Raw genomic sequence first — 144,179 nt, forward strand, 5'->3', positions numbered from 1 at the left:
GCAGTTTCAACTTTGCCCTCGCCCCAAGCCCTGCTTTCTTTGAAGCTGGCCTCCGGGAGGGAAACCATCCAACGCGTCATAAAACCTACAGTTTCCGACAGCTGGGCTCATCCTGGGACCCCCAGACTCAAATACTCTCTTCAGGGCGAGAGAAAGTGAAAGAGACAAATGAATGATGGAGGTTGCACATATCGCTGTAGAGGGGACGGCTGAATGTCTGTGTGGGAGACTTATCTACTGGGCGGATGGAAACAGGCGACACAAGAACATTATGGGGGCAGTAAGGTGGGGTGAGGACTGAGGAGGGTTGTTGCATCATCACGTTGTTATATACAGTAATCCTGACCCACGGTGATGTCACGCTCGACTATTAAAAAAAACCATCTCCGGCCCTGCACGCCGACTGACAAACACACGTGGACGTCTGTCACTCAGCACCTTCTTACTGTGGGATCTGCAGCAGCTTACAGCACAGCAGTTCCCATGTTGAGCTTTAAAACGAGAGCCCTCACTGACATATTAATAACAACACACAGCGACCACACCACGTGTACGCCTGGCAGAGTGAGCGGCAGGCGGAGCTGCACATTCGATACCCTCGTCTGTTTTAATTATCCCTAAAGCGGACATCGCTGCCAAGCCGTCCGTCTTCCTCCCTCCTGTATTTAGAAGCCCTGAGTCAAGACGTAAAGACAGGATTAGATGCAGCCCTGACCTCTGACCTTCCAGCTACCCAGGGAGCTGCCCATCACGGTCTAGTGACAGGCCTCTGGCCTTCGACAAAACAATCCTCTGAACCAGCAACACATATCACCTCGGCTTTCCCTTCAGGAATTGAGAATCTAGGAAAGATGCAGAGAAACAGAGGAAGAGGGGAAAGGGGGAGGGAGGGATGTTTGATTCCTCTAAAATACTAAAAGGAAAATTGGAATCGGTTGAAAAGACGAGAGATTGGGGAAGCGATGGCATTCTCTCTTGGTAAATGAGAAGAGTGGTATTAGAAACAGCAACAAAGAAAGCACAGAAAGGCTATATGATCTTCCAGTCTTGGCGTGTGCACTAAGAGCTCTGAACAGTATGTCTGGTCTGTTTTCGCTCTATGATAAAGCCAGCAGTGGCCATGCAGAGGCCACATGGCAATCCTCTGTGAGCCTGCGCTGCACCCTGCGACTCTGACAGACAAATCCAAAGGACGTAGCTGTTTGGGCGGTGCGGTCTATATTCTTTAAAAGGATACTTTGAAGTTAGGTTTGGAAAAAAGTAGCTTTTTCTCTGGGAACATTGTCATCCCTCAGGGAGGAGTTCCCTCAGAGAACCTCTTTTTTTACGCTTCAACCAAAATACTTTTACAAGGTTCTATACAACAACCCTCGAATGTAAAAAAAAAACAAAAAACAAAAAAACAATCTGAAGTTAAAAAAAGAACCTCACAATTAGTATTGCATGCCATTTATGTGCACAGCAAGTCTAAGAATATGGTGCCAGTCTGAATGTGTTGGGCCAATCTGCCTCTCTTACTGTATCTCAAGGCACAGATGAACGTACTGTACTTAATTCTAACAGAGGGTAAAGGTGATGGAACATGAGTGAAAATGTGCATTCTGACGGTAAACAAACATTTCAGCTTTTATCACTCCAGTCATCACCTCCGCTCTGCATGTGCGCACAGCGTGATGACTGACGGTTACAGACATTGCATGAAGGGGGCAGTTTATTGATTGCATATAATCTCCTGCTTGCATAAACAGTAAAGTGACAAAGCGGCGACAGACTGGGCTCCTGCACAATAAAAGAACCTGTACATACATGGAAACTAATAAATATTACAGCTAGAGGGCGGCTGGTAGGATACAGGAGAACTGAGACATGTACTGAAACAAGCCATCCCCAGCAGGGTCTGACTCAACGCAGCACTGAAATCCATTACAGCAGAGTCATGTTGGGTCGGTGCATCAAGCCATTCAAGGTCATTCTGGGCTGCATTCAATAGCAACATTCATAGATTCTGCTGTGGGATTAAACGTTACAGTGCACTGCCTGTCGAACTGCATTGGTTCTTGTGCGGCAGATCTTAAATCCAGCACAAGCCTGGTGAAACTCAAACATCACAGAAAAGTTTGACAATGTCAGTGAGGTTTCTGTCATAGATACGCACCGTTCACCTACATGAAAACCTTATTACTGGACAGTACTAAAATCAGTTTCTATGGCACCCCCATTGATGAAGTGGCCCCGGCCAATGAGGGATTGCTCCAACATACCAACCACAAGTTTATATCTTATGATGTAGCAAAATAATACACCTCTATAGAAATTAGATATGGAGATAAGCTGGGACGATTCGCACTGCGAACCCAGTCACACACACAAGCTGGACTGTCAGTTCCTTGTGGTTGGAAGTCTTCTGTCTTCCTTTGACTGGCTGGCATGTACACAGTATTTACAACAGCACTGAAAATATATCAACCTTGCCAGGCCAGGTCTGCTGGTAATCCAAAGTCCAATGTTCAGGTAAAACAGAAACTCCACGTTGCTATGGCTCTCTCAAAATACATGAATGAGGACAATTGCAACAGCTGTAAGACAAAGCACCATGGTAAATGTAGCATGGTTTGAGGTTATAAACAATGCCCCCTCCCCGTCTCCCCAATTACTCATTTTTTTTTTCTACATGTGTATTGCATTTAATTGCGTGCAAACTATGATTTTATTTGTCTTGATATGGCTGAGCAGAGAGGGAGAGGATAATGCAGAACAGGAAGCGAATTAACAAAGAATAAAAATAGGTGGTGAAAATGACAAAAAGCATAAATAAGGTCCCGGCCTGTTAGAAATAATGTGTGTGCGTGTGTGCTCCTGAAATGCAGCAAACCAGGAATCCTTTCAGCAGAGCGCATGCTGAGTCACAATCTTTCAAGTGCTCCTCGGTTATTACTTAGAAACATGCAAATGTTTGCTCAACATCTCCAAATTAAACCGAGTCAGAGGCTGCATGCCGGAGAGTGGAGACGCGAGTTGAAAATAAACCAAAGGTTTAACATGTGCATGTGTTTTCCTGCTGTTTGCTCATGTGTTTGTATGGTTTTACGTACATATGTGTGAGGAAACTAAGAAAAAAAGCACATACGGCCGTCAAAGCAAATGTGAGCTCGGTAAAAAGGAGTGAATATCATGGTACAAGTTGGTAATTCGCTTCCTGTTTTTGGTCACATTTAAGGTGAAGACCCTTTAGTTTGTGAAGAATTCTGCATGACGATCCAGCCCTGTGAGATGAAAAGGTGTCCTAACCATTGTACTGAAGATCGGGTTGTTTTTTCAGTGATGAAGAGCGGCTAAAAGTCTGTGCAGGGGACATATCTGGCTCCATTGAGGTCACTGTAATGGTCCTCTGAGAAAGGCATTCTCAACACTTGAGTCCTTCTTCCTCTAACTCTCTTTAAACCCTCTCTGGCACGCTGGAAAGTCTCCAGCCGTCTCCAGCATGCCGGCCTCTCCCTTGTCAAGTTTTGGGATTACACTATAATACATCCAACACAAGAAGCAGGAGAGGATACATGGGCTGGTGAGGCGACCTCCAAAACACCATGCAGGCACCGTCTTTCCATTTATTCCTCTTTTGGGACAGAGAAAGTTCCGGATAGGAAGAGCCGTTCACGTCTCGGCGCACACTCAGGGTCAGAGTAAGGATGTCTGTGGTTTGTTGTTCTATACGACTGCGACGGCTATTTTTCTTTTCTTTGCGTGTTATAAAAGCTGGAGATGTTGACTTTTGGAGATGGTGGTAATGCTGTAGCCACTAGTTGATGGGAGACTGATGTTTGGCCCTCCTCGTGTCACTGAGAGATTAATGGAGTGCTGTCAAGAAAAGAATGAAGAGAAAGGTCTCACTTAATCCGTCATATTTTAACACAATTATTCGTCTTCTTTAGAAACATGATTGCTCTGTAATTTCCAAATAACTTCCTCAAAATTTTGCCAGAAAGAACAAGGTAATTTGGCACTAATTATATGGAAAATAGATTTTGAATTGGTACATTGCCAATTAAAATTATCAATTAAATTCAATCAATTACCAGCAAAACTCTTTTGGTCTTTCAGTGTGAAATTTGTTGGTATACAAGTCAACATGTATGAAGAATAACCTTTTAGAGAATACATTTATATTTACTGAATGTTTACTCAGGTTTAAATAGAGCTTTCCTTTCAAGAAAATTCAAATTTTCACCTAATTAGTGCTACAATGCATGGTTCTTTCCAGGAAACCGCAGAGGAATCAGGAAAATATTTGGATATTACAGACAACAAAGGATTTCTTGAGCTACAGTACAGTTCAGCAGGGTGGATCCAAACTGCTACATGCAGTGAGCCTGGGGCCTCCCACTGGGGGTCACTCTATGTATTAAACCACTACACTGCTGCCACCATGATGGAAGTACTAAACCAAGAGCTGTTCAGTGTGTCAGTGTCAGGTCAGCTTAACACCTCAAGTTTGATTTGAAACTCCGTATGAGATGTGAAATCATTGCAGCAATCATTTTCTTTAATTAATGAGTTTGAGGAGTCAGACATAAAAAAAAGAAAGCATCCTGCCCTCTCCCACCTGTCCTTTTGCTGTCGAAATCCTGCTCAGACCCAGTGGGTTTAATGATGTTCAGCTTGACGATGGCTCCACAGTCTGCTCCCTGCTCCGGTCCTCCCCTCGGCTCTGGCCCCCGACCCTTGACCACGACTGGACCACAGGTCCCCTCTGGAGGAGGCCCCTGCTGTCTTGGACGCCCGGTCATAAGAGCTCCCCAGGTGGGGAGAGTCGCCGCTGGGTATCTGCCTCCTCCAGGAGGCTGGGCTGTGGCTCGGGTTTGGACTGGGTTCTGTGCTATCAGCAGCCTGGAGAAGTTAGAAGAAAATGATACAGAAAGAGCCTGAACTGGAGCTGCAGCTAGTCCTTGTTCAGTAAATGGACTGGTTTGGCATTGGCATGGTTAGAAACACAAACAGTACAATGGAGCTCAGTTCATTCATCCCATGTTCTGGAGTTGTATAGGAGCTCTGGGCATTTTGTTTGGACTTCAGTATTATGTGGGCATTAAATACATGCTGTTTATGTTAACTGGTGTGTGACAAGGAAAGTCTGCCATGTGGACTTCTGCCAGGGGAAAAATCCCCAACCAAAAACCCCAAACATACCCCAAGCTGAGAGATTTATAATTTGGTGGGCTGACTAGAAAACAAACCCCAAGTTACTAGTCTGTGGTGGCTACAGCGGCACGTCCCCTCTCATAACCTCAGTAACCCTGCTCTAAGAAGGCGAGAGTTAGATGACGATGCAGTTCCTAAAGCACACAGAAACAGCACCCCGCTCCTGTAATTTCGGCTTTAAAAAAGCACCATAATTAGTGACATTTGGTGGGTTGGAGTTGGCTTCTGATGCAGTTTTAGAATGCATTCTCGCTAATTGGCTTTAATGGAGCCCTGCTGGCCTGCCTGTCTTGGTCTCCAGGGGTAACAGACAGGAAATCAGTCACCAGCGAACCCTGCCAAGTAGGAGTGTTCAGTGTGGTCACTTCCTGCTCCAGTCACCGAGGAGAGGAAACGGCAGAGTGGCATATTCTCCTTCTATGGTAAGCCACTGCTGTAAGACCGGGGGCTTTCACAAGGCTGCCATGTAATGCACTTCCAGTGTTCCTCCTCCACTCAACAGGATACTACATTGTTCCACACTTTGTACAAACATTAATAAAATTACACAACATTAACCAATTGTTAAAAGAAAAAATGTGAAAGTGGCAATAAGTGTAACGTGCTACAGAACTGAACAGCTTTTAAAAGATGTATGGCTTCAGTCAAAGGAAAATTAGTAACTTCAGTGTGTGCCAATGGAGAGATTTTTTCCCCATGTGGCTGAAAGTTAATTTAAGAAAATATTTGGGCAAGAGGAACGTCAGCCTGTAATAAATGCTGTTAACTAAGTTGATGTGCCACAGCAGAGGAAATCTACTGGGAACAGCAAGTGCTGCTGCCATCAAAGACCTGCTCCTGCAGATCACATCAGAACGCCTTCAGCTTGGAAAACCCACATTCATAGGCTGTTATAATCAGAAACACTAAATCATGTCTGACAGCACAGCATGATGGTTTGACAAAATTAAAAAAGAAAAGAAAAGGTGCGACTAAGAAAAGCAGTGGTGTTAGGTTTATATCTCACACCAACTTTTATATGTCAAAAGAACAGGATAGTCATCCTCTGTGATATTTAAAGGAATAGTTTGGGCATTTGGGAAATACACTTATGTGCTTTCTCGCAGAGAATGAGACGAAAAGATCAACACCACTCATGCCTGTACAGTAACTATGGAGCTGAAGCCAGCAGCCAATTAGCTTAGCTTAGCATAGCATAAAGACTGGAAACTTTGGGGGAAAAGCTATCCAGGCTCCGTCCAAAGCTAACAAAATCTGTCTACGTCTAAAGCTCCCAAACTTAAGTGTAAAAACCACAAGTTGTGGGCTGGACTATTTCTTGGTCAGTCTTTATTCTAAGCTAAGCCAACCAGCTGCAGCTTCATATTTACCATACAGACACGAGAATGGTATCAATCTACTATACCTCTCGGCAGGAAAGAATAAGGTTGTTTTCCAAAATGTCAAACTATTCCTTACGGGTGTTTTAGGCTTTATGGGTTGACAATCTCTACAAATCCTTCATTCAGCTCATGAACTCTGGACTTTTATGAGAAAAAAAGTCTCTCTCCTTAAGAATTATCAATATAGTTTCCAAGGGCTCACTTTGAAAGCCAGACACCGTGAGAAGACGCAGCTCTCTAATGCAGAACGAAGGCCAGCAGATTTAAGAAATAACACAAGTAGCGTGTCAGAGCTTCTGCAGAACAAATTATACCCCTGCTTTAAATCTGTCTGCCCTTGGTCTCTCGCCCAATTTTAAGGAATGGCGTTGTCTTGCCAATCCAAGCTCTTAAATCACCTCTCAAGCAAGACAATACTCTTAACACTCAAGGTGAAATGTTTCGGAAAAGGTGAAATTTGTCTTTCATTTGCCAGGATGATGATCTGTTTATTGGTTCTGATTTATAAAAGTCATTCTTTCATTGCTTTTCACGGGTCACTCATATAGTCTGTTGTCTGATGCTCGATGACTAAAAACATGCCATAGTTCAACTTCAGCTGCTGCACAGACTGTTATTCTTCAGAGCTTTTTCTGTGCGGTCACATCAGGCGAACGGTGAATAGTAGAGCAGCTCTGATCCCACACTCTACCTTGCTGCCACTGGTTTTTGACTCAACAAAGGATGTTTTGGTATCTCGCTCATCAGCCATATCGGCCCCGCTGTCCTCAGCCAAACATAAGTTCACGGCTCATTCATGTACAGGCTGAGGTTTCCTACTGCTGCAGTGTGGAAGAATTACAACAATGCCGTTCTGTTCTGTACTATGAGGTGTGGAGTGACTGCTACAGAAAGCAAGCACTCCCCCTTTTCACACTGACCTGTTAGGCTCAGTTTTATCAGAAGTGACCTTCAAGTGTTTGGACCAAATCCTTTAGGATCTTTCTGTTCTGCTCAATATGCCCATAATCTGAGCCTTGACTGGAGTAAGTCAGCTATGAGTCTCTACTCTGACGCAGCTAAAGCTAAATCAGCCGAATGCTATTGTCAGCTAATGCTAACATGATCACAATGACAATGCTTACATGTGTTACAAGCATGTTAATGTTTGCTAATTAGCACAAAATCATCAATCATCAATAAACCATTAGTTTTTGCAGGTATTTGGTCATCGTATCAGACAAATTAAAATTTGACAAAATATTGATCCGCTAATGCAGCTAGACAAACCAGAAGCAACTGTCAAGGTTAAACAGCATTTATATTATGGATTGGGACCATGATGATATGACCATGACCTTCCATGATGAAAAGATGTCCTTCTCTGTCTCATAGAGGTTTGAATAAATGACATCCAAATAATTTATACATGAGGTTTAAAATGAAAGCTAATCAATAAGCTATCAGTTTGCCCATGTGACTCCAGGCTACTTTAAAGAATTGGGTTTGTTGTCTCCTCCTTAATGAATACTGATCGATAGCCCCTTACTGGTCTGGAAGCTGATTTTCAGTGTGCTCTCCTCTCATTACTGGGAAGCCTTTGATGTGAAGGGTCATGAAAAGAAATTAAAGTCAGTTAGACAGGAGATTTTAATCTCTAGCACAAATGCACATTTTTCAACCAATCTTATTATGTTCAAAGAGAATTTAGGAGGAGTTAATGTCTAAAACAATAACATCATATCATCACATACAAACAGCTGCTATTTATGTGCAGACTGCAAATTTAAGGGATCGAGCTTTAGCCAAAGATACAAGAAGTGAAAGTGAAAGAGAGATCAATGATTGTTAGCTACATTCCTCTTCCATCAACGCATGTGCCTCCATCTACAAACCTGTAATAATAGAAACCTCTTCTATCAACCTCTGACCGTGCAATCACAAGCTAAATCCCAACCTCCCACTGTCCTAACTGCAGCTGCCTGTATCCAAACCTCTTGGGAATGGACGCTGTTCAGACCACTGAAATGTTCTAAAAATCCAAACCAAAGATGATCGGCTTGGCTCCAAGGCATGCTTCAAAGCGCAATTATGAATTGAAGTATGTTTTTTTTGCACTGCAGCGATTTTTGTTCATAATTGCTATCCAAATGGAGCGACCAGTTCATGCATCAAAAATCAGGATGAACAAGGTTTTACTGTACCGCAGAGTCAACTGAGTGGGTTTGGGAAATTCCCATAGCAGAATGCAAAAAAAACTGAAGGAGTGACAACAAAAACGACAGCTCATCAGGTCACTGCTGATTTACCACATCACAGAATTGCTTATTTCCAGGGCTCTTTGGGAACCAGGACATAAAGATTGAGTGATGTGGGACGCGGTCAGAAAGAGGAGAGCAACAGAATTATGAACCGAATTGAGAATAAGTCATCCATCCTGAAAATGCAGAGTTGGGGTCAAGGCCCTGACGTGGGCACTGACCCTGACAGAGCTCCTCAAATACATGACTTGGAGCCACTTTGTTCATGTCAGGGCTTGGATGACAAATTAAATAGGGGGATGGAAGAGAGAGGAATGGAGGGGAGGATTTAGGGACAAAACAAAGGTGGCTGTCCTCTAATACTCTTTCTACCAATCTGTATCAGTGTGGAGGCTCAATGTCAGACAGATTCCATTAAGCCTATTGAGGCTAATGAGAAGGAGGGACCCTGGAGGCAATTACAGCTCCCCACTGAAGCTTTTGAGATATTTCCTTCATTGTCTTTGCTGTGACTGGAACATAATGGTGTTCACGTTATTGCCTATGTCAAACTACTGTCATACTACGCTCACACTGAACAACAGTTTTGAACATGTTAGGGAGAAGCAGTTTGAAAAGCAGCCAGCACAGACTTTGCAACTTAGTATAACAGTGTGAAAGGATATGACACCTGAGTTTTGGTATTGATACCAGTATGATACTTTTCTTAATACCTTATGTTGAGAAATATATGCAAAGCACATGTGCTTTGTTCATTTACCAAAAGCAACTGAAGTTATGAACAAGATTTTGTCCAAACATTAGTATAAACCTTCACACTCCAGTAGAGGTAGAAAGTTATTTTGATTCAAATTAAGAACTTACCAAAGAACAAGCAATTGTTGTAAAAAAAAATCTGAGCAGACATTCAATGTAAGCTTTTTCCCACTTGATAGTTTCCTGACACATTGGTCTGTACCCAAAAATGGTTGACGCCCAGTGACGCCTTAGTGAAAGTTCTCAGAGGAAGAGAAACCATGAGGCCGAGAACTGGTTACAGAGATAACAGCACTGTATAACTTCTTGGTCCTGGTCCTGACCCGAACAACAAACCTTGAATGTACTACTTCTAGAAGACGACACCTTAAATCTTGACTTGAACACAACAGCTACAAAAACAACACTGTGGTGGCGAGGTTCACCACTTTGTGAAACACATGATTGTATAAAGGATGTTACTACATGGGCTCAGGAACACTTCATAAAACTGTTGTCAGTAGACACAGTTTGTTTGCTAATGATTGCATTGTTTTTATTGCCATTTTCTACAGCGTCCCAACTTCTCTGGAATCAAGGTTGTACTACAGCATATTATACAAATAATGAAGAGATCAGTCTTGATTTATATTCTATGGTAGATCTCTTTGTGCTGTATAAATGCAAGATATAAACAATTAAACTCCAGTTAACTTTGAGTTTTTGCCCTAGATTGCAAATGTGGCCATGGATGATGGATGAGACAGCAGACGCTTTACATGTGTGTGTCTGTCTCCTTGGCAACATCCAGTGTATTTATGGGGGAAAACACGGATCTTACCCAAAAGGCCTCTAGTCTAACCTAGTTTGTCAAACTGACAGACTGATATGTTATTGTAGCCATGGAGCCCACTCTGTAAGCACTGCTACAGCCATTTTGACAATATATTATATACCAATAGACAAGAAATTAAATACTGTAGCCTAATAGAAGTTTTCACCTCATCTTCGTGAGGACTGTAAGCTGTAGATATGCACACAATCTTGAATAGAATCTTACATTAACTGCACAAGCACACATACATGCAATCAGAGAGCCCAATTCGGCTTTCTCTCATTTAAAACGTAGCTCCTGTTGGAGAGATTGTGTCAGGTTGTGCTTACACTGGTGAAAGCCATACTCGATGTGAAAAGAAAAGCAAAATATCTCAAGATCACTAAAAGCAGATAATAGCTTCAAATTAAAGCCACAAATACAAGCTCTTGTGACAGATACATGTACAGAATGTCTGAGGATCACAAAGAAATTATGTGGAGGTGAGTATTTATCATTTATCTACAGTGTTTGTGTAGAGCAGCAGTGCAGCTTGGCAGGGGCACAGACTGTAATGTGGTGGCACATTTAAATACAAGAAAGCTATTTTCTTCTCCTTGAGGTTTCCTAACCTTCTTTTCCCCCTGTTGAGGTCTTTTTCATTGCCATCCTCCCTCTTTTTTTGTCCCACCCTTTTCTCTTTGTGCTTACTGGGGAAGCAGGAGTGAGGCCTAGAGAACTGCTGTGCTAAGCTTGAAGTCGCAGAGCCTGGCGTCAGGGAAAAATACAAGCTGAGCTCTCATGCAAAGTGGACACACCAGGAGCTCAGCCCTGCGGTTGTACTTTCTGGACTTTCATCTTCAAGACAAAACTATTTGCAGAGTGCTGTGATAATACCTTCACCTGTATCGCAATGCAGAGTAATTTAGAAGCCACATTCTGCAGTAATAGCTCGGGCTCAGTTTTCTGCCAGAAGAGTTTGAGAAATTTACAGTAGAAGCAGCCATAAGGACCTCTTTTCCAAGAAGTTGTAAGTGATTTAGTTTGAAGCTGTCTCCCATGACCCAAAGGTAATACATTTGACATTCAACATAAACAAAATCTTATAAAAATATGCCTCAATGCAGCACTAGGAAACATTTGTCATATTAATGGACACAAAAAGACCATGTATAAGTGATATAAAGACATGGTTTAAGTAGACTATTGTAAGAAGACAAAACCTTTTTCTTTTAGCTTCTGTTGACACTTTCTTTAAGTTAGTAGCTGTCTTTCTACATTGCCAAAACACTAAAAATAGTCCAAGCATGTATAATCACCAGCCAGATTTTTATGTGAACACTTTCTACAGACCTGCATTATTTGAAAAGAACATCTTTTGTGAGAGCAGACAGTTGTTTGTCCTACCTGTGGTTGTTGTGTGTATGATCGGCCCCAGGATTGAGAGGTAACAGGTGCGTGGGGTATGATCCTTCCCACGCTTCCTGACTCCACGGTGGGAGACTGTGAGCATTTGCCTCGGCGAAGCCCTGGTTCTTCAACTTCTCTAGTGTTAGTAACCACACTGTTGATCCTACGCATGTACACCTGGGACAGGGAGTAACACAAAGGGTTGCATTATGCGGCTATAAACACGTTCATGCCGTCCCTACAATTTAGTACTCCTTTTGTGTCAGGAATGTACTCATTCTCAACTCAAGACTTTGTCTCATATTCATTATCTCACCTCTGCAGGGGACGGCTTGGCTCCCTTCTGGGCCTCAGCATTCCCGCCAGCTCCTGTTCCGCTGTTTATCATTTCTTCTGTATCGAAGGTGGTTGCCCGGTAAGCCCTCCATGTTGTCGCAGCTTCTGCTTCATCCTCTGACCCACCATCAGTCATCGTCCTTGCACTTCCTCGTCCCTGACCCGATTCATCCACAGCCGCAGTGCCCCGGTCCCTCCAGGTGCTTCTTACAGTCACATTCTTCATGTCTGGTAAACTGTCTTCTTGGGAGTGCTGGTTTTGTCTTTGGCGTCTCCAGCTGGTGACTGTGGTGGTGCTACTGCTGCTGCTGCTTTCAAAGCCTGACTCAGTGTCGTTAAAGTCTGCAGAGGTGGTGTCCGAGGACTGGAGGCTGAAGTTGCTGCGTTGGCAGCACATGTGGCTGGTGGTGGTCTCTACTCTGGAAGTTTTATGGAGTTTGGACCTTGATGAGGAATCATTGTGGTCGTCCACCCCATAGTCCTGGTCCTGGCATGACCGTAAGGTGATCTCACTCTTGGGAATGGAGATCTCATATGGGACGGAGATGCTGCCATGGTGCTCACTGCTGGGGCCTGCAAATAAGTAAAATTATATCAAATATTTTCTAAGCAAAACATTTCCTAGATAGACAAGACTGAAATGCAGTGTCCTAAACTAAGCTGGTGAACATGGTAAACATTATACCTGCTAAACATCAGTGTATTGTCATGACCATGCTACCATTAGCATTTAGCTCAAAGCACCTCTGTTGCCCAGTTCAGCCTTACATTGCAGCTAATATTGCTTGTCCAATTGAAATCAAATTTTATCATAGGACCAACTATCATAGCACGACTGCCACTCTTCACAACCCCATTTGCTAAAAAGCTGGGAGTGTGTAGAACATCAATAAAAACAGAATATAGTCATTTGCAAACAAACTGTGTTTACTGACAGCAGTTTTTCTGAGCCCATGTAGCAACATCCTTATACAATCATGTGTTCACAAAGTAGTGAACCTCACTCTATCCTTTCTTGTGAACAACTGAGCCTTTTGAGCATGCCCCAATCATGATACCATCACCTGTTACCAATGAATCTGTTTACCTGGGGAATGTTCCAGACAAGTGTTTTTGGAGCATTCCACAATGTTCCCAGTCTTTTACGGCCCATGTTCTAATTTGTTTGAAACATGTATAAAGCATTTTGTGGTATTCAGCTGGTCCATGAAAATGGCTTTGCAAACTGAATGCATTGCATTTTGAGTTTACATCTAATTACATTACAATGATGTTAAGCTCCTGATTGTGTGAAAAATTGAAGATCATGTTGTGTTTGCTAACTGAATAAAATGTGTAAAATGGCAGTATTCACTGAAATGAAACTGGTTTGTGAAAACTTACCTATGAGGATGTTACTGGTGGAGGTGTGGCGTTCCTTGATCGGTAAGGGTTCACTGGACACACTGCTGCTACGACTGCTAGTTCTGGAAGAGCTTGGGTCATTGGGGTAGATGGTTATACTACTGGTCATTTTACTAGTGGTGCTCACGATAGGTTTGGTAGAGATTTTGGGTTTGCCATTTGTAGACAAAGGTTCTGAAATCATCATTTCCTTCCGGTCAATCTCGACGATCGCTGGCTTGATGACAGCTTTGGACCTAAGTGCCTCACGTGGGCTGCACACTCGCTGGATCTCAATCCCAGATGCAGTATGTGTGGACCCCTGGTGACCTCCCTCAGCTAATGGTGTTCTGCTGTGGAGCTCCTCATCAAAAGAGCTCCTGGTAGAAGAACCCTCTGAATGCGAGTCATGGACATGGGAGTATCTAGGATATCTGGAGGCTGCAGTCCTACTGGTTACAGTTGTAGTTGTCTCAGTTACAGGCTCTGGTTCAGAGGGCCTTGAACCAGTAGACTCTGTTTCAGAGGCAGATGAATGACCCTCTGACCCCTGGTCGTTGGACAGCAGTGGAGTGACATGGGATCTGTAAGCTGTGTAGGATCCATTGGCTTTGGACAGGGTGGAGGTGACAGATACAGCAACGGATTCCTGAACCTGGTCTGTTGATTCCTGATCTGAAGCAGACGCTGTGTCCTTCTCTAAAGCAGATGTACTGTTGACGTTACTGGAACTCTCAGGCACTACATCAGAATTGTTTGATTCGCTATCACTACCAACATACAATTTAGAAATTTTTTCTACTCTGCTCTTTTTAGTCTCCCCATCAGTCTGTTTGTGGGCTGTCCTCAATGGCTTCTGGTCATTAGCTGCTGGAGGGTAGCGACTAAGAACAGATGCTTTTTTAGTATCACTCGAAGATGTGTTTACAGAGCAGACAGTGGCTCCTCTTGTTTTTTCCTCAGTTCCTCGTCCTACGTCTCTTAATCCGTTATCAGATGAAATTGCACCTGTTGGGGTTTTGGGTGTCCTTCTACTCTTGTGAGCAGGACTGAGCGCTCTCCTCACAGACTTAGGAGAGCTCTCTTCTGAGTGGCTCAGCTCTTTGCTCCTCAGCTTGGTCTCTCTCTTATGCTGAGGAGAGAGCTCCCTGTTCCTGTGTTTGGGGGAACTTGGTTCTGAGACAGTTGCAGCACTCCTATATTTGGGCTTCTCTTGTCTGAAACCTCCCTTCACAATAATCTCCTCATTCTCAGCTTTGCCGTTCTCCAGGACCTTAGTGGGGTTGTTGGAGCAAATGTTAGTGCTTCCATTGCCATGCTTATCCACACTACTGGTTCCATTTCTTCCAATTCCACCTCTTCCACACAGCTGTGTCCTGAGCTGTTCCACCTGCTCACTTAATTGGCGAGCCCGGTTTCGTTCCATTTGAAACTTCTCATGAAGTTCACCATTTTTGGACTCTGAGCTCTTTAGATCCTCTTCTACTATCTCCAGCTGTTTAAGACGGTTCTTCAGTCTCTCTACTTCCTGCGACAGCTCCTTCACTTTGTTGTCCTCCTCCTGCGAGCCCTCGAGACCACTGTTTTTCTCATTCTCAGATTTGTTCACAAGGCCGATGTTGTCATCAGCCATCTTCAAGTAGTCAATACTCTTCTTGCGTCCCGTCAGTTTACTCGTGAGGAGCCCTGTGGATGAAAGCTCATCCTCAATTCGTGACCTAATAAAATCTGCACGTCCAGGGTCTGCCGTCATGCCAAGGCGATTCTTCTGGTGCTCCAGTTTTTCTGTCAGCTTTAAAATTATCTTCTCGTCCTCTCTCTGCTTCTCTAGTAGCCTCTTACGCTCATTCATAAAAGTCTGGGTGAATCCTTTGAGTTTCTCCAGTTCCATAGCCAAAGCCTGCTCTGCCCTGTCCAGCTTTGTCTCAGACCCCTCCACCTCCTTCAAACGTGTTTTGAGTGCCTCTAACTCAGACGAGAGTTTCTTAGTCAAGTTCTTCTCCTCGTTGAGGCTTAGGCAGAGCTGGCTGCAGTCAGACTTGCTTTTCCCAAAAGCTTCTTCCAGTTTCTCTAGTTCTGCCATCCTCCGCTGCAGGCGTTCAATCTCGGCCCTTAGGTCCTTTGTGAGGCTTTCCTCCTCTTCCAGTTTCTCCCTGACTGTGCGGCAGAGATCTTCAGCTTTGCGTACCTCCTCATCCTTACCCTGGATCTTTAAGAGATGTTTCCTCAGGACTTCCACATCAGCAAGCAGGGATGAGTTGCTGCCTTCTGCCTGGATGATTTTGTCCTGCAGAGGAGAGGGAGATTTCAATCAGTCATTAATCTATTCATGCACTGGATTTCGGTTCCACCTCTTTCCACTCATTGCTTCTAAAATGCAAACACAAACATACTGTCAGAAGTCAACCAGTACTGACCTGCAGATCAAGTAGCTCATCCTCAGACTTCTGCAGCTTGTTTGTTGCTTCTTCCAGTTCATCCAGTCTTCGGCCAAGACTCTGTAGCTTGTGCCGCAGGTGGCGATGTGTCATGTCTTTATGGTCAGACATGACTACAGGTCTTTGTGTTGTATCTGTTATGTTGATTTTGTTGATTATTTGATGACAACGTTTTGGGAGGTCCACATTTGTGTGGTAGCAATATCAAGTCCCTTAGGTCCTAGGGGAATACTCTTTTCTCTCTGTGGTCTGTCTTGTTGTGTTTTTGTGACTGTCACTTTAAGACTTTGAAGATCCCTCAGAGTGGTGTTTAACAGACAAATCTGTCATCTGTAGGAGGGAGAGAGGAAATAACACTTAGTCATCCATAATTTCTCAATGACAGTCATTTGCATTCTCTAAGGGTAGTTCAGTAAGTGAGGAACAGCATTGCACATTGTGGCACACATAGCACTGTGGGCAAACTGTATGACTTTACACATCCATCAGACAGCTGTGGCACAAACCATGGGACAGGATGACATGAGGCCGAACACCAATGCATGTAGAATAAAAACAAACTAGCACATGATTTGGCAAAACAGAAACAAATCTTAGGTCCGGTTACATTTGAAAAGCAAATACAAATATGACCAGAAATTGGTTTCTAAGCCACCACATTACACTGTCTGTGGTTAAGGTACCATTCATCATCATGACAATCAAGTGTGCATTATGTGGACAATACAGAAAATACACCTCTCTCCCTTTTTGCCCTTGTACCAGCATGTATTTCACCTTGCCTGTCCTTTGAAGGAGATGGCACTGCTTCCATGTATCCAGGACTATGGGGGTTTCAACATGGCTGCACAGGCTTACACACACATACACACGCATGCACGCTTGCACACACATGCGCACACAGACACACATTTTGTCGTCTCCCTGCTGTTGTATTCAGCATCGATTTATGCTTGCCGGCCCGCTTCTGCTGACAACAGCATATCTAAAATAACACCGGCCTCCTTCAAATACCCCCATCTGCACACATACACAGCCATCACAGCCGACAACTACTACAGCACAGGCCCATCACAACATGACACCATTCATGGTCACGAGGGAGAAATATATTAGCTCTAATCAGACATTTAAGAAATCTCATAACCACAAAATAAGGATACTGAAGCTGTGTTGTCATTTGCCTTGTTATTTCAGTGCAATTATGTCAGAGGTTGGATCATACATATATTTCTGCAGCCAATACAATGTATTCATGCCCATCTGTGGACCCAAGCATGGCTATATGTGATGAGAAGAGATTATTAGCACACCACAGTATGCAGTCAACATGGCCTCCATAAATCGAACAGCTGAAGCTTCTGTCTCATGCATGATTCAGGTAGCGGGCTTTCCTTCTCTTTCCAAATCCAATAGCTTCCCTTCCCCCCTCGTTCTGCCAAGCTTCCCCCACCGACCGGGAGGGAAAATCGACCTGAGGGTAGGACATAACATCTGCACACATCATCACTTATCGACCCCCAGACTAGCAGCTCCATGCCTCCTCTTTCCCCTTGTCTACAGTACCATGTTCAAAGTTTCCCTTTCTGAAGCAACAAACCACTACACATAAAGACTGCTGTAGTTTTCCTTTACATTAAATTACTTTTACTGCTATAAAAACATCAACCAATGCAGTAAATTTACTCAGTCTTTTTATCTGCGGGAGCTATGTGCGTACATGGTACACAACAAGGTACAACTTGCCATTACGGTTCTTTCCAGCATAGTTTCATATATTTTCTATCGTTTCATTTGGTGTAAAAAGCCCAAACCACTCTTCCCACAATTCATTAAATGTCTTGTTGAACATTAAACCAAGGCAATAAGCTTTGAAAGTAAATATGGCAACGATTACTTCTTGAAAAAGCACAATGTGAACTCAAAGCATTTAGCTGTAGTGTTTTAATTATTCTGTGCTTTCATGAGGTCTAGTGGTTTAGTAATCTTCTCAGTGGAGTATGAGACGTCAAGAAAATACTGCGATGTACATGGTCTGAAGAGGGAGTAGGGAAAAAGACAAATGGGGAAAATGTTGGAGAGAAAACTGCTAGCCTAGCTGTCCACTTGAATGCCAAAACACCTTTGTCAATAAACTCATTTTGTGTTGCATTAGCTTTGCCCAGCTGTGGCTTGTTATGTGAGTTGTAGACCATTTTTTCTCTGTTGTCTTGAGGTGGTTGCAGTGATCCAAACCTGTCTTGACTGATCCTGTTCCAGTGGAGTAAAAATACTGCAAACAATTTCCACATATCCATTAAAAGCAAAGAGCGCTCATTGAAATAAAGGAAATAAATAGCTACAGTTCAATTGTTCTTGACAGCTCTTCACGCTGCACTATGTGGCTCAGGAAAAATGTAACCACTGAAAAAGACACCAAAACTAGACGGTACTTTTTCAATTTGGTGGTCTTACTGTCCTGACCCACTCAAAAATGAAACATCCTTCAAGCCCAGTCTTTATTATTTTTCCTTTAACATATTTCTGATTATCTCAGGGTTGGGTTTTGGGCCCCAATGTGATTTCTGAAATCCAACAACTCTGAGAGGAGCTCTGGTTGAGCCTTGTCCTGGTTAATAATGGTTTTCGCTATGTCCAGCTACTCCTGTCTTGGCAGGCTGCCTACCTCTCCTTTCATTCTCCCTTTATTTCTTTGCCAGCTCTCTACCTCCCTCCCTCATCTCTCCCCTCCATCTCTCTTAGACACGCACACCAGCACGGCCAAGTGGGCGCTTTTAAGGGGCGGCGGTGCGTGCAAAGCGACTCTGGCAAGGGTCCGCCTCTGCCAAACCAATCAACATACCTGATTCACTTATCGCAGGGCTGAAGCCTCATTAGCTACATTCAGGACAAGACAGGAGGGAATTAGAAGGGTGGTGGGTGAGATGGAAAGGAGGAGAGAAGAAACAAGAAGATGCAAGGCGGTAGAGGAAAAGGGAAACAAGAGATTAGTGCTGAAGAAATGATAGCGTCTATGTAGTCTTAGACCATGAATTTCTTCCATTTAGGACCATTGTCCACATATTCCTGTATTCCTTTGATTTTCCACACCTGAACACTCATCAGTCAGGAAGATATCATTCATTTTCAAGACTGTGGAAAGAAAAACAAAAGTGGGGAAGTTGGAGGGATGGAAGTATGGTGGGTGTCCTGAACTCAAACCCAACACACAGTTTCATTCTCCTGTTCTCTGCATTGTTGACAATTATGGAGATCTTGGAAAGGGGTAGGAGCTGTGAGGCAGTGAAACTGACCCCTTTTATGCAGACACGTTCCTAATGACAGACTATCCAGGGCACTGCCAGTCCCTCGCTCTGCCTTGTCTGCTCTTAACCAGGCCACTGGGCTCTCCCAAGCCCATTCCTAACCAGGGCATTGTCTGGGTTTTATGGCCAGGGCCAAGGGAGAGTATAAAAGTGTTGCTCTAATCTGTCTTGAGCATCAGATGGATCACGATAATTTCCAGCATCCAGATTTGATTTCAGTGAAAGAAATTCCAGTGATTGCTTTCTTAACAGTTTCCTGTGATTGTCTTTGCCATGGTTGTACTGTCCTGACTGTGTGGCAAACCTGTGTGAATATTGTGACTATCTGATCCCAGCAGGCTATCATCTAAGCTTTTACAGCATCTCTAACAAAACTCACAAGCCAATATAAATTAAAGACAGCACTGAAAACAGTTTAACCCAGGTCCTGGCTGACTGCACTGTATGACTCTGGCACCTTCCACTTCCTGAAATCTGGACAGGAAGTTGCCTACTTGTCCTTTCACTCACTTCTGCACTCCTACTGCTGTTATTATGAGAAGCAGTGCATTGAGACTGTTGATTGGCAGCAAGTGTGCAGGCAGCCAGACTACAGTTAGCTTGAGGTGACCTCCACCTGAATAAGTCTACGAGGCTCTGTGATTGGACTGTGAAGACGGTGTGGGGGCGAACTGAACGAGGAGGAGGGTGAACAAAGCAAAGTACTGTAGATCCAGAAACAATAGTGGTAGCAGAAGAAGAAAAATGAGTCAGGACGATGAGAAAGTAGCATAAGGACATTCATTTAGCAAAATCAGGCAACTGCCTTGGGGCCACCAACCCTCGGGGGTGCCAATGGCTCCAGATTCAGAATGTGGCAATTACAGTGTAGTAAGTTAATTACTGTATGCTCCACTAAAGCACATTAAAACTGAAATAATAGGTTCCTTAAGGCAATGCCTGCATTATAACCAATTCAATTAAAATCCACTTTTAGGGCCTTTATTATTTTAGTATCAATTGTGCTTACAAGGTACATTTAACTTAACACATGTGTGCTTAAGTTACAACAAAGTCAAATACTAATTACCAACTAATACATACAATACGCAGTCGGAGAAAAGGGAGGTTCAATAGGAGCCCGCAGGTAATTTTCCTTTGGGGCCCCTTTTTGGGTAAATACCGCCCTGAAACATAACATCCATATCCATATTCAGCTGCAGAGCTGCAGGCAAACCAGTACTTCTTATCGGCAAAAGAAGCAAAAGCAAGATTGTTTGCACCTGAAAATGCAGATGCCAATAAGTGCCATCTTCAGGTAAAGAATGATATGCATTACAACTGGAATTGAAGGTTTTACTTTTAGCATTTTAAACATATAGGTTATGCTAATTGGAACATATTTGGTGGAATACTGGAAAAACAGCAGCAGCCATTACTTTCTTTGCCTCTAGGGGGCCACATCTAGGTCCGAAGTGGTTCTGCTATTGCTTTCCTTTGTTGTAGGTGGCGCATGTTGGCATGTGTAACACCCCGTCTCGCCTGCTAAACATGAATTTGTCAGTTTGCGAGAGTGTGTGAGTAACTTTCATGCCCAGGTGTTCCACATCTAAAATCGGGAAAATGAGGACTGACACGCACGGAAAGATGCAATGGGAGAGCCAGACAGTGATGCATGCAAGAGGACGGGAAGGACAAAGACAGAGAAAACCAGGGGGGCTTCATTTTGTCTTGGACCAACAACACCGAACAGACTTGGAAGTAAAACTTTGTCGAAGAGGTCCATCCACTCTGCTTGCTCTCTCTCTCTCAACACACACACACACACACACACACACACACACCAAGGTTACAATCATACACCATATCATTAGGGCTTTAGCCACTCTCTTCCTGCCTGTTGCCTTCAGTACATTCTGTTCTCTCCATGAAAGAGAGAAGGAAGGAAAGAAAAAAAAAATCCCCCTCTCTATTGCACTTGACGTTAGGTTGGAACTTACGGGTTTGAAACTCTTCTGCCTCATAAACGGTAGTTAATAAAGGGCCCGAGTCCAATCAAAATGCCTCAACCACATCTTCATGTAGACAGTTATTGCCAGTTTGCGTATGTGAATGTGTGACAAATACTTTGTGTGTGTGTGTGTGAGTGTGTGTGTGTGTGTGTGTGAGTGAGTGTGTGTGTGGAGGGACGACTGCAGTGGATGGATGCTGGCGCAGCACTGGAAGCCACAAGATGGTGGAGACCTGATGCTTGGCCTGCATTTTTCCGTTTTTCCAAGAAAAAGAAAACCGGCATCCCATAATGCTCGGTTTGTCGTTTCCTGTGCTGTCATGTTACTTTTTTTTTTTTTTTTTTTTTTACGTTTTTTTTTTTTTTTTTTTTCACCCTTTCAGTTTTGCACCGCTTCTGGAAAAATGGTAAAAAAGAAAAGCTGTGTTGTATTTCAGCAGGAAAATGGGTAAGAAGTAAGGGTCATGTAGCTGGTTCATCAGAACAAGCTGGACTGGGACGGGAATACCTTAAGATCCTGGGTGAAATGACCACTTACAGCATTGGTATTGAAGTGTGGTCAAACAGTGGGTGAACAAACCGTTGTCTCTGAAATCTAGAAAAATAGATTTGTTCATGGGAGAAGACATGCAAGTAAACCACAATTACACTATAACGACAAAGCAGATGCTGTCCACTTGTCAGGCCAGCATCACTCAATGTTAAGATATTCCTCAATGACATTATTTCCTTTTTCTTTTCCTCTCTTCCGCCAGATTTCTTCACTTAAAAAGAGACTGAAAACTAAATAAAAATTGAGTTGTTACGTTACACTTTTGCTCCATTACACTTGAGCGTCTTTCCTCCAAGGCCTGGCAGCCAGTGACTGGAAAGGCTCAGCATGGACACTTAGCTTCATTTAAGCTTGGATTTCCTGTCATTTGTTAACAGTCTGAGCTAATTTTACAATTTAAGTCGCCCTTTATGGTTCTGAACTCTCGCAGGGAGTCAAAAACTAAAATTAGAGACAGCCAAGGAAGTATAGAGGAAAAAGAAGACAGCAGTGCAAGAAAAGAAGTCTATTGTTGGGCAAGAAAGTTGCTGTCTGGCCAAACCACACACTGATAGCAGCCAAGTATCAATAGTGTGTGAAAATAACTATTCTTTCTATTTATTCAAAAGTCTTTGGATGACTATACCACAGGGTTTACCCTATGAGGACAACTGTGTCAGTCAGAATTTAAATTGTGAAGGGCTTTTTTCACAGTTTTCTGACATTTTAAAGACAACTAATCAATTAATTGTGAAAATAATGACCCGATGATTTGATAATAACAATCATCGCTGCAGCCCCATCGACAATAAAAGGAGTTCCGAAATGTTCTCACATATATGATAAGCTGCAAAGAAGATGGATAATGTGCTCAACCAACCATAGCTATGGTAGATGTGCAGGATAATAAACAGCATGCAAAAGAAAAGGAGAGATGGTCTGAACACAGAGACATGTAATCTCAATCACAACACGCTGTTCTTCAAAATCCCAAAAAAAGGGAAGTGAGAGAAGGTCAAACTTGACACACCCCTAGGTCAGCGAGGTCAAAGGCAAAGCTTGGTGTGAAGCTGGGCTGAAGGTTTTCCTCCTGACAAACATTTATGTGAACATCACGGCCAGTTTTAGTTTGATAGCCAGACTGGAAAGAAACAGCCCTCTCTCCGGTCTTAGCCCAGTAACCCAAAGTCTTTTCTGGGTCTCTCCTCCCCTCCTCCCCTGTCTGTCTACATCAAGAGTCCTGTTGCTGGGGCTTAAAACCAGCACCCTGCTTAATGCGAGGGGGCATGATTAGATGAGAGAAGGGAATATGGGGAGGGGAAGAGAAATGCCAGAGAAGGTTTGCAGGGTGAGAGAGTTTAACAGCGTCTGACCTGTCAGCTTTAATGCAAGAGTATGATGGATGAACACATACACTACATTTCAGGCTTCTCCGTTTATGACCTAATTGCAGATGTAACTTTGAAGAGGCTGAATCAAATTCAAAGTCTTCAGAGCTTTTCGGCTCAGCTTGGTGGCACAACAGTAAATTGGAGCATGTTCTTGATCAAATATCTACACACAGGATTACATGCAACAGTCGCTGTTGCCGCGACCAAGAAGCAGAGCAGGGGAGGGATATTAGATGCTCTGTTTAAAAAAGCAGCACCCGAAAATACTGGCCAGTCAGTTGCTGGCTAGTCCTGGGGCAGATCTGCAGATCTACATTAACTTGGATGTAATCAGTTATGATAGAAACACAGAATATGACATGCAGGAAGGGATTCAGTGTCTTGGATGGAAGAATGGGTGGATGGATGGATTGGGTTAGGGTCATTTGTAGTGTATAAAGTTATTGGCATGGCAGGTGGCACTAAAGATTAGAGTTCTTTGTGGATCCAATTCATTCCTAGTAACCAGGACGTGACCCAGTCTTAATTACATTCTGTCAGGGTGCTGTGTATTGCTGCTGGTCTCAGGCCTGTGCGTCAATGAGGGCTGCAACAATTGTTTTCATTAACAATTACTGTGTACAGTCTTGATTAATCAATTAATAATGTAAATAAAATAATGGAAAATGTGCAGCCTAGTTTCCCAAAGTGCAAGGAGGCAACGGGGGGGGGCTCATTTATTAAAATAGTTATTGTCTGTAACTGTCTCAGATTCCTGTCAACTGACTGATTGATTAATTGGCTAAACATTTGAGCTCTAGTGTCAATAAGTGGGAAGAAGTCAGCCTGATACATGGTACGCGCTCTACCAGGTGAGAAACTGGAAAGTCCCCGCAGTCCAAACTTTTTGACCCTTGAAAACTTCTTGACCCTTGAGGAGTTTTGCTACAGATGTGTGAGAGGTGTTGTCATTAACCTACTCCTAACCTCTTCAAACTTGTGCTCTGCTCTCTAACAGTGTTGCTGTGGACTGTCACACTCAGACAATGTGGCACAACATCAGCTGCCATCAAGTTCAAACATATCAGCCTAATAATACTGTATGTGTCCATTCTCAGACCATTACTAAAGTCTCCATTGGCTGACTGTCTAAACCCATAACTGCTATAATTTATAGCATTTTAAGAAAATTATATTTATTTAAATACATGCAATACTTTCTGAATACATGCAGGGATCACGTGCATACGTGCTTTGAACAAAAACAAGTTTGGCAATACTTGTTATTGATGTAAACACACAGATTTATGTCCCGTGTGACTTGCCGTCATGTTTCCATGAAATATTTCCCAACTCTACTCCAGCATGTCCTCTGCCTGCTGCCCTCTGTGTTCGGGGTCAGAGGTTGCTGACACTGTAAACATGCAAAACACTCCTTACAAGACGCGGGGGCAAACAGGAGGTCCTGATTAAGGGAGCAGATTGTGTTGTTTTGTGCTGCAGCTAAAGCAAACTGAACTGAGGTGAGATGCATTGTGGGAAATGAGGATGGAGTTTTGATGCTAAATAGCATGGTTGTTGTGCAGATAACAAAAAACACATGGTTACTTCAAACGTGGGAGAGACAATAAAATGTTAATGATCAGTACGTTAAAAAAAATCTCCAACAAATTAGTTATTTAGGGATTAAACACACAGTATCTAACAAGACAGGGACATAAGTGGAAAAATGCACTGCATCGGCCATGCTCCGTGAGTAATGAGCAAAAGTCATGTGTCCATAAAAGCCACGTGCAAGCATGAAATCTTATTAAAGCAGCTGTGATGAAAATATATGTTTCACACAGAAACAAGACTAATAAAGATTGGTCACAGCCAATAACTTCAAACTTCAAGAATTTCGGCTGTTAAGGGTCAGTAAACTTCACTGATTTATGCACGGGTTTGTGTGTATGTGTGTGTGTGATCTTGTGGACTGAAATCGCAGGAAGTCCCAGTTGTGATAGGCAAAAAGACTCTAGTACGAGAAGTGTCCGTCCAATAACATGAGCTGTGATTAGACCGGATGATCAGAGAAGAGAGACAAAGACACTGAGGCCTTTTCACAACAGCTCAGTGTCTACAATGGAAATGACGGCAACAGAAATCCTGACGAGAAAGCAAATCTAAAACACCGATCAGGTGGTTGATGTGGATGAAAAAAACTTTAAGCCAACATGGATAAGAGGTCCTCATTCAGAAAAAAAGGAAATGCGAACACCAATTATTCCATGACGACTTAACAAGCTCCACTTGCTGACGAACATTGTGATGATTATTCGACTGGTTAGCTTCATTTGGAATAATTCAACTGTACAGAAACTCGTTGACCTCCCATTAACAGCGCTTTCTGTCAGGACCAACACTAGCTACCTATTTAAAGCAATGCTCAACAGCTGTTCTGGTGCTCTCAGGTATCAGCAGACGTCAGCAAAAACTTTATATGACTGAATGCGTGCACACAGATATGTGCAGTTGTGTGCAATGATGAACTGCTTGGGAAGGAATGTGTGTGTGTGTGTGTGTCACCGTTTCACACTGATAAGAGAACATGAAAACATCACAACATGATGACACTTGTCAGAGTCAACACTGGCTAACTAAGAGGCTGTGTGAATCAGTATGAGTCAGGCAGTGCGAGGGCGAGGCAGACAGACAAAGGTTGAGCGAGAGTTAGTGTGATAAGAACAGAAAAAGGACAGATAATTTTGTCTCTGGGAGTTTGCAGGATCTCAAAAACCTGAAAAAAATCAATTAAGTCTGGTAGAAGACTAGCATAAATGCTAAAAAATGCTTTTCTCTCAAATTAACAAACTCTAACAAATTGTGAGGATTGCGCAGCCTTAGCAAAGACACACAGCGAGCGCCTGACGTTAGACTACTGTCACACTCTGTTGAACAAACACTGACAAAATGTAACCCTTCATTTACAATTAGAAGAAAACAGAGCCACGCACTGTGTCTGCAAAGCATCGCTGGCAGAGACGGTCTGCAGATGCACAGAAAATGTTGAGAAATGCAACTATACACCAGGTGCCACAGGGAGCACAAACGCATTAACAGGCTTATTGGAGTCGGGAGGTGAGATTTATGGTGAAATGCTACCTCACATCTGTTCTTTACTCATCCCAGATGGACTGGGTTCGGCAACGTGAAGGGCCTGAATCAAGCAAAAGTCTGTGGCAAAAAGGCACAGTAAACCCTACGTGGTCAATGATCACAATCTAAGATATTACATAACTGTGAAATTGAACTGGAAGGTCAGTGTTTTGCCATTTCCTCCGGTAAAATCTCATTACTATTCGTTCTTTTCTGTCTCTGTCAGTCTATCACTGTCACCCTCTTTTCATGTAACCCTCTACCTTTAAATATCACCCCAACCCCCATTTCTGATGCTGCAATCCCTTCATTTCCCCCTGCCTTCCTGCTGCATTCACGTGTCCTTCCCACTGTACCTCACCTCTCTGGTGATGATGGATTGGGCATTTTAGCAGGCCGGTCCTCCCGATGGCTGACGATGACAGCCTACAAACACTGTCTGTTCATAGATACATCAATAGCTCTTAAACGTACAGGCCTTCAACCCTCTGCCTGGCTGCTTGACATCCTGCTCATTCACCGCTTTCCCATTCTAGCACACACACGTACACACACACACACACACACACACACACACACACACACACACACAGCTTGGTTGGCAGAGCTTAGCAGTGCTTCATCAGCCTGAGCCTTGGCATTAGCTGCCTGCTGCAGCTGAATGGAGACCTCAGTGGCTCTTTGAGAGAGAGAGAGAGAGAGAGAGAGAGAGCGAGAGAGAGAGAGAAAGAGAGAGAGAGAGAGAGAGAGAGCAGCAGAAAAGCTTCGCCAAAGCAAATGTGCACAGCGAAATGCATGCAATAATGCGAGGTAAGCAAAGAAAGGTAGAGAAAGCAATAACAAACGAGGAGAGAGTGAGAGCGAGACGAGGGGAGTGACCGCACAGAATGCAGAGCAGGTAGCTGCCAGAGTGGATTACTGCAGCAGGAATGCAGCACTGGCTACAGGATGGGAGGGAGGGGGGAGAGGAGGAGGAGGAGAGGTAACGGGAGGTAAAATGATGACGCTGTACATCAGAGGAGAGATAGAGGCATGAGTGTCCTATCAATGTAAGTCAAGAAGAAGAAGTTACTCTAAATGTATGTTAAGACACAGGAAAAAACAACACATGAGCTGAGCTGCTTGTTACTTGTCACATCAAGCATGCAAAGGTGCCATTACGCACTTAAATATCTGAATAAATAACAGGACGCTTGAATGTAAAAATCACCATGGATTCTGACATGAATAAATATCTTTAGAGTGACCTTTTCTGTGCAGGAAGTGAGGCGAATAGGAGAATAAGGCAACTTGCATGAAGAGTGAAATTCAAAACAGGTGAATAGACAACAAGTAGAGTATTTAAAAATGCTCTTGAATAACTGCACTTTACTGAGAAAGGTGTGACGTTTTGGTAAATATGCTTATTCACATTATGCTTATTGCTTGCCAGGGGTTACATGAGAAGATTGATACCACTCTCATGCCTGCAGGGCTGTAGTACTACACTGGTTTCACAATACACCATGGTATGAAAATCAGCAGTTATATCATGTACACTTACTTATCTACATCAAGTTACGTCAAGTTTCACCTGTCAGGCTACAATATCTTTCAAAATTATAATAAAGCATTTTTTCAACCAGGAAAAACAGCTGTTCCCACCTGTCCTACCTTTTCCTGTAAGGCTCACTGTAACTGATACTAACAGTATTAATAATAACTGCCATATACCAACATGGTAATAATGTGAAACCATGATATTTTTCTGAGAGCTATCCATACCATTATAATTTCATAACACTGCAACCTTAGATGCCTGTATGCTAAATATGAAGCTACAGCCTGGAGACAGTTAGCTTAGCAGTTAGCGGCAAAACAGCTAGCCTGGCTCAATCCAAGCATAAATAAAAAAAATAAATTAATCTCCCAAGCAGCAGCAATTACGCTCACTTATTAAAACTTTTCACCTTCAGGTCTTGAGACAACCTTCAGACAAAGCCAGGCTCACTGTTTCCCCTTGCTGCCATTCTTTACACTAAGCTTAGCTAAGCTAACTGTCTCCTGGCTCAAGCTACATAGTTATGAGTCAATGACATCTCTTTTATTATGAGAACCTAAACAGAAGTGTGAGGTGCCTTCAGCAGCAGGACACTGACATGAGAAGCTCCATTTCCTGTTTTATTGACAGCTTTCGTGGACTTTGTTAGCTCTGGACTATTCCAGATGCATTCAGCTCAAGCAGGATGTGAACCAGCATCCGGAAGAGAAAACGCATGTAAATGCAGCTCTGTGAAGACGCACAGACCACGCCTTAGCCACATATTGACCTTAAACGGTTATGTGAGCAGACAGCACAGTAGACATAGTAAGACAGTGACACATGTACTGTCTCTGCTGACTAACTTGACCTGCTAACACAAACACAGACACAAACACAAACGGCAGCTGCTTGTCCCTGAGAGCAGTGTGAATGAGGGCGAGTGCACTGGCCCATATGGTACAGAACATGTACAGTATCTATGTATGTATGTGTGTGTGCCACTCCTGTGTGACTTCAGGCTACAGGGAAGGAAGTGCGGCGCCGGCGTTTGTGCCCAACAGGAAACAGACTCACAAAGAGCACATGAGGAGCGGAAGAGAGCGAGGAGGAGGAGGAGGAACGGGGGGGGGGAAGGAAGGGAGGAAAAGGTGGGCAAAGCAGGAGGAGGATGAGGAGGAGAAGAAGCCAGAGGAAAATATTTGAAATTCAGACTGTTACCAATACTGTGACTGACTGGGTGACATGATGCAAGCGAACACACACACACACACACACACACACACACACACACACACACACACACACACATAATAATTAGGAATAGGTCAACATTTTGGGAAATTGATTACGCCACTCTGAAGCTTAGATTAGCATTACACAATTTTTTTCCCCCTGCTGCTGGAAGCACAGGGAAACAGCCGGCCTGACTATTGCTGAAGCGAAACTAAAATAAATGAATAAATAAATACTTGCAAAAAACATTTTGAGGTCAAAGGAGGAATCGCGTACCGTAACTATTTCTTGGCGAACAACAGCCGGGCACAACGACTTCCCGGAGTCTTGTCATATCAAAGTTGCCAGACAAGCAGCGGTATAACTGGAAATGCGCTGTACAGAAGCACCGCTGAGATTTAGTCGTTTGTACAGATTAAACAAACAAGATACAACGTGTGAGCTTTAGAGGAGCTGGTAGGCGTATTTTTGAACTCTGGTAAATGCCAGGCTAACCGTTTCCCCCTGCTTCCAGCTTTTATGTTAAACTAAGCTAATCATCTCTCGGCTCCACCTCCACACTTACAACACACACACACACACACACACACACTTGGAGGGAATATTTCATAACCAACCAAACCTACCATACCAATTACATACCAATCGTGTTGAGTAAAGCTCATAGACTGCACTGGATTTACTGGACAATTTAATTTAGCATTTATTCAAAGGTCTTTTATTCAAATTAAATTAGATGACGGTCTTTCAGTGACCCAGAGACACCCTGAATAGATGCAGAAACAGGAAAAAGCTGAAATAAATGAACATTATTCAACACAACTTACATTTCAGATTCATCCTTTTGTGTGCGGCACCTTAAGCTCCTCTTCCCAAAGTCTCCATCCTGTGGCGAGAAACACACAAGCAGGGCATGAGGTTAGCAAATGTGGACTGACTGGTCATCATAATATCAAGACACACACACATGACATCTTTCACCATTGTTATGTTTGGCAGTTGGCAAAGCCCAGAGCCTGTGACCAGTCTGACAATGCACTCACTGTAGGGGAGATGGTTCACAGTCAAGCTAACGGGCTAAGAATGAGCTAACTGCTCAGATATGGGACACATTCGGAGGCTTTGCAATAGACTCATGCATGAGCAGACAAGCAGCGTTTGGCCACGACAACAGAAGGCCCTATTCAGTTCTCTGGAGAGGCACTGGTACACACACAAACACACACGCACCATTATCGTAATCATCATCATCTTAGAAGCTCTCATCTGCTTCAAAACACACACACACACACACACACACACACACACACACACACACACACACACACACAGAAAACAACCCAGACTTGGAGCATTCCACTACAGTAGCATTCCATATGTTTGGTTAAGCACAGAGAATCCAGATTTAAGACTGGAGTCTGGACCGAATTTAAAGGATGAGGGAAGTGAAGGGAGGGGGGAAAATGAAGAGGAGGAGGAGGAGGAGGGGGCTGAAGGAGAAAGGGAACATTCCTGTGAACTGTAAGCAGCAACAGGACACTCTGGTACAGAAAACATACAGCAGACGTTAAGGAATGAAGTACCAAGCTCATCTTTTATGCCAAGAGGTGCTCAGACTGGTGGAAAGTCCCAGCATCTACAGTTTCATGACAAAACTCAGTCTACCACTGATGAAGACCGTGACAGATGCTTAAAAGCGAGCCAGCAAGTCGGCCTTGAGTTGAAACTGTTTCGACACCTGTACATTAGACCTTTTCCTGTAACAAGGAAGAGGAAGAGGAAATGGTACACAAAGAGACAATAAAAACTGGCATGAAAGCATGTGAAGCTGCAGCTTATTTTCATGATCATTGATTTGATGAATTGCAATGAATTGCTTAGTCAGTAACTTTGTCAGAAAAAGCAGAAAATGCATCAAATTTCCATGCGTTAACAACAAGCTTGCAGTGTCCTGACAACATGTTAATGATGTGTTGTCAGCACATTTCTTCAGACGTCACGTGTTTTCGGCCTCTTTGACCTTCAAATTGATTGTTTACAGTCCAAAACCTAAAGAGCTTCAGTTTGCCGCCACAAAAGATGAAGAAAATCTCCAAATCTTCACATTTGAGCAACTGGAAGCACTGGATTTTAGAAATAAAGACTCCAGTCGTCTGTGAACTGTTGGGAAAGAGGGTTCTCTCTTGACTTAAGCTAAAGCAGAGGCGAGTGATGTGTTCAAATACACTTCGATCATGTAAGCAGCCACTGATGGACACAGAGAATCAGTCTTTTGGTTGCTCCTGCCACTCTGAACTCCCCTCTCCGTTTCATCCTACACATCTTTTCTTACCAGGACGGAGACAACACTGCTGCTCTGCACTCAGCTCTGTCATGTTAAATTCATGAGGGCAGCGGCAGCAAACAGGTTTTTGCTGAATCATCTGACATTCTCACACTACACGACGACGCTTTTACACTTCACTAAAGCAAACGTGCAGTTCTGCTGCGTGCAAAGCCAGCTTTCATTAGTGCGCTGTGTGATCGATAAACACGCCTTTCAATTAAAATATGTGATTTTACAAATGAGATTCAACACATTCTTAGCGATCCAGAAGACCCCAAATATCCTGGTGACCAGAGACCACATGTTTGTCTGTGTTTGTATGTGTTCTTGGTGTGTGTGTGTGTGTGTGTGTGTGTGTGTGTAGAGGGGGGGTTGGAGCTATTCATTCAGACAGTTAGCCAACCCGTAACCAAACGAAACAGAAAACAGCTGCCTCCTTCTCATCCCTCGCTCCCACTCACGCACACAGCATGTCAGGTTGGGGAGGATTCATTAAGTTACTCAGCAGAATAAAGTGAAACAGTGTGAGGTGGCACTTCCTCCAGGGTCTGTCTCTGAAAATACAGCCGTCAGCTCCGTTCACACTTTTTTTTTTTCCAAAAGCAAGTGTCACTTCCAGCACACTGTATCCACTTTACATACAGTTATGTGTCAGTAACAGAATTTACAAACTTGTACAGTGGTTGAAATCATTATCCAAACTCGACAAACAAACAGAATCTTGTCAGAATCATTTGGAGAACGTGCATTTATGAAGAGCATCATAATATGATTCAACTGAACTTATATACTGACGATGTATACAGATAAACAATTACAGCGACTAATTGTGCAGCCCTGATATTTAGATCCGGATTTGTTTATGCTGAATTTGAACTTGTGTACTTTGATACATATACAGATACAGACATGTATGCATCCTTTTTACTCGCAGTGAAACGCAGCAACATTTAATAATTTTAAGATTCAATAAACTGGTATTCTGTGAAGAGCTTCTAAGTGCATTTTTGGTTCCAGACCAGATATAATCCAGAGTTTTCTTTCACGACTCTTCTGGTTGTACTTGTTTTGTTTTGACCATTTTAACTAAAATATCCTTTGCGTTCTGTCCTTTCTCACAACAAACACCTCGGCATGCTTTAAATGAGGAAGCTGGCCGTTCCTGTACGATCTGTTAGAGCGCGCCTGCACCGATGTCACCAAGATAAGTTCCTGCATGTTTATCGATTGTTTTGTCCAGTCTGTCAAGTCAGTGTGTTAATATTACAAAGCAACACGATGTCCCTGAATTACACACCCTGCTAAAGAAAACAGAAAGTCCTCCCTTTGCTTTCTACATCAGCATTTTATTGTGTGCTTATGGTTTATCACACTTATAATGCAAGGCTGTTGATTAGTTATCAGTGTACTGTAGGCTTTTAAGCACTTAGGCTGACACTTTCAACACAATACAGTACATGTGAGGCTACATACACCCACATACAAACACAGTCCAATTTGGCAAAGACACTTGAACCTAACATTGATCTTACTGGTAACCAACGCTTCCAAGGAGGAGACACTGTATGTGTGCAGTGGTTGGTCTAAATGGCAATGTTCCATGGCAAAATGGATGCATTCAAATGCAGCGTGGTCAAAAAAAAGAGTGTGAAGAGAAAAAGGGGCAGAGGAACCATGTCGGGTAAAACAAGAGAGGAAACGAGGGAGAATGAAAGAAGGGGAAGGAGAGAGATCATGTTCAATTTCCTCCACTGGAGAACGTTTCAAGGCCTGAAACTCCATCCTGGGTTCCACTGGCCAGGCGGGCCTCGTTTGCATGGGAGCCCATTTCCTGTGTGTGATTAGCAGAAGGGAGAGTGTATGTGTGTGTGTGTGTGTGTGTATGTGCGCACACACTGGGGGTTGCAGTTCAGAGAGGTCTGGCGTTGTTTTGTCTGCTCAGGGAGGAAAGGAATGCCCAAATCAAACACAGTGAACAGGATGCCTAGAGAGAGAGAGGGACACGGGAAAGAGAGGCAGAACGAGTGAGCAGATACACAGCAAGGAGTAAGATGGGGAGAGACGGGAAGCAGAGGTCCAGAAAGTAGCCGACAGAAGGAGCAAACAAAAGAAAGGAGGAGGGAACACCAGAGACGACCCGAGCGAGAGATCGATCATTCTCTCGCTGCCAGTGAAGATTATGAACAGCATTCCTCCTGATGCTATTTACATTCCATCTGAGCAGCAAGGTGGGGTAAGAAGTTCGTCTACAAGCTGATGAGCTGTCAGATTGGAAACCATCCACCTATTTAACTTCACCGTGAACCTGCAGAACCTGTCCTAATAGCTAATGACTTACAGCTCTCCCTGCTCCACAAACAACAGCTGAGGCTTTCACGCACTCACTACTGCTGACTACACAGATCAGTGTCAGCCATTTTTCATTTATACAACAGTAATATGACAACTAGCAATGTCACACAAGGTCCTCCTGACGTGAACTGGGTAAAATGAGGACTACAGAAGACTTAGACCTCCCTGCCAAAGACATCCAACAAATGGGAATTAAAAGCATTTTACACTGTCTCTCAACTTAGGGCTGCAACTAATAAATACTTTAATTTCTGACTAGTCTGACTCTGTTTTGTCTGAAAGTGCTGAAAAATACCCATCATAGCTTCCCAAAGCCCAAAGTGATGTCTTCAGTTTGTTTTTTCCAACCAACGGTCCAAAACCCAGAGATATTCAGTTTACTATGACATAAGACAAAGTGTGATAAGCTGGAGCGACGAATCCTTGTCACTTCCATTTAAGATTTACTGTGTTGCACGGGTCGGATTTGAAGTAACTCACACACAGTTTGTGTTTTTTTCTGTCAACACACACACACACACACACACACACACACACACACACACTTTGAGGACACAGATGTCATGTGCATGTTTTTGGTGAATTTGGGAGTTTTATGGAGCTGGAGGAGGAGGTTACATTCACAAATAAAGCCAGACGCTGTGAGGAAAAAGAGGGAGCCGGCTGAAGGTTGGATCATAATTTGTGGGTTTTATGGAGCTGGGGAGGGAGGTTACATTCAGCATGTGAAAAGTCACTCTTTGTTACTTTCAGTATCTTCTTATATCTACATCTGACTGCCTTCAGGCCAAAACATAAATGAAAGAATTTTGTATTTCTTTAATTTTATATTCCGTGTAGATGGACATAAAACTAAGTTACCTGGTTAAAATCTTATGAGGGGGGTGTGGTTGCATTAGTGGGACTCAGACTTATGGCCCTGGTATTTCTAAAATCCTGGTTACAGCCCTGTACAGACAGTACACACCTATAAAATCAGAAGACAAGCTAACTCTCTCATTTCCCTGCAGTTACAAAGTTCAGTTTGTGTTGTGCGTGCAAGCTGGACCCTGCCCATGCAGCAGCCAGCCATTCCTTGACTGGCAGAGCAGAATTGATAGGCCGCTATTGTTTCCTTTTAAGGTCAATTGTGTCTCAAATGCTTGGCATGGCTAGAAGTGCAGATGCAGCTGGCTGGCAGGAGAGATAAAGCACTAATTTAACTGCATTCTTCTGTGCGGTCCACACCTACAGAGAGACAGAGGTGGAGGGAGGCAGAGAAAGGGATGGAATGAGGGAGAGGGCTGCGAGTGTTTAAGACGAGTGGCAATGGCAAGAGGCAACAGGAATGGGAAAGATTTGAGGAGGTTTAGACACAGAGAAGGAAAAAAATGTATGACCAGGGGGTGAAAACAAGGAGGTAAAAACTACAGCAAGTTTGTCCAAGTGGGTGGGCGAGAGTCATTCTTTGCATGGGCATCGAGCTCTGCTGTACCTTTGTTTGGCCTGGCAGTCAAAACACGCCACCACATGTGGTGCCAAGGCCACAAGAGGAGGGTATACACATGTACATACTACCCACATAGAGACCTAAACTTCTCACGGGGTAACAAACCATTGCTGTGTAAACCATCCCATGGTGTAAAGTTCATTCCTCAGCAGCATACTGTGCCCAACACCCACTGTACATAAAAAATGCATCTCCTTAACGCCTAAAATGTTTAAATGTTCTGCTGAAGGGAGAAGCAGAGAGGAGGGCGGGGGCCCTGGAAGGCCAGACCGGCTTAGGTTCACAAATAAACCCTGACGATGGGAGAAGGAGAGGGAGCCGGCTAAAGGTTGGATCATAAAATATGCCTGGTATTCCACAATGTTCCACAGTGCACAAATGAGCCACTCAGGGACTCTGGAGTGTTACGAGATTCCTGTGGGGCTCCTGTGTCCGAATGTGTCCACATACATACCCACACAAACACACTACCTAACTGTGGGTGAGCCAGACGTGCAGTGCAGTTTAAAATGTGTTATCCAAGAGTGAGCGCAATTAAACAATCACAACAGAAAAGAAAGCAGGAAAATAATTACATTTTGGTTGAAGGGTGTCTTTTGTTACGCAGTTGTCCAAATGTTAGCGGACTCGTAGTGACGCACAGAGAGGGGAAGAGAAAGGACTAATGGGGCAGATGAAGGGACCACCAGGGGGGAGCCGATGACTCGCTCACAGTCTGAGATGCTGTGTGTGTTTTTCTGCTTCGCTCCGAGCAAATGGGAGAGTGCAGCATGTGTGTTATCACTGCCAGCGATTCAGTGTGTTATGGTTAACACACAGATGTTCCAGTGACTCAGAGTAGTTCAGACTGAGCCAGCGTACTGAAACGATTGGCCAATTAATCAATAGGTTGAAGGTAGAAAAAAATTGTTTACAGGTTCTCAAATGCTAGTTTTCTCTTTTTCTTGCTTTTGCATTGTAATAAATTGAATACTATGGGGTTTTTGCTGGACAAAACAAGAAATTTCAGCATGTCTGGGGCAAACATTTTTATTGTTTTCTTATTTTTTATGAACCAAATGCTTGATTAATTGAGACAATAATTGGCCGATTAATGGATAATGAGCTAGTTAATTAGTTGTCAGTTCCAGACATCACCTTTAGGGTATTTTTTCACTCTAAACTGAACTGAAAAACAACCAATCATCATGTTAGATGCAGCTCAACTCAGCCTTGGACATGAAAGGGTTGGTCTCTTGAAGTAAAAGCTGCACTTTAGTCAGTCTATTTTATGGCCTCGCCATGGCTCGCATTGTGCTGCTTCACTTCCCCTGGTTGGGACAGCTAGCATGAGAAGGAGCTCCAAAAGCAATGTTGGCATTTAGGGGAAAACCAGCCAACCCAGCCCTCAGCTGCCCTTTACAAAAGGCAGCAGTGCAGAGATCTCCTCCAAAATAAAACCAAAGCAGGGAAGGGGGGGGGGGGGGGGGGGGGGTACAGAGGAGGGGAAAGAGAGGCTGAAAATAGCCCAGCAGTCGGGGTCTGCATGCATCAGCACCACAATGATGAAAGCTCCTAAAACCAGACTTGCTAATACATGGATGGATGGATGGATGAACAGAGGGAGGGATGTCTGCGGGGAAGATGAAAAACACCTCACCATTAGGGTATTAAACGAGGTGAAAACAAAAGTCATACAGAAAATAAGGGAAAACTTGGATGAAGGTCATATACTGAAAGAAGTTGTGACAACTTGTTTAAAGTTCATCACATTTACCAAATGACTGTAGAAGAGTCTACAAACTCAGGGAGTCGAGGAACAGAAAAATACAGTTAAAGGTCTACTATGCAGGAACTGTTGGTTACACAGCATTCAAACTTGGCCTGTCGTCCCTGGACCAACACCACCAGGAGCCCCCTAACCAGAACACACACACAGCCCAGTGCACCACCTGCAGCATCACACACAGCGAGGCCATGAGTGATGAGGTCTGTCGCAAATATTTCATCAAATAACGTGTTTATCATGCGCTAATGGCATTGTTTGTGCATATGAAGTGACAGCTATGCTAATAGTTGGATTACTGGCTCTAATTAGCGAGTCTGCCTGTCTGCACTCGAGCTCGCTAACAGCCACATAGACACTAATCACCTGTCATGATGATATGGTGATTACAATGCCTGGTCATCTGCTGAGTTACAGACATCAGTGAAGTCAACAAGCTAACAGCAACAGTAACTAATTGTTATTAACATCCAGACTTTGCAGAGTGTCCACACACAGACACTTCAAACACAGATTACAGTGTCACCCTACACACCCACACGTCCTAAACACAGCAAAATGAGAGAATACAGGCAGATAAATACACTGCAAGACACACGGGGTCACAAGTGATGACTGAGCAGGATTGCTTTCGTATGAGTCCATACATTGTGTTTTAGGAAAATCCCGCAGAGTACATCTGAAAGCAGAAACGGAGGACAGAAGGCAAAACAGGCGAGGACGAGGGAAACAGATGGGGGGAAATGAGCCAGGTCGCCATGGCGTCTGAGCATTCCTCTCTCTGAGAACATGTGTATTTTCTGATCACAAGAAAAATAATCTGCGGGAGGAATTTTATTTTGAGAGCCACCCTGTAGATCCAAGGATTACAGTAGGTCAGACAGGAGTGTGTGAGAGTGCGTGAGAGTGAGAGCGGCAGAGGTACAAGAGCATCACTAGACAGATCATTTGCAGAGGAAGAGCATGTGAGGATCCAAACCCAGGAGTCTCATGATCAAATGAGCAAACATCCACACCCACACGGCTGCACTGTAGAACAAAATTAATTTATGAATGACACTTTTGAAGATGTTGACTCAAGCGTCACGAGTCCAAAGTCCAAAGTCCGTCTTTCTCTTCCTCTTCTCAGTCTGTTCCTCGGTTGAAAATGTGTATGTACGGTATGTTGTGTGTGTGACTATTTCTTTGTCGGGAACAGTAACTTCCTGGAGTCTCTGCTGGTTGCCTGGATACTCTGGAAGCTGCATTAAGGCTGAGTCGTTCGATCCCAGCCTGGGCCGTTCGCTGCATGTCACCCCCTGCCTTTCCCGTCTCTCTCCATTATGTAAATAAAGCAGAAATGCAAAATAAGCCAACAAAACTTTCAATGGAGAAGGAAGTGCTTCACTCCACAGTCTTACATATTCATGTTCAGGGAATAAATGATACGCTAATTTCTCTGCCTTCAAAAGACAAACTGTTTCCCTCTCAAACATCTCAAATAGGTGGCCAGGAACATGGATTTTATGTTATGTTCATTCCAGCGGTTAACGTCTATTTGTGACACTGAGTACAAATAGGTGACAAATTAAAGGGAAAACTGACATAAAGTGTCTAAGTAAGGTGTTGGGCCACCACAAGCAGCCACAACAGCTTCAGTGCTCCTTGGCATTGCGTCTACGCAGCTGTACTTGAGGGATGAGCAGCACTCTTCCAAAAGATTTTCCCTCGTTTGGTGTTTTGATGACGGTGGTGGAGAGTTCTGTTTAACTTATTGGCCCAAGATCGACCGAAGGTGTTCAGCTGGGTGGCATTTTGGAGACTGACATCATTTCCACATGCGTCAAACCCTTCATTCTGCACATCCTTTGTTCTGCACTCGGTTTTCCTTTAATTTGCCACATTTGAGGTGGTTCCCTAATCCACATTTTCGTACTGAGATCAAAACATAAGAGACATCAGACGCATCAAAGCATGACGGACAGCAGGCACATTTGATGGTGTCTCTCTGGGCCTCACCCAGAAACAGCAGCACCAGAGTCAGGACAGTAAACACCCACCAAAGTGTTTGATATTTCAATTGCTTGCTGCTCTATCAGGTTAGTTTAGCGTCATTCTGCTTTGAGCCTCAGTAATAACTATCTTCAATATACAAAATTACCAAGCCATGATTGTATAAAACGAAAAGTAGACGTTTCAGAGATGAAGAATTAAACATAGAAGTTTTCCGGTCAGGAATAGATCTGTACACTCTCCTCCAAGCAGCCCTCAACACAGACTTGAGACCTCACGGTGAACCCGACCTCTGCTCAGCACTGGACTGGTGCTTCCACAGTGAACTCCTGCCAACCACTGTCACGTCAGTCAGTAGCCGTCCCACTGCAAATAACAGGCTAAAAAACATCATAAATTCTAGGGGACAGAAGCTCTAACTATAATGCTACGGAAGAGAGGTTGAAAGAGACATATTACAGCTTTCAGCATATAAACACTCATTAAATTGTAGTGATGGTACCCAAGACATACAAACCCTGCTGCTGGGTGAAGGACTTTGGTTCAACATTTAGCCTTTTAAGGATACTATTGAGGTTGTAGACTTGGAGGGGGAGTTAGACATCTGTGTCAGTATGTAGGTGGCATGAGGTAGTACTTTTTTCTTAAAGCTTTTGCTACATCAAAGCGAGGTATTCAGAGTCTGTGCCATCCTCAACCACCAGCATCACAAGACTGATAGGAAGTAGAGCGTGATGTTCACCTTCCTTCTTCTCCCTTGATCACTGTCTGTCTGGCTGCTCGGCCAGATCTCTAGGAAGAAGAATGCATCTTGAACCAGACTGGAATGGCTCCTGAAATATGCCAAATATGCCACTGACCCCCCTCCTTTCCTGAAGACGTAGGTCTGCTCGCTAGCCCACCCTCCTTCCCTTCTAGTCCCCCAACCCACAGCATTCCTGCGCTGTACGCGGCACCGAACACACGCATGCTTACAATCACAGATGACCCACTCACATAGAAAATGTTAAGGACATTAATAACACACAAGTTTCCACCCAGCTGACCCAGACATGCCTTTTAAGGGTAAGCGGTTCAGATTTCTCTTTTCATTAACTTCCAAAAATACTCCTGGACCAGGCGGGAGAAGGGGGAGAGACAGGAAAAGGGGGTGGGGGGTGGGGGGGGGGTTCTCCTCTTTAGCAAGGCAAAATGAGAGGGAGAGCGAGACAAGATAACAATCGGAAGGAGAGAGGCGAAATTTTGGCCTGTTGAAGAGGAGAACACCTAAAAAAATAACAGTGTGGCTGAGGAATTTACAAGAAATGTCTTAACTTTAGCTCTCCCCCCGTTAAAACATCTCCGTCCCTTTCTCCACTCCCTCCCTCTCTCTGCCTTGCTGTGCCTCCTACGTGCTTTTGAAGTCTGTTTCCTTTGCACTTCTTTCCTCTTTTCTTCCAGGATCGGTAAGGTAGCCATTTTTGAGGAGCCTGTACAGTGTAGGAACAAAACAGGCGCACTGGGAACCTTCTGTAAAACAACTTATTGAAGGCTGAAATGTCCGACAGAAACCTAAATCCCACACAGGAACTAGTTGGAAAGAATGAAAATCCCCAAACCAAGAGGAAACTTGTGTTTCGGGTCAACCTGACAGCATGTTAAACACAAACACAGTAGCAGAGTGACCCACATTATTAGTCAACGTGGTCCAAACTCCAGCCATGTGGGGCAGCTGGCCTGGCCAAGCCGCCGATTAAACATTAGAGGACTTATCACCTGCAGCTATCAGGGTATATCTAACAGCCACAAACACATTCTTGGCAGGCAGGTTTTGCTAAATAAACTGGCACTCAGCACTGAGGGCAGGGGGAGTGAGAGAAAGAGACAGCTTGAAAGAAAGCACAAAGTATTCACATGTACAAATCTAAATCCCATAGAAATCCACTGTGCTGTAACAGGTTATCAACAACGTTCAAGCCTTTGATAAGCTGCAATGAGGTTGCATCCGTGATAGATAATGTTGTTGTTAGCAACAGACATGAGACTTCAAAAGATGACTCACATGAGAAACCTGAGGAGTTACATCTAAAGACTAAAGTGATTGATTCACACTTATCTCTAACTTGGACTCAAGGTCAAGCCTATGGAAGTGGAAACAGTGACAAAGCAGAAAAATGGCAATAATATGTAAATGATTAAAAGCACAACAAATTATAAATCATAGCATCTACGGACTCAGTGCTAACTATGTCCGTATCTGCTCCCGTGTGATTAAGAAATGGTGGACAGTTGGGAATCCAAAATGAGGCCCAGATGACGAGCTTTTCACCATCACATGGTCAGCAGCAGGGCAGCTGCCTGGTTCTGGGGGCTGCATGAGACTGATGGGTGTTCATAAATTTAAATTCCTGAAATATGGTGTTCGAAGGCAGTTTGGAAGTCTGGTACAGGTCTGCGTTACAACCAATAGATAATTCCTGAGGAGCAGTGATAGACAGTGAAGACATCTGTTTCAGCCTTTAGACTGTGTGCAGTTAGTGTCTGAGCCAGTTTCATAATCCGACATAAAAAGATGCCCAGAACTGAATTTGTTATCAAGATTCGGTTAAAGCTCCAGGTTTTGTGTTCCAGCAGCCACATGTTTTTGCTCACAACCCTGATTCCAAAAAAAGTTAGGAGGCTGTGTAAAACATAAATAAAATGGAATGTGATAACTCGCTGATCCACTTTGACACGTACTCAAACGAAAACAGTACAAAGGCAATATTTTTCATGTTTTACCTCATCAGCTTCATTGATTTCTGAATTTGATGCAGCAACTCATTTCAGACAAGTTGGGACAGGAGCAACAGAAGACTGGGAAAGTTGTGGAAAACACCTGTTTGGAACATTCCTCAGGTAAACAGGTTCATTGGTAACAGGTGATAGTATCATGATTGGGTATGAAAGGGGCATCCTGGAAAGGCTCAGTCGTTCACAAGTGAGGATGGAGAGAGGTTCACCACTTTGTGAACACATGATTGTATGAAGGAGATTACTGCATGGACACAGGAACACTTTGTAAAACTGCTGTCAGTAAACACTTCATTTGTAAATGGTTGCATTCTGTTTTTATCTGTGTTTTACACAGTGGCCTCACTATTTTGGAATGTGGGTTGTAGTTTAACTAAAGGTTTTACAGTTTTTAACTGCTCAGTTGACATACCATAATGTAAATTTAGCGACAAATGGCTATATGCTGTCATGCTATCCTCGTGGCATGGTAAACCTGCGGCTACATATAGAGCAAGAGGATTTACAAACATAATTAGGAAAGTACATTTATAGCTCTTCCACTGAGCTGTGAGGATTTCTTCATAATGACAAAAGGAAAGGCAATGACAACCTGCCAACACTGCTGAGCTGACAGGCTGCCCGGTTTGTCACGCATAAAAGAATACGAGGAAATGGAAATGTGTCATTCAGAGCACCCGGCAGCACGTGTGAGTTCAGTTTCGGTAAATGTTTCAAAGAGACACGTTTTTCCTCAAACTTGATGACACATTAATGTCAGTGGCAGACCTTCGATCCAAACGATCTATGAACCTCAGAGTTCGGCTCCGACCAAACGTCTGTGCCGAGCGTACGAAGTTGATCATTTAAAGGCTCGACAACATTCCAATAGGTGGCTATAAAACCTGGTCAGGGGACAGATATGATAACCATGCAGAAACTCAATAAAATCTTTTACAGGTCCGTGAATACCAGAGATGACAGCTTGGCTGACTGGTGCACCAGGAGACAGGATTACACAATCTCGCAATGTGGCTGAACATTGTGACACAAATAAACTTACTATATGTATCCAGAAGGCTTTCATTAAGGTAAAACTGAGGGGAAAACGTTGTGTTGTTCGGGACTAATTCTGAGGCTCATTTCCTGTAGGGCTGGCCAATAAGATGATGCCATGGTAGCATCAGATGCTTTTCCATATTCTTTATGCTAAGTTAGCTATTCCTTTATCATCTCTGGGTGTGAAATGGAGGAAATTAACCGGCAGGACTGGTGACTTATTGTTATATTATTTGATTTGTGCAATAATGTGATGAAGCGCCTTCATTTGTCAGACATTAAACTGACTGGTTACACCACAAACATTCACTGCTGTCACCGTGTATATGACACAATCATCAGCCAATGAATCCACCTGTTTTGATGGGGAAAATATGGTTACGTGCTCCCACAGCCTTGACTGGAGCAGATCTCCCGTGATGACACTGTTGGTTCACGGTCACCTGCGGCACAGCAGAGCAGCGAGGCCTCAGTGAGAGACCACGCCACCACACGGGACAGAAAGCCCACCAGGGCGGTTGGTAATGAGGAGGCCATTTGGCACGCTTTGGAGGACTAACGAGGGGGACCAATTCACACACACGCAGAACAAGTTGCGTGAACAGAATCCCTCCTGCTCTGACGTGAAATTCTTAAAGAGTGAGAGCACATATCTGCTGCTGTGTGTGTCGGTGCATGTGTTAATGAGAGCCGGAGCGAGGCGTGTGAACGCTCAGAGCTGGGATGTACCTCTGCATACTACTCGCTGAGTGATTGACACTCTCAGGCTCTGGTATCCGATGACAGATCGACATGGCGCTTTGACACACGGACACGTGTGTGCGCGCACACGCACACACGAATATGCACTAAGTTCAAGCAGTTTGAACTCCAGCTGCAATCACAGAGCCCTGCCCTGTCACTGGCCCATCGCTGATAGAGAAAGCTGGCAGGGAAGAGAGGTGAGGGAAGAGAGGGAACAGAAGCAGGGGAGGAAAGGAGGAAGAGGGGGAAATGAATGTGTACACTGGAAGAGAGAGGCAAAACAGAAGGAGGTGAAAGAAAAAGTTTATGGTATGAAAAGGTCTGGAAAAGAGGCAACTCAAGACTCTGACGGCTGCACACCATAGACACATACACTTAGTGCTGTAACAACATTCCCAGAAGTCAAGATGAAGTTCTCAGCAGAGAAAAACTGATAGAAAAATTGATGTGAAACAGAGAAAACCAACAACTGTTAAAATCAGACAAGCTGAAAGCAAAGAATGTTGTTTTTAGGGGCATTTTTGCTTAATATGTGTCACCAAAACCCAGAGCCTGTGGCTGCTGTTTGTTTTCACGATCAATTAAAATGTGGATTAATTTCTCGATTGATCGAATCATTTGGTCTGTAAAATAGTGAAAAATGACCATCATGACTTCTCAGAGCCATGGTGATGTATTCAAATTGATTATTTTGCGCAACATAAAGCCCAAAAGCCAAAGATGTTCAAACTATAAACACAAAAGACAAAGAAAAGCAAAAAAAAAAAACCTTACAACTGAGGAGCTGGAAGAGGATGCTTCAGAATCGACTGACCGACTGATTGATCGACTAACTGTTCCAGCTCTTCCCGCCTTCGACAAACACGCTTCAGAGATACAGTGCAGTCTCCTGTAGGCATCTTTATGGCACTAAGCCATCCTCATACAGGTCTGCTAATAGCCAGACAGTAACTCCAGCTGGCCTGCGCACTGTCAACAGCAGCCTCTGTGCCGGATACTGAGCCCATTATTGCATTATCACAAAACACACACACACAAAGGATATACACTGACGGGCTGTGTGTGGGCTTTAATAAGAGCCTCTAACAGATCATGATTCATCTGTGCTATTTCAAGGAGGCCCTGAGTCTACCACTAATAATAACCAACGCCAACACCATCCGGTCCAAATTCTACCTGAGCTATCCATTACAGCCTATTAGGATGTGCAGGTTACGCAGCAAAGGACAAACGTCTGCTCATGTGGGTGCTGACTTTTCTTTTGCCATTTAGTCCTCTGAGAACAAACGAGCTACACTGATATTTTAAATTGTCTTAAACCAATAAACTAATCGATGACTTTATGTATCTGCAGCTATTTTGATAGCAAACACTCGCTGGTTTAAGTTTGTCAAAGGTGAAGATTTGATGGTTTCCTTAGTCGTATTTGTTCACGTGTGAGAGAAATTTTCACTACTTTCTGACATTTCACAGGTGAAATGAATCATTAAGTCATCAAGAAAATGCTGTCAAATGAACTGATAGTTGTTGCAATATACCGCAAGTGATCTCATGTTTTAATATTGGCTAACTGTCTTTCCACTTTGTTTTTTTCTTTGATAATAATAAAGATCGATGCGAGACTACCCACCGAAGCATCTCCTTTTATTTGATTCCACTTGCGACACATGACGTCAGTGTCCGTGGACTGTAATTCCACACTGATGTGGCGGTCCTACACTAACAGCAGGGGCTCTGCGCATAAACCTTGATGTGCGGAGTGGCAGTAATACTACCACCGACAGGCTGGGTTTGACATTCCCAGTGGTTTGATTCTCCCAGGCAGAAAACCTCAATATTTTAATTTAATCCCCAGAGCAGTCATTTAGCCACTCCGTAATCCCCAGGTCCAGTGCTTAGTCTGATAATTACCCTTATTGGACACCCATAATGATTAGTTTTTGGTTTCACCCAAAGCAGTGCAGGCAGTTTCATGGGGCGGTCGCGGCGTTCTGCGGAGTGGAAAACCAATCATGCGTGGTATAGCCCAGGTCGTAAAAGAAGAGAGAGGGGGATGATTATTACTTTGCATGGCAGGCGACAACTCCTGGACAGGACACGGTGCAAACTCCATCCTTGTGTAACTCAAGATCACTTAAAGATCAGACAAGTGGTGATGATGATGGTGGCGTTCCTACTGTGTCTACGCTAACAACTACCTTTGTTCAGTTACTGGGATGTAAGTGAAAAGAAGACATTGGCTGAGAATTATCCCTCCTGAGAGCCAATGCAACCAAACCTAACCTGGGAGCACAATTTCCCCAAGACGGTACACGCATGGATCAAGCAGCCATCGGGGAAAATTTAGACATCTCACTCTTCACTTTGCTGTGACTCTCATTTCATTTTCCCTTTGCATTTCTCCCAACATTCGAAACTGACAGAGCAGACATTCCCTCCACATGCGGTGTCATAATTCCCTCAAAAAATACCGTAGGAAACCCGTTTCACACATCTACCACCGTGACGGGCTGCCGCGCAAGTGCCTGTGCGGAGTCCAGGAGGAAAGTGGTTTCACAGCAGCGCACGCTGGTAGCTCAGCTGGTGTGATCTACAGCTGGCTGGGAGGGCGAGCCTTACTGGAAAGTCATCAGCGATTTTTTTTTTGTTTTTTGTCTCCTTCATGTCTGAAACAGGTCAAGGCAGGTCCCCTCCATCTCCTTCCCTCCCCGTGCTGCTCTTTACGAGCCCCACCTGGCAGATTAGTATTCCGACACTACAACTACCTTTTCTGCTGCTGACACACGCACACACGCACTCCTCTATTACTGTTGGGGTGAGGCAGCACAGGGCACGCACTGTTCAGACTCTGGGTTTCATACGTGTATGCGAAGCCTTCGCAGGCCTCACATTCCACCGGAGGTGAAGGGAAACGAACGCATATGCTCAAAGCAGAACAAGCTATACTGCTGTACTGTCTGTTGATTTAACAAATGGCCAAAGGAGGGCTGCAACTTTGGATTATTTAGTTATTGTCTGATGTGTCAACTTTGATTAGTCTCTAAAATGCAAGAAAATTGTGAAGAATGGCAGTCACAGTTTCCCAAAGCTGTAGGCGATGTGTTTGTTTTGTTCGATGAGCAGTCCAAAACATCAACATAATCATATTACAGTCATTTAAACATAAAAAGCAACAAATCTTCACACTTTTTAAGACGGAAACAGAGAACATTTGGCATTTTTCCTTGCTCAATTACTTTTACCATTAATTAATTTTCTGTCTATCGATTACTAATTTTCAGACTAACTTTCAGCACTTGATCCAGAGTTAACTCAATTATTTTTGCAGTTATATTAAAGTTGTCCACCATCCAAACACTGACTCCTGCACACAGAAACAGGTGCACAACTCATTCAACATTACAAGTTCAGAAACAGTGGACTCATTCAACACACTGAAGACCTAAAAATGATCAATTCCTCTTCCTAATGTAAAACCACCATAATGTCCTCTCACTGGGTTGTGTACATATGTCCTCCATTAGTCTATTCCTGCATGAATTCAATGCTCTCATGGTGGATTTGTGCTAAGTTAAGAGTTTATAGCAACCAAAGCTCCTCCAAAACACATTCACGCCAGATAATATACTGTACCATATGTGCCACTTTATATGAACAACAGCAGTAGCTCCTAACAAAATGTCATTTCCACCATATACCAGACACTATCTCCTGTTTGTAAACATACCTTGACAAGCAGGAAAAATACAGATGTGTGTGGATAAACATGCTTCCTTTATCCTGAAGGAAAAAGGAGCCAAAACAGTGGCAAACATTATGACTTGCACTTGCATGGTTATCTCTTTTATCTCTTCTATTATCTCTTCTATTTCTTCTATTCTTGTAAGGAGCACTTGTAACTAAAACAATTTCCCCTAGGGGATCAATAAAGTATTTCTGAATCTGAATCTGAATCTGACTTCAAGCTATAGAAATACCCTTAAATTCCTCCTAAGGAAACAGGGGAATTACAGTTTCATTAGCCGGGTTACAAAAGCTGACAACGTTCCCACTGACCAAAACATAGACGGGGCCTGAATGAATGTCAGGAGCACGAACAAGCAGGCAACACTTACATTTTCAAGGTTTTCATGGAGCCCATGTTCTGAACCAGACTGCGGCTTATGACAAGCTAATAGTGTGGCAGTAAATGAACGAGCCTGGCGTTTTTAAGTGCGTAGACACGAGCCAGTCCCGCCAAACAGTGTAAAACCTGCGACATGTTCAGAAAATAAGATACAAATGTTCAATGCAGCGCTACAGTTTAACCACCTGAGGTTTTCTCCGCAGTCCTGGATGCTTCATTTTGGCTACAAAACGAGCAGAGGACGAGGAGGAGAAGAACGAGGAGGAGGAGGAGGAGGAGGAGGAGGTGGGTTGAAAAACTTGCCGCAGTTCAGACTTCTGCAGTCCCGTCTCACTGGGTCCAACTCAGGAAGCCGCTGTCTGAACCCCCAATCCCGGTTCCCATGTTCCCCATACGACCCCAAAGCACACCGAAACATGGAGACTGTTACCTTAGCTGCTCCACCGCCGGGTCCGGAAAACGCCACGGTAAATCCACAACTTCGCACGGGTTGAGCTCATGCGGACGGTTGGACTCGCTGCTGCCGACACGGCGCGGACAAGTTCATCCACATATCCTCAGATACGACCCGAGAGCTGGCGGCGACAGAGGGGGGATGCCGTTTTTCGGTTTGCCCCTTTTCCCTAAAACACTTTCGTCGGTCCTTTCCTCTCGGATATTCCCCTCCCTGGCTCCGTTTGAGATCAAACCATCACATTCCACCGCGTCCTTAACAATGAAAAAAGGTGGGTTTTCCTTCTGTGCTGCCGGAGGACCCACCCCTCGGGATGACTCTGCCCGGTCTGACCGCAAAGAGAACGCCCTTCCCGGCTGCGAGGTCCCGCCTCTCTCCCCCCACAGAACATACGCAAGTGAGGCCGGTGGAGAGGAATGAGTCCAAGCCGAGGATAGTCCCATACTCCGAGTTAATGCATCTCTCTGCACACACAAACACACATACACACACACACACACACACACACCACAGTATATATTTGAATTGAAGAGCATAAGGTCAGTATACACTTAGTTGTACACCAGTATTATATTAATACCATTGGGGATATAAAGCACCATTAACAACACACTTACTTTAAGCTTCCCATTGTGTATCACAGCTTAAATCCCTACTGGAATATTAAAAAGCAGTTACACGGGAATTAATAACCAAAACAATCATAAAGTCGCTGTAAACTCAATGAGTAACACCTGTAGCAATGTTACAAGAGTCTTAAAGTAAGCAAACAGGCTGAATATTACTGGTAAGATTACTTAAAATGTATTTTCCAGTAGCATAGACATATTATAAATCCCTACGGTGTTGTTATGAAACTTTTTGTTTGTTTGTTTGTGTGCACTGTAACGCCCATAAACCATCCAGGGACTGCACACTGACCGATTATTCTGCACATGGGCATGAATGTGCAAATTGCTGGTTCTGTGCAGAACTTAAGGCAAGGTTTCCCTCACCGTCAGACATTAAATCCATGACATATTTTGGATGGGACAGAGGACTGTGGTGGCAAATGCATTAGGCTAGATAGCGATAATCTTCTGTCCTAACTTTCATGTGAGTCCTGCGGTGCTGGGTTGTTCAGCAGCTTGAACCGGAGTCACGCTGCCTGACCTTCATGACAGACACGTGGATCAATCTGCTCTGTCACCCAGTGTAACCTCTCTGTTATCACTGTACCTTGCAATAAATTCATCATCATGGGTTTCTTGTCTTTCGGTTTCATTTTCGTGGAAAGGATTTTAGCTAGGTGATAAAATACCTCGTAGTGCTCATGAGTGTGATAAACAGCCAGTCGAGCAGGTCCAGCCCACGCAGTCACACAAACACACACACACACACTCACACTGTGAACTGTGTGGTGAACAATTTAGACTAATTATTACGAAACGCTGCTTTATGATGCGTCATTGTAGCACTCTGTTGTGTGATCAAAAACAAAATCTATATTGCTTGGTTGCTCTTCAAAAGTAACATCAGCAGCACCTTGTTCCACCCTGTGAAAGGGAGAGGCTGAAAAGTACAGTTACATGATGTCACCTTGACCGTGTCTTGTCTGACACTCATGTTATTAAAACAGTTCTTTGTGGAGATTCCCCCTGTCAAGCCTTTGTTTTTTCCCTCATTAGGGATCCCTACCTTGTAAAATTCAATAGCGCTTTAATCATATCATTTGACATAAGGCAAAGGTTAGGTTTTAATATGTTACAGTGTCGCTCTCTCAATGTGGGGGAAGGGCCAAAGATATCAAGTAATGAAAGAAAGCTACCAGGCAAGCCCAGACACCTGAGCGCCACAGAAGGGAAGCCAAGCGCAGGTGCATATGAATATGAATGTATGTGTGTGTACATGGTAAACTATATGTTTGCCTTTTATTAGGATTGTTCCTTATGCTAATGTGTTTCAAAAGATGGAGGCACAGTGTGAGAGAGAAACAAAGTGTCAGGAGCTGTAGAATATGAGCTTCTCCTGCAGTTTCCAGAGCTGCAGGTCTGCTCTAGACATTAAAGCAACTCTTGATGTATGAAGAAGCAAAGAACACAAAAATCCATCAGGGCAATAGAAACAGTGAGATGACATATAAGTAAAGACAGGCATGGAAAATGCCTCTTTTTTATGAGGCTGTGTGTCGGTCATGTTTCATCTGTCTTGAGAGGGTTTGGCTCATGCTCAGACAAGTTTCTGTCATTTGGGGAATTTGCCTTAATACATCAAATGATATAAATGCAAATGCATAATACAGACTGCAATCTACTGCATAAGGACGCGGTTGCAGGGAATATAATCTCCTACAGCACAAACTGTAGCACACACAGGCAAGCTGATTCAGGAAGAGCCGTGTTCAAGCCAACATCCTTCCTAATCACAAACATCCTTAACCACCCAGCAACATTAACATGCTGGTTCCAATAAGAAATTGTTGATGAACAGCACAAATTATAATCAAATTCAGCCGCTGATTGTCTTTCAAAAGGAAGCCCACGTGATTTTACTGTTTGTATTTCACATTTTAGGTAGTCTATCTTATCCGGAGCGCCTTGCAGTGGCTGCAGCAGCAGACTAATCTCTGATAATCCTGCAAAGATCACCAAAATTACAAGCAGTACAGAGTGCAAGGATCAGGTCAAGAGTCACCTGACAATATTCTTTTGACTACAAAATGAGCATGTAAGAAATGAAATTGGACCAGAGTAGGAGGATTTAATACCACAATGTGGCACATACCGTTTTCCTACTTTATGTCCTTTTTACAGCAGGGATAAGGATTAATGTGCTTAATTCCCTGTCCTCTCAGAGTGGGTTATGGCCAGTATTTAAACAGATGTAACCCTGATGGATCAAAATGTGGGGCAGCTTGTCATGTAGGGAAACATGCACTTATCCAATGCCATCAACATTGTGCAACATTGTGTAACCTAATATCAGTGTAGAGTGGCGTGCCGATGCTACGTTTGAAGACAGTCTCACTTGTATAATATTGCTGTGAATCAAAATTTGGTAAAATCATGCCTGTGTTTTTAACTTAATGAGTGACTGCCAACAGCTCTTAGTGAGTTGTGAAGGAATGTCCCATGAGAGAGAGAGGGAGAGAGAGAGCTCCAAATCCTTTGATAGGAATAAAAAAAAGTCTTGTCTTACTGTCAGGTCTTCTATTATCTTGATGTACGGAAGCCTCAGCCTGCCTAGCTCACCCTCTCATGGCCCTCTCTCTCTCACTGCAGGGGGGACATTCCTCAAACCTCAGCCTCTGGCATGCGGTAAATCTGCCAGAGAAAGACTTACATTCTCAGGTCTGCCAATAACCCTTTGCCAGGCAAAGACATGCAGCTAAACACTACCTATTTATCACTTCTCAGCCTCATACTTTTCCCTCTGTTGTTCATAAGTGGCCTGAGCATATAGTCAGGTCCTACCGTCTGTAAAATATCCTGCCTAGGCGTTTCATGTCAGCCAGAGGCATGGATCAAGGTGAGGTGAAGGAGCAACTGTAAAAAGGTGTTAATAGGAAGAGCTCCACACAGGCAGCTCACGCCCTTCCTGCCTCCCTGAGGAATGCATGCCTCTCACTCCTGAAGGTATAGTTCTTCCAGGGCAATAGCTAGCAAACCCATTAAAAAAAATAAAAAAAAGGTCCTGGCAGCATGCCCTCTCAGTGTGTCTGCACACCTGGACTGAAAGTACAACCATTCCTTGGGAGAAAAGGATTCCTTGGCCTGACCTGTGCAGCAGTGCAGAACATCAGGGATCACCTGCATGAATCTGTATCTGATTATTTTCCATTTTTTTCTGGGACGTTTAGAGGCCGTATAGAGGAGGATACTTGAGAAAAAGAGTCAAGTGACGTGCAGGCAGAAGCCATAGGCAGGTGGGCAGCCTACAGAAGAATTTGTGAAGCGCGTCAAATTACTGCTAGTGCATCATGGGAGTATATGTTTAAATCCAACAGTTATTTAACATTACACTGCAAAACACTGCAAACCTGGTTCAACTTAAAAATGTAGGTTTGCCTTAAAAATGCTGCCTTAAAATGAACTAAGCTCATGAGTTGAGCTTACTTCACTGAACTTCAGATATTTAAATGCATAAATGATTCAGCACCTGCAACTTCACTGTTTCAGTTCCCTCACACCATCACTTTTTGGCCGAGGCAGGCAGCTCAGCGAAAAAGCTCTAAAAACAACCCCATGCTGTCTGTCCAGCACCAAACAACAGGCAGGAAAAGTGAGCTACTAGCTGGTGAACATAGTATTAGTAGCATTTCGCAGCTAAAGAGCCAGTAATTTCCCTCAGGAGCTGGTGGAGAACAAACACAGAGCTAAAAGAGAGTGAATGGGACTGATAGGGACTGAAGTCTTCATTGTGCTTCACCGTCTTTTCATGACTATCAGAGGAAACTTAGTTTAAAGATTGAAATCACTGTCATGTCTGTGTGGTTTCCTCCAGTTTCTGTTCTCCATGCTAAGATAAGCTAACAGGCTGGCTTAACATTTACTGTTGCTCTCAGCAAGGAAACAAATAACCATCTACGCTGAAATGTCGAATTTTTTTCCTTTAATATTAGAAGACAGCAAGTTTCCATCGCGTGTTTCCTTTAACCACAAGAAATAATGGTCCCTGGAGAGTTTTAACCTTTAAGCAAAGCAGGCTGGGAAGTATGCAAATACACTAATTATGTCTCACTCAGCAGTTCATTTATCCAACTCATTTCAAGTCACATGACTTCAAGTCAGAACAACCCACGTTCATGAGTTTGAGATGTGTCTGAAATCTAGGCTTTTTGAGAAGAAGCAACTTGAAATATGTAAGTAAGCTTAAGCATTTACATGAGGCTAATGATAAAAGAACAACTACACATATCCAATACTGTAGTTTGAACCAAACCACATCTCACAGAAGCTGCTCTGCGTTTCACGACCGAGACAAATCTCCCTCACTTGCTGTGGAATCTTTCGAATCCACACCCAAACCACAAGCGACACGATGTATCGTGAAAGGATTTTTTACAGTGTATACCCACCACTGGCACAGCACGTCTGGCAGTCATGCAGGGCACAACCACCAAAAAGCTCTGCTCTCTTGTTCCACCGCCAAGCCATAATAACAGCAATAAGGTTGGGGAGGCTCGTTAACCTTAATCTAGGAATTACACTGTGGCACCAGGGAGAGGGGGACGTGTTGTGTTGTGTGCTTGTACATAGGAGCTGGAATTAAACATTTACCACAAGAGGGGGGGCTGGAGCTGCTTTGAACTGCACCTAGAGTGAGAGCAGTGGTTCATGCAGTTCACAGAGAGCTGTGTGGAGCCTCACCTGGGCTGAAAATCCCCCCACCACGGTCCCATCTTTGATGCAGGAGAATGCCTTTGCTCCTTTTTGTTAGCCTCTTACTCCCCCGTGTGGTTAAAGTGAATTACTGCACACTTGCCTGAGCTGCTGATGAGTCCAAATAAGAACCACTTCAATCTGATGTTGTTTTATATGTTGTTATTTCCCACTGCTCTGCTTCTATTGTGGGGCTATGTGATTACTCTATATACTTTTCATACATTAAAGTATGTTAATCCCATATCTTTGTTAGAGTTGGAAGTAGTTTATAGACAAGAGGCGCATTTTAACACAGTGTTAAGTGTTTATCATCAAATCAGTGTTTCATCCTTGTGCACATTAGCCTGCGTGTTTGTAAGCATATGAGTTTGTAATGTGCCAACATCAGGAGGCATGGTGATAATAAAATGGGTGCTGGGTTGACCCTCAAAATGCACATCCCTAATGGGCTGTATAAAGAACGATTAGGGCATATTAATGACATTAAATTAAACATCAAACAAATCCGTATTTAGACGAGGTGATTAATCGTCGCCATTCGGACTAATAGCCCCAATCATGATTCACTGAGGGGATGGAAACTTGTTTAATCTGAGGTCTGACAGCCTGTAATTTAATTAGATGCATTAATTAGATGTTTAATGTAGGAGTAAAAGAGAAAATAAAAACACAGAAAGTTGGACAGACTTTTCGGTTCCAGTTTGGGGTAAATTGAAATCAGTGTAGTGATAAGTTAATTGTAGAGGGGAATAAAGTGTGTTTTTAATGCCCAGGAGTGAGCATTACAGGTGAATATGGTAAAAACCAATACATCACCATGAACATGCCCCAGTTGATCACTTACATTAAGACAATTATTTTATGTGCCTTTTTTCTTCAAATATTATGTATATATTCAACTCTTTTCCTCTATGTCCCACAATACAGCATTATACTGCAATAATGACTTATTATAGCATTATAATACCTGGATGTCGTGTGAAATTAAATTTAACTTCCTATGATTCATGTTTATTTTATACTGCATTTTCATTGCAAACCTCATAGCTTCAGCGTTATTATTTTTATGAGGATTTCATTCTCAAGGAAAGTTAAACAATTATTTCCCTTTCTGAAATATGGCCTTGCTATTTGCGCTATAATTTTCACAGAGGAGTCAAATTTTAATCAACTACACCACATTATTGGCATTGTTGATCAATTAGACATATTTTTATGAAATGGGAAATAAAGACTAACTGTAAAACTCCAAGATTGCTCCAAAGTGGCCGTCTTTTTTCGTTTTGATGGACAGGAACCAACGTGGGAAGACACACTGAGGTTTATGAGCGTGTTGCGCCATGTGGGGTTTTCCGAAGGAGACTGAAAGATGTTCACACCTCCTTCATTTTGTCCTTTGAAGCACTCCCACTGACACACAAACACGCCCACTCAGTCAGTTTAACTGTAGTACACGGCGGCTGAGGCGTTCATAGCGTTCTGAGACACATTAGAGGAGAGGAAGCAGCCCGGTAAGTCAACAGCCTGTAATTTGCTTTTTGTCTTTAAAGGAAAGGACGTCATATCGAAGCAGGCAGATGAAGCCCGTTTTAAACTGTGAAGCTGATTGATGAGCTGTGACTTGAATGTTAGCAATCAACCAATAAATTAGAAAGCTTCCGTTTGATAACTACCTTACAAACTGATTATAAAGTTCACCTTTTGTTGTAAAAAATAGTGGACAAAATTATAAGAAGACAATTCACCAGCACCACAAACTGCAGCCTCCGAAATGATCGTACAGGTCAATCAACACCTCTCAGGTGTACCTAATAAATTGGCAACTGAGCGTGCTTCTTTTGAGTATGAGAGCCAACAGAATGCTTTAAGTTGTGGTGGGACGTTACACTGATGTTGATGTCTTTGGTCTAAAACAGACAGAAATGCTGGCCTCAACTACAGAACAGGTCGTCGTAAGAGGAACCTCTGGTCTGGGCTATCCAGCCAGCAATGACTCAACCTTCCTGGACTCGGAGTTTCGTTATGTCCTCTTCCCAGTTGCATATGGCATCATCTTCATCCTGGGCCTCTTCGCCAACCTCTACGTGCTCTTCGTCCTGCGCTGCCTCCGTGAGGCCAAGGCCATGGGTGAAATCCGCATCTACATGACAAACTTGACCATCACTGATCTCCTTTTTGTGTCCGCCCTTCCCTTCTGGATTGGCTATTACAGTCGTCATGGTAACTGGATCTACGCAGACTTCATGTGCCGGCTCACTGGCTCGTTGTTCTTCATCAACACCTACTGCTCCATCCTCTTCCTCGGAGCCATCAGCGTCAACCGATACTGGGCGGTCACGCGGCCTCTGGACGCCGCCTCTTCAGACCACAGGCGTCGTGGGATCATCGTGTGTGTTGTCATCTGGCTGTTGACCGTATCAATGTCTATTCCATATCTGGTGTCTCCAGGGATCCACACTGACGAGAACAACGTCACTCACTGTTTTGAAGGGTACCAGAATCAAACCGATACCGAGAAGAAAACAGTGGCTGCTACTCACTTTGCGATAATTGGATTATTTTTTGTTGTCTTTTTTCTTGTCGTGGTGTGTAATTCCCTCATTGCTCAAGTGCTACTCTCTCAAAGCCCTCCTCAGACAGAACTCAGGTCTGTGACAGTTGTATCTAGAAAGTCCAACCGGACCATGTCCTCATCTCAAAGGCCCAGAGGGGTGAAGCGGAGGGCCCTGCAGATGTTGCTGGCAGTGGTGGGAGTTTTTGTTCTGTGTTTCCTGCCACATCATGTAGTTCAAGGCCCCTGGACCCTGGCGGTGTTGCAGATTGAACAGGGCTGGGGCCACGTAGAGTGGAACCAGAGTACCCGTCAGGCGCTCAACGACGCTCATCAAATCACCTTGCTTCTTATGGGCCTCAACTGCATCTTGGATCCTGTGGTTTATTGTTTTGCCACAAGGAAGTTCAGAAGGTTCATCATGTCCCACGTTAAAAAGTTACGAAAGGGAGAAGGGTGCTCCCAGACGGTCACCTCACAGGTCTCTATGGACAGCAAACATCAGAGCCAGAGACTGCATAGCGAGCACCAACAGCCCGAAATGGATTGATTTAAACGTATGTAATATTTGTATAAAAATGTAGATATATCTTACTTGTGTGTGAAAGACTTCTCTCATTTTACCTCTCATAAAAGACTGAATAACATACAGTACTGTGCTGCATCTATAGCTCATTATCTCTAATTTAGCAGTGGTGCTCCATGTCTTCATAATCTTTCTTAATGTGGTCTCACTTACACCGTTTTGACATTTGATCTTGCATTACCGCAGAAGCTGCGGTCTGAATTGCATCAGTCGCTCTTCCTGTGTGAAGTTAATGCTGAAAAACAGAAGTTTTGCAAGCAGAAAAACATCCGCAAAACACTTCTGATGAGGATAATACAGATATTTTCAGAGCCTAGCCATCTCTTTTTGGGTGTTTAGAGTGGGGCTGCTCACTAGACGACACACACACAGTAAAACGTGTGATCGTGAATTTGTTATCTCCCATCAGTTACAGTTTCTTTTAGCTCTGCCTGGACAAGTTATATCCGGTATTGTGAAAGCAGGGAACAGAAGCAATAATGCTTGAGCTATGTTTCCCCCCTGGCATCCAATATTGTGACATGTCTCACTGTAGAAAATCCCATGATTCACTGCGACAAAGAAAGCTTATTATTATTCAGCTATCTGCTGTATATGTACTGTACTGTTTCTTATATACTGTGAGCTGATAAAAAAAAACAGATTTATGATGTATTTTTTTATCCATGATATTTTGTGATATTTTAATGTTAAAAAGGAAAAGAGGCTGCTTTTACTCCATATCAATCTTATAATTAAAATTTTATCTGTGTGTTTGCTGTATCATGATGATTAAGGCAGCTAATGAGGTTTCAGACATACCAACATCTCCCCATCGACAGATTATGCGATTTGAGACACACAAATTGTAGCAAATTGCAGGTTTTATTAACATGTACAAACACACAGAGAAGGAGGTCTTACTGTTCGGTGGGTACAGTTTCACCCAGATAGAGATGCTAATCTGTGAGTTTGACCACATTCAGATTGTGTTGATAACGTGTGTGAAATTAGATTAAATCAAACAAATACTTTAAGGTAATCCACACACAGACGAGCTGTATATGCAAAACCTCCTCTCTCAGGTTAAAGGCAATGCTGAGCTCCATATGCAGATATTACCTAACTCTAGACTGCTCATCTTTTTATTGCACATCTCCAACCTCCCACGGATGTTCATGACAGACTTGAGTACACATTATCCCCAGTTACATTGGTGGGGTCCAGATCAGTGTAGGCATGGCTGGTGCTTGTGTAATTCATGTACACATCTCCGTCACTGACAGTCTTTGGCAAACCTCCCCTGGTGGGCAGAAAAATGTGATCAGACTGTTAATATATGCAGCCTTCTCACTCAGCTGGCTTACAGCATGTGAACAAACTGCAAATCAACATAATTAACATAAATATAATTTCTTTGCTGGTGGGACTTACTTTGGTGACTTTTCAGGTTCAGGAAAACCTTTAAGAAAACCAAGAAATTATAATCATCCCCAGAACATTTCGTTAAAATTAAGCCCAACAGGAAATGCTCAATGGTGTTCTTTACCTTTAGCTGCAGGGCTGGAGGTGGTCAACGTGGCACCACGTCTTTGCCAGGCCAGCCAAGAAAGAATAGCGATGTTGATGATCAAGGCCAGGAGAGAGAGGAAGAAGGCAGCTACTCCTAAATTGTCACCAACTGTTGTAAGTCAGGGAAACAGCACAGAATTGCAGGAGGAAGGCTTTAGTTGTGGGTCACAGCAAAACTGCATCCCATATTTGTGCATGACAGCTACAAATATCAGGCAGGTATACTAATATCTATACATAAAGTGTCCAAAAAATAACAAGAAAGTTCACTATAGAAATGCAAAAGACATGTTTGAGGTAATTTAAAAACAATTTCAGCATTGCACTCTTTGTCCACCAGAGAGCACTGAAATTCTCCACTCAGTAAATACCTTGGTCACAGTAATGACCCAATTTGAACCTGTAATAATTGATTATTTTCCCTCTTTGGAGCAGTGGAATCACACTGTAAACACTAACATAATGTGTTATCACCTTTTATATTTACATAACAAACTTATGCATTCAGCAGCAGCAACATTAGTATTCATATTCATATTTTCTTTCATAGATCTGGTTTTGGTCTCCACCAGCTCCTGAGGTAAATGCTATATCTGTCTCTTAAAGCTGCTAAACGCTGGACACCAGCTGGTTGCTAACTGGTAGCAGGTACAAGGTTTTTAGAGTCTTTTTGCTGCCTGCAGTTGTCAGAGACAACGCTGTGAGCGATGAGAAGGAACAAAAACAAGCTGATGCAATAGAGCTGCATAGGCCTGAGGGGAACTTCAGGGTCAAGTGATAGCATGACTGTTGTTTTTCTCACTACCAGCTACCCCTTTCACATAAAAGAAATCATGTGGTCCATCCTTGAATACAGTTTCAAGACCGGTATCAACCTCAAAGTCCAGTATTACTGTAGTGTTTTCCCCTCGGTACCTTCTTAAATATCCTGTACATCCTCACATAATATTCATGTTTATATACATGTATTAAAACAAAATCTCACTGTGCAGACCTTTTAATTCTTTACATAGTTTTCATTCAGTAATGCAGCAAATCATAACAGACCACCAACCTGTTGCATGCATGGAGACGATATAGACCATGTGGTCACGGCTCACGCTCGTCTGAGATAACAGGCTCATGGCACGGCAGCGGTAACGTCCGCTCTGCCGCGGCTCAGTGAGGGTCAGATCTCTACCTCTGCTCACTTCTCGCCAGGTCTGATTTTCCATACGTTCCCAGAACCAAGTGACTGAGTCTGGCATGGTGAAGGCGCTGCAGTGCAGGTCGACTCTTCGACCCTCTGCAACTGGGTAGTCTGGTGTGGCCAGCAGCTGCAGAGCTGATAGCTTTTCTGGGGACGAATGGAGGAAGATGGATGAAGGAAAGACAGAGTAGAGCTAAAACAGTTACAGACAGAAGATACTGCTACTGCATACATTTTCAGCAACACTCTTGGGTCTAAGGATGGCAATGTCTGTTTGTAGATAGGAGCTAAACATTACACTTAAAACTGACAATCCATCTGTAGCTCACATCAATTTACTTATAAATTATGGGTCAACCGTGGGTGAATTCAGCTGCTGTGGTGCTGTGTTTTGCTCTCGACTGTAACAGCAAAGCATTTTGAATTGGCCTCTTCTTCATGGCAACAGTGGTTGAAAGGCAAGGGTATTGCAGTATTTAGACCCATCCGCGGTGCTAAAATTACAGGCAAAACATGATAAATGATACTGAAATACTTAAAACTGGTCGCCATAACGAACCTATAAGATCACACCTACAAAACATCAGCATGTTAGCACAGTCATTGTGAACAAACATATTAACATTTAGCATTTAGCTAACATGCTAATTCACATCTACCTACATGTCTATTGTGACTGTAGACTCTTGCCTTGTTTTTATTGGCTTCATGTGATTGTAATTACTAAAGAATCACTTTCCATATTACCCTCTGTGGTCATTGCAGGTGTAGTCAGACGGAGAGTATAGACCACAGGCTGTGTTATACTCCAGGATTTCACTGTAAGAGCAACAAGAGCACAAAACAAGCACAAATAAATGTAACAGCACAGTTGAAACCGATGCTCTGGATTCTGTTATTGCATTCACTAATAAAAATGTCCTTACCTGTACACTCACACAACAGAAGCAGGAGACAAAAGCTAAGCATGTTGTTTAGAGATGAACAAAAATTAAATACCACGCTCACTTAAAGGCAAACAGGTGCAAGAATGAATCAAGTGCTATAATCAAAGCCCAGGTGAGAATGGAGGAACTGAAAGCAGGGAAGTCTCAAGTTCCTTTTTCCAAATGCTCAACAAAACAACAGTGCAAAAGTAATTATTATCATTCCCCAATTTTTTTATGCAAGGCAAGCAGCAGAACGTGATGTGTCCGCCTCCTTTACCTTTTGGTAATTGATTTTGAAATAGGAATAGGAAAAACTGTCAGGACATAAAAGCACAAAACCCTTGCTAAAAAAAACCAGCAACCCAAATACAAATGCACAAATTAGCATAAAGAAAATCATAATTAAATCTAATCTCACCTTTGAAAGCCTTCAGTCTGTAACATTTAAAATCTGTCAATCAGTTTATGACCTGCAGGAAAAGCAGTTAACCAGACTCCACAGAACTTTTAATGGTTTTTTTAAATTCCAGAGCTGGCGGGCAAGTCTATCAGAATCTCAGCACACTTGGTTTTGAACATTTCGTATCACCGACAGTGGTCACCTTCAGGCTCAAGCTGCTGATGACAGCTAAGATTGTTGCTGTTGGACAGTTTGACATCAGACCTCTCACCCGAGGCAAACTCTCACCGGCTGCAAGAGCAGGTCAGGACAAACAAGTGGATTTTATACGGCTCTGCAAAAAGCACAGAAGTTAAAGACCAATATATCAAGCTGTTTTTAAGTTTCTAATGCACGGTTTGTGGTGTTACATTGTTAGGTGTTCTTCTTACTTTGCCTTCCCTTTGCACAACTGCAATGGTAGCAAAATTCTCTTTTATGACCACTCGTTTTCATCACTTTGTGAGGACACTGAATATTTCTCAAAGTTTTAAAGAACCATTGTGTTGCATTTGGTGGCTTCAAGCTGAGACGTTGCAGATTGCAACCAGCTGAAAAGCCGTCGCCTCAATCCACAGTGGCTGCTAAAATTGCAAAAGCTGCTCTCTGGAGCCAGTGTTTGGTTTGCTCGTTCTGGGCTGCTGTAGAAACATGGTGGTGCAACATGGCGGACTCTGTGGAAGAGGACCTGCTCCCACTGCCAATACATCGCCCAAATCCTCCACTGGACCTTCAACACCAAAATAAATCTTGTCCTCACATGGAAGAGAGGTCACATTGTGTTTATGCACAGAGCCTTTTGTCCTCACAGTGCAAGTGGGAACATGTTTTGGATCCTTGCTTCCTGGCATTAATCCTTTATCGTTATCCGTCTCTCTCGACATTCCTATTTTATTTGGTACTGAAGCTGTCTGATGGCCCAGTGTGCTGAACTGTACTCTGCCACTATAACTCATGGCAATAGTCTAGAACTACGTATGTAACAATATACATTGCTTTGGGACAAGGCATGAACAAGGTTACACTTCAGTTATGTCCCTGAAACGTGGGAAAAGGTTCCTCTTGCATCATGAAATCAAAGCAACAGCTGCTGTTTCTCACTGCACAGCAAAACCGTCCAGGGAGACAGAGAAGAGCTTCATAACACAAAGCAGTGAAGGATGTAATCAGAACTGACACTGAAGTAAGTGCAATAGCACCATGTAAAAGACACTATTACAAGTAAAAAACATGCATTCAGCTTGGGTAAAAAGTGTTAAAAGTGAAGTAGTATCAAATAGTAATACTTGAGTAAATGTCCACTAAATTCTACCTAAATGCAGTAATTTATTTTAGGCATTTAACTTCTTTCTACTGACGTTTCTCCTTGTGTCAGGAGCAGCCTCCTACGGAAGCAAATAAGGCTCATTAGCATTTTGAGCTTGTCAAACGGTGATCACAAATAATTTCTCAGCCTGCAGTTGTTTGTCACCTTTTGTGTGCATGTGAAAAAAATGTATCTGAATGTGTGAATTTGTAAAAAAGAAAAAAAATTGTGAATGTGTAATTAAGTTTTGCAGCAGTAGAAACATTTTGTGCACGTGGGAAAAAGGTTTTGTGCATATGAAAGCTTCTCATGTTGCGTACTCCAGAACAAGAATGCAAATATTTATGCTGCAAAACTTTATTACACATTCACAAACTTTATTTTTCAAATTCACACATTCAGACAGTTGCACACAATTTTCTCACATGCACACAAAAGGTGATAAACAACTGCTGAGGAAGTCGCCTGCTCAAAATAGTAATGACCCTTATTTGCTTCCATACATAGACTTCCAATAGTTTAACACTCTATATATTACTTTTTAATGGTGAACAGTCGTGACACATCCTGCATCAATTCACGCACTAACTAACGTGTTTTGTACTCATTGAAAAGTGTTACCACCCACAAGCAGGAATCAGCTTTATTTTCCTGTGAGTTTTCTGTGAATTCTGCGAGACAGTTGTGTGAGTGCAGCTTTATTTAGCTCATGCATGACAAGATTGCCAGTTTTAAACAATGGTTCTTCTTCCTCTTCTTTGTTTTGTCACAATATAAACAGCGCAAATCAGGATTGACGTCAGAGTTATGTCTGACGTCGAAATGCACAAAGACAGAACAAGTTGGTTTCATTTCCACATGGTTACAGCGGATTTTTGAAATAGGCACAAATGAAGTTACACAACAAACCTCGCTCAATGGGGTCTGAGCAGCGTCGAATTCAAATGTTGATTGTTTTGAGCGATATGCAAACGGTCAACTTGTGCAAATACATTCTGATCACTTTCGCTGATATAATCTGAAACCTTATTTCCTGAAATGTTGTTTCTTTCTTTTGCAGTGAAAGAGATACAGTGTTCGACAGTATTTCGCCACATACCCTGAGCCAATCTGTGACTTCCTCTTAATGAAGTTGTGTACACCAGAGGGGACAGAGGAACCTCTCTCTCTCTCTGAGAGGAAGATAGATAGTGATAGTGGATAATTATCTACGTCTGCTCTCGTGTGTGTGTGTGATTTGGGCACATAAGTGTGTATGCATGAGTGTGTGTCTTTTCCCCAAGTCATTATTCTTCATTATTCTTCTATTATTCATTATTCATTCATTATTCTGCCTGTACCGCTGGCTACAGTCATGCCTGTTGGTTTGCACTGCAGACACCACTGTGGCCCTTTTGCCAATAGAAAGCAGTAGAGTAATGGGATGAAGTCTAAGTGATGTGTGCATGTGCACATACATATACATATCTGTAGTATTGTTCTGTATATTTGTGTCTGTTTTTACTGACTTGGACAAATGCAAATAACATATTTTATGTTTATTGACTACCTCCATGAATATTGACTGTATTGATCTCTAGGGGGCAGATTTTTGACTGAAGAAGCTGATTTGTGACCAGTGGGAGGGTGAGCAACAGTTATTATTTGACTTTTTTCTTTTGATAAATATTAGCAAGCAAAAACACATATATCTACATTTCCACAATAAGTGTGTCTACAGTATGATTAGGGTGTTGTGCACAGGCTACCCAAGTATGCTATTGTCTTCTGAAAAGATACAAATATTGTTATTATTATTAACAGGAGGATACAATTCATCAATCCAGCTGCTCAGAAAAAAAACACACCATGCACATTCTCATTTTACATTAAACAAAGAAATCAATGGCAACAATGAACAGCTGTGATTGGATTATGGATCAACGTGGTCCCTGCAAACAGCAGATGTCTAACATGCTATTTTTGGAAAAGAGTTTCAAAGTCTGAATTATCTCCCTTCGTCTCGTCTTGATGGAGGATTTATTGGTCATGGAGACAAACAAGTCTGTTAAAGCGAATCATTTTAGGTGAACAGCAGGCTCTGTGGTCACAAGTGACAATTACAGATTAACGATAAATGCTAAAATGTAGTGTCACAGCACCAAAGGTAGTTAAAAGTCAGCAGACAGACTCATTAACGTCAGTTGCGCAGCAATCTGAAATTTGCTAACATGAGCCAACATAAGCTAAAGCTTTGGCAGCAGGAGCCAGCCTCAAGCGGCCATTTGAGCTTGACCAAAACAATAGAGCTGCAGGCCGAATACCAAACCAATGAGCTGGGAGTCGTTATAAAGCTCTGTAAAGCTGGGGGGAGCTCCAGATTCAGGTGCACACTGTCACACTGTTTTCACATTGTTATTTGATCCATAAAATATCCATTGTAGCTACAAGGCAGACAGTGAGGCTACAGAACAAACCCTTTGAGATTACATATCAGGCGGCCCTGAAGCTCTGTTTCATCATTTAAAAAACTGGTGAAAGTGTGAAAAGTACCACCTTCGTGCTGGATTTACCATTTTCCCGAGCAGCTGCAGGCCCCCCGGGAGTGAGAGCTTTAACTGAACACATACAGCTATAAGCCACTGGGTGGTGCTCAGCACTCACAGTTTCCAGCCCTTCCTATTTGCTCATGCATGAAAGCCTCAGACTGTACAGTGGGCTTCATTTCAGGCTTTTTTCCCCCTGATCCCCAACCATCAGTCTGCAATCTTAGCTGCTTGATATGAGTGGCTATAGGTCATGTTCCTGTTAACCGTGTAACTACGGAGAAATCCATCAGGCAGGTGTTCCAGAGCACTGCAAGATTGGAAAATGTCACTTTGCAGCGGATATAGTGAGTGTACATAGGACATAACAAGCATTTTGGTTTGGTTTTTAAATTTAGACGGTGTGATGTTTTTCAGATTTTAACACACAATCAGTCACAGTCAGCTGGGTGTTAGATACTGTAATAAATCTCCATGTATTAGAAGACTATTTTCTGGTTCATAGGTGAATTTCCTTCACACATTTGTCTAGACACTCGCCTTCAGTGTTAGTGTGACAGTCTCCAGCTCTGGGATGTTTTTCAGTTCACACTTGAATTGCTGTTTGTCTCTGTGTTCTGAACATTAGCCCTGTGGGGGGATTACAGTCACTCTGTTACGAGGGAGAAATAGATTATCGTGCTGTTGAGTGGAGAAAGCATGAGATCCAGTCAGAGATTTCCTCTTGGAGACAGTGGTTCTGATCACCCAAATGAAATATGAAGGCACTGTGCGTGTGTGCGAGCAGAAAGACGGAGGAGTGCACTCATCCCTGCATCATTTTTTGATGGATAAGTTTCCTCCCTCCTCTCGTCATGCGTTGGTTGTCACCATGATGACGAGTGGCTTCCTTCTGCTTTTCTGACGGGCGGTGGGATGTGACAGTCGTACGGGCAGCTGCCAGCATGCGTCTCACTGCGCTTCCTCCCACAGACGCTCCCCCAATGCCTCGATTACCCCCCCCCCCCCCGCAGTTCAAATGATAAACTCCTCACTTATTGTCCATTTTACCAGTCCTCTCCTCAACGATGCGCAGTAACGCATCTTAAACTAAAAATATCATCTCTTTCTCCCCCATCTCCCTCAGCTGACCCGCGTGGTGCTTCTGAAATAATAACAGCATTGAGAGCAGCAACAGCAGTGACAAGAGCTATTACAACACCACGCACAACACAACAACAGAGGACAGACAGCACTCAACTCCAGATGGGCGCTTCCTGTGCCAGGCAGGAAATGGCACAGAGCTCCCTCGCCATCATATTTCATTTTAGCAGAGAACAGAGATGATCATCACTTCATCTTCGGCACATCCATCCCCCAACGGGTGAGCTGTAAATTCATTTCAGTCTTTTTTGTTCTCCTTCTCTGCGTGGATCCCACTTGGGTTGTTGTCATCATTGGTGAGAAATACTGGGCATTCAGACTCCAGTATTTTGCCTCAGAGCCTTTCCTCCGCCTGCTGTGGCGTCTCTCTCTGGGTGGAATAGAGATGATTCCATCAAGGCTGACCACACACAGATGCACACAACTGCATGAAATGTGTGCTCATGTGCAGACAAACACACTTTAATGCACATGTAGACAACACAAATGCTCTGTTAACCATCCCTGCAAATAAACTGTATTCCATGTTATTTTCATCAAAGCGCGCTCCACTGATTTCACTCATGGGGGTGAGTTTACTTGCTGAATTGCATTATGGGAATTGTCTGACTTCTGATCATTTTTGTGGAAGTTTTTGGGAACTGAGGAGACCATGTGCTTTAACTCAGAAAGTGGCTCGTTTTCCCATTCTTGCTTGATGTACGATTTCAGCTGCTCAACAGTTCAGGGCCTCCTATTTTACGTTTCGTAATGCGCCAAACATTTTCATTGGGTGACAAGTCGGCACTGCCGGCGGGTCAGTTTAGCACCTGGGCTCTTTTTCTACACAGCCATGCTGTTGAAAAACTCACAGAATGTGGTTTGACTTGGTCTTGCTGAAATAAGCTGGGTCTTCCCTGAAAAACATGTCAGCTATTTGGCAGCATATGTTGCTCCAAAACCTGAATGTGTGGTTCGCATTAATGGTGCCTTCCCATGCCATGTGCACTATTGCCCCCCCCATACACATCACACACAAAGTTTTTTCTTTGCTTGGTAGAGTTTCAACTGGGAGCAGCGACAAACTGCGTTCACAGACAATGGTTTTTGGAGGAACACTGTGGTGAAGCCCTCCCCATCTTTCCTTCAGAAAGACTCAGGCGCTCTGGGAGGCTCTTTTTTTTTTTTTTTACACCCAGTCATATTACTCACCTGTTGCCAGTTAACCTAATTAACTGTGAGATGTTCCACCAGGTGTTTTCTTTCAGCATTTCACAACTCTTCCTGTCTTGTCGCCGCTGTCCCAACTTTTCTGAAATGTGTTGCTGGTGTCAAATTCTAAATGAGGATGTAACGTTTAAAAAAACTGTGAAACTTCTCAGTCTCAACATTTGACGTGTTGTCTCTGTGCTATTTTGAACTAAACTATTGGATTTCAGTGTTTTGCAAATCATCACATTCTGTTTCTATTTACATTTTAACAGTGGCCCAACTTTTCTGGAAAGGGAGTTGTGGGACCAACACAGTACTGGGTTAATATTAGCCAGTACCAATGGGTTCTTTTGACCCACTGTTAGTATTATTTTAATATTTCTTTTGGGTTATTTGCCCACACTAAAACTTTGCTTTTGGACTGCAAAAATGCAAGACTGCATTACTGGAGAATAACTTTAACATGTTTTTTGTGACATTTTCCCTTTATTAGATAGGTCAGAGTATGATGCAAACAGAAAAGGCTGAGGCAGAGAGAGAGAGAAGGGTGTGATATGCAACATGCAGGGTCAATGACTGTAATCAAACAGGGGATGTTGCAATCACAGTATAATTTCCGCATCCATTAAAGCATTTCTTAATGGATGTTGTGGTCTTATGAAAAACGATGTATTTTTTAGGGTTTCTCGTGTTTGATATCTCTTCTTAGAGAACACACTTGCCAAAACGGCGGTGTAAATATGTCATTAGCCAAAGCAGAGCCAAAACTTGAGTCCAGTCAAGTGAATATTTTTCATGTAGCCCCAGATTAGAGATCCCATATTTACCTCAAAAGGCTTCACAATCTGCACAAACAGTCTGTTTAATTCATCCTTGGTTTGGCTGAGAAAAACTCTCCCCATAAAAGGAGCAAACTCAGGAGGAGCAACGGCGCAGTGATCTCTCATCCAGGACAGAAACTCAGTAGATGTCGTATGAACCGAGAGAAGAATATGTAAAGCAGGACAAAACATCAAAGGCATTATAACACCTGAAAAACACACCATGTTGTAATGTCATGCAGATATGCACGTTTGTTTACTTGTATGCATGCACATACAGTACGTGTGTATGTGTGAGTGCATGCAGTGTGTGTGTGTGTGTGTATGTGTGTGTGTGTGTGTGTGTGTGTGTGTGTGTGTGTGTGTGTGTGTGTGTGTGAGACTGCATCATCCCTGTGCTGTGCGGTGCAGATGATGCGCTCAGTTCTGCTGTGTAGGCCCTGTGTTGAACAGATGTCGCGGACGCTGATACTGTCCCTGCGCTGAGCGGGAACAAATTACAGGCCGATAGACACACGAGAACACACGCACTCACACACACACACGCGCGCGCACACACACACACACGCTGCAAATATAACCTTCAGATTACAGATGGCCCCTATCAGAGGCCGCCGGCTGGATTTGCAAGATGTAAATACTGAGGGGGTAATCCAGCACGGGGCAGAGGGGGTTATAACATGGGGCAGGACTGGCACCAGATGGCGGATGTGCATGTGTGTGTGTTACAGGGAATGTTAAGCATGCTGAGGCACTGACACTGGGATTATGGTAGTCTGTTTTTGATGTGCCACAGATGGACCTGTAGTGTTTTGTTCTCAGCACTAAATGCAGGTGGATAATAGCCCTCAACATGAAACATCCCCAATTCCTTTTTCACCTTCTCTTTGCCAACGTTGCACCATGGCAGAAGGTTGTGCGCTTCCACTTTTAGTTAATGGGGGCCTGCGCTTAGGGTGACCTTGAGTAGCATGAGAGCAGTAAGCCGAGGAAGAAAAATGCGAGCATGAGCGCTTTGACTTTCAACCTTGATTTCCCCGTGGTGTGTGGCGAGTGATATCAGACAGACACGGAGGAAGAGAGAAAGAAAGAAGTGGGAAAGAGAAAAAAAAAAAGGGGGAAACGGTGTTGTCATATGAATGAGGCCTCGTTTGATTCTTCGACTTGCAGAGGTCACAAGCCAATCGAGCTGGCATGCTATGATACGGTGTGCCATCCCGGGGAGCGTTTTCTCCTGCTCATCCTTTTTCATTTCACCTCCTCCCATCCTTCCTCCCCTGCTCCCGTCTCTTACATCCTTTTTGTCCTTACCATAATTTCATCTCTTTGCACGTCATTAGCAAGCTGGCGCCTAATGAATTTCTTATCTCCCTGAATTCAGTGGCTGTTGTGATAACGTTTATTGTGTTCAGTTTTACTATTCCCCACATCGGAGGCAGGGGTGTGTGTGTGTGTGCGTGTGTGCGTGAAAGAGACAGGGAGAGGGGAAAGAAACTGAAACAGTGAGATAGGCAAATATTTAGACAGAAAGACAGGAGCAGAGACAAAGAGAGCTCTCACCAGTAGTGGCATTCCAGTTTTGTGTCATCCAATATTCAAGTTTGAATTGTGAACGTAAAACAGAAGTATTAAAATATGTGTGTGAGCTGCAGAGGTGGATGCCAGAGCAGAGTGACAGAATGAGGAGAGGAGCAGAAGAAACACAAAGGAGTATGTGAACTTCTTTGAAAAGAGAGAGAAGAGACCTTAAAAGCAAAAAAAAAAAAAAAAGAAAAGAAAAGAAAAAGAAAGGCACTGATTGCAAACTGATACAGAGCGGAAAAGAAGCAGCTTAGAGATGATTAAACAAGGAGAGAGAAAAAAGGACGGGAGGCAGATCGAAGGACAGAGCAGTGGCAGATGGGAGTGTTTTGGTCTGTTACTAATGTTCCTCGGAAGAATTAAAGTCCAGGAAGAGGTTAGCACACACACAGACACACACACACACACACACACACACCAGCTCGCACACAACGTCTGCTCAGTATAGGTGTTAGCGAGGGTCTCTGTAAACCTCAACAATCCCCGACTGGCTTTCCCTCGGCAGTAGTTAGTGACTTAGTGACCCATGCAGCCCCCCTGCACACCAGCACCAGCCCCTGTAGCGGCGCACGGTCGATCCAAAGTGTCACCTCGCTAAATACGGGGAACACACATGCAAATACGCACACACGGCACTCGATGCAAGTGTTAAGCACATTCTTCTGACACCTTCCCTGATAACAGAAAGCATGTGTGGCGTGATGCGGAGAGGGGGGGAAGAGGAAAGGGAGACTGGATGAGAGCTAATAGCGGCTGTGTCACACTGTCAGCGTTAGCGTAATGTAGTGTCAAAACAAGGCCTCATTGAGCACTTGAGCTGTGTTTTAATGCACAAAAGTTCAGTAGCGCTATTGTAGCTTGGGGATATGATTTCCTGGACAATAACATTACGCTTTATGTGTTGGTTAGCATGTGGTCAGTTATCCGAAGATGTGAATAAAGGTAATCGCACATTATGTTTGCAGAATACAGTCTGGAAAAAATCTTACTGAGGTGAAAAAACTCCCCAAAATCTGACAATTGAATGTCGCCTTACTCATTACAAACCCTAGGAAACTTTGCTTACAACTTGTTTGTGTTTTTTTAGCATCTTCTGGTAAACCTGGTGTTAAAGTAGTACATCCAACCTCAAAATCTGATTCCTTCTGTTCGTTGCCACCTGCTGCAGTTCCAGGTCCTCACTGTACAGCTTTTCTTTTTTTTTTTTTACAATGTATCTGGAGCCTTATGTTTCCAAGAACTAGCAGTTGGTCTCAGTGGAGAAGCTATGAAAAGCTGAGATAGATTCTTCAATGTATTGAATTCAATTATTACAGTTTGGGTAAGATATAAGCAATTGCTCAGGAATATCATAAGCACAGAAGAAAGGCTACATGATGCTGTTGACTTGATATTTTTGCCTTGATAAAACTGCATTAATTGAAGTGTATTACTCCTGCTTCTCATGGCCAGATTAACTTACTGGCAACACTTCAGGCACAAAGTGTTATTCGCCTCCCACTGATCCACCTCTCATGTTGCAGCCTTTGCATTTTGTGCGTGTGCCTTCTTTCCTACGAATTCCCATTGAGTTCAGTGCACACAGAGAAGGAAACCAACCTTGTGTGCTGGTCCAGGAACATCTGATTAAATACAGCTTTATTCAGTAATATGAACCATGTGAACACATTATAAGGCCATACAACTAAAGGCCGAATACAAGGCAGAGGGCCCAGCTGGGGCCCCGTGAGGCAAATACATCCTTTGTCTTGTTGTTAATCCAGCATTGCTGCTGCTACTAAAACTGACAGACTATGTTTACTGCAATCACACAAACACATAAAAGCTTCATGTGTCACTTTCTGAGGACAGCATGAAAGTTCAAATATTTCATTTAAATTTCATCTAAAAAGAACATTCATGGAAACAGTTGAATCACTCAAAGTCTAGAACTGCTTGCAGGGACTCTTTAGACCTTTTTCTATCATTATCATGTTTGTGACACTTTTGTGCAGTTTAGCCAAACACGGTGTCTGCAGCATCTGCTCTTTGAAAACACCAATACCCTGCAACTATGGCAGATTAGCCTCCGAAACACCTTGAAAGCACACTAAATCGTTCTGTAATACTGTACGGGTCAGGGGATATGTTACCTGTGCTTAAGTCAGAGTGTCAAACAAATTGGGCTCTTAAGCTCGGACCTCTTTGAATAGAAGAAAGAAAGACAGAAAATGTGACTCTTAGATCGATACGTTGAAGGACAACAGGCAATGAGTGTGAAGAGAAGTGACACATGCACACATGTGCATAAATCTCTCCTGTAGTGAAGGTCAGAGAGAGGTACAGTAAGCTGTGTGTACAAATAACCCGAGCTGAGGCAGAAACGGGCAATGTAAGGCAGGTCATGGGCCTGAAATGAGCACTTTTTTTGGCATCTTTCATATGCATACAGTTTGTGTGGATCTCTGTGCATATGGACACAGGCCATGCCAGTCATTCTGTAAGAAATCTTAAATTCCTAACTCCTCATCATCATCTTTTGCTCTCTTGCAAGAGGAGCTTACATGCCTCTCGCCCAGTTCTGCGTCGGCAGCTCCGGCAGCCATTGTACACGGGGTAGCGAGTCTACACAAGGACCCAGAAGCTTCATTACGCTCCCAGTCTCATCGCAGTACACGCTGCCAGGAAGCAGCCACCGTGTTGTTCGTCGCTTCAGTGCTTGCCAGCTCTCCACATGTCCTGGGCAGGGCTGGAGTGGGCGCGGCCTGCAGAGAGACGCTTAACTGCCTCAGCAGGAACATCAGGAGCACAATTCTGCTTGCTGTCCCCGCGCATATGGCCCTGTTTTTCATTTTTGGGTGTACACAGTGGAAAGCAGAGGGGAGAGGAGGAGGTATAGCCGAGGAATGGGTGAGGAGAAAGTGATGGAGACACGCAGGCAAGACAGAAGGATGGCTTGAAAGAGAGAGAGATGGCCAGACAAAGAAAGGCAGAGAGCAGAGAGACAGAGATGGAGAACCAGAGCGGCAAGAAATGAGTAATTGAGGGAGATAGAGAGAAAAGGGTTGAGAGGGTGTGAAATGCGACAAGAGAGTTTAATTTGTTTTTTCGACAGTGTCGTGCCGTCACAGAAATGTGTTTACCAGCCCCTACTTTGCCATTAGTGACACTCTGGTGCTCCTGTAGAAGAAACCAAATAGGTTCATAACTGCCTCATGTATCCTCCAAATGTCCCCATAGCTCTCCGTCTGTTGGACTGTGTCCGTCCGTATGTCTCCTCTCCTCACTTCATCCATCCCACCTCCCTGTCTCGCTCTGTCTCCCGTCTCTGTTTTTTTCCCTCTTGTTCTTGTCTGTTCTCTCCTTGTGCTCGGTCTTTCTCCAAGTTTGAACCGCTGCCTGTTGTTGAGATAGAAGGCTGACCCAGAAGTGCCACGGCGCAATGAGGGGTGGAGGGGTGAAGAGCATGCAAATGAGAGAGAGCAGGACAGACACAGGGGCTGCCTCCATGTGACAGATGCGGCCTACCAAGTTGTAGCTACAGAAAATAAATTGTAGTTTCTACCCTTGCCTCTCAGAAAATAGTCCATGCCAACATGCAAAATAGGAAATTGCGTAGAGGGTTACTCTCAAAAGGCCATCACATACTAATCAAGACCAGGAGTCTGTGCTGGCAGTTTTGAGAGGTCGCAGTTGGAGCGAAATGCTTACAACAGCAAGCCCAAACGATACTCAAAAAGATAGTGTTAACATGGTGATGTCTAACAGGTGTCATCTTTTTTCACCATCCCAGTTTAGCTCGCTAACATTTGCTAATTAGAACTAAACACAAAGCACGCTGGAGGCTGATGGGAATATCATTAGCTTTGCAGGTGTTTGGTCATAAACAAAATCATTACAGTTCATTCTGAGGGGAACATGAATGTCTGTACCAAATTTCATGGCAATCCATCCGGTAACGTTTCGCTAAAAATATATATTTCAACAACTACTTGGATGGATTGCACAAGAAGTAAGGGGATCACCGAAGTCGTTAGCATCGATCCTCTGCGGACCATAAATGTCTGCTGGTCTGTCATGACAATCTATCCAATAATTGTTGAGATATTTCAGTCTGGACTGAGGTGGTGGACCCTCTGTCTAACGTGGTCGTTGTCATTCCGAGCACCACACTGCTGCCAAAAACTAAAACTAAACTAACTTTTCCATCAACGCGTGATGCAAACACTGCACCAAGATAATGGTCTGGTATATTTATCCATGTCCAACTTCAATTCCTTTATCAAATGTGAGGTAATGCTTGTACATGCAGTGACCACAGAACCTGGCGATGAAAAATACTATTTTTACCTGAACAAATATACATTAATTTTATCACTGTTTGCGCAACACCTTGTATGCCTTCTTTTTCCAGGCATTGCAGCTCTGTCTATCCCCTGACACTGCCAGTCACCTTCATACAGTGGGACCTCTGACTTCGTAGCACTTTTGTCTTTAAACCTGGCAGCTTTTATCTCCTCTGCCTGCATAATAGCCCTTGGTTCCATCTTGATCCTCTGCACGCCCTGTATTATGCCCTTTGGCAGCCTGCAAGGGCCGCTGTGTCTCCACCACCTCTCTCCTTCCCAAACCCGTCTCTTACCTACTACAACCCTCCATCTTCACTTCCACAAGGCTGGAAGTGACATTATGTGAAGAGCTTTTAGTAAATCCAAAGTAAGACACGAAAAATGAGTGACACAAATGACTCGTGCAAAATGATAACGAAGATGTGAGCAGATAATCTAGCTTGATTGACTGAAGAATACTAGTTTTGCAGAGGGAATATTGTACCCACTGGTGATAATGAATGATGAAGTTCAGCCATAACAGTTGTTTTCCCGCTTGATTGCATGCTTTTCACACTCCACACGGCACAGTGAGGCAGCCTGTCACAGGCAGCCTGGAGGTGAAAGGTGTCACTCGCTGTGGCTGCTGCTAAACTCTTTAAAAGGTGATAAGATCTTCTCATATTCTGGTGTCAGACCTGTCACAGAGCGCCGCTCAAAGAACGAGGCAGAAAATACCCTTTGTTAATATTTTAACAGCTCAAACAGTTGGAGATCAGGCAGAGTGACAGACGCAGGTATGGCAGATTGAATCCAAGGGTCAACACATGAAAGAGAGTGGGACCTAAGTGAGCTAGTCGTAGCTCTTTTTTCAACATTTGGCATCGCTGTGTTGACTTAAAGGTGTTGACTTAAGGGATGGAGGAGGAATAGAGGAAAAGAGAGAAAGACAAAGAGAAATGAAATATGGCAGAAAAACTTCAAAGGCAAAAAAAATCTGTTCTGTGGGTCTATGTCACCATCTGTATCTCTGTATGCGTGTGAGTTTTGCCTGAGCAAGTCCATGAAGTTATGTGCTTGTGCTTATGTGCGTGTCTGCCTGTGCGTCCTGGGAGCAGCTTGTGAATGGGCGGATTTAGGAGGGAAAAGTTGGAGCAGAAAGCTGCTGGAGGTAATCTTGTGGCCTACAGCTGATAACAGCTTTCCACCTGGAGCCTCTTAGCAAACGTCTGCACCGCCATCAATCAACCAAATGTCCTTCACACACACGCAGAGAGAGAGAGAGAGAATGGTTGAACTTTAGGGAAGAGTAATGATGTAATGCAATGCTGAGTCCGTGTCACAATACTGTATGTACAATCGCTGAATGATCAACAAGCGCAATATTTCAAGATTTTAACACACTTGCACCACACACTGTTTCATACTTAAAGGGGAACATTAATTATTTGACATGGCAAAGTCAATTGATTAGTCACAGGAAGTAAAGTGTTACACAGCCTGTGAAACTGCTGTATAAGGTCTCCTGTGGTCCTCGAGGGAGCTTTATCATGTCTGAGAAAATTACTTAAATGACATCCCTTGAGTATCTCAGCTTGGGCTTGAAAATTACAAATTTCTGACACAAAGCCTCTGTCACAAATTGACTGTGCGGAGGAAAAATTAGGGGTTATCTGGTTGCTTTCTTCTTTTTTAAAATCTGCTGCTCATAAAGGCATAACTATACTTCAAATGAAGTGCTTGCTGGATCATTGAACAGTGCCCGAAGCCCACTTCCCACCAAACCTCTCTGATGTCAGGATGTGGGGGCTGCGTCCTATAATTTATTTAACGTTCCCAAACTGACAGTCACACCGACTCCATGCAGCGCTTGGCAAGGTGTGAAAGCAGGCACGGTTTGGACTCTGTCAAGCTGCAAAATCACGGATGCCTGCGAGGACAGTGTCCAGAAGTCTGTGCTGTTATCTCCATTTGTACTATTTTTGTCCCTCTCTATCATGGCTGGCTTTCTACCCTGCCTTTGAGTGTGGCCATCCAGAAATGCTATGAACACCTTTCCTCTTATCATAAAACTATTTGTACAAATTAGCTCATTTTAAGCGAACCCTGGTATAACTTAGCATCAGCTGAGGGTCTTGTTTTACTGCCCTTCTGTGTTTTAATATCACATCTTGCTGCAGTGATGTACAGGTGTACTCCAGGGGGTGTCGCTACACTGGGACATGATGGGACTTGATTAAAGGTGCGACAAACCACCACCTTTAAGACCAATGATTTTATCATAGTGTGATACTAAATTGCTGGAGATCTGTCTGGTCTAATGCTGCAAACACATGCAGAAAAATCTTAAGCTTTGCCCCCAGAGTTGATTTGGATGCATGCGGTGGCATACCAAATGGCCTAACTTTGTGTGTGTGAGTTTGTGTGTGCACGTCTGTCCGTCTGTCTGGTCCTAGCCTAATGGGCCCTCAGCCCTTGCATTGCTGACAGAAAATCAATGACCCACTCGGTAGACCCAATACTGCTACCTCTGTGCATAGAGAGAGCGAGAGAGAGAGAGAGAGAGAGAGAGAGAGAGAGAGAGAGAGAGAGAGAGAGAGAGAGAGAGAGAGGGATAAAGGCTGGTGGACGGTTGACCCACTGTAAACACTATGGATTCATGTCTGTAGCTTATGACAGAGTTGTCACACATCTCCTTTCACTGAGTCTTGATTTCCATTGTGAGCTCTAATCTTCTGGCGCTCTCAGACACACACACAACCTTGTGGACTCAGACACAACACACAGATTAGTACAGCAGATGCTCAATGCCGTTTGTGTTTCTGAAAAGCAGAGACTTCCAGCATGACGCTCCACATTCAGGTCAGGTTAACCAGATAACTCAGAACTTTAGAGAGTCATTAGAGGAGGATGTTTGAGAACAGTACAGACCGGCAGAAATGAGGGAAATGGGAGGAAGAGATCAACAGAATTAAAAAGTACAAGTGCAGATTGTGCGCAGTCTCATGGTGCTTTCTGGCAGTCAAACATGGTTCTTTCTGAGTCTGAGACAGGGAACGTGGGGGCTGTGTGAAAATCTGCAGCGAAGGTGCGAGGACTCAAAGTTAAATTTGAATTTTAGGATAAGAAAAAAATGAAACTTTAATGATCCCTGTAGGGGAATTAGTTTGGAGCAGCAGCAAAAGTAATATGATGCAACGACTCTATAGAACATATTAGATAAGCAATAATAAAGCAGAGACAATAAGAAATGAAAAAGCAATGAAAAACACAAGTTAAGTATAGAACATGAGTGGACTGAGCTTTTGTTATTGCATTTGCTTAAGGAAACTAGGGATCATGACATCAGAGGTATACGCTTTATACAACATGTATATGTAAAACAAAATGGAATTATTGAGTTTCAGAGTTTAATCTTGACCTGGGAGTGAATTGTATTAGATGAATTAGATTCAATCATATGACATGAACTCCATCAGCTGATGAAACTCATGTCATATGATCGAAAGCCCCAGAACAGATACGAAATGGGTTTAAGCGTGCATTCTTAGCAAGAACAAGATTTGTCTAAGTAATTAATCTAGTATGTAGAGATGTAATGTAATTTACTGTTAGACTGTCCTCCCACGAAAAACAACATCATCCATTAAAAAAAAACCCAACATATGTTTAGTTTGTTTAGTGATCTTTGGAGATGCTGGTAAGTGGATTTTGTTGCCTTTGGGTAGAATCAGGCTAGCTGTATGCTAAGCCAAGCTAACGGGCTGCTGGCTCTGGCTACATATTACTTGTACAGATATGAGAGTGGCATGAATCTTATCCTCTAATTCTGCATAAGAAAGAAAATAAGTGTATTTCCCATTCACTCCACTGCTTTGAGAAGGCACTGACACATCATGTTGCCCTGCTGACTGGTGTGTCAGATCGGAAAATTGTGACCAGCAGGATCAGGATCAACTGAATTTGGTTCTTGAGTGATGGAACAAATGGAGCAGAACAGAGGAGAGGTGATTAGAACTATAGCATAATGAAGTGGAACAGACTGCAGTGGATAGAGGCAGGAGAACCAAACCAAAAGAGAGGGAACACAGACTGGAACATGGTGATTAAAGAACAGAACAGAGGGGAACAGAATCACAATGGGACTGAATGAATTAAACAGTAAACACAACTCAAGAACCCAGCAGGGCAGAAGTCAATGGAATCAAGCAGTGCGCAGGAGGTCAGCGGACTCCGCACAGCAGCTCTGCCTCTCGCTGCTGTGTGGATTTCCCTGCGAATTGCTGGATCACATGGTAATCTCAGTTTAATACACAAATCCCCAACCCCAATCCAATCAAACCTAATACCCCCGCTGGGCCAGGCAGGCCAGGGCCCACCTACTCGCCATCCCTCCCCTCGTCATCCAACACTGCCGTCGCTCCACGTTTCTAGGAGTTGGAATATCCTTGTCGACTGGTGATGAAAGGATTTAGGTGTTTGGTGCGAGAGAGCGTGCAAGTCAAAAAGCTTTTGTGGAAATGATTCACCCTTAAAAATAACCACTTTTTATTGAGGGGTTTTAGATGAAATGGGTGTGAACATTCAATACTACAACACTCAGATCAAAAGATAAAAGCAGAGCCTGATTTTATGCATGCGAGTTTACACACACGGTCTTAGTAGAAGAAATAGAGAGAGAGAGAGAGAGTGTGTGTGTGTGTGTGTGTGTGTGTGTGTGTGTGAGTGTGAATCTGTGTGCGTGTAATGCCCAGCCGGCGGTGTTTAATGCTGTCCCAGAGGGTTTTAATCCAGATTATCAGGAGTATAAAGTCACTGAGTCTCCCTCTCAGCCTGGCCTAGCCTACCGCTTACTGCACACACACACACATGCTCTGCCTTTCCCCCTTTCAATCCTTTTCTCACACACACACACACACACACACACACATGCACGCATGAGGGGAGTCCCTGTTTTGGATTATCCTCTAGGGGGTGCTGTGTATCCAGACAGGAAGCAACCAGGTTGGTGTGTTTTCAAAGCAGACAAAGCCTCATGGTTGTAGCTCACCCTGCTGCATAAAGACCTCAGATCAACTGCACTCAGCTTGACCCATTTCAACGTATTCACAACGTTTTTTGTTGCCTCATTTGACATTTATATGAAGGCTTCACCCGAGAGATCCTCCTTTGTCTTACACAGTATGAGCATTTGATCCTACGATACATTAGCCAGTGCAGGCATCTATATCCGTGCCGTTCGTGACTGTGGACTCTGGGTTTCCATCCACCTTTGAGACAGCTGCTCCATCATTTACATACGGCGGTGTGATCTGCATATCGCCCAGTTGGTCTAGATTAATTTCAGCCTGTTTAATCTGATGGTGGAGATTGATGCTCACGGCAGGGTAGGCTGGTCTGTATATGTTTCCTCATATTGGCTGGCTCACTCACGCGTCCCAGTGACAGGCAGTCTGATTGGATCACAACCACTCATTTTCCACTCAAATAGACAACAAATGAAATGTCTGCGCTACATGCAGTGTTGCTGCGTGGTCAGAACGAGGAGGAGCTGTGGCCTTTCCCCTGCTTTCCTCGATATATATCAACACAATCTCTCCTTTCTTTCAGTGTCCCTCGTCTTCTCTTGAGCAGTAATCGGGCTTCCCACACCCTGATTGCACTACTACTGGCTTTTTCCTCCCTCTTTCGCATTCTCCCTGCATGCATGTTTCCTGGTGCTCTGTAAATTAGGCTGAAAATGGAAGATTAACCTCTGGAGATGAGAAGCTTCTTTAATGCGCTCTGTTCCTCTCGCTCCTGTTCTCTTTTCAGCAAACCACTGCATTACAATATTATTTAATGGGAGCATCTAATTGGAATCAGCTGGAAAGCAGAGACACTGGGTGGCCAAACCTTTTATGAGCCTGTGTGATTCAAACATGGAGGATTATGCTCATTAAGAGACTGTGGTGCGGAAGTTATTTTGTGTCTAAGTGTATGAACGTGTGTGTTTGTGTGTGTGCGTTGAGAGAACCTCATGCTTCTTTGAGGAGGGATTTTACTGTGTGTTCTGCAAGTGTGTGTTTTTGCGAGGTTGCATGTAATAGATTGACAAAGCTAATGTGATGTTTCTTATTATCACCTAAGAGTTTAATACATTTTGGATGCACGGCACAATTGTTTGGCCTCTAAACACTTGGCATCATTTCTGGACCTCTACAAAAACATGTTTCCCACCCACCTCAGTGAATTTGTTGGAGGCTTAAACAAAGCTGTGCCAGCTGACTTCCTTTATGGTTTACTGGCATCCATAAGCTTCGCCGTGGCCATGTTTGCTGCTCCTTTAAAAATTACAAAGGAGGTGTTTTTAGCAACTGTGGGCGGCCTCTTCTGGTTCTTTTCAGTGTGAGTGTTGCATTGCTACTGTAGATGCTGCAATGCTTAAATCAGAGTGTAAGGCCTTCCCTTGTTAGTCTTTATTTTTCTTCCACTGTACAGTTTGGTCAACTGAAAGGCAGGACGGTGATTCACAAACACATGGAGGAAACTTGTAACTACTGTGTTACTGATCAGAATTTCACAACTTCACACAGCTGAATTAAAACAGATGGACAATTAAGTTAGAAGTCAGCCAGTCATTCATATTCTGTGCTCTTCAATTCAAGAAAACTTAACGTTGTGAATTGGTTGGGTCAAGGCATCAAAACTTTTTGGTTACAATGGAGCAAGTAGGAAGCGCTGTGCGTCTCATGCAGACACTGAAGGGGACCTTGTGCATCCCAGTGAGATTCCAATGGAATGGTGGTGACAAAACATCTGTATTAACAACGTGGGAATGAGAATATGTGTGCTTTTATTGGAGCAGGCCCCAGTAATCCACCCCATAATAATCCACCACTTTGCTCTACTTTGGATAGATTGCCATATAAGTTCATCCTGACATTCGTGGTCCCAAGAAGATAAACCCCACTGATTATGTGATTATATTTAATCAAATATCTGCACAAGGATTTGATAGATTGTCATGAAATGTATTACAGGCATTCATCTTCCCGACAGGATGAATTGTAATCTCAATGGTGATCCTGTCGGCACCTGGTGCCATTATCAGGTCAAAAATCTTAGTTTCTCCAATATTTGGTTTTTGAAAAAATCTGCAAATCTAATGACATTCCCATGAGCCTCAGCTGTAGTTTCGTGTTTCATGCTAATTATCAAAATGTCGCTAACATGCCAACATACTCAACAAAGATGCTGAACATCATATGTTACCTACAATCAGCATATTATCACTGTTAGCATGCATGACAGCAGCATTAAGCTTAGTTAAGTTAAATGCTGACGTATTTTCATTGTATTTTGTCTTTATCATGACAGCGGACACTATATTGAGAGAGCCAGGAAGCCAACCGAGGACATCACAATTAACATCCTGAGCAAATGGATACAGCTGCTATCATTAATTTCTTAACGTGAGTCCTTTGGTGTTTGCTCAGTGTATACCGTGCTCAATACGGGATGATTTACTCAGTAGAATTCAAGGTGTGCGAGCACATACATACCGCTTGTGTGTGAATCTGACTATTTTTGGTTGTGGTGTTCATATCAGTTAAATACTTGGAATACCGGGTCAGGTATTTCTCATCACCTTAATACAAGTGCAGAAGCAAACCTTTGGGTATCAACACACAAACACCCACACACATACACACACACACACACACACACATACACATACACATACACACTGCTCTCAGGTTATTACGGGCTGTCATTGTTTAATTCTTGCTCATTAAATGCTCCAGACAATGACAAAGCGCCTCAGTCTCTGACAGCCTCTTTGTTAACCCTCTCCCTCTTATCTCTTTCCGCCTCCCATTCTCGCCTCTCTCTACTCTGCTTTGTGTCTATTGTATGACACTCAAGGACGATTTGACGGCGTCCCGAGCCACCACTTAAACATCCCTATTCATCTCAAACTAAAACCTGCAAGAGAGAGAGAAATACCAACTCAAACTGTCGAGAGAACAATTTGCAAAAGCCTTGGAATGTCAGATACCACTTGCCACTTACTGGTAATATAAAACTTGCACTGATGGAGACAACGCTGATGGCATTGGCGGCAGCGACAGCGGTGATATAAGATGTCATAACCTTGTGTCCTTGCGCCGCGCATTTCAGAACCATCAATCTGTTTGACCTTTATCCAGGACTCAGGCCCATCATACACTCCGGTCCTTTCTCTCAGTTTCTTTCACTCTCATCACCTGCCTGACAATGATTGTTACAAAGAGTTTGGGGAGTCTACGCGTGTGTGTGTGTGTGTGTGTGTGTGTGTGTGTGTGTGTGTGTGTGTGTGTGTGAGAAAGAAAGAGACTGAGGAAGATGGAGAGACAGAAAGACGCTGCCCCTGAGTGCATTCACGTAAGAACCGGGGCCACCTGAGAGCAACGGAGCACGGAATAGTGAAGATGAGAGAAAATGAAGAGACAAAAGCACTTCCCTGGTGTAATTATGCTTTCATTTCATGGCCAAGTATCCACATGATGTGCCCCGCATGCAGAGATACTCATTAGAGTTATTGCACGCCAGAAATGTAACTGGCATCTGCCTGTAGAAAGCATGGCTGTATGGAAAGTGAGGGAAAAATGGAGAAAATTACTTCAGGAAGGTTGAAACTGAGTGGATGCGTCTTCTTGCTTTAGATGTTTGGTATCCCTGAGACATGAAAGAGAAAGCTTTGCAAAAAAAAAAAAAAAGACACGCAATTCATATACATTTGGGAACAAACGAAGGCACTTATGTTAATATCAATGACTCCATCAGTTACGTGCTTCATTTCTATGTCAACAGTCCTTTTGTTCGAAAACAACACGTCCTTTTTGGTTCTTTCAAAGAGTTTATATCTCATTTTCGGATCAGAAAAGTCTCCGCTGTGATGCTCATGAAAGGAAAACACAGCAGCAAACAACAAACCTTCTCAAAGCATTAGCACAAATACAAACAGAGCTCAAAGTGAATCCACAGAACCTACAGTACTCCATCGCAAAACTCCCCCTGCATCCCGTCTGCTAGTAAAGCAGCAGCGTCCTGACGCTTGGATCAATGTTGCAACAAATAACTGTAATGTGTCTGACTGTGAGCGCTGTCATGCCCTACCTGATGCACTGTTGAGGAGGAATGGGATGCTAATGTAGTTAAATCTGCGCAGTCATTACTGCAGCAGGGACTCACTTCATTAACAGCCCCCTGCTAATGTGCCACTCTACTTTTCATGCTTTTGTGCGTGTTTGCCGGTGTCTGTGCGTCACGTCACTGAGAGACATTACGAGATGGAGATATGAGTGTGTCTCTGTTGTGCAGCTATATAGATGATAGGGTGGGGAAAACCAGTGGGGGTAAGAAGAGTATTAAATGAATGTATGAAACACAAAACTCGATCCACATCTCGACTGTCTCAAACTTTGAAAATATCTGCTTGTTCTACATCTGCACCCCCTCCTTTGTCACTAATAGAAATTTAATAAGGGAAGCTTTTTTATCAAGATTCACCTCATTAATCACTGTATGACCAATATCACTCTTTCATTATTTGTCTTTTATTGGCTTTGCTGCCCATCTTTTATCGTCTTATTCAGTTAACTTTTATTTTGCCTTTTAGTTTTTTTTGGTGTGCATTAGTCTCTAAATCCATTTCAATTGCATTTGATTTGTTCGAGGGGTGCTGTAAAGATAAAATTTGATTCTTTGATTGACTAATGTTTTATATATGCTTCATTCATGTAGAGAAGGCTTTTGTTCTCCTCAGCGAGGCTTCAGAGTGGTTTTACAGCACAAGGAGGAGGTTTACTGACACATCCTGGGTAGCTTCTCTGCCTCACCTTCCTCCCTCAATACACTGCTGCTACTTGCAAACTTCACACACACACACACACACACACACACACACACACACACACACACACACACACCTCTCTCACCAGTGTCTAGGATTCCAGCAATTAATGGGGCGGTAAATGAGATTGTTACTGATGTGTGGTAGCGAGGTGAGCGAAGGTGTGGAGGTGATGGAGGGAGACGGGAGGAAGACAGAGGAGAGCCAGGGGTGGGGAAGCAAACGCTGTGAAGATGTTGTGGTGCAAATTAGGAACTTTTGCATGATTCAAATTTAGGTTAAAGTCCTGAAAATAGACTTTTATGCAATTTTTTTTTAATCCCGGCAAAACAGGTGTGATGCTAAAATAGCAGCAGAGAGCAGCAACATTAATCCTCTAAAAGCAGAAAACTTGATGACTCATTTGAAATAAAATGCTGAACAATTTGTTTTGCATTAAACATTCTTGTACGTTGGTTAATAATTCTCTGGTGGCCTGGAATTCAATCAATTTTAAGGGCAATGCCACTTGGCCTTTGCCATTTTTTGACGACGCAAAGGCCACTAGTGTCTAAAAACTGGAAGCAGGAAAAGGCAGGCAGAGGAGAAAATGGCGACATTGGCTGGAGCAGTGTGTGTCCAGGACATCAAGGCCACTGTGTCTGCAGAACATTTCATTTTGTGAGGGTCATAAGGCCAAACTCAGGCCCTTATGGCCTCTGTGAAATCCCTGCCCTCATTCTCAGTAAAGAATGGTAAAGATTTAAGCAAAACTCTCAGATACTAAACTACCTGTGATGTTAGAGGCATATCATAAATAATTTGGTGACGAAGCCCTGAAATCTACTTCTGTGCTGAATCCACTTTCCCTCAGCTGCTTCGGGTGGTGATTTTCCAACACGTCCTGAAATGCCTTTTGACAAACCGCGGAGAACAGCGGTAAACTTGTCAGCTCTACATGTAGCGGTGGAGACTGATACTGCGTGGTGAGAGCAAGAGCGGGAGTTTCTCCACTGAAGAAAAAAATGAAGCTTCGCCTCTCCTCAATGTGTTGTGGCTCGTGTTCATTATGGTCTCATATTCTGTTTTGGAGAAATCGTTCTTCCCGACTGGATTTCTTCATGTTTGAGAGATATAAAACAGTAAGCATTGAAAAAGCTCTGCAAGGGAACATTTACCAGTGATGTTTTGAATAGCTGAGTATTTTTCTTCCACTTTCCCCCGTATGGGAATATCCTCTCATGATGCACTTAACAAAGGACGCAGTGTTTTTCTAGCTTGATGATGATCACACCTTTACCAGAGTTCTTAGCTGCAACGTCCTGCCCGCGCTCCCTCCTGGTGGCACATCCTAACGTCCTTTCGCGAACATCATGACCCACATCCTCGACTGATCTGAATTGCTGATTTCCTTTGCTTCCCCATTTGTGTCTTCTCCCTCATTGCTGCTGATCCTTTGTGACTGCAGTAGTGGCCCTGGAATACCAGACCGGGGGAGAGACAATAAGGGAGGGTCGGCCCCGCGAGACGACGTTCCCCCTCGGGGGCCTATTTTTCTTGCAGGTGAATGGTGCATCAGGAGGAAAAGCTATCCATTTATATCACTTAATCCAGAGGACACACTATTAGAGCACTAGACGGGGGAGGAAAACACACACGTACGTGCCTGAGCACACACAGTAAAACACACTCACAGGCAGACACACACACACACTCGCCGCTCAAGCTCGCATGTGATGCCGTGTAGCCATACACCCACTCACGTATGCAGACAAACATTAGCTCATGTGTACGTGGATCTGTCACGGACATCAGCACACTCTTGTTAATGCATGCTGAGTTAAGTCTTGTTAATGCATGTGTGTGTGCGTGTGTGTGTGTGTGTGTGTGTGAGTGTGAATTCATGTGTATGGTAATGCAGCATGAACATGTAATTTTCACGTCATTAGTGAAGGTATAGATTTGCATAATGTGCCACGGCTTCATCCTGTAACACACCTTTACTTCACTTAGTTTGTTATATTCTTTGTTACTGAACTCAATACAGCTTTCATGATTACTTATTAATTTTAATGATTTTGTCCCTCTGCTTTTTTTTGTATGCATGCTGCTGTGTTCTTGTGTAATCACATGGATGATGTGTAGTTGAGTGTGTAATCTCTATTTACTGTAAACAGTTTGCATGACGTGTCTGAAACATGTGTTTGGCATTTCATTTTTCCATCATGTCTGCGTATGTCATGACGTTCCTGGATGTATGGCAGGCAGCGACGGTTGTTTTTCTGTCACCGTGTCTCTTAGTAATCTGTGAGGCTACACACAACAAATGTCTTCAATCTGCTGTCTAATCGTGGCTCAAACAAAGAGAACAACAACATGCTGACAACATACAGCAGATTATGGCGAATCTGCTCTGTTCTCACAGGGCCCCGCCGATCTGTTCCACCACCACGGAGAACAGAACACAGCCCCGATCCCAAAAACAAGTTGGGACACTGTGTAAAACATAATTGAAAACAGGATGCAATCATTACAAACAACCACACTACTTTCAAGGATGCTCCTTTTATACTCAATCATGATACTCTCACCTGTTACCGGTGAACTCGTTTACATGTGAAATGTTCCAAACAGGTGTTTTTGGAGCACTCCACAACTTTCCCCAGTCTTTAGTTGCTCGTGTTTGAAACTTGTTGCTGCAGAACAAGCATAAATTTACAAAAATACAGTTGAGTATATGTCAAAAAGGATCAGCAAATGATCACATTGTGTTTTAGTTGCACACAGCCTCACAACACTTTTTGGAATTGAGGGTGTAGAACGGAAACAAAAGGTGTCAGTGATTTTGCAGTTTTCTTTAATAACTTCTGTTTTTGTCTTCACATTCACATTCTCAGCTGTAAAACTCATCCAACAAAAAAAAAAAAAAAAAAAGAGACGCCCACTAACTTTGAGAAACCAAAGCCTCATATTTTCCAAATAGCAATTACAATAAGCTGAATTTCTAGCTATGTAATTTAGGATGAAAAACAGCCATAAAACAGACTCTCAGAGTGATTTCACCCACTGGTTTTGTCATTAATTCCCAAGAAGATGGCAGTCTTCATTTGACGTTCCCATTTACAATGGGCCCCTACTGTGGCTGAAACTACAGTTCATTTACACGCACTTATCAAACTCAGAAATGCACAAAAAGAATGAGAGCCATCCATGCATAATACATTTAATATTTAAACTGACTGGAGCCATATTTTATCTATATGACCACGCCTTTGGCATATAACAGCCTCGCCTTGCAATCTCAGCCTCGCAGAATCCGGCTGTCACTCAAACGATATTATGGCGGCCTTTCCTGCAAAAACATCAAGCTGGCAGTAGAATCAATTGGATATGGTGCAAATGGTAATGACATAATCAATATGCATCATGTTCTGTGTTTTAGATATGGCATTTAATCAGACTAATGACTATTCTTTAAAGTGAGTAAGTGAGGCATGATGACACATTTCAAATGCTACACTTGTCCTCTCATTCCGGTTCGGCTCGTACTGAGAATTGAATCTCTTCAGCTGAACAAATTGACTGTATGCAGTGAGCGAGGCAGCGCTGTGACCTTTTCCCAAACAGTTCCACAGTACAGCGGAGCTCCAGTTTGATATCTACTGTGTACAATTGAAAAAGATACCGGTTGAATAGGCAGCCCATTCCTGTGACTGTGCTGCACATAAAGCTATACGTCGTCCCTCCCGCTCCTCTCATACCTTTTCTGAAGCCACTTGTAGAAGACCCCGGCCAATAAAACCTGATCTTCATAAGTCTGGAGGGGAGAGGTGGGCTAAGTTTGGGGAAATTGTTGAATGGAAAAGGGAATATATGGCTGGCAGATAAGAGAAAGCGGAGGGACTGGCTGCTTGAGGCTCTGATTTACGCTCGGGATCCAGAGACAGCAGTGAGGGGACGAGGGGCCTCGAGCTAACTGGCTGTTGGCTGCAGACATGTGGTTGGTAATTTCCATACTATAATGACGTATTGGTAAGATTAAGGATAGTTGACTGACAGATTGCGCCTGAAATTATTTTAAAATGAAATGACAGCTCGCTCAAGAGTGAGATTGTTACCGACAGACGGGCCTGAAGGGATCTGTCAGCTTCTACTCCTCCTTCACCATCTCCATCCACCTGTCCATATCCCTCCACCACCATCCCATCCCCCCCAGATAGAAGCTCCTGTCCCCATCTGTCCTCAAAGACAGAGCAGAATTCAACCTGACACCATACACACATCCAGTGACGACCAAATGAACAGAAATGAGGAGAAAAATGGTTTCGGGCTCAACCCTAAACGTCATCTGATTTTCAGACAGGTTTGGTGAGGTGTCATGTTCAGTCCTTCAGCTCTCAGCCCATTTCTCTCTCTCACTCTGCTGTATATTGGATAATAAATGACATGACATTCTTTCAGCATTTTTCTACATTCGCATCATGTGTGATTTTGTGTGTGTGTGTGTGCATATACATGTCGCATAGTTGATTGATGGATGGAAGATGACGGGGCTGTCACGCAAGAGTTGTCATGCATTTTCATATTTGTCTGCCTGGAAAATGATGCGTGCCTCAAAGTCCACACACACACACACACACACACACACGAGAATGTAGAGATCCGTACACATACATCCATTGCCAACACACACACAAACACACACACACACACACTCATGCATGACTGTTGTGTTATGCCTGTTGTTGTTTTAGCTCCCACTGGCAGACAGGACTGTCCATAAGGCAGGAGACCTGGCCCCAAGCAGGAGGGAACAGGAGCAAGAGAGCCAGGAAGGGAATTGGGACAAGTGACAGGCCATAAGAGAAGCACACAGAGCAACAGGCAGTCACAATGTAAAATTCTTAAGGGATACGACTGCTAATGAAAACATACTTGAAATTTTGGATGCAAAAACCATAGAAATTGATGCTCTTGGCATTAGGTTGTGCAGTTTCCCCTCGTTTGCCCTGTTGTGCCTTTGTGTTTGCCTCCCCCTCTGTCTCCCGTCTGTCCTGTGTCTAACTGCAGGGCGTGGCTGGCAGGTCTGGTCTGGCCTCCTCCTCTCCTGAGCACACCGGACACCAATCAGTCAATCAAGACTCACCTGCTGCCACAGTATGAAGGTGCTGACCTTCCATCGTAGTGGCTGAGTCGTCCGTTCGTCTTAGTGGTGTCTACCTCGTGCCGGAACTGGATTTCTGCTCTTTGTCTACTCGCCAGCTCTCCTCTTCTCGTCTGTTGTATATTTTTTTGGACGTTTCATTAAAACCATTGACTGTCCGTGGTTGAGTTTTCAGTATTTCTGTCTGTTTAGTCCTTTTTAAATTTAACACTTGGTGGTTCGAGCAGTTCAAAGACGAATCTACGGCACTGCAGGAGTTTGAATTTACCGTTTTGTGGTGGCCTCATTAGCTGCTGCCCACCAATGGTTGTATTTCTTTGTATTTGGTCACATTTTCCACCCAGACATTTTCTCAAATAATGACACTATACATGAAATATTGTGTTCACATATTACAGACTTTATTCAACTGTTCGTTTTCTACCTTGCTGCACACAACTCGGTTAACATTATGTCACAGGATTGTTTAAGTTGCAGGTAACACTTACCTGTGTTTAATCTTACCGAGCTCCTCTGGCTAAAGGCCTCGGGCTGTATTCACAAACATTCTGCGAGCGCTCTCAGACAGCTCTTAACTTGGCCTAAAAGTTGCTGGTGAGGAGTCTGAGCTTCGTAGTGATTTAGGGAAATTCTCTGAGCAAGGAAGAGGCAGAAACTTTCAGAGAGGAGACGTGGTTTTATCTTTACAATGACCGAGTCTTGACTTTAAGGGGAAATTCTTAAACTTTATAATTCTTATGAGTACTAACCTTGAAGCCTGGGAGAGATGGCCGAATTTTGTAGCTTATTCTAGTTTCTTTTGTTATATCAGGATCCATTTACTTTTGTCAGTTGTTATTAGATTGGTCAACTTTATTAAAGCAATTTTTCATTTTAAACCTTTTGCCTTTTTTGCTTGGTCCCTGACATGACTGCAAAAGTTTCTCTACTCCAGAGCCAAGCAACGCTTATAGTTGGAGATGAGTCTGAGATGGGAGATAGTGAAACAGGAAATTGGTGACAGGGAAGAAGCAGTGACTTCTTCCATGATTTTGTTGAATTTCATGATCATTCAATAGAGTTACAAATCTCTGGACTTATCTCAATTTGTACACCTGATCTGAGATCAGCTGTGCGCAGCCCCATGTCATCAAGACAACAGCAATCCTGAGATTTTAAAAGTTGTTTTGAGTTTGCCTCAAAAATGGCAAACAAATCCCCGCCAAAGCTGCAACGATCTTAAATTCAAGGAAAAAAGAAAAAAAAAAAAAAATCTTGGCACCGCATGCCACAGAAACAGAAACAGCACTGAAAACTAAAAGGTACTCAAGGGATTTAGCGCTGCCTTTTGATACATTTGGAGAAACAAAAGGCTAAAATAATCTTACTTTTATTCCCTGCCATGGGTCAAGATCCAAAAGCAGTGCATTTTACATTTCCCACACTGTATCTCTATAGCATATACATTTTGTTGAGATGATTTTTGGGGCATTTTTGCCTGGAAAGTTTGACTGCTAAGAGGCAGACAGGAAACGTGGGGCGAGGGAAGGGGGTATGAGATGCAGCAAAGGTCACCAGCTGAAATTGAGCTGCAACATTACGGTTCTGTGACGTGCAGCAACCGTTTGGCTACGGCTGCAGCGTCTCTTCTTCATCCCCGTACCAAATGCCACAAAATCCATATTTGTAACACAGGCTTGATACAAACCTGGAGTCTGAAGCTTAATCTGAAAAAAAAAAAAAAAAAAAAGAGTTTTTCTTATACTAGAGAGCTCCCCACAGAGCCAAAAAAGACATTATACAACAGTTACCACGGGCTAAGTGGTACTTCTCCTGGAGAGACTCCTAATCTTCATGCAGATAATGGGTAGAGTGCCACTTTCACAAAGGGAGAGGAAATTAAAACTGGCCAACAGAGGTGTGGAGAAACAAAAGAGAGACAGAGAGAAAGAACGAAAAGAAAGAAAGAAAGACCCTCCTCTTACTAACCTGCATGTAAACACAGCAGCCAATCACAGCCCTGCTCAGCACAGTCACAGCACTGAGAGGCAATCTGGATCAGACCTGGTCAGGAGGCTTATATTATGTTAAAGCACCCTGCTCAGAAAACTGTTAGCTTTGCGCTGCGTATCACTGAAACCACATCAGCATCCCAGACACCTCATTACAGTGATCTCCCTCTCACTGCCTCTCTCTCTCTCTCTCTCCCTTTTCTTCTTTGTCTCTCTCTCTCCCAATCGCTGTCTCTCGATCTTTCTCTCGCTTCCCCTCGAACACACACACACACACACACACACACACACACCAATACTCATTACAGTCGTCCTCATTGTCCAGGAAGTGGAAGCGATAGCTTTTTTCTCGTTATTTCCATCACCCCTCTGCTTTGCCAGCCCTTGGCCTCCTCTAAGATAATACCCATTTATCCCACAGGGTGTTTACACAAGCGATTCAGGTTAAGCGACTGGCTGAGAGGGATGACAGACAGCAGCTTTCCTTTATTCAAAGAAAATTGGATTCATCAACCACCGCTTAATGGTGGCATTCAAGCTTTTGATTACACTAGATCTAACACATTAGTAGGTGTTTGTGCTGTATTTAACCATGTGCTTGCTCACATGTGTGCCTGAATAAATGCTTAGACCTTATGATCTAAATAAGGGAACCCAGCTTTACAGGAACATGCTATTGGTTTTTGCTATCAGTGCTCAACAACCATAAAACCTGAAGCCTTTACATCCCTGTGCCTTATAAAAATCACTCTCTGGGTTCCTCATCATAAACTACAGCAATGAACAGCCCTGTATCCACTATGCTAATATGGAGTCTTTTTGCATGAAGTGTATTTTAATGTTTTACTGGAGAATTTGAGGAGCAGCGGCAGATCCCGAGGTCATTTTAATAGGTTATTTCGATTTATCAGCCCTCTGGGTTACTGTGGAGGCACAAGCATTGAAAACACCTTTCAGTACTTGTCTCCTTGGTTCATTTCTTATTTTATTCTCTTCAATTAATTTATTACCTCTCCCCCTCTCCCCCTCTCCCACTTCCCCTTTTCTTTGAAAGGAATCAGTTCTATCTATCTTGGCTTTTCTGGCCCTGTTCAATTACATCTGAAATGCCCCATAACTGCTTTAGAAAAACCTGAAAATAATGAGGTTAAGTACATTTTTAACAGAGTCCAGTGTTAGTCTATTAAACATAAGGTTGAAAAAGACAAGGACATTTTATAATCAGTTTCCAGACAGACAACATTTCTATTATTTAGGGGACCCCATTGTTTTGGTTTTGAGTAACATCCCGGTATTATTAAAAAATAAATGTTCAAACATTGGATTTTGATTAGGAGCTCACTAACCATGCAGTCATACAGCATGTGCAGAGCTGAAGAGCTGAAAGTATGTTATAACTGCAAAAAGATGCTGAAAAGGTGGTCAGTGGTCTGGTCATTCAGGATTGATTTTAAGGTCCTCTTCCTCGTATACAAAGCCCTTAATAGACTAGGACCAAGCTACATCGCTAACTCCCTCATTTATTATTCGTCTTCAAGAACACTGCGATCATCTGCTGCTGGTCTACTGGAGGTTTTCCAGCAACAGTCGAATGTCCATTACACCCCAAAGCTCTGGAGCACACCACCTACAGATATCAGGGAAGCAGCTCACTGAATGTTTTCAAAAGAAAGCTAAAAACGTATCTCTTCACGTTAGCATTTAACTAACTATGACCGCCTGATACAGGTCTGAAACTTTTGTGCTTTGCCTCACACTTATGCACTGATGCACGTCTTTTAAAGTGTTCTATTTATGCATTCTATGTAATGTATTTTTACCTATATTTTATTATGTTATGCTTTATTTTTATTTTCATCCTTTTCATCAAGTGGGTTTTATTCTGCATCTTATTTTACATTAAATTTCTTTTATCTGTTTTTATGTCCATTCTGTCTTTTTTATGTAAAGCACTCACTTGGTGCATGTGATTTCTTTCTTGTAAAGCACTTAAAGCTGCAATTCCTGTATGAAAGGTGCTATGCAATTAAAGTTCATTATTATTATTATTATTGTTAAGTACTTGATGTAACTCAATTACGTTATATAAGTTAAAATAGGTCATTGTAGTGGTCTCCTGGCTGAAAGTCCATCCATCCATCCATCCATCCATCCATCCCACCTTCTTCCAAATGTGGATGGTGTGGTCAGTAGCTGTGTGAATGTGGGAGAGATTGTTTCAGATACTAAAACTAGATTTCACTGATAAATACTTCATGTCATTATGTGCAGCATTACTGTAACTTGTAGCTCCTCCACATAATCTCAATTTACTGTCGGGAAATTAAGAAATTTAAGTAAATGGAAAACAAATGTATCTAAATAAGGAAATAGTAAGAGAGCAACATTACATCTTCAATCCTCTAACCTGCACACCTTTCTAATGGGTGTTAGGTGGTGAACCATTTCATTCCAGCTTATTTCACTGGTGGAACGACCCTCTCATTGTAATTAGCTGCCATGGGACAACAAACCATCACAAGAGTGGGCCTTGTTTCTGATTTATGAAGCATTTAAAAGGTCGCACGGGGGGAAAAAAGACAAAAGGTTCCCGACTAAATAAAGCAGGCCTCGGCCAAGCTCTCAAAGCCAATGTCACAGATAGAGAGAGAGAGAGGGAGAGAGAGAGAGAGAGAGAGAGGGAGAGAGAGAGGGAGAAAGTGAGAGAGGATTCATGATTAACTTTCATTTCCTATGCCTTATTATTCCTTCCCTAAATGAAATTTCAGAGGAGGAGATAAATCTTCCGGCAGTGGCCGCGCACCTAACGTCCAGGAATAGCTACTGCTCGCCACTGCTCAGCTTATCGCTTTAAATTCACAGCAAACTAGCTGTCTCGCTTGCCCCGGCAATATGGAAGCCTGAAAGCCTGCGTTACTTTTGTGTGTGTGTGTATGTGAATGTGAGTGTGTGTGTTTCTGTGTGTGCGTGAAAGAGAAAGGGAAGATATAAGGTCGTCAGTCAGTCTACCTCAGGTTGATATTTATAGATTTCAATGGTGGATCTGTGTGTGTGTGTGTGTGTGTGTGTGTGTGTGTGCTGGCCTGTGTGCGTGTTCATATGTGATATGCATGTGAGTGGCTCCAGTAATGGTTTATTTAAGGAGATCAATAGAATTGAAGGCATGAATCACACAGCCATTTAATCACATTGCTCTCAGACGATCTCGAGATGGACACATGGATAAGTAGATATTGATGTCACGGCACAACCATCCATCCCGCTCATATTTCCATTGTAGTGGAAAGGCCGACTGTCCGCCGACTCCTGTAACTCTCAGCTCTCCTGTGCTCTGGAGCCAACAGGTAACGACCAATTTCCTTTTACTCATTTACTCCAACCAGACAATAGAATTTATTCTAATACACGAACACTGGATCTGAGACTTGAGTCATTAATGCTTATCCATTAAATTTGCCAGATGAGTGCATTAAATATATAATATTTGATATTTCAAATTAGGTTTTAGGTGTTGAACGTCAACATTAACTTTATTCCCAGAGGAGAAATTTGTCTTTGAGCCAAGCAAAATACTAAAAGCATGTGATGAAAATATGCATGTTTGATTACAACCTCACATATAACAATATATGTACATCAGTAACAGTATGAATGAAAAGATGGACAACTCATCTTTCACATTATTATTATTATTATTATTTGCGAGACAGTGAGCATCCAAACATGGATGTATTATGAGAACTGGACACCAGACCAGATGCTGCCAATTTAAAACAATAAAAGTTGCTTACCTCACACATGCTCTCATGCTTGTTTCAGTGCTCCGTGGACGGACATTAGTTTCTCCCAGCACCACCCACTGGACCCTTCCACCATTACACTAAAATGACATAACACTTTTCTAGTTTAAGAGTATTAAAAGTATGTAAAAGTAGTAAGTAAAAGCAACAACATTATTTGACAAGAATTTTAGCTGTTTGCAGTTAATTGTTATGTATAGTGGAATTCTATGGGGAAAATGCTTGTTGGTTGCAGGGGATTTTTTTGTTGCAGAACCACGGTTGGCCACTGGGGCAAACCGCCTGATGGGAAAACACTATCGAGTTGCATCATGCATCAGTTTTGACTGTTCTTTTTTCGGACCTGGCTCTTTCAAGTCCCCTAACTTTATCAAAGTGCAATTCTGAAACACTGGAGAGCTCTTGTTAAAGTGCTACATCAAACGTGATTAAACATCAATATATCCTTGTCAAATAAACAGTGATACATCGGTAAGACTGCTGCAGAAATTAGACTGTGGAAAAGATGATTGATAGCCATGATTTGGCAGTAAAATCTACCACGATGGCTCTCGTCACACATGTCTGTTCTTATGGCAAGGTTTTCTCTGTCTGAAGAGGATGAATAGGTGCGAGCATGGAATTGAGTTTTTTTTTTTTTTTTTTTAATCAGCCTCTCACTTACTTTACCATCTGCTGTCATGGGAAACTCTCAAAGCTTTATCTCCATGTTTGAAGGAAGAACAGAAACTGTGCTGTGAAACAAACCTGCAGATTTCCAGCAAAAAAAATATGAACAAACAGCCAAACTAGTGTGTAGATGGATGAGATTGTTAGCAGTGATTACATCAATGCAATCACCAGCACAATTAATGCTCTAATTATTTGTTTATATTAATGAGCAAACATGATAAAACACAGTTAATGATCCACTCATTTCCATTGTCAATGTGCCACTTTGTGATACATCGTCAAGCATTTATACCTTCAAATTAATGTTTCACACTATCACTATTTATTCTGAACGTCATGTCGGTGCTGATTAGGTCACATTTGATTAGGACTTTATTAAAGACATTGTGAAAAATGATAATCAAGGCACAGTGAGGAATTAAACAGGATATAAGAAATAAGACATTTTCTGGAAGTATACTGGAAATCTGTTTGCCCAGACCGTGCTTCACCAGAACATTCATGCTCCCCATCTATCACTGATATTCCTGATGCCTGAGCCATTTGCTCACTTTCTCAGCCAACTCCGGTCCACCCACCAGTTATGAAAATTTATGGCCATGTTTGAAGACAACAGAGACCAGCGGACCGAGCGTGTGTCCTCTCCTCGTACCTTTGAATTATCCATCTTGCTTTATCCCCCAGCCTGGCCTGCACATACTGTACACAGCTTGCGCGCTTGCTCATGCTGTACTGTATCTCCGCAGTGGGAGGACAGCTCACACCAACAGGCGCTTCAATCGAATGTGTGGTAATACATTCTGCAGAGCATTATGTCACGGTAATTACAGGTATGTGGAGTGGAGCTGTGCATGATCAGCGCTGCATGTGGTAATTATTCTCGACATGCATTAGTGAAAATGATTGACAGACAATGATGGACATGATGGAAAAATTATATAATAATATATATATATATATATATATATATATATATATCTCCCTTAATTGTTGACAATTTGCATTTGGTGGCTTTATCTAATGGGGGAGTATAATGATAGACTGATCGTTCTTGTTAATTATCTCATCCTCTCAACACCTCTCTTCTCAGTGTTTATTTATTCTGCCTTGTCTTCTGTCTTAGCTTAAGCAAGATATAGATCGTACAGATCACACGGTAAAAAAAACACACCAAATTAATCATGTTTGGGATGCCGTGTTGTTAAAGCTGAACTTTCAACTTGTTATCAGATACGTAGTGTTGGTGGTTCAGTCCACAGGGGCCAGACCCTGGCGTGCTGCGGCGCATAAGTGGAAGCCTGTTTGTTTCTCTCCCTGTGTGCATATATAATTTGTGTGTGGGTGTGTTTTGCATATGGGCCCCTGTTAGACTGTGGGCAGTAGAAACAGGGTCCCTGTGACTTGTGTGTGTGTGTTGCTTTATCCTGCCTGCCAGTTCAATCATACAGATACACACAAAGTGAACACACACATACATCTTTGTGTGTGAGATGCTTTTAACAGTGTGTTGGCAGCGTCTGTGTGAGTGTGTAATTGTTGTCGGACTTGGATCAGACGAATTCTGAGATTCTGGGAAGACTGAACTTGTTGTCGGTGTGTGCTGGCTGCAGCAGGATCATGTGAGCGTGGATTTGAAACGCTGCCTAAACGGGGAGAAGCGATGAGCAGAGGCCTGCAAGGGCTGTATCACGTTCTCAGGCCATTAGCCTTTAGTCTAGGCTTTTTGTCTACCGCTTCTTGGTTCCTGCTGGTGGCGCGGTCAATATTTAATTAAAGGCTGACACTGGAGAAGGGCCTTCATACTGCTGGAGAGCGGAATGGGTCCTCTCTGATTTACCTCACTGAAGCACACACCTTCATTCTTCTCTTCTCTTTTTAAATAAAAAGAGTTTACAATTTATCACAGCTGCTTTTGGCCATAATCCCTATGGAACTGCATTCATATTGGACAATTCTGCAACTCACAATTTAAGTGCCAGTGTTCAGTGCTTATGTAGCAAGATAAAAAGTTGATGCGTGGGTGTTTCAGAGTTGGAGGAGCATGGGGCATGTCTGACTTTCGTGCAGGAATGTTTGGGTCTTGTCACAGACATGTGATCATGTTTTTACTACACATACTCACAATCTTTCCCTCATCTTAACCATGCTGCAGTTGCCATGTGCAGACGTTGTAGGCAGTGTGGATTTTGAAAATTTTTGCCTTGTAGACTTTGTGAAATGAATGTAATCATGGAGAATTGCTCAGGTTGACTTGATGACTCAGGTCTGATAATGGATCTACATTGCAAAAATGTATGCATGCATGCACATTCAGGCGTTAAGCAAACCGAAGCCAAACTCATCTGGGAGAGAAAATGGAGGAAAGGAATAAAATGAGCACCCAAACTGTCCGTTGTTTATGTCCATCACAGTTTACAGGCTGTTTTTCTGGTTCAACTTTGATGTACCGTCAGATTTGACGTGATTTAATCGTGCATGACCACAGTTTTCCTGTGCAATGAGGGATCTTTGCTGACATTTCAGGTGAGCTCATTTTCAGTTTTCAGTGGTAATAAAAGGGCAGATCGAGTCTGTTGCCTGGTTGCATCACATTTAGTGATTTCCGCACTTTACTTGTTGAATACAATAGCATAATTAATAGAATACAATGATCAAAACCACAAAAATAAGACCCAGATTGCAGAGAAGTGGCGTATTCCTTTTAAAGGATGCTGTTACATAGAGACATATAAACACTTTCAGACAAACAAAGTCATTAAAGCACGCAACAGAACACACTTTTTTCACAGCAGACATTTTGACTTGTCACAGCAGGAAAAGCACAGGTGTAACTAATAATACTAATGACGGCTTTGTTCCATTTAAGCGTCCCAGTAAACCGTGCCAATGAGCAAGCTTAATAGCATGAAACTGGAACACCTCAACGAAATTGAGCCATCATTATTAATGTTATTAATTACATCTGCGCTTCCTGCTATGATGTAGCAAAGATGTCTGCCTTGGAAGTGGCCTATAAAACATACTTCTCCCACATCCTGTGGGAGTGCTCTGTGCGTGAACACGGGAAGATCTCATGGAAAATAGCAGCAGTTAGACCTCTGGCTGTCAGATCTTTTGATATTTACTTTTGATGATCTGCCCTCTATATGTACTTTGTTTGATCGGCTCACAGCCTGCTGGTTGCTGCGTTTTCGCTGGAAATTAAACCATTGTTTGCCTTTTTAAAATCGACAGGAAAACAGTAATGGCATTTTCGTGCCAGTTTATCCCCTATCGGTCTCGCTCCTGATGAACATCTTCGCGGTCAATGACCACAGAGCAATCTAGGGTGCCCTTTTATTTGCGTGCCCACACCACCAGTTCCCTTACAACAGGGAGCAAACATCTTTCAACTAATGATCTACTTTACATTTGTTTTAATTAGGTGTATTTAAATAGCTCTGAGCAATAATTAACTAGCCAGAGCATCGAAGTGGGAGTAAGTGAGTGAGTAAGGCTTTTCTGTTGTGGGGTGTTGTTGTTGTTTTCCTTCTGCAGCTAGCTCCATCAGCCAGGGCACTGTGCCAAAACTGCATTAAACAGGAGCTTGTTCTTTCTTCCCCTCTTCTTCTCCTCTGAACATTTCCACGGGGAAGAGGGTCTGCCTCTGGTAGCCGCACATCGCCTGCGTGACAACAAACAACCCACAGTGGGACAGGTGCAGAATGAAGGAGCGGGAGCGCAAATCCGCAGTCGAACGCAAAACATGATTGAGGAAACAGGGGAACGACAGAAGGAAAGGCGGAGAGAAAATGTGACACATGAAGGGAGAAAGGAGGGAGAGAAGGGGAGGGGAGGCGGGTGAAGGTGGGCGGATGCTTCCAGGGCACAGCTCAAGATGGTGTTTGAAGTGCTCCGGGGGTCTCTTCCCTTTATTGTCTCTCTTAATGAGCTTTTTATGTTCTTGTGTATTTTACACACCATGTGATGGTCGCTGAATGCCTCCTTCATGGCCTCCTGATGGATCTTTCTTTTCTATCCGGCTATTCACCGCTGCATGTAAATTTAATTATAAGCATCTGGTTAGTGAAAAGGACTAATTAGCAGATAGGGGCTAGAACATCAGGTCAGAGGCTTTGCTCTCTCAGCCGCCCCCATGTCCTCACACTCTCCCCTCTATCCCTCAGGCAGAGATTATGCCGCTTTTTGGACCGGAGTCTTGGCTGCGTTCATGCTTCTGGTTTTCAGTTTTTAGGACAGCATAGTCACAGCAGAGCAATACCAATCTGTGTGAAGCAAAATACGGTTAGGACAATTGAAAACACTAGGAACAAGCTGTCAGGAAAACACGATGAATAGCAGTGAATTCAAAGGCGCAGCTGGGCTTGTAGAAAAACAAGCAGTCTATAATTAGAGGAGAAGGGTGAATTCCGATTGAGGCGAGCGCATAACCCGTTAAGGGGGTTATGTAGAAAGGAGAGGCTTTGGAAACTCCAAAGAAACACTAAAGTTTGCTTTCAAAGATTCTGTGTGATTTCAAACACTGTACTCTCAGAGCTAGGAGCTTCTCCCAGGGCATGTTTTCCACCAAAATATCGCCTATAATGATGCAGCCTGCGGGGTGTAGAGGTATCCCCACAGACCTCAAAATTAAGGCCTTTTTTCTGCACGCTCAGTACTTCAAAACTTAAAAGAAACCCCACATCAGTAAAATACTTCTGCTAATTTAGCCTGTGGATTGTAGGTCCGGCAACATTTTCCTTTTCTTTTCTTTTTTTTTTTTACAGATCTCAGCCAAGGTTATTTGTCTTTCCTAAATTGGCAAAGACTGCTTGAGTGTGAAAACAAAGGATTGATTAATTCATTTGTTCTGTGGTATTTAAAAGCACACAGGAAGAACAAATGCGCTCTCCCTGCCTCTGGTCCATGAAATGATCTGACAGCTGACGTTAAAATGCTGATGCTCTTACTGTCACTTTGTCATGTGATGGAAAGCTTCTACTTGCCCCATTTCCACAATCACTGCAGCATACAGCAGGAGGTTATAATTATTTATTGTCTATTGATGTTTTGCTACAGGCCAGGATGTCGGAGAATCTTTGGATTTTTTTGAACTACTGACCTTGTTTTTATCGGTATAAAGCCAGCAATTAGTCCCTAACGTGGACATTAGCCCGTCTGTCCTCTCTGTCTAAAGGTTGCCCTGGAAGTAATAGCCTTGGTCACACAACAACAACACCCTAACTTGATGTGATGTTTTAATGAGGAACAAAGGGATGGTGTTGGAGAAAAGTGCGGTGAAGCGAAGCAGGAATGGATGCAAGGAAAAGATGGGGGAAGAGTGGAGCACAAGTTCTTTCTTACCTTTGAGGAGGAGGCCAGTCGTTTAATTGTGTCGTAATGGAGGTCAGTGCTTACATGGTCTCTTGGCAGTCAGCAGCCCCTTGGTCCTCCAACCAGCCCCACAGTCTGCAGGGCTCCATGGCTAAATGTCTGATGTCTGTTAAGGAGATGAAGAGTGATGGTGGAAGAGGATGAAACAGAAGACAACATGGAGGACCTCTAAGGCCTTGTTTCATTTAGTCCTGTGGTCACAGGGGGGAGCGGTGACTGACAGTAGAGGTGACTTGCTTGTCTGCTTGGCTGATTGCTGCGCTGACTGACTCCCCCTCTCTCCTTCTGCCTTTCTCTTTCTGTCTACCTCTCTTGCACTCACAGACTTTTCCCGTCTCTTGCTTCATCTTCCCCATCACCCCTCTTTCTCCGTCTCTCTCCTCAGAAAAGGTTTAGTTTCAGAATAAACATGATAATGGGTTGGGATAAAGAAACAAGAAAATGTCAGACGAGTTACACGAGGAGATACCGTTTCTTGTCTTCTCTTTGACAATGGTAGGTCAGAGCTTTCACTTCGCAATCTTTTTTCTTTGCACGAATGCTGCAAGCAGTTCAGGTCAGCTGTATTTTGGCAGGGGGCACCTCTACAGAGGTATGTATTTCTGGGCCAACTGTGGTGTTTTTTGGCTTGAAGAGAAAGTTGATTTTTTTTTTTTTAAATGAACCTGCTGTGAGGTTGCAGTGCCTGTTTTAATAAGGGTGCTAACAGAGAACAAGAGGTTGCTGCCCAGTAGTATTTGTGTTCTGCATTTTGACTGGGTGGTGCAGCAACTACCGACTACATCCATGCAGACCCAACATTTACTGTACCATACATACCATACTACTGGCCTTATCTCATATCCATATTCTATATCTTATATCAAGGTTGGGGAACATTTGGCCTCTAGGCCATGTGCAGCACTTAAGACAGTTTGATCCAATCTGTGAGACATTTCATAAATTAAAATCAACAACTCAAAAATCAATGAAATGCTTTAGGAGGAAGCCACTGTGCCTACATTAGTTTGTGAGGAAGCACTCGCAGTGATGTAAAAGGTCAATGTCGAGCGCCATTACTGCTTGAAACATGTTAAACCGGGTGAGCTGCAAGTACAAATGTGCTTGGATAAAAATAATGTTCTTTGGTGGAGCTTGAACGCCAAACAAGCAGCTTTTACATTCTAACAGAGACAGTGTTATACAGGCGAGGTTTGAGGTGAGCGAGCTAATAGCTAAGAAGCTGAAGCCTCATTCGGAAGAAGATTTGTGAAAGAGTTCCTGCTGTGGAGCTGCTAGCACTGGAAAACATAAAAAAAAAGTGCCAGTTTGTCTGGAATAATTCATAGAGATGAAGGAAAACCTGTCGTGCAGAGCAAGAGTCTGTGTGACCTGTCCTTCATGGTGGACATGAGTATCTCTCAGAACTGAACCTCCTTCAGGCAAATAGGAAGAGGTTTCAGAACATGAAAAACAAACAATTTCAGGAACTGATCATATTTGCTGTTTAATAATAATTGTTAAATGTGGAACCAGCTGATGTACCTGACAACCAGCAACATGATTGCAAAGCAACGATGAGCTCAAAGCTACATACAACAACCTCCAGCAGTCCCAGCCATCATATTAGAGGTTAGTCTGGTAGATTTATTCACTACTTTAGTATGGCCTTCAAAGGATGTTACAAAAGTTGAAATGGCCCTTGTTAGGATGGGACCTGAAGTTGTCTGGCCGGTCTGGTCTACTGTTTACCCTGCAATTGCTGCAGAGGAAGATAAAATTATTGTCCCTCTGATAACTTTCTAAGCCTTCAAACTCACACTGCAAACTGGACTTCTGAAGTCATATGGCGTTGTCTCACCAGTCCCTGAAACAACATGACCCCACTAACACAGCCCCTTGCATTTTCTTTTGAAGCAGTGCAATCATTTCCACTCAGATGCCATTAAAGGGTCACAGCAGTGGTCTGTGCCAGAGAAAGGGAAAACTCAATACAACACATCCCCGTGGACCAGAGGCAGTTGAAGGAAAGAGTTTAACAGGAAACACCCAAAACAAGTTACTTGGTTTTTAAAAGTTCTGTCCTCATAAAAGAGATGATTAAAATGTTTTTGTGCAATGGGACGTAACATTGGTGATGCTGGGAAACTTTTTGATATCATCAAAACAACACACCGTAGCTGGCAGCCTATCTTCTAAATGGCTAATAAAAGAAGTGTTCGTAGGCTTAATGTTTTATTTGGTTTATCGAGAAGGAATTGTGTGACATTAAGTTTTTTTTTTCTTCCTTGTAAACACAACATAAGCAGAGGCCTAAAAAAGTAGGCAAGGGGGCAGAATGAGAAAAGGAAGAGGTGGGGCATAAACAAGTCGGGTCTGGCTGAGTGAGCAAGCTAATTAACTTGAAAAACTATAAAAATGTAAATTGCAATTTGCTACCGTGGGCATCTAATTAAAGCCACTGGAATGTTAAGGACCAAATTGAATTCGCTAAAGAAGAGGAAAAATATATGATTTTGCCACATTTTCAGGTATTGATTGTCTACAGTGGCCTTCTTCACAGAATTATGGAGACAGAAAGAGGGAGAGGGTGGACGAGGGACGTGAGGAGGAAGCAAAGAGAGGCGAAGCGATGACACACAGAGAGTGGTGCAAAAAGGGAAAGCTAGAGGGACATCAACTTAGTCTGATTCACCACAAGCAGACTGTGGGTGTAAAACGGCAAATGTCAGGCCAATCCACTACCTGCGTGTTTCTGTTCGAAATCCCCGTTTTTATGGAATGCAACAACAATGACAACTTCCACCAAAACCAGTCCCCCCCAGCACTAGATTGCACAGGCACTGTCGTTGCATCCTGGGCTTAACGCCGCCCAAGATGATTATGAGTGGTTTAAAGAAATAGAAACAAGCCAGACCATCTTTTCCCTCATACCAGAATGATCGTGGGTGCCACCGGACCTTTCTTCAGTGCTGACACAGAGCAAGACTACGGTGAACTATGTGTTCCTGCAAAAGCAAAACAGTTTGGCAAACAAAATACAAAACCTGCCAGAGACCAAGACTGGAATCAGAGCCAAATGCCCCCCTAATTCTCTACAGGTGCACAATGTGGATGGTTACATGATACTTGGAAGAATTTTATGAAATGAGAATTGACTGGGACTTGCTACAAATCCTCATAAGGATCACCAAGCCTCAAAGATCCTCCATGGCCCTGGAGTTAATTGTGTTAGCTTAATTGGTGCAGTGTATGTGTGATACTTTGGTGTAATTATTGTGCGTGCAAAATCGTGGTGGTTTATCTCGTTATGTCATGTCCTCTGGGCATGTGATCAACGTGTACTTGCATAGTCGTGTGAGATGTGTGCACAGATGTATCTTTGTTGGAGTGTGTGCGGGCGTGCGTGCGTGCACACATGCAGGTAAATAAACAAAATTATCCCTCATGCATCATTGTTGAAGAGCCAAGCTGCTGCTTTTAAATGCCAGTCCATTTCTCAATCCAAAACTGGAGGTGTATGACAAAAAAAAAAAAAAAGAAAAAAGAACCCCAAGGGGAAGCTAGCCAGCTACTACACACACTTTATTTTTTACTCATTCTGTTTTTATTTTATGGCTGCACAGCACTGAATATTTAAGTTGTCATTATACCAGATGGGCGCAGGAAGGCTGCGGATTGTATGACTTTTATTGAAGTAATAAACAATAATCACTAGCTCCCCTAACAAACAGAGCAGGCCAGCTGAACGCTCTGGCTTTCTCCACCACGGTGTTAAATTCATAAAGCTAATGAGTGGGATTCTGGTTCGGCAGAAAGGTGAGTTTTTTGTGGCTTTGCATAAATTCACATCTCTAAAGGCTTCTCTGTGTTACCTCTCATTTATCCTCCTCATTCTCGCCTATGTGTGAAACAGGATCCCTCCACTAATGAAATGTGTTTAGCAGCTTGAAAAACAAAATCGTTTCTTTTATTTTCTCCCAAGAAATAGAACATCTTTTCATTTTAAGTTGAACATACTGCGCGTGATGGGTAGAATTGATCTCACCCGTGGTGGAGTCTAGACGGCTCGTTGTGGAGTCAAGAGAGCAAATGTAGCTGATAAGAACGAAAGCTCTGATGGACAAATTTACAAGCCGCCATAAATCCTTCCTTTTCTTCTCTCCCTCTGTTTCCTCCCTCCCTCCCTCCCTCCCTCCCCGGCCTACCAGCGTCCCTGTCGACGGTTGCAGTTTGTTAGCCCAGTAAAAGTTTTATATGTGCAGAAGAGAGGAATGGTCTGTCTGTTGCTGGCATGAGTTACGGGTTGCAGTAAACAAACTTGAAAAAGGCGATAAATAGACTGAATCAGGATGTCAGCTCCAATAATGCATTAACAAGAATCTCTAGGCTGCTCAAGACATGCTACTAAGGGTGTACAGTGTGAGTGTGGCATATGTGTAACTGCATGATTCTGCTTGGATGCATCACTAATTCTTGTTGTTTCCTTGAACAACCCTAAACAAGTCTTCCTAAAGTAATAAATTCCCTGTTTTAAGTAAATATTCTTTTGAATAATGTCCATATGTTGATGTGCTAGTGTGTCTGAACAACAACAACACAAGCTACAGCCTCAGACAATGGTACAGAGTTACATAAATTCTGTCAGGTAGCGTTTATTGAGGGTGCTATCGCTCTGGCTTGCAATATGTTGTCAGATATTCTCGTTATTTTGTCCACCGCCTGCATGTAGAACGAGCTTTTAAACAGCTGCCAGAGAATTCGCAGACTCCACTGCCTTCATGCTTTGTGTCAACCTGTATTGCATTGCATAGATGGTGCACATTCATTTCGAGGTCGTGTGGAGTCTAGTGCATAAGTGAAAAAAAGTTTGCATGTACAAAAGTTATATGAAGCCTTTCGTGGCTGATAAATTGCCTGAAGTGATTCCAGCGGAGTCAGTGTAGTTGGGGTTGGACACTGTAAGCTGGAAATTGAGAAGAATCTGGGTGATGAAGTGACCTCTGCAGCCCGCACCTCATCTCTGCTCGAGGCTAGATGCTTGAGGCTACATGAGCCGCGACTAGCATAACACGCCTGAATCTCCCAGTGGACTGTCTGGAGTGGAGTTGCATTGTGGTTAATGTAGGCGCTACGGTTTGACAAGGAGGACGAACGTGTGGAATAAAAAAGATGTCATCTCTGATTCTGCTTCATCGACTCTGATGCTTTTTTTTTTTTTTTTTCAGTCTGTCCATTGTGAGTCTGATAATGTTATAGGAGTGCAGTGCTGAATTTGAGTACTCTTTTGAAGTAGTCACTGTACAACTTACCGTCTGTCATGCAGTTGCAGTAGCATTTCCTTTCCCTTTCCTCACGCTGGGGTGTTTCCTCACCTCTGCTCTTCTTGCTATAGCTCACAGCCACAATCATTCACAGATGCTAAAAATGACAGGGCGATATTGATTGTATGACACCTTCACTAAGCAGTGTCTTATTTATACCTATATTATTTTTCTAAAACTGTATTGTGTCAGTACTATGTTTTTCCTTTATTACAGTGGACACACATGCGTACACACACTTTCAAATATTGATCACAAGTAAAAGACTCAGGGAGCAAAGCTGAGCGAGACAGGCCAGACGTTTATGAGCAGAAAATGACAGTTAACGATTACCTCAGCGTTGTTTTTTATCAAATAGATGAATACATTCATATTTTTCCCTCTCTGCTGGTTGTGGCACCGAGGGCCATTTTTCCCCACCAACTGCAATCCAACTTTACATATTCATTGCCTTAAGAACAAAATCATTTATTACAACAAACAACCAATTAATAAGAAATCAATATGAGACTCCCAGAAGTGTTTTGCGCAAAACGTTAATGAATTTTTAAAAACCTCTTAGGTGAAACAAATTGAAAAACTGAAGAAAGTAAAGGAAGAGGCTGCTGGATGCCAGATACACTGAAGTAAATGATATGAAACAGAAAAAAAAAAAACCCCTGCCAAATTAGTTTTTTGTATGCATAGTGTTGATGATCAAACTGTGTGCGTGTGTGTGTGCGTGCGTGCGTGTGTGGGTGGGTGATGGAAGTGTGAAAGAGGAAAAAAAACCTGGCCCTTCTGAAGGTGTGACACCATTAAAGAGCATATTTATTGCTCCCCACAAATCATTTGAATTTACATTTATGGGGTTGCTGATATGTGTTAAACATATATTGATGTGTGGTGAGTTTGTGTTTCATACTGCCGGGCTCGTTTCCTTTTATTTGACCTCCAAGTGCCTTTAGGCTCTCCTGCGTGCACAATCAAAACAAATATGTTTTTCACGTTTGTGCTTCCCCCCCCTCCTTTTTCTTATACAAATGACATCCTAGGCAGTCGCGTATTAAAGCAATAAATTGAGATTGGATATTTGGATGAATACAGCTGATATTAAAAAGTAGAGAAGTTGTATCTTTTGTTGTTGCAAGCGCCACATCTTCCGGTGTATCATGTACAGTTTATTGAATTTCAACCTCTTTCAACCTTCTTGACTGATTCACGTTATCTTTCTCTTGAACCGTGAGTCATACCGGCTCTATTTATGTTGTATTTTTGTGCAAGAAAATACAGTGCTGCTGAGAATTCGTAAGTCTTTTGTGTTTTCTTCCTGAGCAGCTGGTCTTTAATGCTCAACAATGGCGAATCTTAGCTACTTTTATATTCAAAGTATTAACTTGAACAAACATACAAGCCACCACTCGCAGGTACGACGCATGCACGCACACACAGACATGCACAGGGAGGGATATGCACAGAAAATAGCAGACTGGGAATCAGATGCTGCAGCTTCTGTGAAATCTCTTTGTTTGTACTGCAGGGCATCAAGCTCCATGTAGCCCGGTGTGTCTGTGTGTGTCATGTGTGTCTTGCTCTCTCTCTCTCTCTCTCTCTCTCTCTCTCTCTCTCTCTCTCTCTCTTTGCTTGCAGGAAGACCGTACAGAGCCTTGGTACAGAAGGACACAATGAGGTGGCAGCTTCGCTTGACTGGCCAGGCATAGGTGTAACAGGAAGAGAGATTACCTCCCAGAGGGTGTGTGTGTGTGTGTGTGTGTGTGTGTGTGTGTGTGTGTGTGTGTGGCATCCTTTCCCAATTAGGAACACATTCACCTCTTTGCTACCAGGGTCATTGGTGCATTATCTTCCTTTTGGAAAACACAGCCATATCTCTGTACTGTATGCCGTGGAAGTATTTTAAATACTTGGCAGCGTGTACAGTGTGAGAGGACGTGCTACAGAGTTGTGACTTTCAATTATGGGCAACACAGTGGTTGTACTGTATGTGTATTTATGTCAGAATCAAAAAAAAATCTAACTGTGACAAGCAGAGTTGAACGCCACCTTTCCATCCATTCATACATTAACTATAGATGCTTATCATGGGGAGTCTGTGGGGTACACGTTGAATAGGTTGCCCAAATGAGCTTCACCATCAACAATCTTGAACACACACTCATGCCAGTGAGATAAAACAGCCTGCTCAAGCTAGTAAGATTTTCCCATCCTTTTTACAGTTGTGCACCACCAGCTCCACCAGCTTGTTTACAGTTCCACTTTGTTATGAAGTTAAAGTTTCCCATATGCACTGAACACACATGGTTGTACTTCTCTGGGAGCTTATACTTAATTTGACTTAATGCTAAGCTTATGCTGTAAATAAACTTAATATAGACTAATAAACCACAGAGTCCCATCCTTATTAATATTCATATGTGCGATAGTGTACAGACCCATATCCTCAGAGTCAACTCTAATTCTGTATGGACTTCAAACTCATTTTAACAAGGGGACAGAAACCTGCCACGAGATTCAAAAATCCCAACACATAAACTGGTTTAACTTTGTTTATTTCTTCACTTTTAAACCCCTTTTCTGAGCCAGTTCTTACAGATTTTGTCAGTCCAGACCCTTTCGTACCCACCCCGTCCAGCAGTTGTTCCTGGCTTTCCCATGGTTCCTCAGTCATCTTATGTGTACCTGCCTGCACACCTGCCCCGCCTTCCCCCTTAAACCTTGGGCTGGTAAAGTTGGACAAACCAGCAAGAGCAAGATAGATTTAGAAAGTATACACACACACACACACACACACACACACACACACACACACACACACACGCAAAAAAGCCGATCCCCTCCCTTCACGCCTCTCTCCAAAGCCACTCCACCAAAACACATGAAGGCAAACTGCCTGACTGCTGCTGGAGGGTGAGTGCACGAGACAACGCTGGAGAGGAGGGCCGTGCAACGTTGTCATCGCTAACTGTATCTAACTACCTCATGTCTCCTTCGCATGTAATAAAACACCTAGCATTATCATGCTAGCACTGACAGCTGTCAAGCCACAGGGACATTTTGGCAGCACTTTCTCTGCCTTTTTTGTGTGTCTAGTGGGCTGTAACTATAACAATATATCTGCCTTGTCTTGAGTGCATGGGCAGAGTGCGTGGAGGTATGCAGGTACATATAGCCCATCCAGTCATTTAATTCAGGCTGAATGACTGGATAAGCATACTGGATTCTTCTCTCTTTTTTTAAATATCATTTTTGTTGCTTCTGTCATTTGATTTATTGATTGCTGTCACAATGCAATAAAAATTTCAACAAACGTAATAAAAAATGGTTTTATAATGTATTATCTACCATAGCACCAATTAACCACTCCCTGTACAAACAGCAACTTCATACATTTGCCAGATTGTCTATGGTGCCACGTTGCCCTCGTCTTTTGGTTTTTGCTTGCCTGTCAGCTCCTTTTTATACTTCATTGACTGCCCACCTGTTGCTGACCTTGGCTTTGAGCAAACACCAAGTTTGTTTACCTTAACCGCTCTGCCTCCGTGTCATGATTTGTCTCTTCACAACGTTTGCCAGTTCAATTCTTCAACTCCTCTGGACTCTAAAATCCTAAACCTCAAGTCATGTAAAATAAAAAGACAGGACCCTGACAAGCGCACACAGAGTGTAGGAGTTGAGCTTTCATAGAGGATAATAGCTACTCTTTAGGCGACTGTCTTTTTAAATGAAAGACCCCCCAAGGGCTAGATAACATGCAACCCATTTCCTACTAACTAGATTTTCATGATCCCGAATATACATCTATGAGCACCATGTAGGCAAACAGACAGATAGACAGCGAGAGAGGCAGACAGACGGGACATGTATCCGGAGGGGAGAGTGGTATTCTGTGAGGATTGATAGACTCCATATTGTGAGCTAATGATCTCCCTAGGGCGCTGGGGAGAAACGATGAAACCAGCCTGCATGACACTGTCACACTCCCTATGTCGCGCTGCCACCTTCATCTCTCAGCTTTTTCTCTCCCTCTCTCCCTCTCACTCTCCGTCTTCCTCTCAACCTCACTTTGTCTCTTCCTCGGGGAAATGCATCGATTCACCTTTGTTTGTACTGTCACCCACACATATTCAACTGTCACAGCGAGGAGCGCAGTTCACCGAACTGATGGAGCTGATTTAGAGTAAGAGGCATACGCTGTCCTCATTTCCCAAAAATGAAACTCCGCCACATCTATTCTAATTTAGTTCTATCTGGATGAAAAATGCCAGAAATGTCTGCAGGAGGTGTTTAAAAGTTACTGGAGGGATGGTTGAGAAAAGGTGGGAGATAGCATCATTTGCAGACATAGTAGGGAAAAGATCATTTTTAAATCAATTGTCAGGACTCGTACATTTGCACGCACAATGAATGCATTCACTGGTCGTGTTAATGGAAAAGTACAACCATCTGCAACGATCTGATTCTCATTGCAGTGCCAAGCTGTCACCTCTTCAAGACAAGACAAGGCCGGAGAAGAGGTAGAGACACAAAAGTATATACAGTAGGTTTGATGTTGAGTGTGGGTAGAGTGTTGCCACTGAGGCATTTTATCTAAAAACGGAACTGATGTTCTGCTGCTGAAACAATATTTTCCAACCAAAGACTGTGTTTGTCTGTGTGTACCTTGCCCGTAGAGGGATTATGAGACAATGGGTTCCTCCGCACAAACATGTAGAAGGCGACCACCCAACTTATACAACAGAGAGACACTCAAACTGAAAGAGACACAATATGATGTAGGGTTTTTTTTAGAGTTGTTTTATGTCTCTGAGGTAGTTACTAGTCGTTTTGTGCGTCTGTGTTCTTTTTCTTTCTCTGTGTAGTTTATTTTGTGCGTCTCCTTGTGGTTGCTTTGCATCTCCTTGTAGTTGTCTTGTGTCTTCATGTTGTTGTGCCTCATCAGTTTGTGTTGCTGATTGCATTGCATCTCCTTGTAGTCATTTTGTGTCTATTTGTAGTCATATTGCATCTCTTTGTAGTTATTTTGTGTCTCTTTGTAGTCTTATTGCGTGTCTTTTTTGTTATTTTGAGTCTCTTTGTAGTCATACTGCATCTCATAGTCATTTGGAGTCTGTAATTTTGCATCTCTTTGTAGTTGTTTTGCATTTCTTTGAAGCTGTTTTGTTTCTTTGTACTTGTTTTGATCACTTTGTAGTTGCTCTACATCTCTTTTAAGTTGTTGTGCTCTCTTTGTAGTCATATTGTGTCTCTTTGTAGTCATTTTGAGTCTTTGGAGTCTTTATATTGACTTTTTAACAAAAATGTTAAGAGTCACCTCAGACACAGTCTCCCTGCTGAGGGGCTCCCTGACCCCCTGATAGGCCAGTTCAATAATCCATCTACTGCATGGCTGCGCCTGTGGTCGTGGTTACAAACAGGTTGTAATAAAAAAAAAAAAAATGTTCCTGCCACATCATCTTTCCAGCTCTTAACATGTAACTTGCGCTTCCGCCCTCCTCCAGAGCTGAAAACAAATAATCTCCTTTTGATGCTGACACCTTGCCATTTTTGGTTCATTCCCACCTTTCCCTTGAGAGGAAGTCTTTGTAGTCTAGAATTACAGTTTTCTCAGCCTCACCTCTCTTCACCTCCCCTCAGTTCTCAATCAAATGTACACAGCGAGGTCTTTGTTTTGATTGCTTTGCTGCCTTCATATTGTTGACTTGCTCCATATAGAGATAGACGCTGAGGGAGAGAGACAGAGTAGGTGAGCCACAGCTGGTGAATGGGCTGAGATGGGGTTAGATGTGGGCTGAACTGTGTTGGTTTGCTTTGAAATTGCTAAGACTCATCTGTCTGAATTCCACTGCTATTTCAACCTTATCTATGCTGCACCGGAGTGTGGACAAGATTGACAAAGACTGTGCAGCATTTCAAAAGATTTATGCACCTGGGCTACTTGTTGAGAGTGTACAAACTTCCTCTGTCCTTCTGACTCACTGTGCCATTTTCTGATAATGGTTTGATTTCCTGACTCATTCTTTTCTTTTTTCTTTCTTCTTTTAACCTGCATCATCAAGGGAAGAAGGTAGAAAGTACCATTACAAATCTCAGAGGAAAAATTGCATTGATTGAAGGCCCAGGGGACTGTGAATCACTTACTGAGGCAGATTCATCCCAGCAGCTTCATCTTGACGCAGGCAGACGCCAGCATGTTGTCCTGTTTGTGCCAAGAAAATAATGGCATTTCTGAGTGTCTGGAAAACATATTTTCTTTCACTTGAAAGTTTGGTTTTTCTGCACTGCAAAGGCAAATTGCAAATACTGGTAATAAAGGTTTAGCATGGCTGTATCAACTATTACATTTTATCCATAAATGCTATTGAAGGGACAATAAGATTTTTACATCCTTTTTACAATCACACAATCATCATAGCATAGTCTGTCTGCTGGGATTTGACGGGGTTATTGATCAATATCAGCTCAGTCATTTTTTTTTGCAGGACTTTCAAGCATAACTTCCTGGATTGTACTCTAGCTTGTGATAAAACCACGACCATTAAATCTTCCACCTTTACATGCTTTCATCTGACAAAAGATGTTGCCTCTAAGGCCAATAAATGGCTGAAGCAAATAAAAAAGCAATGCTAAAAGTACAAAATTCAGCATTTTAATGTAATATCTCTTCCCCGTTCAAATCACAGGAGGTTTCTATTAAAAGTTCCAATGATAGGAACTTCCTGGGTCCAGTGCCCGCCTTGGAAAATGGTACGAGTTAAAATAATCAATATATAGGATATACCATACAGGGGACATATCCTGCGTATTAATGCATCTCTAATTTGCTAGCTTTGTCATTTCTACGTTCTGTGTCAGAGGAGATGTAGCTTCCTGCAGTGATGGATGGTACAGATTCTTCTCCATAGCAAAACACTGGTGGAAAAACTGAAGAAAAATTAGCATTTCACGGGTTTTTTGAGAGCCATAAAAAACTACCTGGAAATGTGCAGTGTGATTACACAACATGTAGAGTATTAGGTGTGGGTTTAGAGAGTTTTAGTGCCACAATCAACAAATAAGAAACTGTACTTCAGGATGGTGGATCCTCCCACTGAATCTGTCTATTTGGACAGAAATTGTGTCATATCTTGGCTATCCAATGGGAATCACAAAGCTCAATGTGTCCAATATTGCCGCTGGTGGCCTAAAATAAGGTCAGTGGACAGCCAGAGCAGTTGCACAGGGTGTCTAATATTGCCGATGGTGATTTAACACTGGAGTCAAAACCTGGTACAGATGCCAAAGGTTGTCCCTCTGATATAGTGTTTTTTGAAAATGTGACTCTCTGCTTGTGTCATTGACAACCTCCTGTCACTGACACAGCGGTTTGCAAGCCTTTTAAAATATGACTCCTTGAAACAAAGCTACACCGAATCGTGACCTCTGTTCACACATGTATACTTTGTGACAATTTCAACCCGAGGATGACTGTTCCTTCTCAGACTGTTGCATTTTAACTCTTTTTAAAGGAACTGAAAGGAAAAATGCAGAAAATATATATATATACCACTCAATTTGATCTTAGGGTCCAGACCCCCTGGTTGGGAGCAACTATTCTTACATCGACACCGAGCCAAAAGGTATCAGTGAAAGCCAAACCTTGTGCTATTTTCAAAATATGATGTAAATTATGGTATATTCATATCTATAATTGAAAAAGTTGACATGCCAGGGTGGTGCTTCAGGTTTACTGAGTCATCTTTTATTTCCTTGCAGAGTAAAACCCTGACTCAGGAACACTGATGTCAAAACACCTGTTCTGCAACATTTTCCAGAATTCAGTCCATCAGTGTACATTTTTAGTACATTATGGCCAACATCAGCATTAAATCCTCCTGAACTGTCACTGTGACATTCCTCATTCTTCTGCTGGGTCTGCATTTCAAAGCAGAACTTTATGAGCATTAAATATCAGAAATGGTTTCTTCACACAGTAGGTTCTGCATCAGGGCTGAGTTCTTCCTGGGAACAAAACAGTATGAACACAACTGGGAACATGACACAATTTTCACCCCAAAGAGGCATATGATTGTAGGCTTCACTGCGTGATACCACGTGTATTGGATTTCAGTCTGCACAATTTACATCCATTACCACCCCTGAACCTCTCGCTCTTTCTTCCTCTCTCTTTCTCACTCACACATACTGTAGATATCCATTCATACTGCCAATACAATTATAGGTAGTTTCCCCTCAGTTTTAAGAGAGCTAGTGAGGTGTGCTTGTTCTATAATTACAACTCTCATTGTGTGCGTCCCACTGCAGTGCCCCAAACCACCGTATCTGCCTCAGCCACTTTGTTCAATGGATGTCAGATCACACCGTGTGGTCTATGTTGACAGAGACCATTATATTTAAAACTCTGCAGGAACTTCTGAAACAACAGGGACACTTAGTTCCTTTCTTATAATTTCCTCTCGTCCCCCGTTTTTGACGCTACCCTCCTTGTGATTTTGTCTTTTGTGCGTGCCGACACCTTCTCCTTTTCTTCTCTCTGTAGTTCCTTTTTTCCCCCTCTTCCCTAGTCTTTTTATATCTCCCCCCACCACCAATCTTTATGCCTTCACACTCCATTTTCCATGCTGGCTCTGGGTATCCCCACTGTGGAGAACTCTGTCTGTTTCATCTAAGTGTGGAAACAGTGTGCTAATATTGCCTGCTTATACCCACTGGGTGGGGTAATGGCATCCATCAGTCACTGATGCAGCACAAAAACTGACATTTCGCTCTTCTTGTGCTGACAAACAGCATATACCTCCCACTGCTTTGTCACTCTCTCTCTTGTGTCTTTGTAGTACTTCCTTCTTTCCCTCTGACTCTTCATTTGTCTGTCTCTTTTCTGTCATTTGTCTCTCTGCCTCCAAGCCTCCCCGCTACTCTGTTTTCATCCACAGTTCACTCTTTCAAGCTGGTATCGTACAACAAGGCAAAGGTCATGACCCCTGAAGGATGTTGTTGCAGAAATGGAAATAGCACTTGATTCTAAAAGCTTTACGACTGATCATTTTACTCATGCATAAATTATTCAGTAAAGTCCTAAACAGTGGGACGCATTAAGAGTCATGGCTACTATTACAACTCAGTCATCCTGCAGGGAATTCGTATTGCAGCTCAGTGAAGGAATTATTGGCAGGACGAATGGCAGATATATGGCCAGTGTCTTTAAATCCAGCAATCACATCACTTTTGCTCTGTCTAGATTCCTGGGAAGTAACATCTTAACACAATGAACCAGGATTTAAGTACTGACCCGCAAACATTTACATATTTTATTTCATCAGAAAGTGAATTTCATTTGAAATTCAAATTCAAAGTCACGTTCACCTCATCTTTTTTGGGGGTTATGACCTTGGTAAAGGCTTTAAACCTGCATGAATTGAGCTCCTGGTCACTTTGGGGCAGCATAGAAACAAGCTGTGAAAACAACACTGACATTTAAACTGACCTTGCAAAGTTTATATGTTGAATTTTCTTAATTGCACATCCAGCAGATGTACTAGAGAATGCTCACTTATGTTCACCAGTTATTCACTAACATTGTCCGTCTGTTGTTTGTTGCTGGGCAGGTAGTGTGCAGGGTTTTTATCTATTTTTTTATTTTTTTATTTTTATCACTGTCTCAATTAAAAACACAGCTGCTTCAGCCAAAAAAGGTGAGACTGGTGAGAGTGAACCAAAACAGTACAGCTGCAGGCTCCAAAACCAAAACAATGAAATGAAACAGTCTGATAATTCGTAACCACATAACCATTGGATGTCTTAATCCCAGTCTACCCTCCATGAGTAAAGACACACACAGCTTATTCAACGGCACCATTAGCTACCCCCTAAACCCCCTAAACAAATAAAAAACACTGTATGTGCCAGCTGTTTATATAATCAATCTGACATCACCAAAATGACCTACGTTAATCAGACAAGCTATCAACACGCACTCGAGCCACTGTGCATAACGAGACACACAAAAGAGTTTGCTGTAAATCCTTTTCTGAGTCATCCACTTTCTGACAGTCACAGCAAATGCCAACCTTCTGTCCTGAAGGCATATTAGAGTTTATTAACAACAATGCAGATATTAGAGTAAAGGTCAAAGGTTAATGCATGAACATGATCGCTTTAGAATGTCAGACAGCAAACCCATAGACAATGGCTAAGAGTCACTGATTGTTTTAGAAAGGTTATGATAGCGTACATAAACATATGGCAAATAGCTTGTTTGTTATTTAGGGGATAGCTGCGGTTGAATGAGTTTTGTGCATCTTTACTCAGAGATAGGTCCCTATTTTTCCCTCTCTATGGCTCCATAGTCATTTGTTCCAATTGCTAATACAAAGATATTGATTTTGAATTATTTCATCAAACTGCAAATTCATTAAACCAGGCCTGGATTTCTCTAATGGCACTGAGACAAGCTCCACCCTTCGTATTGGAGGAACAAAAGCTACAATAATCAGCCATTGCAGCTGCATACATGATTGCCTCCATGAATAAATAACTGTCATTGAGAGGATAGAAGAAAACTGTCATATACATATTGTTTACGTGCTAGACGTTATTGTGATTTTTACCAGATGGATTAACACTGTATCTGATAATAGCACGTGAAATTTCTGTCACCACGACAGCATAAACAGCTTTTGACCCCCTGCTTGCGCTTGAGTTTTTCAAAAAAGCTAATTAATTAAAGAACTGATATAAAAAAAAAATCTGACATGGAGGACAAAACAACAGCAGCAACAGCACACAGCATCTGCTTTTCTGCAAGGGGGGCCTCGAGTGGGAGGCGTTGTTAAGAGGTGCAAATCTGCAAAAAGATTTCTTTCTCTCATTTATAATTGTGAAGGTATCTGGCACGTCTGCTCGTCTCACACTGGAATGAACTGCAGAGGCTTATTTGTGTAATTGCTTTGGCTGAGGTTGGAGCCCGGAGGTGAGCCCAGAAAAACACCACAATGACCAGTCTGTTCACTCGCCTGAACTCAGAACAAAGGCCACAACACGGCTCTTTATTTTATGGTGTACTGCTTTTGCTCACACTGCACCGCAAGAAATTTTATTCCTAATTTCACCTTCTCCTGTAAAGGCTCAACAACCTGAGGATGCTGATCAATTTTAAGCACTTTCAATAACATAATCAAACATTATTCTCTGTATTTTCTAATGCAGAAGCTTTTCCCTGTCCTCTTTCCCCTCTTTTCTTGTTAATCTAATGCTGAAACAGGGACTTGCTGGGCTCCGCTGTGGTGGAGAAGCCATGAGAAGTCACAGGTTTGATTCCCACAGTTCAGTAATAGCCTTCCTTGCTGCTTTCTGAATCCCTTAATGCTTCACACATTGTGATTGTTGTAAATTAGCACATTAGATGAAAAATGTGAATGAAATTTAAATCTGTGAGGGGAGTAATGGAACACACAGGCCCGCTCCTCCTCTTCCAGGTGGTACAGCACACATCATGTGTTTGCAGGAGGAGGAAACCATAAGGAAATTTCGGGTATAGTATGAGTATCTGTGTGGTTCCCAATCTTTCTGCTGTGTGACCCCTTTAAATGAAAGAAAGTTTGTTCTGACCCCATCACATATGACTCTCAGATTGTTTCATTTGAATGCCCAAAGAGGTCAAACTGTTCTTAACTTCACATAAAAAGTAAATATTCGAGAAACTTTAAAATTTGCATGTAGTGAACTATGTTGTTCATGTTGGCAACCACTGGGATATAATATACAGCTGTGTCACAGTGCACTTTCGCATAATTCCTGAGGTTTTCAGGTGCTAAAACAAAGGCTACAATGAATGCACATAAGGATGATCATTTTCACAAAGGTGAGACAAACACAGAAAGATATTTGCTTGACTGTCTCACAGGAAGCTCAAATCTGTCACAAAACATCATTTTCCACAGTGGCAGCATGCACTTTACAGTTAAGTGTAGCCTTTTCTCATTAACCCAACGGATCCTGGTGCGGATTTGTCTGCCCTTTCAAATCGCTGTCTCCAGGGTAACTGAAGCAGTAACTCTTGCACCTGTTAAGTACTGAACAGAGAGAGCAGATGATTCATCTGAAGCCAGACTGCAATCACCTCCTTTCATAGATTAATAACCTCCCGTGGTTCTCAACCTGCAGCATTTCAGCGGATGTGTGTTGTGCAGTGTTGGTGGAGAATCCTGCGAAACCGCATTGTACTTGCTAAGCAATCAGCTGAAAATTATTGCTAATTTAGATGGGAGAGGTGATATTTTGCTGTTTTCATGCACACATGCACACGTCGAGACATGGCTACACATAGAATATGAAGTCACCCCGTGGGGCAGGCAAGAGTTCAATCTGTATGGGATGAGCAGAAGGCGGTTGCTGGGCACTCCAGAAGTTGCGAGTGGGGTTGCTGAGGGTCAGTAATCTGCAGCCCCACGATCCCAGAGATGGTGGCTGTTGTGTGGCTACACCACCCGGCTGCAGGGTCAGGGCACCAGAGACTACGGGTGTTCTCCCTTTGAATGTGACAAATACGATGTGACATGTCGCTGCATGCTCAAGAACATCGCCCCCTTTCACTCATACTGGCACAATTTTTTTTCCCCCCTCTGCTTCTTTCTCTGGCACACAAACACCCACACAGACAGGAACAGACACATAAATACAAAAAAAAAAAAGAGTAGCTTTCTCTATTTCTCTCACAAAGACAGACACAGAAACACAAAGACACTCAAACCCAGAAAGGCAGTTACTCACTCTTGCATGAACACGCACACACACATCAGTCTATACTCCCCCTGTGGCTGTCATCAAAAGCAGCCACTCTGCCCTGCACTATGTAAAAGTAACAGCTTGCTTTTATTCTCCCTGGTCTCAGTCTTCTCTTTTCCTCCTGCTCACTCCTCCTCTCCTCTGTGGTGCCTTCCAGTCATTCCACGTCATCCCACCTCTCCGACACCTCTCCTACCACCTAAAAGTTAAGTGCATTTGCAGACCTTCTCAGATAGGCTGTCATATATATTTCAAAGGCATTTCTAAGCACATTCAGATGGACTGAATGCACATTTACCATGGGGCTATATGGGGCGTGCTTTCCTGCTGTGGCTCTTTGGAAGTCATTTTTCGTTCTCGAGTAAGATATTTTTTGAATGCCCTCATACTCGCTTATTACGCATATGCGCGCATCAATGTGTGATCATGATGTTCGTGGTGGGTCAATAAAATAAATGGTCTGTCTTTTATGGCCTTAAGGAGAATTCATTTATTCATTTACTACAAAATTTGAAAATGACATTAACGATTTTAAAGGGACACACACAACATACAATGTTTCAAACAGTGTTTAATTGTAATTCACTGCGACATACATTAATTTTTGCTGCTTACTATACAGTACATTGTAACAATTACACTGGTTCATTTAACATTTACCTCATTCGCTGGTTCAATCAATCTTATTTCATGGATGGGGTGTCATTTTTGGTAATTTCTTTTTAGATTAGATGGTGGAAATCTTTGAAAATACCAACACAGCATACACAGATACAGATAAACGGATGTATAACATGATACGAAGAGTGACGCACAGATGAAAAACAAACATAAAAAGGGTGGTTCTGGAAAAAAAAAACCAACACCAATCACACACACACACACACCCAATTTGTATTTCCTCCTTTGACGCTCTTATGGAAACTGTGGTAATTTCACCTGCACGTCTGCTCGTCCTCATAACCCCCACCCAGGATCTTAGAATGCTGGGAAGTGTTAATAATATTTAAAGTTAAACGCCATCTGTTCCCAGGGCCTAACGTGAATACCAATACGGCCGGCAAACGTTGCAATTAACAGAGCCAAGATGTCAGGAACACCGGAGAGGCAGGCTTCGAGCCTCCTGCTCCAGGAAAAGAGAGGCAGATGTGATGTGAGCAGAGATGACTCTTCTGTTCTTGGGGGGGAAAAAAATCTCCTCTTGTCCCCCCCTTTCCCTACCTCCATCTGCCCATATGTGATAGGATCCCCAGTATCATCTTCACTTAGAGGAATCTGCTTTGAAATATATGGGCTTTATAAATGCCTGTCTCTCTCTATTTGACTGTTTTATACACAGAGCAGAGACGCATCAGTCAGGTGAATGAGAGGCATGCTGTTTTTTTCTGGAATGAAAGCAAATTGCATTTGCCCTGCCATACACAGTTTGTCGCCGCAGGGATGTTCTGTTTGTGTTTGCGCATGTGAATAAGAAGGGAATGCATTTGAATAGCTTGATTTAAAAAAATGCGTACGTAAGACGGGGAGATTCAGAAACATTCATGCACTGCATCACATTACGCTTAGACTAAGACTAATGTGGATGATACTGAAAATCTAATTTATGGGAGGAAAGTTTTCTTTCTGCTTTGTGTTTCTTTCTTTCTCTCTTTTCTTTCTTTTTTTTTTAGATGTGCTTCCAGATCTTTATCTAAAAGTTTTCTGTCAATGCTGTAATCTCTTCTTCTTCTCTTTCCTTCTGCTTTTAGTTTAATGGCAGACAAGTAAACACAAAATGGTGCATAAAAGTCACGATCGAAAGCAAACGGAGCTAAGTGACCTCCAAGTCTCTCTGTGGTTATTTTGTGCTTAAATACAGCCGGTCAGAAAATAAAGGAAATCACATATCTCTCTGTTTGGCAGCAGTTTTTATCTCCCCCTCATCTATTCAACCCCCAGACCCTTCAGATCTGCTGACCAATGCCTGCTCTTCTTTCCTTGCTCCTCGTTAAGATCCAGGGATGATCTATAGCTCTATCGGGAACTGTTGGATCTCTAACCTCTCCTGATATCTTTAAAATGCAATTTAGGATCCTGCCCCCCCCCCCCCTTTTTTTTTTTTTTTATAATTGTATGTAAAATTATTGATTATTGGTGAGCCTAGATCAGGAACACTTTGTAAAATGGTAAACACAGCTTGTTTCTTTCTGTTTCTTCCATTTTACACAGTAACCCAACTGTTTGGAATCAGGGTTGAAGTTATGACATCTAAATCCACAGCAAATTACATCTGGGGAGCAGTGCCTTGCTCAAAGACACTTCGACATGTGCGGAGAAAGAACAGGGGCTCGTACCACCAACACTACACTTAATGGCTAAATTGCTGTACTTCCTGAGCGACAGCACTGGCAATCAACTGACAACAGACATAAAAATCTTTCAATAATACAACCCAGTCTCTGTCAAAAATATGTTTGTATACAACAAATTAGACATAATGTTGGCCTGAGCGATTAAATTTCCTAAAAAATGTATTTGCAATACAAATTAGTTCTAAGTGTATGTAATTTTTAGACATGATTGGCAATGTATATTGAAACACAAAATTAGACGTCATAGAGTGGATTGGATGTGATAGAAAATTGGATTTTTAATATTGCTAGAAGCATGTTCCTGAAAGTTTCATCACCTGACAATTATAGTATACACCCGTGCTTTCAAGAAGCTCGGCTTTCAATTCACACACACACACACACACACACACACACACACACACACACACACACATATACACACATGCGCATACATGACTATCTAAAACAGATACATTTGCAAGCAAATTTTCCTCTGGCCTTGTGTTCACACTAAGTTGCCGTTTTTGACAACCAAAACTGAGCTTTTCAGTTGGACTCCCCAGAGCACATCCTACAATTTTTAAAACACCATTATCCCGTCACCCTCACCTTCTCTCTCTCTTCTTTTTTTTCTCTCTCTTCACACCATGTCCACAGTGGACTCGTGTGCGGGAGAGGCCAGCCTTTGTGCACCCCAGTGGGATCACTGGTGTCACTGTTCACACATTCAGGTTCATGTGGCATTGACCTGTGGGTGACAGGGAAGCTCAATTCTTTGGAGGGTTAGGTGTTGCCAAGGCTGCTGAAAGCGCCACCAGTGAGGTCATACTGTGAGGCATGCAGCATTCAATGGATTCACTTTGATGATTCAGACTGAAAAAGCCTGACAGCCCACAGTAACACAATGGCCTGTAATCTATTTAAGATTAAAGTCTGTCAGCCAGACAGTTTCAAAGAGACATACACTACCCATGAATTTAGAGGGGACAGATAAAAGTGTGTCATCTGTAGCAAACATAATCACAGAAACAATTATCAACCTCACTGCAGCAAAATTAGATATATTATCCATATGTTTATCATCTGGACCTGTGTCTGATTATTGCTGCTATGGTCCAGTGGGCATGTTAGAGTGTATGCTCCAAGGAAGAGCCGTCTATGCCTTCCAATATCAGCGGACCTCAAAGCTGCTTCTATAATGCATGAAGATCAATACGCTGTGGCTTTGTGAGTGAGGCCTTGCAACTCTGTGCCCATATCAAGTATTCCCGCCAACTGCCCTGCCGTTTGAAGAGATCTAGGCCTTTGGATTTATCAGGGCTCAGGGGAAAGCAGACTCCAGTCTGGATACCCGAACTGCTATTGTTTGGTTAAAAAAATGCTAAGCTGGTGGTGCTGTGTTTTGGGTATTTCTGACATTTGCAGTTTTATGGCAGGATTTGATGACGACTCTCAGAGAGGCATTTTACAGAGATCAGTAATAAATGGGTTATTTTCTCCAAGCTTTACCTTCAACTTATTCCCCCGTTAAAGGACTTTGCTGCTGTGTTCTTTGTGTTATAAGCTTATTTGTCTATGTGTCATGTTGTATGTTCTTGCTCTCATGTGTAATATCAACACATTTTCACGATTGCATCACCTACATGCTAGTGCTTAGAAGTGCATTTGCAGCTATTGCTTTAAATACAAATTCAATGAAGAAATTATCAGTAAGTGTGGTAGGGACTAGTAACAGTCATATCCAGTCAATTCTGTTTCACTCACATAGCAGCACACCCCCTACCCTGGTGCAGTGACAGTTTCGTATTGCAAGAAGACAGTGCAGGTTGAGTGTTGATTACTTTAAGGTACCCTGTGGATTTTTCCATTTTGGAGGAAACATGTCTTTATTTACATCCAAACTTTCCCACCAAAAACACATTTTGTGTATCCCCAGCACCCAAGAAACATATTTAATGCATTTACACGTTAAATACGTAAACATATTGCTGCAAAGCCTAACTAGGCTGGCTGTGTTCTTCTGCTCTTATGCTACCTTTTCATGCACAGTACTGCATCAAAACATTTCTCTGCATCGCCATGTGTAGTCAAAAGCTCCACGAGGTACCCTTCAGTGATTAAAGAAAATAAAATTGATTCAGAGTGTCTTATTTATTCAGTCATTTGTATTTCATTTTCTCACGTTTTCCATCTCAGGATCACATTATGCACTGGGAAGAAGATGAGCAGACATGGTGACCATGCATGTTGTTAGAACATGGGGAAAAAACATGCAAACTCCACACAGAGACACATGGCATTAAATTGAGGGCTTGTGGCCTTGTAATAATCACAGAGTCACAGTGTTGCCAAAGAATTTATATCAGCGTCCAGCAGAAAAATGTTACGTACATGAAAGGGTTTTGGTGATTATGGAGAGGATGTGTACATGCAGCAAAAAGCCTGCACTCACACTAAGACAGCAGTAGGAGGCAAAACCAGGATTTCTGATACTAAAATTGTACTGTATCAACCTACACTACTTGAATTAATATATATCTCTGTGGGGACTAGTGTGGCCACCCACAACCACTCATCAAAGGTTGAATATGTATAGGAGTTCAGTTCAGCCAAAGAGTGATGTCCCTTTGTCACATTGTTTTTAATAGAAGGGAAGCCCTGCAGTATTTCATTAGGAAAATAAGCAAAGATTAGAACATAACAAACCGTATTTTCTGTCTAATATATTCTAATATATTAGATTGCGACCCTTTGGATTTATCTCTGTCCCTCAGGTTGGCATCCACTGTGCTCCACTGTTCAATTTCCCAAATGCACCGTAATAGTGAACCACATGTTTGTCTGATTGACAACTTTGGTTGTGAAGCCCTGTCTGTGTTTGAATCTCCGATACATCAAATTGGCTATTAACTAAAAAGACAGGTCAGAGTTATTACTGAATAGATTTTTGTCATTCCTCTTTGAGCACTCAGTCCATACCACGTGTGTTTGACTTGAAGTTTTATTGAGCTGCAGATTGAGCATCTCTACGCAGCACTTATGCCGTAGCCTAAGCAAGTGGCCTCATCTGTTGTGAGCTTTAATACTTATACTTTGGTGTGTCTGTGATGTTCTGCAATTACACCACCAAAACACCAGTCAGTGCCTAATAAACGTTCATATTTACTGAAGTTACTGCAACAAGAAGAAGCAAAAAAAAAAGAAGGAGCAGCTGGAAATGTGTAGGAGGAAATGCAATTCACATTTATTGCCATCTGCATCACCTTGATGTAGTTATATTTCTGTGGAGGTGCACGTCAAGCCATGCCATACTTACACTGCAGCCTATGCTGTAGCCTCAATGCAGAAGTACAGTTTTGGTCAGGTGTCACTAAATGTACGCAGTGGTTTTTTCTACATTCAAATAACAGTTTAATAGGCTGTAACACTTGTGACACGCATTCAGACTCATAACAAATCACCACAACATCCCATTAATATTCCTTTTGGGAGGACTGGATCATGTCTTGGACTTGCAATAAATTGCCTATAACAGCAGCATTGGGCTTTCATGTATCTCTTCTATAGTGTCCCTGTAGGACATTAAATATATATATCATTACATAACTTTTCTGATCTAAAAAGCATGAAACATTTAACATCGTAGGCACCCACACATGCAATGATCCTGATTCACTTTTGCAATGAATGTGATTAATCACAGTCACATACCTTGTACAGTACACTTTGTGTGACTTTCACAACCTGATGAACTGTTAAACCCAACAAGCCCCTGGCCACTCTCCCTACAGCCTAATGGCCTGGTCTAATGGCTGTTTGTCTTGTTTCATGGTAATTGGGTGGCAACTGACTCTGCAGCAAAGTCTCTGCTATCCTTTTCCTGCAGAGATTCCTCTGCTGGTCCCCTCTGGGTCCTCTGCTTTGTAGATACCGGTTTCGGCTCTAATGATATCATAATTGCTGTTTTCCCTGACAGTGGACAATGGTTGCCAAGCCTGAAGGTGGCCCAGCAAATGAGCTGGAGATCAAACAGGGGACACCATGATGATGAAGAAACAGTGTAGATGCAGGAAAAATAACATAAATTAATCAAAGCATGGTGTATGGTGGTCCCTTTTCAATGCTATTACTCATATTTTTTTCCTTGATTTTTTCCCTACCTGCCCAACCACCTGGTTATCCACAATACATCATTAGTGGAGGAAAATGCAAATGAATCTTCACTGTGTAAGTCGATGTGGACACCATGTGTGTCCCTGAAGCGGCTGAGAAACGGAGATATTAACCTGACCCACGCGATGACCGGCCCCGATAGCCTGACAGAGCTACAGATACACACACACATGTTCAGACACGAACACACAAAACTCAAGAGACCGGCTAAACTAACAATGTATTTTGTATTTCATGCATCATTTCTGCAATGTCTATTTCTACAATTCACAAAGACCAGCTTCCGTCCTCACCACACACTCACAGGAGTGAGATAGCACAGTGCTGTTTGAACAATCATTTCTCAGTCCAGCTGAATTCATGCTGACGCTCCAGTTTGCTCAGTTTGCTTTCTGAAAACTCCCCTCTTCCTCTTTTTAATCCTCTGAGGGGAAGCAGAGAGAGGGAGAGAGAGAAAGAGGGAGAGACCAGCATTGAATGCTGACAGGGACATAACTTGCCTTCCCTGCATACCTTGTTTACAGTCTCCCTCCCTGCTGCTATACCCTCCTCTCTCAATGGAGCCATAAAAAACAAATAGGGGCTTTTAGAGAAATTGCCTGTGCACTGAAGATTAATAACAGTTGCACCAGTTCACCCAAGAAAGTCTCCAGAGGCAAAAACGATATTGGAAGATTAAAAGTGCCACATCTCTAAATTGGAATGATTCAGAGCTCGGGCTGCTCTCTAACCAGCTTATTGAGAGTCAAGGCTTTAGTCTTCCTGCCAGACAAAGAGCATCATTAAGTATTTACTTCTGGATGAGGATTGGCTGCATGAGTATAATGATAGGCAGAGGATATGATCGATCCACTGTGTCTAAAACCAAAGTGTTGTGGCCCTGGAGCTGTCACAAAAAAAGCAGACAGGGTCACCCAGTGTGACGTTAGGTTGTCTTTCCACTGTTTGTAGCCTATTAGTTGAACTAACCTGATGGCAGGAAGCACCAGTTTACCACTGGTATCAAACATAAGAAAGGGTAAGGTGCAGCACAAATCTTTTGGCATGTTATGGGACCTTCATTGTAGCTGCACACGTTTGCAAACAAAGAAACTATAGGTTCATTGCCCTCTTCTTACCTCATGATAATTAAGAAGATGAGGTAGCAGGCAGTGGAGGAGGAAGTCTTTTTTACTGCAGGACATGGTGTGGTTAGCACAGCTGCTTCACAGTGAGATGGTTCCAGGTTTAATTCCCAGCTGGGGTAGAGTACTTCTGTCCTGAAATCAACCTGTTACTTAAGAAAAAGTACAGAAGAATTGTCAGTGAACTGTGCTAATCAAAAGTAAAAATATGCAGAATGGCATAGATTATTATGTTATTCTGTTCTTATGATTAACAAATACGGGTAAGAATACTTTAATGTTGCAATTCATCAATGTGAATCTAATTTGAGATACTGGGAAGATTAGTGGCTCAATACTGCATAATATCATGCAGGCATATATTTATTTATTATTTAAATGACAAACTATAGGTGTCAAATAAATGTAGCGGAGTAAGAGTACAATCTCTCCTCTGAAATGTCATGGAGTAGAAGTACAAAGTCATATTAAATGGAAATACTCAACAAGTACAACTCAAAATTGTACTTGAGTAAATGTACTTTGTTACATTCCACCACTGGTAGTAGCACTGAAATATAATAAATCATCAACCCATCTAGCCCCCCCCCCTCTGGAAAAAATGAATCAAACGAGAAATCACTCATGAAATAATCACAGAAATAACATTTCTGTCCTTTCTTGTTTTGCTCTAATATTACTATCTTCATACTAATCTGTCCTATGACGTCTTTTAAAGGGATCAAAAGAAAAGAGACCTTTTCACTGCTTCCTGTGAACACTCAGGCATCCTCTACTGACAAACCACGACACTTCGTTCGATTTTCTGCAGTGCCCAGGGATTTCTATGGTAACAAGGGAACACTGGTCTCCGCAGCAACCAAACTAAAGCGTCTTTGGCGTTGCATAGCAACCTCTACATGAAACAACGGCCGTCACGTTTTGAGGTCCACACCAATAACCTGTTAATTAAGTTAGGCAGCAACATCGCTCTGCGTTTTGGGTTTAGATTCGCCTCGCCGCTTTACAAGGCAACACCTGTGGAAATGTTGAGGAGCAGGGCAGAGCTGAAAACACAAGGCTTCACCGTGAAGGCCGCCATGAAGAACTCCGTGGTGAGTGAAGTTATTTGACATGTTGACGTTAACGTGGCTAACGTTAGCTTTTAGCAGCGTGTGCTAGCATTGCGTTGGACTGCCTTTCCTGAAACATTTCACTGACTATATGGACTATTTACTGTATGTGTTATTGGGGAAGTTGTGACGAAATATTCTCTGATATTTGGGATAAAACGTGCGCATTTAGCGTGAGGTAGTCAGCTTCACATTCAGCTTATCACAGCCAGCTATTTTCTGTCAGTAAGCTCAAGCTGACTATCTCTACAAAGTCTCGGCTTGATACACTAACAGTGTTTTTGAGTGACTGAAACATCTCGGACAAGAGTCGCGTACTAGTATATATCAGGGACAGAGACAGACTGAACTGTGCTTTGTGTGGTAGGTTATGTGAACACTGACAGCCTGGACTCCCACATGCTGCCATCAGTGTGGCATCACTATCTAGGTTAAGTTACAATTGATGGAAAAGGATGGCGGGAGTTGGCAGCCTCTTACTTGCCGCTTTAAATTATCCTCTTACTCTTTCTTCCCCTCTATCATTTCTCTATTGTTATTCAGCAGAACCTATCATCTTTCTGCTCTTTGTGCAGAGAAAAATCTCAACACCCTGAATAGACCACAGAGATGGGGTAGCAGTGGAAAAAGAAAAAATCCGAATGCATGAACATAGTCTCTCCAGCCATCATTTTGCTGCTCCTGTGTGTGTGTGTGTGTGTGTGTGTGTGTGTGTGTGTGTGTAACTCTTTTGGTCAGACAAGCTTGGATATGTTTCACACAAATTATGGGGGTTTGAGAACTCCAGAATTATCCAATAACTTTTATGGGCTCAAATGACACTTTTAGAACCCATTCCAGAGCTATAATGCACTGATTAGACACTATGAAATTCAGAAGCCATATGCTAAGAAAAATGCAAATGTCTTTCTTTTTTTTTTTTTTTAACATCTTGAAGATATCACATGAGAAGGGAAGGTTTTATAGACTAACATTCTTGTGGGGTAGTTGGAGCTGGATGCAGCACATAATTCTTACAAGCTCAGAGTTGTCTATTTGTTTTCCTAAGAACCAAAGCTTTTATGTGTTCTAAAGAAACTATTGTGCACTTATTTTTGTCCTGGTGCCCTTCGGGTTACTCAAGGCCAAACAAACAGAAGCTTCCTGGTCCATGCTTTCCTTGCAGAGCTCTCCCCATCGTGGACATCAAGTGTAGTTAAACTGTGTTGGCGGACTTGACTAATTTCATGTTGTCGGGTCTTCCTCTCTTTCCATTTACTGCAAATGAAGATGGATCAGGAAAGTGTAATAGGTTTGTATAGCAGAGGACATTAGTCTTTATTGATGACCTATATTGATTGGTCAGTAAATCTAGCTTTTGTCCGGGAAAAAGAATGGATTATTATTAGAAATCTGGTCTAGTTGTGTGCGGGGTAGGTCTACTGTTCTATGAATCTGTAAATTTATTAGATCAAGATGCATTACAAATTTGTTGTAGCGCATAGTTTAGTGTACTTGCAGAATTGTGAAATAGTGGAAATTCACCTGACTAGTGGCTTTAAATATGATCTTGTAGAAAAGTAGGGTGATGTATGAAACTGGCTTTCCCCCACAGCTGATGCTGTTTGCCAACAAAGGCCGCTGAAAGATGTATGTGTAGCCTCCTGCTGTGCTCTGGCAGATGTGGTAGGCCAAAGGAGCAGCTATGGTGACAGACTGTAAGCTGTTGAAGAGAACAAGCCTCCCAGCAGCACATTTACACAGACATCCTTTCTTTGGCACGCATAAGCCAGAGCTTATCGGTGCTTTTGTGAGGGTACGTAAATAAAATGTGCCGTCACACTTTCTTAACATTGAAATCTGAGTTGATTATAGTCATTCTGCTGTTGGTTTTGTGCTATACAAGTTCGACTCACTTCAGTTGAAGTTGTTCGTCAGAAAGACTACCTTTCTTCAGTTTGTGTGGGGAGTAGCTTAATATAAGGAACACACTCTGAGATACCTCACTTACCGTATTACTTCTTCTGGCTTTTAATTCTCACTTGGCACTTTTACACAGCCGCGGCTGGTGAGCAACAAAGCATGTCACCGACAGTCACATTGCTGAAATTGACAGATTGAGGCGCTCTTTTACTCTCACTTGCCTGGTCTCTCAGGCAATTATCTTCAACCTATTTTTTTTTTAGAGACAACGCCATGCTCTTCATAAGAATCTCTTTCTTTAAGGATGAAAATGAAAACCAGTGGCTAACAATTTAAAAAATCTTGATTTATTAATATATTTCCTACATGCAAACTTGGCAACATATCATTGTCTTTGTTTTATGGCAGGGACAGAACAAAACCTTCGTCTTCGAGACTACCTTATCTTGTGATTCCTGTATTTTGTTTTGATGGTGATAGTGATGGTTCACGGTGAAAGGAGACCGCTGCATCAAAAGTTGAGATGTCCGTGGTCAGCAATAATTTAATGACTGAATTTAAGGAAAGTGTCAGTTCAGTATTTCACTGCCAGGGATCCCGCCGCTCTCGCTTCCATATCTTTTCTACTTCTAAAACCTTGACTGTCCAGTCGTGGGTACTTTGATGCAAACAGTTTAACGAGGTCTTCCTCTCTAAGCCACTACGTTTTTTGCAGACAGCTATTGCCTTATTATGTTCGCACTTCACTTAAAAGGCCTTTGTGATAAATAGAAGTGGAAGAGCTGCACAGTTCTGATGACAACAGTAAATACTCGGACATGAAACTGCAGCTGTCTTTTTTTCCATGGCAGGGACCGTCTTGAGATGCAAAAGAGGCAGTCAGAGCTATCATTGACTTCCTTCTCCATTTTTGAAGGTCATAAACAAATCTCCTGTGAAGAGCCTTCACTAGGAAGGCTCCTGCAAAGCCCTTTAATATTCGCCATCTCCCCAGAGGATCTGATACATCTGATGCACGAATGGTACTCCTACGCTACCGCACCACTGGCTAAATCCTCAGCAAAAACCATTACATTTTTCAGAGGCTTGCTTGTGTCTGTTGCCTTCTGTTTTTTTTCTCCCCTGTGGTCACTGACATATCGCTCCAGAGAGGGCAGCTTTGCGGAGAGCTGTGATTTGTAGGTAACGACAAGGCCATTTCAAACCTTGAAAGGGTGTGGGGACTTGAAGCATAGGCTTATTATGCTTTAAAGTATTTGTGGTCATAGAAATTGAATCAATAGCACAGGCCCCTGAAACTCTCCCCGTTTTTTTCTATTGATTCATCCCCAAGCATTTAAAGAGGGAAAAAAAAGATGCACTTTACATTCGGGTGGGAGGTCGTCACCTTGTGTTTCAGGCAGAGAGGGGAACAAAGCTGTTATTTTCTCTGTCGGGGGCTTATTCCAGCTTGGTGGCAAAAAATAACAGGGGTGTGGAGAGAGAGCACAAACACCTGCATAGTGTTGTGGCAGGAATGGACATGAATACACATATCGTTCATGTCAACATTGCAGTTTACACAGATAGAGAAAAAGGAGATACTGGTTTTCTTATGTTATTTGGTGTGAATGAGTGATATAGATAAAATTGTTTTTTTTTATGGTATAATCTTATGGAAATCTTTGTTTTTGGCAATCCCAGCAAATTAAATACCTGACAAATCAAGATACTTCAAAAACTACTTCATACTAGGGCTGGGTGATCAATGTAATTTATTTTCAATTAAGACTTTTAACAATTAACAAAAACAAGATAATCGAGATATAGTTATTATTGTTTTACATCTACTTTCACAATGACATGCTTGTTTTGTCTCATATTGTTACTCCAGTTGTCCCTGTCCTTTATAGCGGCGTGCTTCCGCCCTGCCAAAACTCACTCTCGGCCAGGCTGTGGCATGTTTACTTCAGTTCAGTGGGGTCAAGTGAACCATCGTTTGTGAAAATGCCAGCCACCGCTTGTGTTGATTCGGTACTGATCCTTGGAGCGGCCAAAAAGGACGAGTGACATTTCAGCCATTCTATGTACAAAATAAAATTACATAAGAATGCACATAACATAATAAACAGGTATTATATATTGTATTTTATATTACTTTGTTATTAGATATTACTATTACGATAAGACATTTATTTTTTTTATTTGCTTTTCAGTTGATGAGTTCAATAAATGCATGATGTTTTCAAAGTCAGTCAATAATCATGTTCTCATAATAATCGTGATCTCCGTATTGACCAAAATAATTATTATGATTTTTGCCATAATCGAGCAGCCCTACGTTATACTTCTTCAAATCTTCAAAATCCAATATTGCCTTCAGTTCTTGCAGAATTGCAGTTCTGTTTTTGGATTGCAACATTGCCCACAATGGATGTTTTTTCACAGAGGAGATTCTGACTTGTCACAGCAGGAACAGCACGTTCCGTAGCAATTAAGTGTCTCAGTAAGACACGCCATTAAGCCACCTTGCACAATATTAGAGCCCTGACAGGGCACCTAAATGAAGTGCAAGTCATCATTAGTGTCTTTTAATTACACGTGTGCTTCTCCCACTAAGACATGTGAAAAAGCCTTATGGTATTGCAAAATCTCACAGTTATCTCACAGTACACAGTATATTGTCATATTTCCCAACCTAATTATGCAGTGTTGTTCACTTATTTCTTCTCATAATCAGACATAATTGTCATTTCTTTTCAGTTCATTTGTTCGGGCTGACATCATGTTCATTAGTGAGACGTATTTGTCTCACAGTTGACTTAAAGACTCAAAAAACACAGTGCTTTGAAGAGTTTCTATTCCTAAGTCAACTTAAAACAACTTGTAGAGCTGTATTGATCTCATTCACGCTTGTCACGTTGTTGCAATTCTTGATAAATGATTTTTTTTTGTGTGTGTGTGTGTGTGTGTGTGTTGTTCTGTAGTGCTAAACAGCTAGCTATACAGGTCTTAATTCTTAGACCCAGAAGTCTCTGATTTGTCGACTGTTTCTCCAGCCATCGATGGCACAACACGACAGTATTTGAGTCGTTCAACAAATCAGAGATGTGGGTGGTGATTCAAAGGTGTGGGCCCAGGTTATCTTATTCCCTCTTTCTGTTTACATGCCTCCCTTAAAGTAAAAACATTTGGTCAATAACTATTGACCTGACTTGGGATCAGTCATGTACATAGGGTACAATTGATTTATAGACTCTTGAAGATGTCGAATACGTGACCTTAGATCATCATCATGCCCTGTAATTGATTTATGTAGTCTGTAATTTGTTGGATGTTTGCCATAACACATCCTGTAATATTTCCTCCGTTTGTGTGCTGCTTTGACATTTCAGTAAAGATCCTCTCCGGGGATATTTTCAAGGTCTCGAGAGTCATGAAGGCCTTTTGTTCAGGAAATGCTCCTTTATCAAAAGACATGAAAGACAAAATGAAAGTTCTTAATGTCCCTATATTCTCCTGTGTCCGACACCATCTATACAGTGCAACCCAACAGACGGGAGAACATGGACAAGATCCTCTTTAAGACAGTGTATTGCACAGTTCACCTGAGAGGGCAAATCGATACAAACTGCACCTGATCCCAACCTCAACTTTCGAGACGAGATTCTGCAGATTGCTGAGCCGATAGACTGCTTTTATAACAAGCACACCTCATTTACTGTTTGCTTGGTCACTGGGATAAAAATTGAGCTGGCAAACAGCATCCCCAAGTCTGCTACAACCCTCCTCACAACCCGCCAGCACCTTTCCCTCCAGCACCACCGTCATCCCTGGCTCACCCCACTAACCCCGGGGGACAAATGGAGACTCCACGCTTGCAAACGTGACCTCCATATCTTACTCTGTTCCTCCCCCACAGCATCATCATTATGTACCTGAGCAGATGTCTCAGCCCCTATGCTGTCTGCCTCTGTCTTTATCTTTCCTCTCTCTCTCTCTATCTCTGTCTTTATCTCCTGCTTTCTTTCCCTGCAGAACCTTCATTCAGCCAGGCAGGTCCCTGGGTTGCTAAACAGTTACTGTACATTATAGTTAAACCTAAACTAAATCTGCAAAATGGCAATGAAAAATAATATCATACCAAATAATAAGATCATAGATGCACGTTAATGTTGTTTCACTGTAGTTTTTTTGCCTGCAGCAGATAGTACGCAACCATGTGTTGTTAAGCTTGTGGCAAAGATGTGCTGATCTACATCTCAGCTGTGTGCCTTTAACGCTACAACCACTGAATCATCTTAATAAATTAAGCCATCTGATCAAATTAAACAAGTGACAGTTTAGAATTGATCCTTGATTAGGGTTTAAATGAGTCTGGAATTTCAGTGCAACCTGATTAAATGCAATCTCGCTTTAAATTGTAATATAAACAGAGTTAAAATGCCGTCTTAAATTTAATTTGGTTTAGAATTAATACAGATTCAAAACTTTGCCTAATAGTCTGTGTGTATCATTTAAAGCTTGATTTAAAATGATTAGATCCTTTCTCCCATCCACTGAAACATCACAGGGTGGAGAAGTCATATCAAACAGATCGTGAACTGAACTAGGATAAAAACTTTGAGACAGAAATAAGCCCACTGTCAGTTGTGCGGCAGACAGTCGCTGACCAAGATTGAATCCTTGAGCGCTTTTATTGAGATGAATCTGTCTATTTATTATTTTCACTCGCAGTCCAAATCGCTCTTCCCCATCGCTCCAAACACATTTACCTGACACAGGAACTCATAATGTGCCCAGCGTGATACATAAATTGGCTATGAAGCCATTTGGGGTGTTTTGCGTCTGTGTTGTGTGTGAAGCATGCCTATACAAGTAAAGGCAAATGGAGCACGTTTCTGCTGCTGGATGCCGTGCTGTAGATCCCCTCACCTGTCTGTGAGTCTGCCTCACTTGAACTGCCTCATGGAAGTGTTTTCTAAACCAGTGGTGCTTGTAGACACACAGACCGTCGCGCACACACTAAAATTGTTTTTCTGGATCCATCTTTCCTTCCCTCTGCTCTTGCACGCTCATCTTATCAGCACCAGAAGCCTGTAGTCCATCCCGGTAAACAGCTGGGTTATTTGAGGAAGAATTGAGTCATGGTAAAACAGGTTAAATTGGCAATGGGCTCCGGAGGCCTGCTGCCGTTTCCATTACTATCGATCAACCACGGAGCCTAAAGGCCTTGAGTGGATGGAGCATTGGCTGACTTGGAAATCTTACAGTTTTCCCCCATAACTTTTGACTTTGTTGACTTTGGCTGCCTTGCTCCTTACTTCAGAAGCAGTGGAAGAAAACTGACTCAAATAGAAGCACATATTCAACATTGTTTGAGATATTGTGATCCATGAAATGTTGTTAATTAAAAGTGAGTATTAAAGGCAAGTGAAGCCTGTCTATGAAATGCCGTTTCTTTTGGCACTTTGCTTTGATCTTTTAGAAACCAAACCATACTTGAACTACAAATGAATTTGGCAGAACTTAATCGAAGTTCTTTCTGTGCCCCGTGCTCCTCACACACCAGGTATCAACAGATAGATTAGGATGTAATTGATGGCATGCTATCTGAAATGCATGACTGCTGAAATGTCTGTGACCTTTTCCGTGGTTGAGGAAAACACCATCTGGAAACTTCAGTCAGATATGGAGAAGCACTTCCACATCATTCTATCATGACCTTATAGGAAGTGCTCAGCTGATTATGTCTATTATGTTTGCTTTCCTCAGAGTCTGGTTGACAATTACACTGGCCTCTGTGTTTGTTATGTTCTCCTTCAAGCCCTTGTAGCTTGCATCCTAATTAGGTGGCTTTTAATGGAGAATGTTTATTGCTCTTGCAGGGCCTCTATTTTCCGCTCTTGAGTTAATTAGCCCTATGTCATGTGATAACCAATGCAGAGGACATCTAGACTTATGCCTCTTCTATGAGCAGTGTCCTTCTTGTATCAAAAGCAAGAACACAGGGCCATCAGCTGAATGATGTGCTTGTTTTCATTTGGTCTTAGTGGTATTGAAAGCACAGATGAATATGAGCACACACTTTGGTGTCTCTATATTAAACATAACCTCACATCCATCCAAAAACAAGTGGTTGATGTGGGTTATTCTGTCCATCACACACCAACGTTCCTGTAAATGATTAGGAATGACCGTAAACTCTGTTTGCTTTATCAGACCTCTTTTAAACCTGAACTGGCTTTCAAGCTGCTCTGACCCGTTTTGTTTTTCATAGAAATTCACATCAATTTAAATTCATGTTTCATCAAGTGTTTATATTATGTTGTATCTTAAGAAAATGTACCTATTACAAGTGACCTATACCGCCCATATGTCCATGCTCTGGACGTAAAGCTCAGCTAAAATTAAACCTAAACGAGGCTATACATATGTGTTTTAAACTGACAGGGCATTAGCCATTTATTCACCTACCTTCCATCATTACCATCAATTACACTGACTTGTCCTTGCGAGAGGAGGACAGGCCCTTCTTGGTGTTCTAATCTGCTCGTGTTAGGCACGTGTTACCCACTTTTCTACAGGGTCATATGTGGCAGCTCACATACTGCCTACATCAACATAATAGGAACCAGTAGCAGAAAAATCAATGTACCTGACAGTGTTATTCCATTCCAATAATGCCACATGGTTGCCTTTGTTTCACGACCCCCCGCTTTGAAAATCTTTTAAAATCACCATCAATGCAATAACACTGGCCTGACCTTTTGAATTTTGCTGACCAGCACAGAGACCAAAATGGGCTGCATGTCTGAAATCCCTATGCATTTGTGATGCATGGTAAATGTAACTTCGTAATAAATGTTAGAAAATAAACATGTTGCAATGCAGAAAATCTGTCAGAATACGTATTAGGGGAATATTCGCTCTAAGGAGTTCAGAGCAAAAGTACAGCAGTGCCACCATTTCACACACTGAGTTCAGTTTAAAATGCACAGCAGCCAACTTCATTGATGGTGCTTCAGGGCTGCGGTGTTCTTCACCCAGTGCAAGAAAGTAAACCTGCAAAACCTTTGAGATTTGAAGTAGTGTGTACATTCCCTTCAGAATTCCACTAAGGATTACTCTGCTATTTAGCTCATGTCTCGCATCCAGCTGAGTCAAAGTGCTCCCAGTTGAAGGTGCGCTGGAGGCAACGGCTCTGCTGCAGCAAGCTGGAGAAGGCAGGGAATAGGGAAGGGCTGGAAGGCAAAAGTACTCCGATACTGTCAGAAATGATCCACATCACGGCCTGGCACCCCTCCTGGCTCCAGCCACCACTGCTCATTACCCTCGCCGTACGGAAACACAGAGCAAATTCTACTAACGAGTGTTTGACCAACACGCCGTGCTGTGGCAAAGAGAGAAAGGCAACCTGTTCATGACTCATTCTCTCTGTCTCTGTCACTCTCTACTCTTCTCTCTCCCTTTTTTTTTTTTTTCTCTGCCTTGTTTCTCTCTCCCTCCCACTCCCTTAAGACAGAGGAGAACAAAGGGAGAAACAGAAGAAAAGCAATATAACCTCTTGGCCCTTATCTGCGGAGCACACCAGAGCATGTCTGGCCTCAGACACGGCTTTGCCTGTCCTTTGAAGGCCCTCATCTCCCTTTGATTTCAGCCAAATGGTTCAGCGCAGTGACAGATGCTCAACTTTGCATCTGTCACTCTGACACCCGTCTCTTTAGTGTTGGTGAATCTAACTGACTTTGTTTGGACTGGCTGTCTGGCTGTCTGAATAAGGTTGTGACATGGATGCTGATGTGAGTGCTAATGTAAGAGATTGTGACTGAGACCTTTTAGTGGAGACTGATAAAAGAAAACTCCCCGCCACTCTTTTAAGGTCGTCTGTACTGTCTTAGCTGTATGCATTAGCATTTCAGACATTTAGTTGATGCTCTGATACTGAGTGATTTAATGAGGAGTCTAAGGGTCATCATCACATTACCTTGACAACATTCCTCTGAGATGGGCCACAAAAAGACATAAAAATTCAAGCCAAGGAGAGTCATAGAAGGCAGCCTTTTTATGAGAGGAAATTAGAGTGAGTAGAGGGGAAAGATATTGGAGAGCGAATATGATTCAGGAGGGAGTGGATGACGTAGCACGCCTCTTAAATAGATGAGTACTCATTTTATGATTGAGGATGAAAGGGGGTGGGGGGGGTCTTGCTCAGACTGGACTGGGGAGGTCATATTTAATTCTTGTCTAAACATCAAACAGTAATGCACTCTTTTTAATCATTGTTTTAGTATTGTCTGCTTTGAGATCTTTCCCATCCACTGCAAGCTATATCATTGGAGTTTGATGATGAGAATAAAGGCACAATGCCTGGCTGTTATTGTAGCAAGCCCCTGATTCACTGTTGCTTATTCACACAGCCTTGATTTATACTTGTCGTCAGGGTTGTGGGATAGAGGAGGTGGCGCAGGCAGCCTCATACTAATAGTCTAGACACCTGTTTCACTGTTGGAGCATCAGCAGCCGGCACACTGCAGAGTAAGAGGTGGAAAGTGGAGGGGTTGATTGGATAGATAGACGGATAGATGAATGGATTGTAGGAGCAGGGATTGATAAAAATTAATTAGATGTGTGGGACTTTCCTGCACTCTCAATAAAGGCCAGGCGTAGCTGGCACAAGGTGCTTTGGGCATATCTTTGCTTTAGTTCCTTTTTTATTTGTTTGCATGTCTTTGTGTGAGTCCCTCCCTGTAGCTCAGCTAAAAGTGTGGCTTCTCTGTCTGAGAGATCTGCTGCAACCACAGTGTGAGATTTGAGGCGTCTGAGAAGTTGCCTGTTTTAATGGCATCCGGGGAGCCAGATTTTTTTTTCTTTGTCACTTGGTTTTTTTCTGAAGGGTGGATCATTCAGAGTGTTATCCTCGCAGGGGGTCTCCATGACAGACCTCTGTTCCATATATATCACTCACTGTTTCCTGTAACAACCTCTGCAGGGAGCCCCTTGCCACTCTTCGATGGAGTAAACAAATTCTAGATTAAGAAATCATTTTAGTTTACATTCAACTGAAGGAAGTAGATGAAGGGCCCATCTGAAATTCCAAGCTATGAACTACAAACTCAATATGTGTGCTATCTTTCAACACACTTTTGTGTAAATAAGTATTGGTATGCATCTTCTCATATACTATTTTAGCATACCCAATAGCATGTTAGCATGGAATTTTGGATAGACCCAAAGTGCGTGCGTGTGTGCGTGAGTGTGTGCAGCTGAGTTAGGCAGACTATGAATCTTGGGTATATGCTAGCAGGGATGTAGCCTTCAGTGTACTCTCCCTCTGTTTAATTTATGTAAAGGTCAAATTTCAGAGCATGCCAGACTTTCGTCTCTGCATGGTGTCTCTGTAAGCAAACCTCCAGCATCATTTTTAACAGGCGGCCTTACAGGCAGCAAGACTGATTTCCAGGAATAGAACGTCACACTGTGTGTGTGATAAGACCAAGGGCCTGGGGTTCATTTTGCAATACATACTAATCACCAAGATAATGTTCTTCACTGTTAAACAATATGCCCATATCAGAGGTGGAACCAGTATCTCTTGCCATGTGCAGTCTGCTTATCTCCCCATGCCTCCCTCCACTCCTCAGGGATCTGTCAGTGCCGGGCTACCTGTGACACTTGTGAATGTGCGTGTTGCTGTGGGGCGGCATGGGGAGGCTGCACACTGACCTGCTCTCTCCTCTCTCATCACTGCGGCTGTCTGTCTGTGGCTCTGTGGTGAAATCGATGGCCTCCTGCTGCTCTGGGTGTGTCCTTCTCCTGTTCCTTCCCCTGTGGCCTTGTTGCTGCCAAATCAAACCTTCCACAGTTCCCAGTGATGCTTTTTCACTGAAGTGTGTGGTCGCAAATACATTCACCTCCTTGCCTATCTCACTGCTCATCTCCTCGCCTGGTTGCAGCCGGCTTGCCCATCCCAGCATCTTCCTGTCCAGCTGTTTATTTCTATGACCGTCTCCTTACTATCTGCAAAACAAACTTAGGTTTCAACTTTTGGATGAGTCATTCAGCTAGTCGGAGCTGTGACCAGCACTCCATAACCACTCTAAAACAAAGAATGTGGCTACTGATTTCAGGAACATTAATATTCTATGAGGTGGTTATCAGTCTGCTATAAATTAAATGCCGTTATTAGGATGTTTATTGACAAGAAGCTCCTTATTTGATTAATAAAATTGAAAGGATAGTTAAATTCTTCTTTCTCAGCAGCAATAGTGGCAACTGCAGCAGGTCAGGGATGTAGTTTTCCTTCTGTGTCTCATTAATTTCATGGCCCAGTGCAGTGTTTTAATACCTTCAGGTGTCGTCACTGATTGGGGCTGTAAAGACAAAGCATTGGATCAGTGCGTGCCCCACTCTCGTAACTGCCAGGAGGAGAGCGCGTACACCTTTCCCTTTGCTGAAGCACAGATGCATACACATTCATATGCATGCTTGCAAAAAATAACACACACACACACACACACACACAAGTTGCACAAACTGAACAGTGGTCAGACATACCAATATACTGTATGTTTCTTGTGGCTATGTGTGTGTGCGCGTGTGGAGACAGCATAACAAGTGGACTGGCATTGGCTTCACTTTTCAGACCCAGAAGCTCCAAGTGCCTTAAACTTGCATTCTTTCTAGTGGTCAGCAGGGGGCGAATCCAATGGCTGCAAAAAGAAGTTGTATGTAAGCTTATGAGAAAAAGGCCCTACTTCTCACTTGATTTATTACCTCAGCAGTTTCCCACTGAGTTTATGGTCTCAGTCGCTAGTTTCAGGTCTTTGCCAATACAGCATGATGTTCATTTTGTAAAGTATCGTCCCATTTAGAGTAAAATATGCTAATTTGTGACTGACAAATCACTGCCATGGCGCGTAGTGCATAGCAATCCCCAGCTCCACCCTCTCATTCAAATAAGGTCACTTCTGCCTCCAAAAAACCAAGATGGCGACGGCCATATTGTCAAACTTGAGGCCTCAAATCGGTAGTCCACAAAACAATGGGCGATATCATGGTGGCTCCATCCACTATTTATTACACAGTCTATGGTATTACACTGCAGTTGGAAAACAACTGAAAAAAGAAAAATTCTCTCTCTAACAACGCATTACATCAAATTGCAAAATTTCAAGCTAGTGCCCTTTTGTTCAGACTTATGTGAATCAAGCACTGTGCAAGTTTCTTCCAAGTTTAGCCCCATGGGCTCAGTGCATGTGGTTTCCCGTTCACTTAACAAGTAGTAAGAGTTGCTATATTCTGCCTATGCCATGCAGCCTGATTCACTCTGAGCCATCATCTCAGCTGTGGTTTGGTGATATGAATCAGCCAATAGGGCTCTGTAAGCACAAGGCTGCCCTGCTGCCTGGCTGATAAGTGGGCCACACAGAGAAGATGGAAAATACTCAGGGCATTCTCACTCCTTCTCTCTCCCTCATTCTGTCTTGCTCACTCTCTTTTTTCTTGCTCACACAGAGCCTCTTTCACGTACACTCCTCCCCTCGCACTCCTACCTCAAACTCTTTATTTCACATCCTGTTAACGTCTCCCTGTGTCTATGCTGTTCTTTTAAGTGATGGGGTTAAACTAGAGGAGACAGAAAACAGTGGGGCGCTCTTCAATGCTTGAAGCTTCTTTTTGAAGTTTTTCTTTAAAGTTATCCTTCTTACGCACAGTTCAATAGTAGGTGGCTGTCACCTGTTTCATCCTTCTGTCTTTGTAGTGACATGAGGTGTGTGTAGTGTTGTCTTTGCCTAGCAGTGTCGTCATTTTTCATTACAAACATCCCTGCCCTTGTGCACACAATACAGTTGATGCAAAAGCCTCTGACACAGTGACAATTGTAAAGTACACCACTATGGTCCTGTGAGCTCTGAACAAAAGGCTCTGTTACCTTTCATCAGGCTCTGGTTTTCTCGTCCAGTGAGAGCTCTTTACTCATTTGTTCTCATCCGACCTTGTCTCTCAGAACAGGGCTAATTTCTGCACATAATGAAACTGGCTCTCAGACTGATTGCACTTCTTGCTGTTTGGTCATGAGAAATTAATGGAGTGCTGCACAAATATTGCAGATTTATTCTTCTGAAAGGAATCAGCCTCCCACCAGTTTGCATTTTGCCCTGCAGAGGGAATGAGTAAGCAAAAATATCCTGTCGGAATGATTGTTTGACCATATAGCAGAGATTTCCCAACAGCCTAAATACCTCCATTATTTGGTTTATGTCTTGTTCATTTAAATGCAGTTTGAGAATAAAGCATGCATCTCTAGCCCTGCTTGTATCCCTGGTGGCTGGCAGGCAGGCAGCGGGCTGGGCTATGGCGGAAAATGCCCTGTAAATAAAGAGAGCTAATTTTGTTGCCTGTGGCAGTGATGTGCAAGCTGACCTTATCAAGAGAGCCTCGGCCTGTCTATTCCATCCTCTGTGACTCACCTACCCTGCACCCTCCCTCAGGAAAGGCGGCCTTCTGAGCTAGATTTCAATAACCTCTCAACCGAGAACAGCAGTGAAATGCAGAGAGAGTGAGCGAATGAGCAAGCGGGTGCCTACACCTTTGCTGCCTCAGTAAGCAGGTGATGCAATGCACCTGTGTGCAGTGGCGGCGTCGTACCCTTACAAATACGATGCAACAAAATTCATTTTTGCCCTGATAGACAAGAGGCAGAAGGGTGATAGGAGATGGATCGAAATGAAAGGGGAGATGAAGGAGGTCCTCATTTGAGGAAGTGCCACAGTGATGGCAATGCAGGGTTGACAGTGAACATCCACGTGAGGTATTCACAGGTGTTTTGGGTGGTAGTGGTATGGAGGCAGAGAGATGGAGAGATGAGAGAGCGCACGCTCTGGAGCTGGAGGCTCAGACATGGTGATGGATCACCTACATGCTGCAGCCGCCCCGCCACGCTGAACTCACCCTCAGAATTGATGAGCCACACCTCATGTCTCCCCTTTTCCCTCTTCTTGTCATATTGTTCCTTCATCACCCTCCTCCACTCTCCATCTCTTGATTGCGTCACTCTCTGTCTCACAGTTCCTTCTCTTTCCATTTCTTTCCAGCTTGGTCTTGTATCTATCTCTCTGTGGTTTATCTCACCCCCCACCTTTATCCCGCTTCAGCCTCTCTCTTAATTTCTCTCTTTTTTTTTAATCTTTTTTTTTTTATTCTTGTGCTTTTTGACTACCCCATCCTCTCTGTGTGTCAGAATCAGGCAGGGGAGCCATGGACGTGCCATACCAATAAGGTTAGAGGGAGCATCTCTGTTTCTTGTGGTGACACCTTTATAAATGACAGGAGCATGAGGCCCTGCCGGTGCTCAATCACCTCTGCAGGGACTTACCCATGGGGAGCTCAGCATGTGTGGTGTGTGAGCAAGTGTGTGTGTGCGTGCAAGAGAACATGTTTGTGTGTTATTGCCTCTGTGGGTCTTGCAGCAGCCAGGTTTACGGTGGAGCTAGTTGGAGTGGACAACAGCATTAGGGAGGAAACAGATCTGGAGGCAGAGTGAAGGCGAAGGAGAGAAATGACAGCCTGGAGCTCATCTGACCACTACTGCCTTGTTATGACTCCCTGATGTGTGCACCAGGGGCACACAAAACAGACACTTCCTCCCTTTATTGCCTTACACCACCTCTATCTCTGTTCTGTAGTCTGTCGCCTCACAGGCTCGCTTTATGGCCTCCACTGAGGGGCGGGATGTTATCTGCTCGTATTGGTCTTGTTATAGGCTCCTTTTTTCTGTCTTTCTCACCGTCTGTGTTTGTGTTTATGCCTGTGTTTTAGATTAGGGATGAATTTTAGATTACACAGTGGGGTACGCTGCGCTGCATGGAGCTGCTCCTATGATTTCATATAACAACACGACCACCTCTGTGGCTGCTCACACCTCAGCAATGCAGGCAGAGTAGGGTAAGACAGAAACCATATAATGATTCAAATGTGTTTGGGAGACGTGCAGAGCTGAAAAGTGATGTGACGTGCTGGCTGACGGTACAAGAGAATCAGCAGTGGTCAGAATTGAGTTAATACAAATGCGTGCTCACCCATACAATACAGAACTTAGGGACGTTATTGTCCACAACATGGACACTGTCTGCTTCTTATCTGAAATACTTTTATTCCCTGTTCATGTGGCTACAAAAGCCACAAAAGAAGGCTACAAAACAGAAGAGACAAACTCTAGTTTCTGTTAAGCTGCTCCAAGACAAACTAGGTTAGTGGCAATTACTTAGAGATTCAGGGATTCAGGATGGTGGTTTTTCTCTCGATGTGCACAAACTTTAGACCCAAATGTCATGAATGGCAGAACAGGAGCAGGCAGATCATTGGACTGGCATCAGGAAGCCGGCAGGTGATAATCTCCCTGCAACGCTATTCCTATTACAGCTCGACTTAAGCCGCTGCTAACAGCAGCCCACATCTATAGCGCAGGAAAAGGATTCTGTATTTGGGTTTCTGCAGTGTGTGCAGAGCCACATGAAAATATGCCATATGCCATACATACATGTTTGTGTACCTTTCTGGTTGTTGATGTGTGTTGGCTGCCTGTGATGATAATTGGAGAGAAAAGAGGGAAATAGCTGTGAAGCTTGCAAACACCTCACCCATGAACACAGGCCATGGAAGTGACTGCAGCGTCATCATTCCTGACCATAAAAGCTGCTCAGCCAGTCAATGCAGTCTGGGTTCATTCTCTCCTTGCTGCCCAGTCTGAGCTATTTTTAGCCTCCCTGTGCAGCGTGGCTCAACCGCCGTCGTAGCTACCTGGATATGAGGGCTTTGTCACTCTTGCAGGCTGGAGCAGCACTGATCTTGCAAGCTTTACAGCTTCCTTTTTCCACAGCGAGGGCTGCAAAACAACTCCTGCCGTGAAAGGAATGAACAGAGACAGATAGAGAAAAGAGAGAAGACAAACCAATAATAGTGATGTATATTTCACAAAGTCTAAATGAAACGACAAAAGGCATTCCATAGTTGTGTTAACTTAGAATGTCTCTTGAGGTGACAAGACAGAAGCA

At 42.9% G+C, this 144,179-nt stretch overlaps 4 protein-coding genes across 4 annotated transcripts in view; 2 read left to right on the top strand and 2 right to left on the bottom strand.

Annotated features, from left to right (window-relative positions):
• Positions 1–2,667: 2,667 nt before the first annotated feature.
• luzp1 (leucine zipper protein 1) lies at positions 2,668–48,530 on the bottom strand. The gene is made up of 8 exons (XM_076748302.1): positions 48,059–48,530; positions 29,852–29,910; positions 15,914–16,264; positions 13,497–15,783; positions 12,094–12,686; positions 11,775–11,954; positions 4,601–4,884; positions 2,668–3,855 (listed from the first exon to the last, which is right to left on the bottom strand). Exons 3-7 carry the CDS (start codon positions 16,043–16,045, stop codon positions 4,642–4,644), a joined length of 3,435 nt encoding a protein of 1,144 aa, XP_076604417.1. The 5' UTR covers positions 16,046–16,264; positions 29,852–29,910; positions 48,059–48,530; the 3' UTR covers positions 2,668–3,855; positions 4,601–4,641.
• A 6,398-nt stretch (positions 48,531–54,928) lies between these two features.
• Positions 54,929–57,327, top strand: ptafr (platelet-activating factor receptor). The gene is made up of 2 exons (XM_076748018.1): positions 54,929–54,956; positions 55,362–57,327. The coding sequence occupies exon 2, from the start codon at positions 55,368–55,370 to the stop codon at positions 56,544–56,546; it is 1,179 nt and encodes a 392-aa protein (XP_076604133.1). The 5' UTR covers positions 54,929–54,956; positions 55,362–55,367; the 3' UTR covers positions 56,547–57,327.
• A 410-nt stretch (positions 57,328–57,737) lies between these two features.
• Positions 57,738–60,335, bottom strand: LOC143331297 (uncharacterized). The gene is made up of 6 exons (XM_076748019.1): positions 60,249–60,335; positions 60,070–60,141; positions 59,188–59,469; positions 58,111–58,242; positions 57,996–58,023; positions 57,738–57,864 (listed from the first exon to the last, which is right to left on the bottom strand). The coding sequence occupies exons 1-6, from the start codon at positions 60,289–60,291 to the stop codon at positions 57,738–57,740; spliced, it is 684 nt and encodes a 227-aa protein (XP_076604134.1). The 5' UTR covers positions 60,292–60,335.
• A 66,672-nt stretch (positions 60,336–127,007) lies between these two features.
• The window catches only part of pacrg (PARK2 co-regulated), a 124,504-nt gene continuing 107,332 nt past the window's right edge, over positions 127,008–144,179 (top strand). The window contains exon 1 of the mRNA XM_076749137.1: positions 127,008–127,224. Coding sequence (XP_076605252.1) covers positions 127,030–127,224 — 195 coding nt within the window. The 5' untranslated portion in view covers positions 127,008–127,029. The remainder of the gene's footprint in view (positions 127,225–144,179) is intronic.

Source organism: Chaetodon auriga, chromosome 14, assembly GCF_051107435.1.
Source record: "Chaetodon auriga isolate fChaAug3 chromosome 14, fChaAug3.hap1, whole genome shotgun sequence".
NCBI lineage: Eukaryota > Metazoa > Chordata > Actinopteri > Chaetodontiformes > Chaetodontidae > Chaetodon > Chaetodon auriga.

Excerpts from the sequence above, each read along its gene's own strand:
- luzp1 (XM_076748302.1), bottom strand. The coding sequence starts at position 16,045 with ATGTCTGACCATAAAGACATGACACATCGCCACCTGCGGCACAAGCTA. Across the intron at positions 15,784-15,913 it reads ATGAGCTACTTGATCTGCAG|GACAAAATCATCCAGGCAGA; the intron begins GTCAGTACTGGT and ends TCTCCTCTGCAG. Across the intron at positions 4,885-11,774 it reads CATACACACAACAACCACAG|GCTGCTGATAGCACAGAACC; the intron begins GTAGGACAAACA and ends TAACTTCTCCAG.
- ptafr (XM_076748018.1), top strand. The coding sequence starts at position 55,368 with ATGCTGGCCTCAACTACAGAACAGGTCGTCGTAAGAGGAACCTCTGGT.
- LOC143331297 (XM_076748019.1), bottom strand. The coding sequence starts at position 60,291 with ATGCTTAGCTTTTGTCTCCTGCTTCTGTTGTGTGAGTGTACAG. Across the intron at positions 59,470-60,069 it reads ACCTGCAATGACCACAGAGG|AAAAGCTATCAGCTCTGCAG; the intron begins GTAATATGGAAA and ends ATTCGTCCCCAG. Across the intron at positions 58,243-59,187 it reads CGTCTCCATGCATGCAACAG|TTGGTGACAATTTAGGAGTA; the intron begins GTTGGTGGTCTG and ends GACTTACAACAG.